The sequence below is a fragment of the Psittacula echo genome (assembly GCF_963264785.1).
Source record: "Psittacula echo genome assembly, chromosome: 27".
Classification (NCBI taxonomy): domain Eukaryota; kingdom Metazoa; phylum Chordata; class Aves; order Psittaciformes; family Psittacidae; genus Psittacula; species Psittacula echo.
In genome coordinates, this window is record NC_137762.1 from 2320804 (window position 1) to 2442699 (window position 121896).

General features: G+C 50.3%; 7 protein-coding genes and 1 pseudogene across 13 annotated transcripts; 5 read left to right on the plus strand and 3 right to left on the minus strand.

The window, feature by feature from the left end:
- The first annotated feature begins 4862 nt into the window (after window positions 1-4862).
- LOC308230617 (interferon-induced protein with tetratricopeptide repeats 2-like) lies at window positions 4863-7114 on the plus strand (annotated as a pseudogene). The gene is made up of 4 exons: window positions 4863-4867; window positions 4950-5116; window positions 5206-5270; window positions 5724-7114. The product of its transcript is annotated as an interferon-induced protein with tetratricopeptide repeats 2-like (transcript).
- A 1547-nt stretch (window positions 7115-8661) lies between these two features.
- On the minus strand, window positions 8662-16161 carry RACGAP1 (Rac GTPase activating protein 1; the record flags this gene model as incomplete). Its single annotated transcript, XM_080635346.1, has 16 exons — window positions 8662-8737; window positions 9037-9145; window positions 9407-9542; window positions 10235-10367; window positions 10558-10663; window positions 11014-11212; window positions 11447-11542; window positions 11886-12050; window positions 12677-12807; window positions 12954-13071; window positions 13206-13283; window positions 14020-14073; window positions 14288-14357; window positions 14591-14727; window positions 15052-15254; window positions 16077-16161. 16 exons carry the CDS (start codon window positions 16159-16161, stop codon window positions 8662-8664), a joined length of 1896 nt encoding a protein of 631 aa, XP_080491472.1.
- Window positions 16162-32261: 16100 nt separating this feature from the next.
- On the plus strand, window positions 32262-48318 carry ASIC1 (acid sensing ion channel subunit 1; the record flags this gene model as incomplete). 2 transcript variants are annotated; one of them, XM_080635363.1, is made up of 11 exons in its annotated part: window positions 32262-32626; window positions 33513-33708; window positions 45874-46024; window positions 46436-46563; window positions 46767-46917; window positions 47001-47057; window positions 47138-47291; window positions 47375-47466; window positions 47701-47780; window positions 47906-48010; window positions 48214-48318. In XM_080635363.1, the coding sequence occupies 11 exons, from the start codon at window positions 32262-32264 to the stop codon at window positions 48316-48318; spliced, it is 1584 nt and encodes a 527-aa protein (XP_080491489.1). The 2 variants fall into 2 exon arrangements, with proteins under 2 accessions (XP_080491489.1, XP_080491488.1); XM_080635362.1 differs by lacking the exons at window positions 32262-32626; window positions 33513-33708 and adding an exon at window positions 44485-45108.
- A 6358-nt stretch (window positions 48319-54676) lies between these two features.
- Window positions 54677-61865, plus strand: SMARCD1 (SWI/SNF related BAF chromatin remodeling complex subunit D1). The gene is made up of 13 exons (XM_080635441.1): window positions 54677-54859; window positions 54998-55185; window positions 56022-56064; window positions 56161-56283; window positions 56573-56695; window positions 57159-57275; window positions 57599-57700; window positions 57781-57942; window positions 58052-58149; window positions 59000-59135; window positions 59366-59488; window positions 59727-59828; window positions 60076-61865. The coding sequence occupies exons 1-13, from the start codon at window positions 54692-54694 to the stop codon at window positions 60127-60129; spliced, it is 1539 nt and encodes a 512-aa protein (XP_080491567.1). The 5' UTR covers window positions 54677-54691; the 3' UTR covers window positions 60130-61865.
- An 862-nt stretch (window positions 61866-62727) lies between these two features.
- Window positions 62728-66735, plus strand: GPD1 (glycerol-3-phosphate dehydrogenase 1; the record flags this gene model as incomplete). Of its 2 annotated transcripts, none has more annotated exons than XM_080635447.1 (8): window positions 62728-62768; window positions 62860-63037; window positions 63554-63694; window positions 64016-64154; window positions 65039-65151; window positions 65467-65700; window positions 65872-65978; window positions 66236-66735. In XM_080635447.1, the coding sequence occupies 8 exons, from the start codon at window positions 62728-62730 to the stop codon at window positions 66330-66332; spliced, it is 1050 nt and encodes a 349-aa protein (XP_080491573.1). In that variant the 3' UTR covers window positions 66333-66735. The 2 variants fall into 2 exon arrangements, with proteins under 2 accessions (XP_080491573.1, XP_080491574.1); XM_080635448.1 differs by having other exon boundaries at window positions 63623-63694.
- A 2431-nt stretch (window positions 66736-69166) lies between these two features.
- On the plus strand, window positions 69167-69640 carry COX14 (cytochrome c oxidase assembly factor COX14). Its single transcript, XM_080635475.1, has 2 exons — window positions 69167-69239; window positions 69327-69640. The coding sequence occupies exon 2, from the start codon at window positions 69335-69337 to the stop codon at window positions 69491-69493; it is 159 nt and encodes a 52-aa protein (XP_080491601.1). The 5' UTR covers window positions 69167-69239; window positions 69327-69334; the 3' UTR covers window positions 69494-69640.
- Window positions 69641-70295: 655 nt separating this feature from the next.
- On the minus strand, window positions 70296-88224 carry CERS5 (ceramide synthase 5). Of its 4 annotated transcripts, XR_013958560.1 has the most exons (11): window positions 87994-88208; window positions 82366-82471; window positions 80193-80323; window positions 78992-79049; window positions 78351-78401; window positions 77555-77647; window positions 76704-76832; window positions 76311-76417; window positions 74383-74539; window positions 73243-73340; window positions 71457-71586 (listed from the first exon to the last, which is right to left on the minus strand). XR_013958560.1 is itself a non-coding variant. In XM_080635532.1 (10 exons), the coding sequence occupies exons 1-10, from the start codon at window positions 88191-88193 to the stop codon at window positions 71434-71436; spliced, it is 1185 nt and encodes a 394-aa protein (XP_080491658.1). In that variant the 5' UTR covers window positions 88194-88224; the 3' UTR covers window positions 70296-71433. The 4 variants fall into 4 exon arrangements, 3 of the variants coding, with proteins under 3 accessions (XP_080491658.1, XP_080491657.1, XP_080491656.1); XM_080635532.1 differs by lacking the exon at window positions 73243-73340 and having other exon boundaries at window positions 70296-71586; window positions 87994-88224; XM_080635531.1 differs by lacking the exons at window positions 73243-73340; window positions 87994-88208 and adding an exon at window positions 79389-79446 and having other exon boundaries at window positions 70296-71586; window positions 82366-82465.
- A 2869-nt stretch (window positions 88225-91093) lies between these two features.
- Window positions 91094-115939, minus strand: LIMA1 (LIM domain and actin binding 1). Its single transcript, XM_080635624.1, has 11 exons — window positions 115915-115939; window positions 112726-112861; window positions 110124-110169; window positions 107705-108151; window positions 102503-102611; window positions 100866-101026; window positions 98189-98296; window positions 96045-96096; window positions 95635-95750; window positions 92771-92904; window positions 91094-92371 (listed from the first exon to the last, which is right to left on the minus strand). Exons 2-11 carry the CDS (start codon window positions 112842-112844, stop codon window positions 91378-91380), a joined length of 2286 nt encoding a protein of 761 aa, XP_080491750.1. The 5' UTR covers window positions 112845-112861; window positions 115915-115939; the 3' UTR covers window positions 91094-91377.
- Between the last annotated feature and the right edge of the window lie 5957 nt (window positions 115940-121896).

The following is a 121896-nucleotide window of genomic DNA, read 5'->3' on the forward strand; positions in this document are numbered from 1 at the left end:
CTTCCCAGCCTGGCTAAGCAGCAAACGCGCTGCACTTATCACCGCATCAGAGCAGTTGGAAGACAGTTGAGTGTCTCTCTCAGTGCTGATAGAAGGGAAGGCTTTGCTCTTGGAGATAAGAAGCCCTCCCTGAGGAGCCAGGGATGTTCGTTGGTATCAGGGTGTCTTCCAGCCCGTTGCAGACATACCGTTTGTACGTGCGAGATGGAGAGGCGGTCACGTAGCCAACAGCCAGCGAGAGCTGTGTTTTTGAGGTCAGTTAACTGAACCCTTCACTATCATCTATTTTCTTTGCCCTAGAATTACTCTTCTCCTGTTGATCAAGCCTTGGCAGTGACCTCGTTGGTTCACCACGCTATAAACAGTCAAATCCTCATATTTGCAGAGATAGATTCATTCAGAAGAGATGGATGTGTTGGGAAGGTGTTTTAGCTGAAGATGTTGAAATGCTCAACAGCTCTTCTTCTCCATCCTCTGTGTGTGCTTGAGAAGCTGCCCAGCTCCTGCAGCAGGTTATAGAGGACATAGTTTCATAAGCAGCCCCTGTCTGGGTTGGGGAGAACCAAGGGTGTCTGGAGGAGGTACTCATTGCCATTCCCAGATAGAGCTCCCTGCATCATCCCATGGCAGCAAAGCTGGTCTCTGGTGCTTACATTGTGTGATGCTCCTGTATCACTAAAGCAGAACGTCTGTACCACCTTTATCCACTGCAATTCAATAGATCTCATTTGCAGTACCAGGTAATTGGGGTGGGTGTAAGAGTCAGGGCATGCACGGAGAGGTTGTGTGCTGCTGTACGTTCACTTCATGGTTGGACTCGATGATCTTAAAGGTCTTTTCCAACCTGGCTGATTCTATGATTCAAAGCCTTTGCAAACAAGGAGGTCAAACATTTTTGGCAAGGCAGAGGCTGTTTGACACAAAGGTGCACTCAGCCTCTCAGGATATGTTCTATGGGAAAAAACCCTGCCTTTTCCATTTGAAACTTGCTGCCTGGCCATCTCCTTGGGCCCTTTGTGTCTCAATTGTGAAGGGCGAATGCCCTCCACAGGCTGCTCACGCTCCCTAAGTCCGGGTCTGTTTTCCCTCCCTGTTTACACCCAAAGGAAAACACCACATTTCCCAATGGAACTCATGGCATCCAAATAAGGATGAATAAAACATAAGCCATGGGGAAGGGGGTGCCAAAGCGTGGCTGCTGGTCCACAGCCTGGCCGGAGCATGGCCACGCACACATCCTGCCTCGTGTCTTGCAGCTCATCGGTGGGAATCCTCTGCCATCTGCTGGTGCAGATCACTGAAGGTCTGTTAGAAGCGATTGCTTTATACTAGAAGGGTAGGAGGAAAGAGGCATCTTTGAAGCACGTAAGTGCTTGCCTAGGATAAACGTTACCTGCTTCGATCCAGTGCAGTCCTCCAGCTCCTGAGGAGATGGAGCCCACCGGCTTCTGCCAGCACAGCTCTTGGCTGGGGATTCATACACTTAGTGGTAGGACAAGGGGTGATGGGTTCAGACTGGAACAGGGGAAGCTCAGGTTGGAGATAAGGGAGAAGCTCTTCCCTGTGAGGGTGGTGGGACACTGGAATGGGTTGAATGGAGAAGCTGTGGCTGCCCCATCCCTGGCAGTGTCCAAGGCCAGGTGGGATGGGGCTTGGAGCAAGCTGCTCTAGTGGAAGGTGGCCCTGCCCATAGCAGGGGTTGGAGCTGGGTGAGCTTTAAGGCCCTTTCCAATCCAAACCATTCTATGTTTCTGTGACCCAACACCTCTGCGCGAGTACAGACACACTGGGAAAACTCTCCTTCTGCCACCTTCTTTCCCTGGAGGAGTTGTGCACATCCACAAGCAGAACCACAGGTAGCACAGCCTGGAATAGTGGAATCAATACGACCTGAAAAGGTGCCACCAAAACAGAAACCACTTTTTTGCTACCTGTCTTTTCACTCATAGAAGCCTTGCCTGGACTTCAGTGCCCACAAAGAGCTTGGATGCACTTAACAAGAGAAATCTTGAGCCAAGACTCAGACTTTGCCAGGGAAATCCTGCGGCTGCATCTCTATTTATCCTTAGTTCTGGCCTTTGCTGCTCAGCTGAAGCTCCTTGAAATGCCCTAGCCCAGTTCCAGGCTTTCCCACTTCACGTTGCAGACCACGTCAGGGCTTCAGAGCCCCTCCATCATGTCCAAGGAGAATCAGGTTAAGAGCCTGGACTTTTCTTCTTCCTTTTCTTGCTTGATAAAGGACTCGGAGCCTGGCTGCATTTCCTCATCAGCTCATTTGGTCTCATTTGTTGCTGCAAACCACATCTCTGCTCCTAGATTACCCCAAGTACAATAGCTATTACAAAGGAAGATGAAAACCAGGGCTCGTACGCTTGCCCAGTAACAGCAGCAGACTGCTGGGGGAAATGGAACAGACTCGAGAAGTGGAAAAGCAGCTTCATTTCCAAGGCACATTTGGGGTTAGAGCACCAGGCTGGTGCAAGCCCTTTCATTCCTGAATAGGGAGCAGAGGAACTTGCTGACAGATAGGTGCTTTTCCCAGCTAGGAAACGTCTGGGCTGATAAACCAGGATTTCCTTTCCATCAGCTCAGAGAACTCGATCAATCAGTGCTATTTGATGTAACAGAACTGGTTTGGAGCCAAGCAGTGGGTTTGAGCTGTCTCCGAAGCATTTTACTTCTTAGCATCTTATTGCAGCTCTTTTGCTTTTCCTTCCCCCCATTTCTCTCTCCCAGCACCAAGCCTTGCCTGCACTTCCCCTTTGGCTGTGTCATGAGGAGTGTTCTCATTCGCTGTTATTTTTGATCTCCATCCAGGCTTTGTATGATATTAATAGCAATGCCATCAAACCAGAATCTTCCTCAAACCAGTCCTAATGTTAGCAGGAGAAAGAGCCAAAAAGCATTGCTGAGGCCTGAGCGATTTGAGCTCTGAATTCCTCCTCCATTCTGCCAGCACTGCCCATAGCCCAGCTCAGCCCCTGCCCCAGGGAGTGAAAGCATCTCTCTGTCTGCCTGTCTACCTGCCCTCCAACACACACAGCCCCATCCTGACCATGCCAGACAATGGAGAAGCAGCTTGAGCAAGTCAAAGCATGCAGAAAGATGCTTACGTGAGGATCCAAGAATAAGAACTCATTCATAGTCTAATTCATGCCTCAGCCTAATCAAGATCAATCAATTTACTCTCGCAAGACACCATTTGCAGCACTGTGAGCAGTGCTGGTGTCCTCAACATAAGGACATAGAGCTGTTGGAGCAAGTCCAGAGGAGGCCACGAGGATGAGCAGGGGCTGGAGCAGCTCCCATACGGAGCCAGGCTGAGAACATTGGGGCTGGAGAAGAGGAGCTGTGTGGAGACCCCAGAGCAGCTTCCAGTGCCTGAAGGAGTTACAAGGATGCTGGAGAGGGACCTGCATCAGGGACTGGAGCGATGGGACAAGGGGTGATGGGTTCAGACTGAAACAGGGGAAGTTCAGGTGGGAGATAAGGAAGAAGCTCTTCCCTGTGAGGGTGCTGAGGCGCTGGCACAGGGTGCCCCGAGAAGCTGTGGCTGCCCCATCCCTGGCAGTGTTCAAGGCCAGGCTGGACAACATTAGTACAAGACATTCCTGCCCATGGGAGGGAGGTTGGAACTAGATTATCTTAAGGTCCTTTCCACCCTTAAGTATTATGTGATTCTATAATCCCTTACTGCTCAACCTCTTCCAGCAGTGCTAACAGCCAATATCCAAATTATTCCATTTCTAGTAAAGGTTGTCAGTAATAAAAATCCAACAAATACACCAGACAAAAGTACGTATCCCAATCCTTTAATGGCAAATTCACCCTCCTTCCTTTGCTGCAGTGACTCATCCACATCCTGAGGGGAGAAAGCAATGTTGATGGGTTTTGTTTCTTCTTTGCTAGGAAGAATATGATTATAGGCTTGGTGGTTTCTTCATTTGTGCTTTACTGCCTACTTGGGGCTATTTGATTCATTTTTAATCTATTTTCTACTGGTCTCTATACTTGAATCTTTCTTCATAAAGCTGCAATTCCATGTTACAGAAGACACACTGTGTGTCCTCTGTGGATCCAGTGTTTTACCTGGGTTGTTTTATGTTACCTCTAAGACTGGTTCAAACCGTGTTCATCAATGATCAGCAATGGATCACCAATGAGTTGCTAATATCCCAACACTGACCCTCCCTCCGCACAACCTGCTCAAGCAAGTACATGGGCTTTATCCCAGGCACAGCCGTTGTACCTCAGTTGTACAAACCCATGCCAATCCAATACCTCAAAATCTAGTGAGGAAGAAGGACCTTGTCTCTAGGGAGTTACAGCTAAACAAACTACTGCAAAGTTCCAGGCAGGCTGGGACAGATCCAGACAAAACCAGCCCAACAAGCCCAGTGCCAAGGTCTGAGAGCCAGTTAGAGCCTTTCAACAATGATGGCAACGCCATATTTACACTTGGTCACCCAGAATCTTCTATCACCTTAACCCTGTTACTTCTTAAAAGCTTTAATGTTAACAAAGCCAGTTGCAGTGGGAAGAAGGTCGCCAGGGGTGAGTTGAGATCCTGCTGCTCTGAATGGGTCTTCATTCTCCTTTATCCAGATCCCAGTCCCATTCTGGGGGACTAGTAGCTTCTAGACAGGGAAATCAGGATATTGCCTTTTCTGGTTTAAGATTTTTCTTTCAGTTTTATTTCTTCCAAGTCAAATGGCTTCATCAGACCCTGCCCAGAAAACAATACTCTCTATTTAAGGGTCTGTTAGCAAGTTACACACTCAGTGCTACCCTGCGCATCTGCTGCAGTGTGGAAGAGATCCAGCCCAAGCCATCACTCCCTAAGGGTGCCATCCACAGCCAGCATGAGGTAAGTGCACAGCTCCCATTCTTGTAGCAGCTCCAGAGAGTGGCTTTGTGTTGACTATGCTCTGGAAAAGGTCCTTGTTCAGAACCACAGGATGGTTAAGGTCAGAAGGGACCACTGGAGGTTACACCTTGACCAAGCCTCTTCTCAAGCAGGGCCACCTAAGAGCAGGTTGCCCACGACCACATCCAAACAGCTTTTGAATATCTCCAAGGATGGAGACTCCATCACCCCCCTGGGCAAGCTGTGCTGGTACTCTATCATTCTCACAACTAAGAGACAAAGAGGTTCCCAATAAAGCTTCCTGAGTTTCAGTTTGTGCCCGCTGCTTCTTGTCCCAGGCACTGGGCACCACCAATAAAAAGCCTGGCTCTGCCTTCTTTGCACCTTCCCTTCAGGTTTTTATGTATGTTTCTAAGATGCCTCTGAGCTTTCTCTTCTCTAGGCAGAAGAGTCCCAGCTCTTTCAGCCTTTCCTCAGATAAGAGATGCTCTAGTCCAACATCTTCATGGCTCTGTGTTGGGCTTTCCCTGCTGAGCCATCTCTTGATGCACCACTCATATGAAGGCACAGCCCCTATTTCTTTCTTTCTCATGGGGAACAGAGAAGTTTTCATTGTGTGGTTTTGGCTGGCTCTACTCTTCCTGTTTCTTGAAGTCCATCTTAGGGCCTTTGTATTGGGTAAGAGCAGCAGCCCTGGCTTCAGGCACTGGTAACGCCCCTTTGGAGAACAAGAAGCCAGGAAGCCTCCCAGATGGCTCCCTGAAAATGGGTTGATTGGAACAAAGATTTACAGGATTTTTAGTAGGTTGAGGGGGGAGAGCCCCATCCTCCACCTCTCCCTCCTTTTTGCTTCAAGTACAGCTAGGAGCTGCTTTGTGCTCTGTGTGGGTACCACAGGACACCACATGCTGCCTATTCCTAACTCACATTTTCCTTTCTGCAGCAAGGAAGACCTGAAGGAGAAGTTGGATGCCTTTCAATGCCATTTCACCTGGCATTTGAGTATAGAAGGCCACATTGATATTAGCCATGTCATGCAGAAGCTGGCTGTTGAAATCAAGTACACACCCCATCAAAACCAGGCAGCGCTTTTGGGGCTGCAGGCATACCTGTACCAGCTGAAGGATCAGAACAGAGAAGCTCCGCAAAGCCTTAAAGATGCTGAAGAGTACTAGGGGCAAGATGAGCAGCAGGCATCTGCTGCTGGTTCTTTGGTTATATATGGGAATTACGCTTGGATGCGCTACCTTCAGGCCTCTTACCAGGAGGGTGAAAGCTATCTGGAACAAGTTCAGCACCTCTGCACAACTCCTTTAGATGCACGGCTGATCCCATACATCCAGGCCCAGAAAGGCTGGTCCCTCCTGGCTATCAGAGCCCAGAATGGGGAACAGGCAAGAGAGTGCTTTGAAGTGGCATTGACACTTGAACTAGAGAACAGGAACTTCCATCCTGGGCTCGGAATGGCTCTTTATTCCTCCTGGAATTACTTCTGGTATCCTGATATTTCAAAGGAAGCTAGAATCCAACTGGAAAGAACTGTTCTTGAGCACCCAAATAACTACAGAGCCAAAAATGTATTTAGCCATGCTACTTGATCAAGAGGATACAGAAAGATCAATTAGCTTGATGGAAGAAAACATAGAGAAAAGTTGTGATCCTGATGTCCTCAAGGCTTCATCTTCCTTTTGGCTGAAAAGAAATGCCACAGAGAAGGCAATTAAGATATTACAGCAAGCCCTAGAGCAGAATCCAGGTTACCACCTTCTCTACCAAGCCCTGGCCAAGTGCTTTAAGATACAGTGGCTTAATGCAAATAATGAAGACAAGAATAACATATTAGAAGCAGCCATCAAGGACCTCAACCAAATTCTTCAGGAACATCCAGACCTCGTGTTTGTAAAGCTGCAATTAGCAGAGTTCTATGGCGCAAAAGACCCAGCACAGGAAGAGAAGATCTACAGGGAGCTGCAGGAAAGAAAGGACACCCTGAGCCTCAAAAGCCTTCAAGCCCTTAGTCTCTACTGGGGAAACTTCTTCCTCTACAAAAAGAAGCTACTTGATGAACCAAAAGCAAAGTTTATGGATGGTTACCGGATCCCCATGGCAACAGCAATGAGGAGGAAGTGCGCCCAGAAGCTGATCCAGCTGGCTCAGTACTACCACGGTGAGGCTGCTGCTGCTATTCACCGCTTCATCAAAGACACCGGCCACACTTGCCTGCAGAACTTTCTGCAGCCAAGCTAGAGTGATGGCAGGAGCCCCAGCCTGGGCAAAGCAGGGAATCCTTTCTGCAAAGCTAGAAGGCATCCAGGGCTGCTCTTACCAAGAGCAGGTCCATCACCCCATGTAGATACAAGGGTTCCATTGGCATCTCAGCCCATCCCATGCTTTGTCCATAAATACAGACCCACCCATAGATAACTAACTGCCCCAAATTTACACACCAGGCCCCCAGTCCTGCTTCTCTGAGAGGAGAGAATGGAAACAAGGGTTAAGAATTTGGCCCATGGGGGCTGAGCACAATCCTTGGCAGGTACAGACCTGGTTCACCCCCTTGGAGTTGCTGTAGATCAGAACTTAGGGGAGAGTGAGAAGTGCCTTCCATTATCAGAAATCTCATTGGCAGCAAATAAGAAGGTGGCTTCATCCATAAGGTCATTAACTGCTGAGGGGCGCTTGATGGGGTGAAGCACCTGCATACAAGGCAGAGAGATAGTCCCTGGCCTGTCCTATTGCTTTAAATACAAACGTAGCAAGACCTAGCTGCTGCTTAAGGAGCGTATAGTTGTGATTATATTGGCATGAATCCTCTGAAACATGTGTGTGCTTGCCTCTGCCTGAACGTACAAACAGGAGCTTTGCTTTCTTGCACTGGTAAAACTCTATAGCACAAGTAACAAGCATTAGCCAGAGTACAGAACCACAGGTCACACAGATCATTATTTACTTAACTGAACAAGTCATGACAGTTTTCCAGAGCTCAATAAAAACAGTCTCTTTATAAGCTTCTGTATGCGTTCCATAAATCTTTTCACACAGCACTGTGCAAGGCCACATATCCCAGTTTGGGAAAGCAGGGACTCCCAAAAGCAAGGATGCTCTTAACCTACCCTCAGACCCCTCACCAGTATGAGCAGCACTAGTCATTCATTTAGACTACCCTGGAATCTTTGGGGTTTGCATCTACAGACAGTTTTCACCTTGTAAATGCAGCACCAGGAAACATTTCTTTAGTAAAGTCACAGCCCCTCTGGCAGTTAAACAGAGCATCCTTTGCTCACTAGACAAAGGCAACAGTGCCATCCTCAGGATTAAAGACTGCATGACCACAGCCCAAGTCATGAATTAGACTTGGGTGCTGCTGGAAAGACTGGATTTCCAGAAATCAGCATCACTGCTGTGTGAAGAGTAGCTTTAAAAACCAAAATTGAGCTTTAAAAACCAAACAGCAAATCCCAACAAGCTCACAAGCCTCATACAACTGTTCCACTCCATATGGGTACGAGACTGGATGCTACTGAAAAGTGTCAGCGAGTTCCTCTAGCATTTTTTTATTAATACTCTGAACAAATCCTGATATTACTTTCTTCACCAATACTAAATTCAGCACAGCATTAGATAATAAAAATACATTGCACAATAAAATCCCATTAAAAGTCTCAGTTAAGCTGGAAGCTAAATGGAAAGAGATCTTATTACATAAGCTGCCAATGGCCGCGGAGAGGACTTGTGTTTCTACTGGTGCATACTGGTGTGCAAATGCTAGGACAACACTACCTCCCAGGTCCACTTCATTTCAGCATAGGAGAAGCAAAGAAGTTACCCTGATGCCCAAGCTGGGTTGTTGACTTGCCTTTGCTCCCAAATCTAGGTCAAGAGAAGTAGAAAAATATCAGGCTTGCATTTGGGATATAGAGGTCTAATGTATTCCCTTCCCCAGGGGTCTTTCAGCCAACTCGCACCCATCTCCCACACAAAGCATTGCTCTCCCTACCATAAGGGTCCATCAATGAAACCATCATGCAGCTTGCACTGTTACTACAGCACTCAGGAAGTGAGTTAACTTAGCAAATCCAGGCTGCTCCCAGAACAGGTTCCAAAAGTCTAGTTTTAGTACTCCACCTGCAGTGAACCCAACATCTCCATAACACCCCACTGGCACTTACCTGGGGGTAGTTTTGCTGAAGGTAGAGCGGACCCTCTGGGACAGGGAGCTGGACGATGGAGTCTTGGAGAGCTGGTGCTCCGGAGTAGTGAGGGGCCCAAGTATGCTCACTGCCAAAAAAGAGGCAGTGAAGTGAGCAACATGGGGACAGCTGAAGTGTTCATTGCCATGCAAGGAACATTAGACATTCCCTAGCATCTGCCAAAAACAATACACAAAGCTAGTGTTTTCCTGGCATGTTTTTCTTCCCTCTTCCTCCATGAAGCATGCTGGAATGCTTCAGAATCTCAAGCAGCTCTGACTGAGGGGCATTACTTTTTACAACAGCAGTTGCACAGCCAGTAAGTAGTAAAGCAGAACTCAGGGGTTACCTTTAACTTCTGGTGTCTGTGGTGTGGAGTAGGCATTGACATTCTCAATTACATGTGCTGGGTCAATATTTTCTTGCTCCACCATCATCAGCTGGCTCCAGTAGTCCATAGGCAGCAGTAGAAGTCGCTCCACTACCTACAGAGAGACCCGTGAGTAGTATCATGGAATCACAGAATCAGCCAGGTTGGAAAAGTCCTCTAAGATCATCAAGTCCAACCATTACCCCAACACTGCCAAGTCCACCACTAACCCATGCACTGAGGGCCTCGGCTACACAGTTTGGGAACACTCCCAGGGACTGCGACTCCAGCCCTGCCCTGGGCAGCCTGTTCCAATGCCTGAGCATCCTTTGGGGAAGGAATTGTTCAGCTCCATCTAAACCTCCCCGGTGCAGCTTAAGGCCTTTTCCTCTTGTCCCACTCCTTGCTCCTTGCGAGCAGAGACTGACCCCCATCTCACTACATCCTTCTGTCAGGCAGTTGTAGAGCAAGATAAGGTCCCCTCTGAGCTTTCTCCTCTCCAGACTAAACTCCTCCCCATCTCCCAAACCTTCAGTTATTCCTCATCACACTTGTGCTCCGGGCTCTTCCCCAGCTCCATTGCCCTTCTCTGGACCCCGCCAAGCACCTCAATGTTTCTCTTGTAACAAGAGACACAGAACTGGTGCAGCCTCACCAGTGCCAAGTACAGCAGGATGATGTTACAGACCAGCACACAGCTTTGACACACTGACACTAGACCAGCATCATCTCAGCTCCCTCCAGCAATTCATTTGAATCTGTTAAAGGGGATACCTTCACCCCAAGCAGGTTCTTCTGCTCACCCACCTTAGGTTGTCGCTTAGTGTCCTGCAGGAGCATCAGAGGGTCAGGATCAGGTACAGCATGGGCAACTATTGTGGGGCCAAAAACTTTGGCCAAGTTGGCAATGTCCATTTTAGTCTCTGGGCTCTGAGCCACCCTACATTAAAAACAATAAGAGGATGTAGCTTCTCCCCTTCACTTACCATACAACTCCCCCATCCCACATCCACTGCAGCCTCTGAATAAGCATTTTTTTCCAGGACGAAGACTTTATGCTCACAAGCAATAACAAGAAGGCATCAGTGGCAACATCCCCCTTTCAGAACTACCAGTCCATTTGGACATACCTCTGCAGGTGGATCATGAGGAAAGCCAGGGTGTCCCTATTGGCCTGAGGAAGCTCACCAACTGCTTGGTACATAGCAGCAACACTGTTGTCCTCATCTGAAATTTCTATGGGAAAAAACCCAAAATGTTTAGGCATCAGAAGGTGGTCCCAGAGGCACAGCTGCAATATTGCCCTCACAGCAATAGCTAGCCTGAGAAACATGGAAGCCAGAAACTTTACATTTACTGCCACTGCAGTAAACTGGTATCCTGCCCAAGTAGCAGAACTTGTTTCCTTTCTCTTCCAGATGAGTAGAGCAGAAGAGATATCTTCCAAGCATATTGCACATCATCAACACAGCTGCAAGCATGAGAGCTCCACAAAGCCCTGGGGTCTCTCAGTTGACACAAGAGCTAAACCTGTGACCATCAAGCCTAGGAAAAGATTTGGAGATGTCATTTAGCAGCTTCCTTACCTGCAGCTTCCATAAAAGTCTTATTTAACCGGAACGTGAGAAGAGGTTCTTTCAGGCTGCGCAGAAAGTCCTTGAGAAGGCCACAGATAGCATGGATGTCATCCACTTTGCTCAGCAAAGGAACATTTTTTGCTCTAAGAAACTTCTCTTTCAATTCCCTCACTGTCTTGTCACAGCCAGATACCCGGTAAAGGCCTGTCTGTAACAGAAAGCATTGCTTAGAGGCAGAGTGTCAAGTGCACATATAAAACTGACATCTTTCTGCTCCCACTTGCTCTCCACACCTGAGCATTCTCCACAGCCACTGCTGTTCATCCAGTCACTCACTGACCAGCACTATGCACACCATGAATAAGAGATATTCAGGTTCATTTGTCTCCCTAACACCACAACCCATTTCAATAGCACCTTTTCACACCTCATTTTCTTTTACCTCATGCAGCCCTCGCTGCTCGATCTCATTAACACAGTGCACTATGATGGAAGGGATCATTGGAGGAGTAGAAGGGACAAAGTCCATCAAGGTCCCCTAAAAGGCAAAAGGAAAAATAAAGGAATACTCAGTCTTCAGACATGGAAAATACTTTCTCAGGGATTCATAGCAAGATCTAAAGTACATCCATCAGCACAACGCTGCAGGATTGCCTGCCCAGAGCTGCCATATTCCCAACTCCACACCCTTCTAACACAGCATCCCTACCAGTTGGAAGCTCTACATTGCTTCCAACACAAATGATTTTCCTAACGTAGATCACGCACCTCTAAGCAACAGGAGCTCTTCTGTAGAAGGCAGATTTGTTAGAGCCTAAGAGCATTCCTCCTCTAATCAAATATAAGCCCATTTGCGTTGGCAGCTCACCCAGCAGACTCACCTCTCCAATTCTAACAGGAGTGCCTGTCAAGGTGGGGATGCAGGGAAGAGGACAGCGGTCCCGACACTCTGGGTGAGCGACCACACGGCAGTCTCTGCACTTCAGAGAGATTTTTCCAAATTTCACTCTCTTTCCACACGGAACACATGATTCTGGCTTGATAACCTAATGATTCAGAACATACAGATGGGAAGAGATTAGTGCAATGTAGTCACTCAGCAGGACTTTCCCATGTGAAGACAGGCTAAGGAAGTTCAGGCTGTTCAGCCTGGAGAAGCTGCGTGGAGACCCCAGAGCAGCTTCCAGCATCTGAACGGGGCTACAAGGATGCTGGGGAGGGACTCTGTCAGGGACTGTAGTGATAGGACAAGGGGTGATGGGTTCAAACTGAAAACGGGAAGTTCAGGTTGGAGATAAGGAAGAAGTTCTTCCCTGTGAGGGTGCTGAGGCACTGGCACAGGGTGCCCATGGAAGCTGTGGCTGCCCTGTCCCTGACAGTGTTCAGAGTCAGGTTGGACGGGGCTTGGAGCAACCTGCTCTAGTGGAAGATGTCCCTGCTCATGGCAGGGGGTTGGAACTGGATGAGCTTTAAGCTCCCTTCCAACACAAACCATTCTACAATTCTATGATTCTCTGACTTAGCATAACCATATAGGATAACATAATCCCTAATCCAATGCAGGTACTGACACAATATTGACTTGGATAGCCTCTTACCAAGAACTTGATATCACACCCATTTCAAAGTGGAAGGAGATGCTTTTCCAAGTTCTTCCTGCCTGTACACCTACCGTCTTTGAAACAAAGTCGTGCAGCCTCACTCCTCCATTGTTCTGCGGGGTGCCAGAGCCATCGGTCTCCGGTTTGGATTCCAGCTGCTTACTGCCTATGCTTGACTCGCTGCTCCAAGGCTGCAAAGGACCTGAAAGACAGAAGAGTGTTGACACCCTATCCCCCTTTGCTTTAAAAGCAAGTGTGCATCATAAACCAGAAGCAGCTACCTAGGTTCTAGGAGGCCTACTAAGTAGTTGCTTCAGGACTTTGGACAAATGGAGACATGACACCTACCACTCTTCCTCCGATTTTTCAGATTATAAGGCACAGTCTGGATAGTAGAAACAGCTTCAATTGGGCCACCATCACTGGGGACCATGAGAGTTGTCTTTGCTACTATGGATTCATTTCCCTGTGATGAAAAATAAGCTATTAGTAATACAATACTGACAGAACATGGGATGTTCTAGTTTGTTGGCCCTAGAAACAGGTATTGCACCATGTAATTACTGGAAGTGCACACAAACCCAACAGGGACCAGCATACCTGGTCCACCGTGGAGCCAATTGATCTGGTTTTCTTCTGAGGACATGGTGGGCCTTCAATGAACTGCCTGGAAGACCGCTGAAAAGATACAGTATGCTTTTGACTATGAAGCAGTTCTGTTCTTAACACAGTGTTATATCAGCCGAGTATAACTAGAAAGACTAAACAACCATCTGCACATGCCACAGAAGTGTTAAGTTCTTCCACAGTACCTGTTCTTCATGGCAACTTCAAGGTTGCCATGAAATATAATGAGGCTTCAATATATTGCTCTTTCTAGCAATTCTCCTACCCCGCTTTGTAATCCAATTCAGAAAAGAGAAAAAGGAGGAGAAGAAAACCAAACCTCAGACCATACACACAAAAAAAGGGCAACTAAGCAAGTCCCAGACTGTTCTCAACCCTGCTAGTGATGATTTCAGGCTGCCTTTTTCCACCTGTGCCTTCTGCATGCTAATAGCAGACCAGAAAAAGCACAAGCTCCTTTACAAAATAGAAAACTATTAACTTTCTACATGATTTTCCCCTAATCTGGAAGCTGTTAGTAGTCTTCCAGTGCTTTCTTACAAACCCTAGGCCATAACAGAACAGATATGCAGAACTCCAGTTGTTTTCAGTAGACAAACATCACAATTAACTTTCAACCTAAATCCACAGCACAGTTCTGAAGTATAGGAGCAGCACATCCATCTGAAGTTTGACTGTGATTAGTAGCTCAGACATCATTATAGGTGGCTGTGAGATGACAGATGGTGCCATTGTGTCAGCTAAGGCTAACAATGGAATCTATTTGAAGGGGAAGAATTGAACATACCCGCTTCTCCCTCCTTTTCAGTCTGACAGCTTTCACCACAGAGGAATCCCAGTCCTGTGGGAAATACACAGCACTGGTTAGCTCAGTGTAAATACCCTACAGGCTCTGGCCAGGACTTTATTAAGTTTTAGCCAACAGCACATCAGAGCAACGCAAACCAGCTCTACCAGTTTAACACCACAGTAATTTAAACACAAGGGGTCTCCAGAGATTAACCCACCCCCCCGAGGTTTTACAGTGGAGGAAGACTTTAGAACATTTACATTACCAGTGACTCATCAGTCTTGTCAAAGCTGATATCTGACAGAAATGAGCCAGATTCATCTATTGTAGACAGCCTAAAAATAATAATAAGTAAAAAAAAAAAAAGAAAATTAGTAGAAACTTGTATCAGTTTGGCTTTCAGTCAGCCCTGGTTCCAGAACAATGCTACTGACTCAGAGGAGCTGTATTTCAAACTGGAATAGAAGTAAAACCCTACTGATAGGGTGCAGTATGTGTCACAGAGCTACACGGCTGGTTGGATATTCAGCATTTGATACTTGCTCAGACAAAATGCTCTTTTGCCTACCTTTTGTTGCCTGAAACCCCAGTAGAAACCTGTTGCTTGTTAAGAAAGGCAAGGGCAGACTTCTGCTCTTCACTGAGCTGAATACTCCCAGATGCATCACACATGAGCAGCTCTCGAATCAGTTGTATTTGCCGCTCCTGTAAAGGTAGATCATATCAGAAGCTGCCACAGGATGAACTGTGTTTAATTACTGTAGGAACCCATCTGAAGTGTTTGAGATGCCATATATATGCCCTCAGAACTTGTGTCAATAGACTCTACTGGCTGCAAAGCCCCTGCTCCAACAGGTAACAGCAGCGGGTCACCTTTTTCCAGACCAAAGCAATAGACAACCTTTTTCCCAGGGAGGAATAAAACCAGTAATCCTGAGTGCCAGCCCTTATTTTTAATAGATCAATGTAGTTCCATCACCTTGTCTCCAACACTCTACAAAGGTAACTGGTAATAAAGGAATTACTCACCAGCTTTTCACAGTCTGTTTCAGCTTTTTGCCTCCGTTTGATCTCCACATCCACTTGGTTGCGAGCGTGTTTCAGCTTCACATCCAAAGCACTACGTTCAGCTTCAGTTTTCATGAGGAGGTCTTTGTACCTGACAAGCTCATGCTCTGTTTCCTGCCATTTTCTCCTATACTCTTCAAAGTTCTTTGCTAACTGAATGAACTCTGGAGAGAAAACACAGGTATTTTCAGCTACCCAGGCAAACAAGGGAGATGCAGCAGCCCTCTTCACTGACAGCAGGTATCTAGTAACACAACCTGCTCCCAGCTGAAGAGTGGAGCAGCCAGCCTTTTGGCAAACCCACCTACATCAGTGATGTTCATGAGATCCTGCAGTTTTTCAAACTAAAGTCCTTCATGTTAGCATCACCCAGAAAAGCTAGGGCATAAGACTCTGTGTGGATGAAGTCAGCTTGCTTGAATGTTAGGCTAAGAAAGCTGGGGCTGTTCAGCCTGGAGAAGAGGAGCTGCATGGAGACCTCAGAGCAGCTGCCAGTGTCTGAAGGGGGCTACAAGGATGCTGGAGAGGGACCTTCATCAGGGACTGAAGCGACAGGACAAGGGGTAATGGGTTTAAATTGAAACAGGGGAAGTTCAGGTTAGATATAAGGAAGTTCTTCCCTGTGAGGGTGCTGAGACACTGGCATAGGGTGCCCATGGAAGCTGTGGCTGCCCCGTCCCTGCAGCATTCAAGGCCAGGTTGGATGGGGCTTGGAGCAGGCTGCTCTAGTGGAAGGTGCCCCTGCCCATGGCAGGGTTGGAACTGAATGATCTTAAGCTCCCTTCCAACCCAAACCAGTCTATGATCCTACAAAGTGGCCCTGCCACAAGCTCAGCATGCGACTTCATATTTCTTAACAATGAAAATCCCCTCAAATCTCACTGCCTGTAGCAGTCTTATTACCCGTAACACCATCCATCAACTGATTCTTCAATAACAGCAAATGATGTCTGTTTGCACAACCCCCTTTCAGAAGCAGAACTTACTGTATTCATTTCCCTCACTCAAAACTTCAGCCTGGCGCTCAAACTGGTTGCACAGAGTCCGTAAGTTCAGCATCACAGTCTCCATCTTCCTGCAAGAAACCAGAGCTTAACCAACAGCCCAGCCCTTTCTTCCCACCTCCAAGAAGTAAACATGGTACCAGACCAAAGAAAAGAGAATCACTTTAGAATTAGGTTATTTTTTAGGCGAGTTTTAGAAGCTAAGTTATTTGACAGAGACAAATGCAGCTAAAGCCTCCTGTAGGGAATGAAGACCCTCACCCCTCCCCTTTACAGACAGCAGAGCCACAGAGGCAGTAGATCTCTTCACCTTATTGCTTCAAATACTCTCCAGAACACTACAGAGGCTCAGAAGCCAAGGCAAGCTGAGGGCTCTCAAATCACCCTCCTTCTGGAAGGCTGCAGAGCACAGCTCATGCCCTGTCTACAAATAACTTTGTACTATATAGGCCACTAAAAATGTGCAAGTTTTCAGAGTAAGATAAAAATAGGAGCAGCATTCTCAGGGATTTTAATACAGTTTTAAATTTAGCAGCCTTTGAAATTACAGCTCCTACCACAAATAGCTGCTCACATTCAGACAGTCAGCACATTTCCCTCAAACATTAGCAACAATGGCATAAACAGAAGCAACGAAGAGGAAAGTCTCCAACTCAGCAACACCGAAATTACTTTGCTAATGCAATAACTTGCTGGGGCACACAGGGCAGCCTGGACTAACAAGTTATCACCAGCAGCAGATACAGACATAGGTGTCAGGAGGGAGAACACTCCAGCTAAAGGAGCCACTATGGAAAGCTCTCAATACCCGATGCGCAGTCACAGACACGAAGATATCTCGGGGGTTTCGAAGTTACCTGATCTACAACGTGTGGAAAAGCTCTCTGCCGAAGGGCCCTGCTCTGCTCCTTGCAGCCGGCTTCAGTCACTACAAAGGGCACTTCTAGTTTCGTGCCTTAATTACCAGCACCACGATCATTGCAGCCCAACTCAATGGCAGAGGCCGGGGAAGGCGCAGGAACACGGTAAAGCCCTCAAAACCGCGACCGGAGGCAGCGAGGGAAAACGAGGCAACCGCCGCCGGGCCCGGCCCGCCCAAGGGGCCGGCCCGCGCTGGGCCAGGACGGCGGCTCCGCTCCGCCGACGGGGACCCGAGGCCTGGGCGAGGACCCGGTGCCGGGGACCCGAGGCCTAAGTGAGGGACGGGACCCGGTGCCGGGGTCCCGCCGCGTCCCCTCAGCCGCTCTCCCGCACACTCACCTGGGCCGCCGACCCGGCGCGAGCTCCAGCTCCAACGGCCGTGCCCAACCGCCCCGCACTTGGGTTTGAATCCCCGCTGCCAGCCAATCCCAGCGTGCTCCCCACCCAACCGGGCCTCTCATTGGCTCTGCTCATTGAGAGGCTGAAGCCAAGCCGGCGCCATGTCTACTAAGGGCGGGTCTGTCCGCTGCACACCCGGCGCGAAGGCGGGAGGGCGGCCCGAGGGTAGCGGGATGAAGCCGCCCGGGCGCCATCTTTAGTGTTGGCAGCTGCCTCCACCCCGCGTTGCTTAACAACAGAGCCGCTGAGGCCTAGGCCCGCACGGAACCGAGGGCTGCGGCTTCTCTGAGGGCCCAAACGCAGCCATTAGCACCAGAGGGGCTGTTTTGGGGAGAAAAAGCTGTTCTGAGGCAGGATCCAGGTGTGACTTTGAGGCACATGGGCACGGGTGGGCCTGAGCCCCTCACGCAGTGGCTGTGGAGAGCGCCGGTGCTGGATGCAACCCGCGGCTGGTTCAGAGCACCGGTACTTCCCAGGGAGGCTGTTTCTTAGGTGTTATCTCTTGAGACAAATGATGCCTCAACTCATTTTTGCCTTTAAAACATCGATTTGAGTAAAAGCTGTTGATCCCTCCTGCGTGCCAAAGGCAAAACCCCATTTCAAGCCATCCGCAGACATTCAACGTGCAAAGCCATAAAACCCAATACTTACAAGCGAAATCACATAATCATAAACTAAGAATGCGACCGAATCTTTTAAATCTGAACCAAAACAGTGGGTAATGAACGAATGGATATTAGCCATTAGAAAGCGGAACTAAACGCTTCCAATTGCGAAGTGGGAAAGGGAGTTTGTAAAGCAGATTGCTCTCCAGCACCCAGCTGCTTTGTCAGAGCTGCTTTATGTAGGTTATAAAGCCTGCTTTAACTTAATTAATAATAATTAATTCATAATAGATCGGAAAAAGCCTCAAGGCCTTTTAAAAAGTAAACATCAGCGAGGCTTCCTTGGGGAAGATAATCAAGATTATCTATGTCTTATAGCGGAGCTGAGGCCCAGGAGGGACACAACTCATCCTCGGAGTCAACGGCGGAGCAAGAGGAAGGACCCGACCTTGATACTTGACCACAAAATCATCCAAAAGCCCAATTTGCCCCAGTTTGGAAAGCAAGTTGGAAGCTGACAGCGACACTTGGCTCTACCAAGAGCCTCCTGTGCCTGCGCATCCCATCGCGGCATCCCTTGTATCCCATTTCTGAGGGGGTTCAACTGTTCCAGTGCCAGCCCTGGGGCCTCCTGCAGCTCCTGCCTGTGGTTAAATCCTCCCAGCTAAGGTGTCTCTATTGGCAGATCGTATTTAGAGGCAGGGAAGTTGGTTTAGTGCCATTCTCGAGGGTTAAGGAGGCTTTTGCTCGTGAGCAGATTCTCTTCTCTTTTACATTGTCACCCGCAATCTCATGCCGATAAAAAGGCACATTATTGCAGATTATTGCCCCCATGGTGCTTGTAGTGAGTTACCGCTTAGGCACCGGGTTTCTCTGCTAATCAAATGAGATTTTTTTCCATATGTATTCAGTGATCATAGTACCAAATCCTCCCCTGAAAGACGATGCTCCAAGCGCATCAGGAACTGAGGAGCTCAAGAAAGCATCTCAGAACCCCCCTTTCCCTGCTGATCTGATGTGGACACGGAAAACGGGCCATGTCCTGAATCACACCCCACACACCCCACTTGCTTGATCCCAGTCCCTTAAAGCTTTGCGGAGTCTTCCTTGCCTGATGCATGAGGAGAGCAGAGAGGTCAAAAGCACCTTGCGTATCGTCACGGTTTAGCTTTATTTCAAGGGACAAGGGAAGGCAGAAGGATGGAAGAGCCTCTCCAGGAGCTGCTTTATTGCAAAGTAATTATATTCTCTTTTGTTTGTGGCAGGGAGAGGGGGGGGAGAAGCCTTGAAATGTCTCATCTGGGAAGCCGTTAATAGGATTTATGCTAATTTGATGATTCCGGCGATTACTGGCGGAAGCACTTCACAGTTTTCAGGCAGCAGAAATCCTCCTCCAGCCCCCCCTGCTCTCTCCCCCCCTTTGGGCTTTAGCCCATTCGCCTCCTCCAGCCACTGGCGATTCGAGCCCACGATGCAACCGGGATTGTTGCCTATGAGGATGCCAATGGTGGCCCTGGGCCTCATCGTTTGGGGCAGAACGCAAAGAAATCTGCCCCAGTGCCACATTGAGCAGCCCTGCAATAACAAAACCTTTCCCTCCCAGCCTCATTCACCAGTGGAGCTCCTCAAACACCGATCTCTCTGCCCAGCTCCTGCGGAATGAAGTCCAGAATTGCAAACCCATTTGTGCAGCTTTGTGCTCCGGGGAAACCTTTATTAAGTTCCTTTTAATCTGAGAGCAGTTAGAGCGTGATGGTCTTCCTGAACCAAAAAGCATTCCAAGAAGCAGAAAAGAAGGGGAAAAAGGAAGCAGAACGAGAAACTCCAAGGCAGCAACCTTTCTCCAGGGGAAGAAAAGATGCTCTTGGGTGCATTTCTCTTGATGCCCGTTACTACAGCATGGGTTTCACAAAGGAATGATTCCATAGCATGAGCAGGGAGGGCAGCACAGGTTTAGCTGGGCATTTTGGGAATGAACTTCCAATTCCTGCTGGCTGGGCCAAGCCACAGGCCGGCAGATGGCATCGCACTAACGTGCTGGGTGGGAGCTGCGGGGCCTCAGTCCTGCTCATCGCTGCGGAATACTGCTCAGTGCATCACAGAATCACAGGAGCAAGCAGGCTGGAAAAGACTTGAGAGCATCAGGTTAAGGTCATCACCATTCCCCAGCCCTGCCAAGGCCACCGCTAACCCATGGCACTGAGGCCTTGTCTCCACGGTGTGTGAACACTTGCAGGGCCGGTACTCCCAGCCCTGCCCTGGGCAGCCTGTTCCAATGCCTGAGCACCCTCTGGGGCAGGAATTGTTCCTCAGCTCCATCTAAACCTGCCCTGGTGCAGCTTGAGGCTGGTTCCTCTTGTCCTATCCCTTGTTCCTTGGGAGCAGAGCCCAGCCTCCTCCTGGCTCCATCCTCCTGTCAGACCAGAGGTCTGCAAGGAGGGGGCCAAAGGAGCCGTGTTTGCACCATCACTCTGAAGGATGAACCAGGTTTATCTGTGGTCTCCTGCCTGTGTGCCGGGGTGAAGATGGGCTCAGCCAAACCTGTCTGCAGTGACATGCAGCCCATCGCCTCTGCTCCTCGCAGTGAAACAGTGCATTAATATCAGCAGAGAAGCCACGGCCTTATCCTGAACTCATTAAAAAACAATGGGAGTCTCTATTGCCTTCATCTGGCTTTTAATGAATGACCTCTTGTCGCCGGGAGCTGCGTGCAGTGACAAAGGACCTTTGTGGGCTGATATTTATGATTTCATTTAAGCTAGGGAGTAAGCTAAGGGAGAGGGCTGGGAAATAAGGGCTGAGATGATGTTTCCTGCTTTAAACTCAAGGGATCTTTATCTAGTTTTTTATATTAATACACTTGTCATCTCTTAAATATTTGAGCTGTGAATGCTCCCCCGCTGGAAGGACACACAGGTCACACTCTGTGCCGTGGCAGGGCATGAGTCCAGCTCTCCCAAGCCCCACACATTCCTCTGGGCTCTAACACTGTGGAGGGAGCAAGGTTTTGCTTTCCTTAGTGCCCCCCCAATGCACCCACACCAGCACACCGAGCCCTGCTGTGAGAGCCCATTGCTTGTGGGGGGCCTGGCTCAGCGCAAGCACCGCGTCCGAGCATCCCTCCCCGCACCAGTAACTTGCCAACACTGATAAATGTTTGCCTTTTCCTTCGGCAGGCCTCGGCGGCGGATTAAGCAGCTGGGAGCCTGGAGTGAGAGCGTGTCCCCTCTCCTTTGCCATGCAAAGAGAGAAAATTAATCTTCCAGCTTCCTCTGATATTTGGGCTGAATTACAAGCTGCGAGTGGAGATAAAGCACGGGCGAAAGGAAGGGACAGGTACAGCGAGAGCAGGGCTGCCTGGCACAGGCCTTTGTCCATGCAGATAACGGCTCTCCTCCCTGTGTCATGCATAATTCACCAGCATCTCCCTCCGTCCTGGTCATCCTCTCTGCTTTCATCGCTCCTCTTCTACAGAAACTGGGAGCCTCCTTGTCCAAGTGAGCTTGTGCGTGTTGGCTGCGTGTGTGGGTGCAGAAGCACACGTGTGTGGGGAGCAAGCATGGATCCAGACACACAGGAGCAATGGGCAAATCTTCTAATGGTTGGACTTGATGGTTTTAAAGGTCTTTTCCAACCTTGATTCCATGATTCCATGAAATCTCAGCTGCAGCGTAGCTCTGTGCAGGTTTGCCCTGGGGCATAGGTAAGAGGACGTTGTCCCCTGACAGCTCCACGGTACAACACTGGGGGATGGGCCACCAGTGTCCTGAACGCAGCCTAGTAGCACCCAACAGCAACCCAGCTAAACCAAACCAGCACATCACCAGCAAGGCCCAGGGTGTGATTTCGTATGCTGATCACACTGCAGCTTCCCTAACCCCACTATCTCCCTAAATCCCTCTGATGTTATAGTTGGCTAGAGGTTACATCCTTCGGGATACCAACCCCAGCACGAACAGACACCAACTGCATTTTATTTCGTCCATCATCCGGCAGCTTCTTGACAGAACTGTGCCACACAGAATAGAAAAGCCATGGAGGTTTTCCATAGCCACCAAGAGCTTCTTTCCCAGCCCAAAGCAGAACTAACCCTGGTCACTCACAGCCAAAGAATGAACACAGACACCTGCTTAATTATTGTGCTTTGTAAATGAAAGCAGAGCTGTGAGTTTAATAACCAGTGCTTGGGAGTAACTGGGGCGATTATTGTGTGGCCCAGGGGGAAAATTGCAGCTTGTTATCTCCAGGGAGTAGCATTAGGATCCAGCGGATAATCAGGACGTTATTTGTTGCACTTCAGATGACATTTCTTATGGATTTAGAAGCGATAGGGATCAAACCGTGTTGTTAGAGCCATCCCCCAAACTGGGGAATCCAGAGCCCTGTAAGCTATATAGCATCTGAAGCTGCCCAGGACAGCTGCTCTTCCAGCAGGACAGCACAAATAACAGACATACATGCACGTTTGAGCTCAAACACTTCCAGATCTGAGCGTCACTCATCTCTTTCTGAATTTGATCTTCTCATAAGAGAGATAACGCTCAGGATGCTGCAGGAGAGGATGCGAAGAGGGGATATCAGCTCTACCAGATGCTGCCAACCAGATCTATACTCAGAAATAAGGTTGCTTGAGACCTTCTGTGTCTCCCTCTGCACCCCAATCAATAGTCTCTTCCTGTTCTCTTGCCTACAGCAGCCCTGATATGTGAGGCTCAGTCAGGAGCAACACTCACATCTGCTGCTGCACGGTCCTGGGGAGACCATCAGCGCCGGGCATCCTTGTGCATGCTGTGATTGCTCCCCATCCCATGGCTGAGCAGCTCCCATCAGCGTTGTGCTCTCCATAAGACCATTGTGCACCATCAGGCAGCAGCTTCCAGCTCCTGGAGGGTTTCTGAGCCAGGGGAGCCACTTCCAGCAAACCCAGACGTGGTGGGGGAGCGCGATGCAGCACAGCTCCCAGTGATGCCTCCCAAACACCAGCCCTTCTCTTGGACCCCACACTGCGCTCATCCAGCCTGGCTGCAGGGCTGGAAAGAGGATTTTTAGCAAGGCTAAGCCCACTGGTGCTCTCTCTTCTGCAGGTTTGCTGCACAGGATTGTCCCCGCATCCTGGTTTAGGCTCTGCTCGTGGGGACACAGCAACACCTCAGCACCCACGTGATGCTAGGGAAAAGGATCCTGCCAGGGCCCAGAGAGCACTGAGCCAAGGCAGGCTCCGCTATCGATCCCAAATCAATGACAATTCAAGGCCTGGAAGTGACAGAGCCTTTCCTTAGTCCTCGATTCCCCGCCAAGTCTGGGCATGGTGAGGAGGGAGCTCGCTCAGAGGCAGTAATCCAAAGCGGGAGCAGAGATGGGGAGAGCCGCTCTTGCAGCAGGTGGGTTGTTAAACAAATTGGACATATACCCAGACAAAAGGCACCGAGGAAGGAGATCTGGCGGGACCGGACCTTTATCTCCAGCACGGTGGCTGCCAAATCTCTGTGCAATGTTTATCAAGGGCGAGCGGGCAGGAGAATTGGCAGTCAATGCATAAAGGGAGGAATTCAAGCCACTGCCATCCTTATCTCCCAGGCAAGGGGAGGGTGGACGGGAGCTGCGAGCCAGCCCAGGGCAACTGAGTTGGAAACTGTTTGTGAATTTAACAAGTCCAAACTTTATTTGCTCAGCTGATGGGGAGCAGAGCAGGAGCACCACGGAGGGCAAACAGCACATCCGCATCCTCCACTGCCAGAGCTGCACACGCTGCCTCCAAGCAGGCGTTTCGACTGGAGAAGTCCCTCACATCACTGGTAAGCATTGCATGGCAAAGCATGGTGAGGGGCCAGTGGTCTTACAAGCCCAGTTAAATTCACTTTCAAACCAGAGGACTTTAGGAGCTGCTACACTCCCTCTCCTCATTTTGCCCAGCACTGAAACAAGGGCAAAGGATGCTCTGCCCTCACATCTTCCACAGTCACAGCCACAACTGCCCAGTGAAGAGCAAACACTGCTTGGCACTTTGCAGCCACCCTCTGAATATCCCTCAGGAGACACAGGCAGGAGAACCACAGGGGAAGGGATGGATGCGACCTCGCTATCTGCAGTGCTCCGAGCCTGCTGAGGGTGGTTGCAGTGAGTGGTCCCCGGGGAGGGCAGCTCCGGAGCTGCGGATGGCGGGTGAAGGGCTGCCTCGTCTCCACAATCCCCTGGGAATCCCCAGCTCTCACATAACATGCTGGTAATTAACTCGCTTTATTGGCTTTGCTTCTGCTGAGATTGCACGTTCAAGATGGGCTCCATCTGCTCCTTGCATGGGCTCGGCTGCCAAGGGAGGGTGGCATTTATAATGAGAGAAACGTGTCATTCTGTGAGAGGGGACAATGACAAGGCCGTGTCAGCAGCCCTCTGGCAATGGCTACAGGTCTGCCCTTTCACCACACACCAAACTCGTGCCCATCAGCCTCCTCCCACAGGCACCCAGCAGCACCAGACTCAGTTCCACAGTGGCCACCGCAGCCACCATCTTCATTAATGCGTTTGAGGGGATTTGCTTCTCTGTTTAATGTCTCTTCAAGGCAAATGACAGCACAAGAAGCCAAGTGGGACCTCAGTTTTGGAGCCGCTGGGCTGCTGTTTGCCAGGCGGCTGCTGGGAAGGAGATGCGCTGATCTATACACCTGAAGCTTCCCGTGCTGTATCCCCTCCCCACACAACACAATTCCTCCTGGAGAAATGGGACACAAACACCAAGGGGTAGCAACACCAGGGTAACACCCAGCTACAGCCCTTCCCAGGCAGGTTCCCCCTTTGGCCCATAAATCCCCCCCCAGGCTATTCCAGCCTCTGTAGCAGCAAATCTCAGCTTAGCTGGGAGCAAAGCAGCACAGAGCACGTGGCGCTCGCCGGGTCCCCCAGCACCCATCTGCGCTGCCTTTGTCTGCTCAGCCTTTGAGCGCTGCTTTTCCTCCTCTCTGCTGCAAAGAAGCGCATTAGTTGCAACACTGCTTGAATTTGTTTGCCAGCTTTCCGAGAGGCTGCTGCTCCCATCGGTGCTGTTTGGAGGAGGTTTGCACACCGGCAGTGTTAACCCTTCGGCTCCTGCACCATCGCTCCAGGAGCGTGTTTGCACACCCAAGACACATGAGCTGCCTTCTCCATCATGGCTCTGCAGCGCTTTGGGCCGCAGCAAGCGCGTGCCGCCGGCTCGAGCTGGCACGTACCAGATGGGGAGATCCATTTCCCCTTCCAGCTATCCTCAGCGTTTCCTTAATGAGATGAGGTTTGTTGGGACCACAACCAGTGTCAGAGGGAATAAAAGAAAATGGGAGCTAATGGGCTCTATGGCAGTGACAAGGACATGGGGACAAGCAGCCGCCAGCAGAGCCAGGGTAGTGGAGGGAGGGAAATGGTATTGGATGAGCAGGAAGCACAGGGGGAAAGGCTGGATTTGCACCCAGGGAGGAGGTGGGGGATCCTGTTGCCCTGCATCCCAGGTTGCACATCCCAGCATCTCACCTCTGTGTGCACACACACAAGGCTGGTACCCACTGGTGGCCTGGGGCTGCAGCAGGCTGTGGGTATCCCAAAGGAGAGGCTTCTTCTGGACACGGGGTAGAACAAGCGAGGATGGCAGGAGCAAGCCAAGAGGGAATGGGTGCATGAGGAAAGCGTTTCAGGACAGCTGTTGAGCAGCAGCCAGTGGCTTTGCGTTGCCTCACGCTAATTGCTGGAGTCAATGAAGCCGCACGCTCAGCTCAGTGACTTTCTGCAGGGTTTCCATCCGCCTTCGGTTTGCAACGTGCCATTCACAACTCTGGAAAGCTGCAGCCGATCAATCACAAGGTTTCTGGGATGACAAAAGAGTCGAGACAGCCCTGAAGGGACTGCAGAAAACACAACAGCCCCAAAGCAGGTGAGGGGCACTGGGGCCTGAGGGTGATGAGCAGCAAGAGGAGGAAATCCCAGCTATTCAGACCCAGGCGCGCAGTGTTGGTGCAACACAGACACAGTGATACGGCTCTTCTGAGGCTGCTGGCGAGGAGGTGTCGCTGCTTCCCACAGGAGACGGGCTCCAGGGAGTTTGTGTCCTGGCCCTTGGGGATGATTCCTGCTGCTGAAACCCCAGGAGAGCCCAAGCTGTGTTCTCCATCACTCTCAGCGTCTCCAGGTCCTCTGCACCCGCGCGACAAGGTGCTTGGTTGTTAAGCAATTCAGACTCCTTTTTATCCCGAGCATGGTTCTGAGGGTTTAAATAGAAAGGTATCAAAATAAAAGATAATTGTTGAGAAAGATGAATAGGGGGGAGGAAAAAAAACCCCATCAGCATGGAGGAACTCTTGTCTCATTTCTCACCCACGCAGAGCACAGCGATATCAGTGCCTTCAACTCTGGTTCATAAAAGCTTTCATGGCTTTATTACCCGCTCCCTGAACAGCTTGTCCTTTTAATAAGCCACGGCCTCTGGACAGCACATCCGCCCATGGGAGAACCCATCAGGACATGGTTAATTCAGGCACAAATAGCACAGAGCATCATTGCCCTCACCTGACCGGGGAAGCCTTGTTTTAACTCAGGAAAGGGTTACACCCACCCCAAAAAACAAGAGGGGGAGAGGAGCCACCTCTCTGCCCCGGCCCCGATGGACCAGGCTGCCGGGTGTCCTCGCCTTCCCCAGCCCTGCTCTCCACAGTGCCTGGCTTTGGCCACGGAGGCCTTTAATTATCCAAACTGCTGCCCCTCGCAGAATGAAACGCCGCTGAGGATGACTCAGTGTTTAACGGCCTGGCTGCTCCGCGCGTCGGGAGAGCCAAGCGGGCACAGCACAACACAGCATCAATCAGCTGGAGACACTCTGCACGGGGGTGAGTGACCCAGCAGCTCGGAGCAGGGAGGCAGGCGAGCTGCTCATTTCAAACTGCTGTGGTTCTACTCAGGATAACCCCACTGGTTACGCTCTGGGTGCTGCAGCTCAACCCAGGCTGCCTTAGACCCTTCACATCACTTGGGAAATGGGGATGTGCTTGATTTCAAACTCCCATGGTATCACTGAGCTCCCTGTGCTGGCTTCTTGTTTCTCATGATTCAGATGTCATGGTTTCCTTTGGAAAGGTCTCAGGCATCATTAAAAAGGTCAGACCAAATAGGCACCAAAAGATGCAATGCAGGGGTTACCTCTGCCTCTTGTTTGCCAACCCGGGATGGCAACGTGCACCGGGCCAGCCAGAGCCAGCAATGGCAAGAAGCAGCTCTGCTAATGGCCTCATTTAGTCCCACCAAGATGCTGGGGCTTTGGCTTCCAGCAGATAATTAATGATGTGCTCATGAATTAGGAAGCCCTGGACCTCTACCAGGACTACGTGGAGCAATGGAGCTGCTGTTGGCTCAGAGCTGGAGCAAAGCAATGCCTTGAGCAGCAGCCCAAAGTGAGGGGGACAACCAACCAGGCTGGGAGAAGCCTTCTTTGCCTGTCTTTAACAGCAAGACCAGTTGGTCTCGGGGTACCCAGCCCCCTGAGCTGGAAGGCAGGAAGAGAAAGGCTGTGGATGTTGTCTACCTAAACTTTGGTAAAGCCTTTGGCACTGTTCCCTAGAGCATTCTTCTGGAGAAACTGGCTTGGATGGGTCTTCAATGGGTCAAAAACTGGCTAGATGGCCAAGGCCAAAGAGTGGTGGTGAATGGAGTTAAATGCAGTTGGTGGTGATGTTCCCCATGGCTCAGAATTGGGGCTAGTTCTGTTTAATGTCTTTACCAATTATCTGGATGAGGGGATCAAGTGCATCCTCAGTGAGTTTGCAGATGACACCAGACGGGGCAGGAGTGGTGATCTACTCGAGGGTAGGAGGCTCTACAGAGGGATCTGGATGGGCCGGATCGACTGATGGGGCCAATAGTGAGGTTCACATGGCACTTGGGTCACATCAATCCCATGCCAATGCTACAGGCCTGGGGAGGAGTGGCTGGAAAGCTGCTCATGGAAAAGGACCTGGGGGTGTTGGTCAAGAGCCAGCTGAAGGTGATCCAGCAGCGTGCCCAGATGGCCAAGAACATCCTGGCTTGTATCAGAGGTAGTGTGGCCAGCAGCACAAGGGCAGCGAGGGGAAGGTTTAGGCTGGAGATTAGGAATGAGCTCTTCACTGTCAAGCCCTGGAAGAGGCAGTGGTTGAGTCACCATCCCTGGAGGTACCAAACAGACATGGAGATGTGGTGCTTTGTGACATGGTTCAGTGGTGGCCTTGGCAGTGCAGGAGGAACGGTTGGACTTAAAGGTCTTTTCCAACCTAAATGATTCCAGGATTCTAAGTCCCATGCAGATGCAACAGCCCCTAATGCTGGAGCCACCCCACCAGCGAGGAAGGCACAGTCCTAGTAAGGCCCCACAGTGGCTCATCTGAACACAGTTTACTGTTGCTCCTGATGGTTATTTTCCCAAGCTTGGAAGTGTTTGGCCCAAAATGGGCTCCTGGAAGCAATTTCAGATGAGCAATCTGTAATACCGGAGCTGATGGAAGCAATTTGCAACCCATTAGCAGAGACTGGCTGGGAAGCTATTTCACATGTCACTCAGCCCAGCTTTGAAGGGGGCATGAATTTATCCCCCTTCGCCCCTAGAACCTGCATGGGGCTGTGAGGCCAGACCCACCTTTATGCCATAACACATCGGTGGCCTCTTCATTAAACCTCTTACCTACAAAATGCAGCCCTGGAGATTGCAGGGCTGGGGCTCTCACAGCTCTGGAAGGGAAAGGGAAGCAGCAGTGTCCAGCACCTCCAGTGCCCACAGTACCTGAATGGACCTTTATGAATTAAGCTGCCTCTTTTACAGCAGCAGGGCAGTGGATGCAAGTAAAGAAGCAACTAGCAAGCCAAGGCTGCCTCAGAGAGAGTAATAGCAGGACATAACCCAAGAAAAGCACGGAAAAGCGCCTGGTACCCATCCCTGCAAACCCATCCTTGCCCTGGGGATGCTCTTCCAGGAAGCAGGATGGAAGTGTGTTCCTCTAAGAGGTATGTATGGTGGAGCAGAGACAAACACTGCTTGGAAAGTGAGCAAACAGCCCCAGGCTCGAGTTATCCCTTGGCCCAAGCTCCCGAGGTGTTCCCAAGACGTGCCAGTGCCTGCCTGTCTGCTGGAGCCTGCGCTGGGAGCCTCAGCGCCGCAGCACCTTCCCTTAATTACTTTCTTCCTGCTAATTAGATCTGTGGCCAGGCCTGCAGGGAGCCCCAGCTCCTGCATCCCGAATCCATGCTGGGGCTGAGCACCCATTTTGCACAGGAGGGATGCAGCCACAGCAGCAGCTTCCTCCTCCTCCTCCTCCTCCTCCTCCTCCTCCTCTTCACACCCCACTGCCCATCACGCTCAGATCCCAGCTACCTTTAAGCCTTCATGCCTGGTGTCTTGCTGTTCTCCATTATCACCTGGGGCTAATTGTGAGCTCCTCCGCCACCCCGCAGCCGGTTCCGCTGCCTCTCCCAGCAGGAATTAACACAACCCTCACGTGGCTCCCCCGAAAAATACCACGGAAATGCTGGCGCTCCCCACGCTCCACTCGACTCCAAGGATGCAGCTGCATCCTTCCTGGCCCGGGGCCAGCGGCAACCAAGTTTCCTTTGACTGCTCGCCTGCAGGAAAGGGTCCTGGGGTGTTTGGGGCTGCTCAGGGTCCCTGACAGCCCCCCAGGAAATGCGCTTTCCAGCCGGGATGGGCAGAGGCTCTGCGCTGGGGTTCCTGGTGCAGTGGCTCACAAGTACGTCCACATGCGCATCCGCTCCGGCCTGAAACCCTGTCCATCCCTGCCGCTGCCCGGGGATTCACTGTCAATAAAACCACCGCAGAGAAAGGCTTCTCATCTGGAAGGGGGAAAAAACCAGGCGGGAAAGGCAGAAACAAGCCCTTTGGAAATGTCCTTCTCCCTTATCCAAGCAGCACATCTCTCTCCGGGTTTCTAGCAGGAGCCCTAATGGAGAGACAGCTGTGAGCAGGCGGCTGTCATCCAGGCAAGGAGCAATGCCGACTCACTGCAGAGCGGAGCGGGGAAGGGAAAGGCAGAGCTGGTGCCAATGGACGCACTAATGCTGCTCTCCTGGGCCTTGCAGCCACGTTTCCAAGCTCTGGCAGGGTCATCCCTGTGCCCAGTAGCAAGCAGGGGGAGGCATTGGCTCACGGGGATGTCCCTGGGCCCCGTCTCCATCCCCAACCAGGTCCCACTGCAAAACCCCAGGTTCCTGCTCAGGCAAGGACCCAATTTCAGAGAGGATGCTCCAGAAAAGGACCAAACCGAGTGTGTCCAAGACACGGGATCTGGGGACAGGGACGCACACCTGACCCTGCTGAACCCCAAACTGCCCATGCTCCTGTTAGCCATGGTTCAAGCAGGGATGATGCACTCGGAAAGCACCTTTGGGCAGGAACACAGCTTGCTGGGACAGCCCTGGGGTCTGGCTGCCCCTTTCCAACATCGCGCTTGTAAAGGACATTAGAACATTCTCCGTTTCACTGCAGTCACCTCACTGGGAGCAGTGGGCAGAAGCCTGTGGCAGCTTCTGCTCCCTGTGCTGCTGCTGGGCCCAGGTCTGCAGTGGGATGCACGTCCCCAGCTCACCTGGGTGATGGATGAGGGCACCCCAGGGCTCCCTGGGGAGCAGACGGAGATGAAGTGGGGCTGGAGACGCACTGGCACAGCCGGGCAGCGCTGTGCAACCCTCATGCACGGCCCTGGGGAGGAGCAGAGCACCCAGCACCCAGAGCCTCCTGCCCCAGGCAGCAGGGAGCACCCTGAGGACAGCAGCACCTTTCTGGTGACTGTCAATGGCAGAAGGGGAATGGCTGGGAAAGGGGCAGCACATCCTGCACAGGGCAGACCTCCGGCTGGGCACATCCCCGTGGGGGCAAGCATCGTGCTAGGGACCATGCCAGCAGAGAGCAGGGCTGAGCCCGGGGCACCCATCACCAAGGCACCCGTCACCACCGCAAGCAGAAAGGGCTGGAAAGACCGGCCCAAGTGTGAGTGAGCACCCACCGGGGCGCTGGGGCCACCCATGGGTGAAGCCCACGAGGGTGGTGGAGGCCGTGGCAGGGGAGAGCCGGATCAGGGGTGTACGGGGGGGTCCGGGAGGGCTCCAGCGGAGCGAGGGGCTGGAGCATCCCTGGAAGGCGCTGGGGGATGGGAGCGCACACGCACGCACACGCACACACACACATTACCCACATGCACACGGCAGCAGCACCAACAGCCCCTGCCAGCAGCCTGCAATCGCTGGAGCTCCTCCGCCTCTCCCTCCTCCTCCTCCTCCTCCTCCTCCTCCTCCTCGCTGCCCACCGGCCTGCGGCACCCCGGCCTCCGGCCCCACCAGCGCGCAGACAATGACTTCATGCGGATTATGCATCTGAAGAAAGCACCCGCTCGCAGATAGCCACAGGGGGAGGTATCCATGTGTTTGGCAAGGAAGCAGCCTCCTGCTCGCCTTCCTTCTCCTCCTCGTTCCTCCTCACACCCGGCAGCTGCCTCCTCTCCGGCGATGGTCGCCTCCGGTCCCCCCGCCCGGTGCTGAGCGAGGCCCCGGCGCATCCCCGCTCCCACGCTTGCACCAAGGTACCACCGAGGCTATTTTTATTCCCCTCCTTCTTTCCCGGCTCGCCCGCCGCTGCCGGGCTCGGTCCCCGCTCCTCTCCCGCTCCCGTCTCCCCAACCCAGCGCCAAGAGGTGGAGGGAGGCTCGTCCCAGCCCCGGCACCCACGACGCAGCGGCAGCCACCGCCGCACAGCAGAAGGAGCCCAGCGCTGGCCGCGGCCGCCGGCCCCACTTCCAGGTTTGCATCCCCGATTCCTTCACCTATTTGTGGATGCGCCGGTGCCATTTGGGGAAGGCAGAGGGGGGACGGGGAAGCGGGGGGGGGGAGGTGGGAAGGGAGGGATGGATACAGAAGGGTGCTAGGGGGGCATGGCAGCCCTGCCATGGGATGGGGAGGGCAGAGAGGAGGTGGGAGGGGAGGAGATGCAGGAGGCTGCACCCAAATATACATACATATCTATATATATGCAGACATATATGTGCATGTGTATATATATATATATATAGGCTTGTGGGGAAGAGCAGGGCACAGTAAAGCATCTGCCCCATGACCTGGGTGCATCTCCAGCATCCCTGCATGGGGATGCCACGGGCCAGGCAGCGGCAGCAGCCACAAGGCCGCCGTGGCACCGAGCACCCACAGGTTCCCTTCTCAGCAGAGTGGCCACCCCGGGGTGCCAGCGCAGACCATGATGGACCTGAAGGTGGACGAGGAGGAGGTGGACAGCGGGCAGCCGGTGAGCATCCAGGCCTTCGCCAGCAGCTCCACCCTGCACGGGCTCTCGCACATCTTCTCCTACGAGCGGCTGTCGCTGAAGCGCGTGGTCTGGGCTCTGTGTTTCCTGGGCTCCCTGGCGCTGCTCACCCTCGTCTGCACCAACCGCATCCAGTACTACTTCCTGTACCCCCACGTCACCAAGCTGGATGAGGTGGCTGCCACCAGGCTCACCTTCCCCGCCGTCACCTTCTGCAACCTCAATGAGTTCCGCTTCAGCCGGGTGACCAAGAACGACCTGTACCACGCCGGCGAGCTGCTCGCCCTGCTCAATAACAGGTGGGTGCTGGTGCTTTGAGATGGCTCCGTGTGCCAGGGCAAGGCCCCAGCCACCACAGCAGCCCCTCACCATGGCTGGCACGGGCAGCATCTCCTTAGTCTCCATGAGGAAGCAGATCCTGGGTTAGTTCAGCTCTGTAGCTGGATGCAGCAACACCAGGGAGCCATCAGCTCCTGCTTCTGCCCCTGGGTACATGGCTCCCAGGCTGGGCTTCCCTGGATGGATCTGACACTCATCGTTCCCATGTGTGTGTGGACATGCAGCAAGGCCAAGGCCATTCTGGGATGCCTGTGGGGCAGATCCAGCATGCATGGCTCCAACACCATGTCCTGCACGCCTGACACATGCAGCGAGGCTGGGGGTACCAGCAGGTGAAGCTGCAGAACATCACCCATGGCCAAAGACCAGGTTGTTGCCATTCCTTGGGCCATGGTGGCAGCATTCACAGTGAAGCCCCTCATCCACCATCTCCAGCCCATCCCCATGGCTGTAGAGGCTTCTTGGTGCTGCCAATCCACTGCTATGAGCCTGCGGCAGGCAGCAAGACTCCTGTTTGCCAAGGGGCTTCACCGCTGCCCCAGGGAGGGGTTTGCATCCATGAGAGCAGGGGCTGAGACCCATCACACTCAACCCATGTCCCAGCAAGGCGACCGCCTGCAGCCATGATGCCACCAAGGAATGGGGCTGGGTTGGACTCAACCGGGGCTGGTGCTGTGGGACCAGCTCCTTGTGCTGTTGAAAATGCCACATGGGAAGTGGCCGGGGCTTTGCTGAGCCCACAGTGAGGTCGGGATAGACGGAGCTCATGTGAAGCTCCAATGGCTTTTGCCAGCAGGAGCAGGCGCTGCCCTCAAGCCTGAGCTTCTGCCTGCTCTTTCCCCCAAGATACGAGATCCCAGACACCCAGAGCGCCGACGAGAAGCAGCTGGAAATCCTGCAGGACAAGGCAAACTTCCGGAACTTCAAGCCCAAACCTTTCAACATGCTGGAGTTTTATGACCGGGCTGGTCACGACATTCGCGAGATGCTGCTGTCCTGCTTCTTCCGTGGGGAGCAGTGCACCCCGGAAGACTTCAAAGTGGTGAGTGCCCCCGTGGCCCCGGCCCAACGCTGCCTTTCCTGCGCCTGTAGCTGCTCCTTTCAGCTTGGAAAGGACTGGCAGCATCAAATGCCAGAGGGTGTTGCTGGGGTTTGAGGTCCAGGTGCTCCCCAGTGTGGCTGCATAGGATGCTCCTGCATGGGTAAAGCTCCCCAGGATCACTTGGGCTCTGCAAAGCAGGGCTGTGCATGCCGGGCTGGAAACCTTGTGCTGGAAACTGCCGTGTGCTGAGGAGACACCAGTGGGAGAGCTGGGAGAGCCACAGCAACGGCTGGTGCGGACCTGATGGAGCCCTGCAATCCCTTAGGGAAAGCAGGTCCTGGTGGCACACGCAGCATTGTGCCCCACCACGGTTGTGCCTTGTGCTTGTGCACGGATCCAGTGCACAATAAAGCCTTTATTATCCCCCTGCGGCTGCCTCTCCACCATCCAGCTGGGAATTAAACAGTGCTGGCTCTTCGGGTGCTGCCTGAGCAATAGGGCAGCCGGGGTGGCCCTTCCCGAGCTGGCTCCAGCATGGAGCTCTGCGCTGGTCTGAGTCCCTGTCCTTGTCCCCACCATAGGGATGTCCCACTCGTGTTGCATGCCAAGGGAGGGTGAAGCCACTGAGCATCCCAAGGCACCGGCTGAGCGTCCGCAGAGCTCCTGCCCGGTCCCAGCCCAGTGTGGGTGATTTTAATCATCTGCATTAAATTCCTCTGAGAGGCTCTTTACACAGAGCGATGCTTGTTGTCAACCATCAGGCGCTTTATTTGTTAAATGGAGGCAAGTTGCAGCCCGGAGGGGGCTGGATCCTCTCCAGCACTCATGCGGCCACCAAAGCATCCTCAGGGACCCCTCATCCCAGCTCCCTGCCGGGGTCCACGCACCCTGCTTCCCGCAGCCCCTCCAACCAGCTGAAGCAAAATAGGCTCACAGCTGGGTTGTTATTCCTGCCTGGATTATTCCTTGCAAGCAGGTTGGGATGATTTAATGGATTTGATTAGAAAAAGCTGGCTCTGTGCTACATCTCTGTTGCTCTTTGGACTCGCCTCACAGCCTCGCACGGGCAGGGCTGGGGACGGTGCTGTCTGTGTGCGGGGTCCTGCCTGCTGTCACGTCCCACTTTGCTCTTCAAGAAACCTTTGCCCCATCCCTGCACGGGGGTCCTGGGGTTCACAGAAGCTTTTAGAGGGGTTGGTTTGATGTTTGATGCTGTTTTGCTGCTCCCTCCTCCTGCCTTGGACCCAGCCTGAGCCAGGCTCTGTGCTGCCCTGGGCCTGAGGGCACCGGTCAGGGCTGGTGGGTGTCAGGGACCATCACCCAGTGATGCACCAACATCCCCCAGCCCACGCTGTCCCGATGGGGATCCCACAACCTCATGCAGGGGCTGTGTTCACCTCGGGAAGCCCTTTGCACTGTCCAGGCTTGTGGCATGCCCTGAGGGGGTGCTTTTACAGCCAGTGCCGCCCTTCTCCTCTCTTTGGTATAGAGGAGGTGCCGTGTCCAGGAGGGGCCTTGCTAAGGGGGGATTCTGGGGCTTCCCAGACCCCGCAGGCCGGGGGGAGCTGCCTGCCCGCACACAGGGATGTTCGTTGGTCCTGAGCCCTTTGCCGCTATTGCACTTCAGTGCCGTGGCCATCGGGAGAGCCGAGGGGCCGGCGGGGCGATGCTGCCCGCATGCGGATGCCGGCCAGCACGGGAGGCGATGGGAAGAGCGGCGCGGCCCCGACCCGCCGCGGCGGCCGCGGTATCCGTCCCCAGCAGGAGGGAGGGCTCGGGGGAGCTGCGGCGAATGGGAATGAGGGGCTGCGGGAAGCGGGGCGTCCGCGCTGACAACCGGCGGCAGCAGCAGCCGCCTGCCCGTGTCCCCGCTCGCGCTGCCCTTGTGATCGCACCCATCCAGGAGCATCCCAACGGGGCTGTTGCTGGGTCTCAGCCCCTTCACCCCAGTGCATGGTATCACCGTGCAGCCAGGACAGGAACCCTTGCACACAGGGTGCCGTGGGAAAGCCCATCCTGGGATTATATGGGCTTTTCCCACCTCCTCTTTCATCCTGCATCATCACTAGGCCACATCAGGAGGTCCCTGGCATTGCTCATCTCCACCTACCCTGGCTGGTGCAGGGCAGCAGCAGCTATGTGCAGGATGCAGGGAAGCTCCAGGGACAGAGGTGGAGCTGACCAGGCTTGAACTCATCCTGCATAGGGCATTGAACCCTCTAAGAAGTCCCAGGGGGAAACAACTGTCCCCAGAGGGGCAAACACAAGGCTGTGGGGCAAGTCCTGACCCTTCTCAGGGCACAACCATGAGGGACATGGGCTGAGGATGTCACCATCCCCAGGCCTGTGCCCAGAGCCCTGCGCTCCCAGGGCCACACGTGCAGCAGGCAGGGGGTGGCTGCCTGCTTCCCGTTGCAGGGAAGGGGGAATTGCCCTCGCTGTTGCCCCCGTTTCAGGACCGTGCTCCCTGATGTGCCCATTAGCAGCAGAGATCAATGGTTCACACTCGCAGCTTCATTATTTATAAGCTGGAGCCCTCGCTCCTCTGCGGGAATTTGCAGCCCTGCCGGCTCCCAGCTTGTGTTTCCTTTCCCTCCATCCTCATTCCCTATGGCTTGCTCCTTGCCCAGCAAGAGAAAGGCCCAGCAGTCCTCTCTGGGCTCTAAACCCCCTTAATACCCTTTGCATCACAGGGAATAAAGAGAAACACAGAGGCTGAGCTCCCTCTCCATGCCCATGGGACAGGAATTGGGGCTGCCCTGTGTAAAACTAGCATTAAAGCTTGGGATGATGCCCCATGCCCATGAAGCCCCTTTTGGAGGGGGTCAGTGCAGCCAAGGATCATGCAAGGAGCACGGTGCAATGAGCACTTGCAGCTTTTCCTTCTCACACTCCACGAGCCTGACCCAGGGCGAGAGCCACATCCCCAGCTCCTTGTCACCATCCTGCTTCAGGGCTGAGCCTGGCATGGAGCTGGGAGCCCTGGGGCAGAGCGCATGGGACATCCTCCAGAAGCTGCAGAGGATTAAGACCTCTGGACCATTTCCATGAGGCTCCAAGGCTGAGCTGGCACTAGGGAGAATTGAGTTTGACATGGAGATCATGCCGCTGCCTTTTGCATTGAATTCTGCATCCTCTGCCCTGGAAATACCGAGTGGACAGAAGAAGAAGCAAGGGAGGGAACAGGAAAGGTCTGGAGCACTTCCAGCAAATCCCGACCATCCTCCTCATCTCCAGAGCAATGCAGGAGCTACTGTGACAGAGAACAGATCCAGCAGCATCTTGCTGTATCTCACATCAACCCATTGCAACCTTCTGGACCCCACTGGACACACAGATCCTGCTGTGCCCCTCTGCACCCCACTGTGCCCTCCATACCCTGCTAAACCCCATCTGCATCCCCAGAGCCTCTCTGCACCCCCTGAGCTCCCTGCTCAGCCCACAGCCTCCTCACTGCAGCCACTGCACGCTGCTGGTCTCAGGGTATTCAACCAGGGGATGCTGCTCCCTCTCTCTGCTCCACCTCAGCCCCACAGGACCCACACCCCAGCACCCACCAGGGGCCCCAGGGTCCAGCTCCCAGCACCCCATGGCCCTGCATGGAGCTGCAGCAGTCACAAGCCCAGGAGCCCCGCGGCGAGCAGAGCTCTCCTGCAGCGCAGCGTTAGTGGATAATCATAGAGCTGGAGTGAAAAGCATCTCCAACACAGCTGGAGAGCCCAGCGCAGGAATCACCGATACCCACATCTTTCCTGCAGGTTTTGACAGTTAATACAAACCCCACATGGGCTCATCTGGCTCTGGAAAACCAACCTGGGAAGCACATGTGGGCAGCAGGGATGGCCACTGGCCCCAAACAGCATCATCCTCCTGTGCTGGGGCTGGTACCCGGAGCACGCTGAGCCCAGCAGCTCCCACCGCGGCGCCTGCCGGAGCCAGCACGTGTACAAATTCTGTAAGACATTCAAGTGATTTATGTAAATCACTTCTTAAAGCAGCACACGGGCTCCTAAATCATTTATAAGCATTTGAAATTGCTCGCATGTATCCGTTCTTTCCGAGCAGCGATTCACCTCGGCATCCTGGTAGCTCCCCCCGGGGCCCAGCGGCATCATCCCCACCTGCATCATCTGCAAGCTCCCAGCCGGGCTCCCTCTCCACATGGACCTCTTTGCTGTCCAACAGCAGCAGCATTTGACCCCAGAGCTTGCATCGTTTTCCAGCTGCACGAAGCAATCCCAGTGGGACACCGGTTGCCTGGTGCGAAAGAATCGGAGGTGATGGAGCAGAGGAGCAGCCGCGCGCGGGATCGCGGGCGTTTATTGGTGGTGGCTCGGCTTTCCCGGGAAGCACAGTGGCTCGGGAGCACCCGGCCTCCGGGGGCTCATTGGCAGCGCACAGGTTTTCCAGTATCGCTGTATTTGGCTCAAAGCAAATCATCCAGAAAGCAGCCGTGAGCAGTTCAGCCCTCGGGCACGGAGCAGGGACACCGGCGAGTGCTGCTCCGCAGCTGCCTCCGTTCCACGGCTTCATTCAGGCTTTTCCAGACACCAGTGTGAGGACTGGGGATCCCTCAGCTGCTTGTGGGGCTTTGCTCCCCCCATATTAACGTGGAGACAGGAAGCCAGTTGCAAGTCACACTCATTCTGCAGCGGGACAGCGATGCCCTGGTGTGACCCCGGTGCTTTTGGTGCTCGGGAGTGATGCTGCTGAACCCATCATGATCCTGGCTGTGCCGGTGCAGAAGAGGGTCAGGAACAAGCAGGCTGAGGACATCGGTGCTGGGCACAGCACGGTGAGAGGCCAACGCGTGCCTGTGCCTCACAGCTGCTTCATTAGCAGCTCTGCAACAGAGCAGGTAAATCATTTAGCACCTCCAAGCTCCAAGCACTGAACAGCCCCACTCCCACCCATCCCAGCAGGCAGTTAGGAGAGAGGAGGACACGCAGGAGCAGGATTAGACCCGGCCATGGGTCACTTATTGCCTAGCTCTGCCCAGGGGCAACGTCCAGCACCAGCAGCACATACAGCCATGCTCAGAGCCGCGGTGCACAGCACTGAATGCACCCAGAGGGGTCATGCCAAGGGCTCGGAGCAGCTCAGATGCACCTCAGGCCATTCCTGCTCCTCTAGAGATGCCTTTGCACATAAAGTATCATTTAAAAATGAATTATTAATTATTATTAATAAGCTTTAATAGCATCTGTGGCTGCTGGAAGAGATGAAGAGGCTTTCAAGTGCTATCGAGCCACAACAGAGGCAAGGATGTGTGCCCCGCAGATGCCAGCCCCTAAGGGAGCTGCAGGCTGGAAATGCAGCCCTGGCCCATCACCAGCACATGGGATTTCTCCAGGCCGTTCCCCTTGCTCTCCCTTTGGTCGGTATCTGAGCCCCAGGTGAGCAGCCCCAGAGCCTTTGCCAACCGTGGCTACCTCGAAGCATCTGCCCAGGAAAGCTCCTGGTGCTGTTTCTCCCTCTCCCCTCCCAGGCCAAATGGGGAGAAGCTGGGGCAGAGCGGGGCAGGTCCCCTGAGCACGAGGCAGAGATCTCCAAGGGGAGATCCAGGAAATGAACTCACAGCCTTTAGCCTCAGCTTTAATTTATCTCCCTTTCTCTAGATGCCTGCGGAGAGCTTGGCCGGAGCCAGGCCTCTCCAAGCAGCAGGCATCCCTGCAATTCCTCCATTCAAGGAGCTCCTCACCATCTCAGCCTCTTATTTATTTACAGAGGCCCTGACACTTGGACATGACCACCTTTTGTTCCTCTTTGCTCCTGTGTGAAGGCTTTGGTGCATTTGCAAACAACCCTGAGGACAGAGATGGGCACAGCACGGTGCTGGGGCAGGGGGCTTCCCACTCACCCTTTGCTTTATCAGGGATTTTAAGCCCCCTGATTCGGCTTTCCCTGCTGCTTCACAGCCAAGTAAAGGGACAGGGAGACCCATCAAGAGCAGCCACATGCCGGGGCTCTGCAACTCCCCTGCTTGGATTAGATTAGATTTGAAAACCGTGATGTGTGCAGAGCCGGAGCGAGCGAGCACAGCACGGAAACCAGACAGGGATACAGCTTCCCCCCCCTCCGCCACCAATAAAAGCATCAGCTTGAATCTTCTTGCATGAACTGCCTGAGCAATTGTGAAGGATGTAGGAAGAAATCACAACCTGCTTATGGGTAGTTCCTGATGGGCAGGAAACATGGAAAGGCGTCGGGATAAGCGTCCACACACAGTAATCCCTGCCGCATGGGAATTAGCGGCACCTCAGCAGCATCCTCTGTATCCTGTTAAAGCAGGAGCCAGCACAGTGCCAGTGACCCCTCCATGGCATAAAGGGACATCACCAATAGGTAAATCACCTGGAAAACTCTCGGCATCACACACGCTTTCAGTTTATAAGAGCATAAATGGATCCCTGGATAAGTGGATCCAAGGATAAGGTGGCTGTGGGAGGCGTCACAGTGGATGCATGGAAAGGACCCGGCTGCAGGTACACGCTCCACTGCCCTCGGAGCTATGGGGATCCCATCTGAGCCCTGCAGAGACCCCGAGCCACTGGGGCAGCAGCACCAGCACCCAGCTGGGAAGCTCAGCAGCACTGGCCCAGAGAAGCTTTGAAAGATTAATGGAGTTTAAATGGAAGCGTTTGGAGAGGAGATAAGGCTCATCTGATATGAAATCATATGGAACAACGGCAGCCAGGGAGGCCCCAGGTCCGTAATGAAGTCCACTTAGCACATTACTCACCGTAATGTGCTTTTTATTAAAGTCCTGTGCTGTAGATGCTGGGGCTGGATGGTCCAAGGGAGCTCTGCCATCAAAAGCTGTTGGGATGGAGCATGCCAGCCCTGCACGGGCCCAAAAAGGGACCTTTGGTGTCCCATCCCCTTTGTGAGCCAGGGACAGGGCTGCTGCATCACCCAGCACCGCAGCATCACCAGTCCCCATGGCTGGGGCTGGGCTGCCTGGGCCTGCAGGGATGGGGTGGAGAGGAGGCGGAGGTGGGGAATAATACAGAGGAAAAACTCCTTTTTAATCATCAATTTTTCTGCATTAGAATGTGACATGCTAATCCACTGTGAAGCGTCTAATCTGAGGGATAAAGGGCTGGATAACACAAGCTGCGCCCAGCTTGGCTGGCGGAGCAAGTGGAGGCAAGGTGGCAGTATCTGATAAAGGGCTGCAGGATTAATCCCAGCAGAGATCCCCCCTGCCCGGGCAATCCCACCCCGCTTGGCTGCCCTCACTCTGCCTCTCACCAGGGTCAGGGAGGGGATCGACAGCCACAGAGCTATCCCGAAGCTGCTCATCCTGCCCGGAGCAGCAATGGAGGCACTGAGGGTGCCACCACCACCACCTTGGCAGCACATTCCTGGGCCAAGGTACATTGCAAACCTGATTTTCCTCCCCTTCAATGCAATACACCCGGCTGCACTGTGAGAGCAGAACAGCCTGGCTGCAGAGGGCCCATCTGCTCCATCAAAGACCCATTCCCAAATCCAGCTCTTTGCTGCTTTCACCCCTTCCCATCGGTCAGCTCCAGCCTCTGGGTACCCCCCGGGATGATGCAGGGAGCTCAGCCCCAGCTCAGCCAGCCCTTGGCAATGTCCCATTACAAACCCAAAAGGGTCCAGCTCCAGAGGCACTTTGTGCAACAGCCTCCCCAGGGCTGGGCTGCCGCTTGCAGGCCTGGGATAACAGAGCTTGCAATGTTGTTTTCTCCTCGCCTCCTCGGGGATTGGTTTATCTCTATGAATAACTCCATCCCGGCTTTGATCTCCTCTGCCATTAAAGCGTGACAGGCTGTGAAATGTGCTGTTGCTGCCGTCAAATCCCCCTCCCGCTTCCCTCCCGCCGCCTCCGTGCTCCCCTGCTCCGGGGAACCTCCTTTTCCTGGGCCCATGAGGAGCTGCAAAGCAGCGAGTGGGGCCCAACTGCCCCAAGACAACGGCCAAGGAAAGGCAGAGCCAGGAAAACCCCAGCTCCATCACCCTGCATCCCTCGCTGCAGCAGGAGAGCATTGAGCATCCCCGGTCCCCAGCGGTGGGTCGGGGTGTGGCGGCAGCATCCCGCCACGCGCGCTGATGTCACGGTTAATTATAGCATCCCCCGTCCCTCTCCCCCGCCAAAGCTTTACCTGAGAGAGGGTAAAAATAACTCCTGGCAAGGGAAGAGCTGGAATGAGCCCAAGGACTCATCCAGCACCTCCCAAACTCGCAGAAACCAGGGTGACACCCCGCTGCCCGCAACGTGGGGACGTGGCCACGGTTTGCCCCCAGTTGTGGAGGCAGGAGGCACTCTCCTGAGTGCCGGTGCCACCATGCTCGTGGCTGTGACCACCCCGGTCACCTTCACCCCAGCTCAAGTGTCAGCTCTGGGACAGGAGGTGGTAACCGGAGCCAGGGCCGTGCTCATCCTCACTGCACCTTTCGGCTGCTGGGAACCAGCCCTGGCACCTTCCACAAGCTGTTTAAGCCAAGCAAGGCAAGTTAATGGCCCCAGCTGATGATGGAGTGCTCTCATTACAGCAAATCCCTCTCCCTGCTGCAGTTGCTCCCGAGAAGACACATTAAACCTCTCCATGCCATGGGGATCAGATCAGCCCCTCGCTCACACCATCAGGGACTGACCCATTGTACCCTACCAGGGCTAAACAAGCACCTTCAGGCTTCTCTGCCATTTCCCTTCCTTCTTCTCCTCTCCCTCCTACAGACGTTGCACAGAAACTCCCTGCCCCAGAGCCAGGGAGCACCAGAAATCCCACCCTGAGCTCAGCCAGCTCGTACTCGCTCAAAGCATCCTCTAGCAGCACACAGTCAGCACTGCTTGCTTCCAGCTTGCCTCCACAGCACTTAACCAGTCCAGCATCCTCAAGCCACATCCCAGGTGAAGCCCTGATGCCTTTATAGCCCAGCCAAGCCCACGATGCAGCTGCAGCTTGCTTCCATCAAAGGCAAAGGGCTGGGACGTGACCTGGTCCCCATGGCACGGTGGCTCCCAGCCACCCAATCCGCCTCCTTGGTCCCATTTCCCAGGGTGAGTTCCAGCTCAGGCACGACCTTGCTCCTGGCTTTATGAAATCTCATCCCGTGGCTCTGGCACTCATTCCCAAGGTCACCCACCCTTTCTCCCAGGTGCCAACAGTGTCCCCAGCTTTGTGGCAACTGCCAGTGTCCCTCTTACACAAGGGCCTTATTGGATATATTGAGCCTGGGGAGCCCCAGGATGGCTCCTCAAAGGACAACCCGTTGTCACATCATCAGTCATCATCTTGGCTGAGCTTGCCCTGGCAGGGATTCCCAGTGCATGCCCTTCTCATTACACTGGTGTCACTTGCTTGGGAAGAGCAGATGAATTTGCTCTGGTATCAGATCAGATCTGTACAGGTTTCCTGGTTGCATTTGGTCACCCCGTTTGGTGGTGCCCATATCCATAAGCCAGGATGCGCTCATGGGCTGGGAGCCCCACAGTGCATGTGGGGAAGGAGGCACAGCAGTCAAACTGGTGGGCTAGGGCATGCAATGAGCATCCAGACATCAGCCAAAACCTCCTGTCCAGCTCTTGTGCATCAAAGTGCTGCTGTATTTAGATGCTCCCCTTCCCCTTGGGCCGGTGATGGCGGCTGCAGTGCTGGGAAGGGGCTGGAGATTGCTCTGTGGTCACATCGGATGCTTTTATGCAGTGCTGAGTGCAGGAGAAAGGCAAAACCACAGGCAGGGGCTGCGCTGCTGCAGGGCTGCAGCGAGGAGATGCCTCTGTGCCCGGCTGCTGGCTCCATCCCACCACCATCACCAGGGCTAACTCCCTGGACCCCAGCACCATGAGGCCTGGACACCATTCCCCAGGGACAGCAGTGGCTCCCTGTGCCCCACGGGGATCCGAAGCACGAGGTGACCACGGACTGGCTGGGCTCTGCAGGAGGAACCATCACCTGGACCATGTCAGTGCCCAAATCCTGCCCAAAACAGCCCTGGACTGGAGGACGGACCTCACACCGCTCGGGACATGCTTATGCTGCTGCCCTATGGCACCTGGAGATCAGCCTATAGGGATGGGATGAGCACCGTGACAGCTTGGGGACATCACAGCATCCTCCTGCCCTCGCTGGCAGCACCCGGATGGGCGCTGCAGCAGGACAATGTCACAGGCATTTTGGGAAAACCTCTGGCTCCAGCTGCCCTGATGAAGAACCTGGAGGCTGGCATATGGTGGCTTTGGAAACAGGCTGGCACCCGGCAGGGAGACCTTGGCTGGAGGTGCTGGTCGGGCTGCCAGGGCCGTGCTGCCCCGCAGTGAGGATGGAGGATGCAGTGTGGGGATGCAGCACTACTGGTACCCGTGTGCACCCGTGTTCACCCGTGTCCACCAGAACCTGGCAGCACCTCAGGGCCCCGCAGGCAGCACCAGGAGCTCCCAAAGCATCGCTGCTTCTGGAGCCGGTAAGGTCTCTGCTCCGTCCTGCCAGCAGCAGTCGGTTGTCCCAGGGGACCTGGGGAGCCCGCAGAACCGCCCCTTGCTCCTCCTCTCCTCCTCCCTGCTCCTGATTCATCCTCCTCTCTCTGTCCCCTCTGAGCATCCTTCTGCTCCTCTCCCTCACACACCTCTCGCTCCTTTCCCTTCTCCGTTTCTCTTCTCTGAACTTGCCCCTTCCTCCTTCCCTGCTCTCCCCCAGCCCCTCTCACCCACACCCCAAGGAACCAACCCACTGTTGAAGACCCCTGTGCTGTGGCAGGGCAGGAACCAGGACCCCCACGCCGGAGCCAGGACCCCCACGCTGGACAATGCCTCTCCAGATATTCTGCACCATCTCCTTCTCCAGCGAGGAAGGACCAAGAGATGCTGCAGCCACGGAGACAGGAGATAACAGAGCAGATGAGTTCCTGTATGGGCAGGAGGAGGATGAAGAGGAGGAGGAGGATGCAGGGGCAGCCACGGACTTTGTGGCCTTTGCCAGCAGCTGCACGCTGCACGGGCTGAGCCACATCTTTGTGGAGGGCAGCCTGGGTGCTCGGCAGGCGCTCTGGGCGCTGGCCTTCCTCCTCTCCCTCTCCGTCTTCCTCTACCAGGTGGCCGACCGCATCGTCTACTACCTGGAGTACCACCACGTCACGCTGCTCCGCGAGGAGGACAGCCCCGAGATGACCTTCCCTGCCATCACCTTCTGCAACATCAACCGCGTGCGGGTCTCGCAGCTCAGCCACGAGGACCTGCTCTACTTGGCCCCCCTGATTGACTACGAGCCCGGGATGGAGCTGGGCTTCACCCCAGCCCAGCCTGGCCCTGAGGATGAGGACGAGCCCCTCAATTTGTATGTGTTCTTTAACCGCACTTGCCACCAGCTGGAGGACATGCTGCTGAGCTGCAGCTACCGGGGCGAGCAGTGTGGCCCCGGTGACTTCGCCGTGGTAAGTAGCCCCGAGGTGGCTGGGAGCAGGAAGCAGCTCCGGCTGGCACCATGTGGGATCAGGCACTGCGGGTGACACTGGCCTTGCCAGCTCAGGGACAGGCTGCTGTCCAGTCTCATTGGAGTTGGGGATAGCTCTGGCTGCACAGACCTGCTGCTGGGACATGCAGAGCAGTGCCAGGGTTGTGTTTGCAGGGGAGGTGTCTGGCATCTCTGTCCTGGCATCACCATGGGGTCTGCAGCCCACCGGCTTCACATACCCCTTGCCTGGGCTGGCAGCGACTCAGTGGCATGGATCTTAAGATGATCTCAAGGTCCTTTCCAACCCTAACTGTTCTATGATTCTATGGAGACATGCTGGAGGTGTCAGCTGGAATGGCCGAGGAGGGACGGGAGGGATCGGGATCCCGTCCAGCCCTGTCCCCTGCAGGGATGGAGGAGGGCTTGGAGGAGATGCTGGTGCAGGAGTAGGGCTGAGTGCCGCCGTCCCGGGGAGCTGGGGCTGCCATGGGGTACGTGGGGTCGAGGTGCATTAACTCTGTAAATGTCTCCTCTGAGCCTGTGCCATGGTGGGGAACATCTCCTCCTCCATCAGGGCCATTCCCATGGTGAGAGACACCCCACAGAGCAGGAGCCTGAGCCGGATCATACCCCGGGCTGGGGATGACTGTGTTTTGGGGCTGGCAATGCCCTCCTGGCTCCATGCTGGCAGCAGTTTGACACTGGCAGAGGGGCCCCAGCCTCAGCCCTGTGTCCTCTCCTGCAGGTCTTCACCCGCTATGGGAAGTGCTACACCTTCAACGCGGGGCAGGACGGGAAGCCCCGGCTCATCACCATGAAGGGGGGCACTGGCAACGGCCTGGAGATCATGCTGGACATTCAGCAGGACGAGTACCTGCCGGTGTGGGGGGAAACAGGTAACCCACTGCCCCAGTGGCTCTGCCAGCAGGTCTGCTCCTGGGGCGCTTCCCAGCTCCTTCATGTCCCTCAATCTCCTTCCTCTTCCCTCCTTCCATTTCTCATCACTTTGGGTCCTTTTCTTCCCTGTTTCCTCCTTATCTTTGCTCTTTGCCATGGCAACTCCCCATCAGTTTAGATGAGCAGCCATCACTTGTTTATAAATAGAGGCAAACACTTTCCCTGCTGCACTCCTGGGTGCTGGAGCAGGAGGGTCGGAGGCAGAGGGGACAAGGACATAGTGCAGCAAAGGCATGGATGGATGGATGGATGGATGGATGGATGGATGGATGGATGGATGGAAGGACATGCAGCACAGCCCTGCAGAGTGGGGTCCAGCACCATGCTTACTCTACTTCTCTCTGCCACAGATGAGACCTCGTTTGAAGCTGGGATCAAGGTGCAGATCCATAGCCAGGATGAGCCCCCACTGATCGACCAGCTGGGCTTCGGGGTGGCTCCTGGCTTCCAGACCTTCGTGTCCTGCCAGGAGCAGCGGGTAGGGACTGGGGGGGTCTGGGATGCTCCCCTTAGCCCTGCACTGTGAGCTAGACCTGCTGTGGGGCACTGAGCCTCCTCCCTATGGCCCTGTTGCCTGCCCCTATGTCAGAGGGACCCCTACAGCAAGGGTGTCTGCTGTAGGGCTCCATCCTGGGGGCCAGTGGGCTTCTCTCCTCACTCCTGCCTTCTGCCCCGTCCCAGCTCATCTACCTGCCACCTCCCTGGGGCGACTGCAAGGCCGTGGCGGGCGATTCGGAGTTTTATGACACCTACAGCATCACTGCCTGCCGCATCGACTGCGAGACCCGCTACCTGGTGGAGAACTGCAACTGCCGCATGGTGCACATGCCAGGTGAGCCCTGGGCACGGCAGCCCCACCGGGCTCATCCCTCTGACATGGTCCCACCAGGAAAACCTGCTTTTTCTCTCCTCCAGGCGATGCCCCTTACTGCACCCCGGAGCAGTACAAGGAGTGTGCGGATCCGGCCTTAGGTGAGGCTGCGTGGCCCTGTGGGAGCGAGCTGTGTGTGTTGGGTTTCTCCATCTCTCCATCTCCCTCTGTCCCTGCCCAGATTTCCTGGTGGAGAAGGATAATGAGTACTGTGTCTGTGAGATGCCCTGCAATGTGACCCGCTATGGCAAAGAGCTCTCCATGGTGAAGATCCCCAGTAAAGCCTCTGCCAAGTACCTGGCCAAGAAGTACAACAAGTCGGAGCAGTACATCGGGTAACGCGCTGCATCCACAGTGATGGGGAGGCATCTTTTGTCCCTCCATCCCAAATCTCAGCCTTATCTTCTGTCCTGCACAGGGAGAACATCCTGGTGCTGGATATCTTCTTTGAGGCCCTGAACTATGAGACCATTGAGCAGAAGAAAGCATACGAGGTGGCTGGTTTGCTGGGTGAGTGTTGGTGGCTGTGCTTGGGGCTCTGCAGCAGCACCCAGCCAGCATCTGCCAACAAGGTTGGCCCCATGCACCATGGCCCTCTTCCCAAGGATGTGCTGACAGCATGGATGCAGAGCAGGGCACCCCATTGCCATGGCCACAGCAGTGATGAGTTCTGCCCATTCTCTGCCCCCTCTGCCACCAGGCACTGGATGCACCCCACCCTGATGGCTTCCCTCTCCTCTGCAGGTGACATTGGAGGCCAGATGGGGCTGTTCATTGGGGCCAGTATCCTCACAGTGCTGGAGCTGTTCGACTACGCCTATGAGGTGGGTCTCTGCCATCCTACGGGTACCAGGGGGGCAAGGTTATCCTGAAGCACTGAAATACTCATGTGGGACATGGGGAAGAGCCACCCGTGAGCCCCCATGGGACTGAGATGTGGCTCTCACAGGTGATAAAGCATCGGCTGTGCCGGCGGGGCAAGTGCCGCAAGAACCACAAGCGGAACAACACGGACAAGGGCGTCGCGCTGAGCATGGACGATGTGAAACGCCATGTAAGTGCCATGGGAGATGCTGGTCCCCTCCTGCGGCTCAGAGGCTGCCCCAGATGTGTCAGGGGGTGCCACCACTTTAGGGAATGCTTGGGAAAGGAGCAGAGACACCGGGCAGGGATGCTGTGGGAGGACAGGACTCGGTCTCTGCACGGAGCTGGGTGAAACCAATACCCCCAATGTTTCACCCACCCTCTGCCCCGCAGAATCCCTGTGAAAGCCTACGGGGCCACCCGGCAGGCATGACGTACGCAGCCAACATCCTACCTCATCACCCGGCCCGGGGCACCTTTGAGGACTTCACCTGCTAACCGACGTCTGGATGTACAACCTGAGCTACCAAAGCCCTCCGGAGAGCTGCCCTCCTCCCTGCGAGCGCCAGCAGAGAGACACATCTAAGGGGACCTTGCTCCTCGACACGGTGGGACACGGACAAGAGCGACAGCCTCGGATCTGGGGGCAGGCAGCCGGGTCGGGTCCCGCAGCCCCTGTGGCAGCTGCTCCGTGCCTGCCCCGCTAGTTCAGAGACTCGAGGACGCTCCAGCCCGGCCACCCTCGCGGTGCGGGGAGCGACACGCACAGCGGGCTGGGGCACGGGCCTGGCCCGTCCCCTCCCCTCGGCTCCCCTCGGCCTTTTTAACTAGAACCCAGAAGCCAAGAAGAAGCAGCCGTTTGGCCGCAGTCTCCATCCACAGCCCTGTCTGTCCGTCTGTCCATCGCCTCCATGCTCATCCTGCTCCAACGCCTTGGCCGGTGCTTGCTGGGACCCCCATGCCTGGCAGGGGGGATCACGGAGGAGCCCCATGGTTTGCCCAGCAGACGTGGCCGTGGGGTCAGCAGTCCCAGGAGAGCCTCGCTGTCCCCTGGGATGGCAGTGGCCCGCAGCCAGCCCTTGCCTGGGCATTCCCAGCCACTCCATGCGCATGAAGATGGGGCACCTCCACCTCTCCAAAACGTCTTCCTCGGCATCCTGCCCCAGGGACGGCGGTGCTCAGCCACCCAGCTTGCTGGCTGGCCAAAAGCACCACAGGGGACACGGCCATGGGGTGCTACTTTGGCACTGAAGACCCCGCTGCCCAGGCACTCGTGATGGCTTGGTCTCCCTGCCTGTCTCCCGTGGGTTCCATACAGCCTGGCCAGCACCAGCCCTGCCCCACAGTCCCTCCTTTCCCCAGGGAACCTGGGGCTACCCCGTGCGGCCCCCAAAACAGCCATCCTTGGGGGAGAAAGGCAGAAGGAAAACTCCTGAACCCCATTTCTGCTGCAGCCACTGGCCCGGCTCAGCCAGGGGTACCACAAAGGATGCTCCTTTGGCACTGCTTTAGCCATGCATTGGAGCCCCAGCACCAAAGGGGTTCACACGTTGAGGAACACCCCATGGCACAGGGTGCTCTGGTCCACGGGACCGCAGGCTCCCACCCCACTGAACCCCCCCAGCAGCAGCCGCCCCTGGGCACCGCCAGCCCTGGGCATCATTGGGGCATCCCTGAGCTCGCTGCCCCGGGGCCACCGCTGCTTCTCCTGCCACTGCCCTTGCCCTGGCACGCAGGGACCTGCCCCAGCGGCTGGGCTCTGGCTCTGGCCAAGTCTCTGCTCCCCAGGTCCATAAGTTCATCGTCATCTCCCTCTCGGGCCAGTGGAAATTGGCCTCCTCCAGCCCCTGCCAGCCCCCAGGCCCCACACACCAAGCAAGAGCCCTGCCAGGGCTGAAGTGCTACTTATCTTTAAGAGCTTTTGCAATAAGTCTTTTTAGTAAGGATTATTTCCAAACTGCAGCTTTGGGTTTATGATTGTCGTCATTAGTAATATTATGATTATTGTTAATTATTATTTGCTTCCTGACCAAAATTAGGAACTGGGGGTCAGTCCTTTGTATCCAGCGATCGCCCAAAGATGACGGGTTGGCCACATCCATAAATTTTCTTATGGATTTTTCCTAATGTTTCATTGCATTTCATTTATTTATTTCCTTCCTTTCTCTTTCCCATTCAAGCTTTTAAAGATGGGGCTGGGATTTGACCTTGACGCTCACTTGTTGAAGCATACAGGTGTTTCGTTTGTTTCTATTCTATCATCTGCATTTTATATTTCTTATATAGAATATATATGACTATATATATATGTGTACATATATATATATCTCTCTATATATGCATCATATCAGTGTAGATATCCATACAGTAGCATTTAGGCCTTGTTCTTGTGCCATTTTCTTTTCTGTTACTGATCTCTGAATGCCTTCAAGTGTATAAAGTGTTGAATTCTCTCTGGTATCTGTACTATGTACACACATTTTCATAGGAAGCACAATAAGATGACAGATGCATTGTACATCAATACCTGCTACTCTTAACGATGATATAAAGAATGATATAACTCATGAACACTGAGCCTTTCTCTCTTGCTGAGCTGCTGGAAATGCTCCCTAAGGAGGCCGGTGGGGATGGCATCATCCCAGGATGCTCTTGAAGCACTGGAATCCCGGCACCATCACCAAAAGGAGGGGGGAGGATGAAGCTTTGGTCCAGCCTTCCAGTACAGTCCTTAAATGCACACCTGAACATAAGCAACATCAGAGCTGATGCTGAACAGCATCACATTAAAGCTTCCCTTTGCCAAGGGCTGTGCTAACGTGGTGAAGCCCTGGGAACCTCAGCGAGCTCCAGCATCGCTGCCCGGTCCCATGCCACAGTGTGAACACATCCCAAGGGACACTGAGGACTGGAAGGTGGGAACTGGCTTTTCCCCTCAACCACAGGAGAAGAATTAACACACACACACAGAGCAATTCATGTCTGACAGCTTTGACACTCCTGTGCTTTGGAACAGGCACCTGGGATCCAGTAGGAATGAGTCACTAGCTGGAATATTACCTGGTTTTAACCAAACCGAGTTATGGCCATCACAGCACAAGCTATAGGTAAATGCACTTTTCATCCTAAAAATTCCCAGCAACATGCCAGCTCCAGCACTGGGCATCCAAAAAAGCCCTCGGGACCCCATGGAGACTGAATAATAGTGAGTGGGCAGTGGGCAGGGAATACTGAAATGCCAAACTCCGCGTGGTCACTTGGCTCTGGCCACGGCCCCGCTGCAGCCGGGTGGTTTGCATTTAAACTAGAACAGGTTTACTCCTATTCTGGTCTTTCTCTGCCAGAGCTGGTGCTGCAAAGGCCACAGGGTGGGCTTTGAATAGGAGCAAGATAATACAGCGAAGGCCAGAAGGGAGTTAATGAACCTCAAGTAATTGCAGGCAGCCACTGTGAGCAGGCAGAGCAGCTGACCATGCCTGCTCCCTGCGCAGCGGTGCTCACAGCAGCTCCTGTTGCATGGGGCAGGCAGTGACCCTGTCTCTGCAAGCTGTAATCTCTTCCTCAGCTCCCCATTAACCTACTGGGCTGTGCTGGGAGAGGTCACCCCATCCATCTGTCACCGCCTCGCGTTGCACAGGCACAGCCCTATGTGAGTTACGGTGCTGAGGCGCTTGCACAGGGTACCCAGAGAAGCTGTGGCTGCCCCATCCCTGGCAGTGCTCAAGGCCAGCTTGGACACAGGGGCTTGGAGCAAGCTGCTCTAGTGGAAGGTGCCCCTGCCCATGGCAGGGGTTCGAGCTGGAGGAGCTTCAAGGTCCTTTCCAACTCAAACCATTCCATGATTCCGTGGTTCAATGGGAGCATCACGTGTAGGCTGCACAGGGCTGGCCCTCTGCAAGGTGTGCGGTGCAGGCAGCGTGTGTGCATCCACGTCTGTCACTCGGTGGTGCGAGGCTCACGCTGGGCACAAGACAAGGAGTTAATTACATGTCATAGGAAGCAGCTCTGATGATCCAAGGAGGGGCTGGGGCACACAAAGAATCACAGAACGAACCAGGTTGGAAAAGAGCTTTAAGCTCATCAAATCCAACCATTCCCAGCACTGCCAAGGCCACCTCTAACCCATGGCACTGAGGGCCATGAGTGTGTGAGCACTGCAGCCCTGCCCTGGGCAGCCTGTTCCAATGCCTGAGCACCCTCTGGGGCAGGAATTGTTCCTCAGCTCCATCTAAACCTGCCCTGGTGCAGCTTGAGGCCGGTTCCTCTTGTCCCATCCCTTGTTCCTTGGGACCAGAGCCCAGCCCCTGCTGGCTCCATCCTCCTGTTAGGCAGTTATAGGGAGCGATCAGGTCCCCCCCTGAGCCTTCTCTTCTCCACACTAAACCCTGTGAAGCACCTTTTTGCACGCTGCTGTGTTTATCTTGTGGATTGTGTGGCTGCTGGAACCCTACAGAGCACGGATTAATCATGCAACATGCACATAACCATGGCAGAGACAGCATCACCTCTTCTCCTCCCTGGCAATAATTCCTGGTTCCCACTTTCTCGCTGCTAAAGCTGCCAGCAGAAACAGGCACTGAGATATAATTACCCAGCCCTGGATGCCGCTCGGCTGCCTGGAGCCAGAGCTTTACTGGTTGGGGAAGGAGCTTTCAGAGGAGCTGCCTTGTGCCAGCGGGCGCAGCGAAATGAAGGTGCAAGAGGAAGCGTTTTGACGGGGAGGAGCGAACCAAGTAAAGCCTCAGGGCAGGAGAAAGGACAAGTGTAAGGAGACACTGAGCTAAGGAAGCTGGCTTATTTCCTCCTTGGGTTTCTCACAAATCACAGCTGGTATCAGGGCATGAAGAGGGCAGGTCAGAAGGGGCTGAGGGCTGGGGTGTCCCCCAGCTCAGCTCATGCAATGTGGGGTCTCTCAAGACCCTGGTGCCCAGCTCAGCAGCTGAGTCCCACTTCCCTCTGTCCGCTTCTCAGGTGAGCTCTTGCTTCCTCTCACTCTCACCCTGTGTGTTGCTCCCAGGAGAGCCGAGCAGCTTCCCAGCCTTCCCCAAAAGGCTCCTGCCAGGCTTCAGGTCTCAAAGTTGCAGCTGAACAATCCAGAGCAGATAAGTTCCAGTGCTTTTCCTCGCCATGAATATTTCATCAGGCTGCCGGGCGCCAAGCCTGTCGGAGGTGGCATTAAATTAACTGCACAGACACACGGATGCTGAGACAACAGTTAATGGCTGTGCTCAAAGCTTCATCTTTTTCACCAAGGACAGGGAATACCGCATCTGGCAGGAAAGGTGCCAACACTTTGCTCTCCCAACAGTGCCATGGCCTGTGCAGGACAACATTGGAAATGACCCATGAGCATCATGAACTGCTTAACACTTGTGGGGTGAGCGCTCGCTTGGCTTTCATTCACAGATTCCTGCTGGCAGGGTTTGTGTCCCTTTTCTCTCTGAGCAAACACAAGGGTAAGTGCTCCGGGGAATAGGGAACTTAATGTTAATACTTGCAGAAAGTGGCCTTTAATTCCAACAGCACAATTCCTGTAGCAAACCAAGTCGCTGTCAAGGGAGGCAGGGATCCTTTGCTGGGTGCTCAGCCTAAACCTGACTCCATTCAGTTCTTTTATGCCCCCCTAAGGTTACTTCTTAAGATGTTAAGGACATGGTGAGCGCATCCCAGAGCAAGGGAGGCTTCAGGACCAGCATCTCCTGCAATAGGCACATATTTATAGCACTGAGTGCTGCAGTTATGGCCTGGCAAGTGTGGGACTGACACCCCAACCCTCCTCAGCTCCCATGCAGTAACTCCTATGGCTGCAGTGGAAATCAGCCAGGCTAAACTGGGACAGGAGAGATCAAAACGAGTGCGGTGTCAGCTGAGGGAGGTGGATGAGTCCCTGAGGACACGTGAAAGCAGCTCGACGGCTGCCAGCCTGAGGGTTCAAGGAGCTGAATCCACCTTCTGCTTTGCATGGAGATGGGAGCCTCTGGCACAGCCGCTGCATCTCCCACCCCACTCCTAAACCCCCTCCCCATGGCCTTTGCATCCCTCTCAGGCTCCCTATAAGCATTGCTCCCAGGACCCTGTACCCCAAGAACAACCATCACAGACCCTGTACCCCGACCCCCAGGACCCTGTACCCCAAGAACAACCATCACAGACCCTGTACCCCGACCCCCAGGACCCTGTACCCCAAGAACAACCATCACAGACCCTGTACCCCGACCCCCAGGACCCTGTACCCCAAGAACAACCATCACAGACCCTGTACCCCGACCCCCAGGACCCTGTACCCTAAGAACAACCATCACAGACCCTGTACCCCGACCCCCAGGACCCTGTACCCTAAGAACAACCATCACAGACCCTGTACCCCGACCACCGGGACCCTGTACCCTAAGAACAACCATCACAGACCCTGTACCCCGACCCCCAGGACCCTGTACCCCAAGAACAACCATCACAGACCCTGTACCCCGACCCCCAGGACCCTGTACCCCAAGAAAAACCATCACAGACCCTGTACCCCGACCCCCGGGACCCTGTACCCTAAGAACAACCATCACAGACCCTGTACCCCGACCCCCAGGACCCTGTACCCCAAGAACAACCATCACAGACCCTGTACCCCGACCCCCAGGACCCTGTACCCTAAGAACAACCATCACAGACCCTGTACCCCGACCCCCAGGACCCTGTACCCCAAGAACAACCACCACGGACCCTGCACCCCATCATTGACCTTGCACTCCCCCCCCTAGCGCGCCCTCCAGCCAGCAGAGGGCGTCAGTTGCGGCCTGCGCCGCTCTAGCGCGGCACCCACGCGGGCTCTCTATGGCCAACGTCCGGTTCCGGCCCGCTCCCCTTTGTGCTGGAGAAGATGGCGGCGCGGGCGGGCTTCCAGTCGGTGACTCCCAGCGGCGGCGGCGGTGGGGCCGCTGCCGGGGCTGGCGCGCTGGGACCGGGCACACCGGGCGGGCCGGTGCGCATGGGCCCGGCTCCGGGACAGGGCCTGTACCGTTCGCCGCTGCCGGGAGCCGCCTACCCGGTGAGGCAGGGGAGGGGCCGGCGGGGACGCGCGGACCGGCGCTGCGCGGGGCGGGGCGGGCGGGAGCGGAGGCGCCGGGGCCGGGGCCGGGGCCGGTCCCTCCCGGTGGGCACTGGACCGGTTTTCTTCTCTCCGCAGCGCCCCGGAATGTTACCGGGCAGCCGGCTGGCACCGCAGGGCCCCTCCATGGGGCCGCCCGGGTACGGTGGGAGCCCGGCGGTGCGGCCCGGGATGGCGCAGGCCAGCCTGGACCAGGCCCGCAAGAGGCCCGCGCCGCAGCAGCTCCAGCAGGTGCAGCCGCAGGCCGTGCCCAACCGCAACCACAAGTAAGGGCCGGCATCCCCGGGCATCCCGGCGCATCCCTGGGTAGCAGGGGCATCGGGGGCATCCCCGGGCAGCGCGGGTATCCTGTCGCATTCCGGCGCATCCCCGGGCATCAGGGGTATCCCGGTGCATCCCTAAGCAGGGTTACAGACGTGTTGCCTCTCTCTCCAAAGCCCCCATTGGGACAGGCTGGGTTTGGGGTGCAGACGGGCACCCCCAGAATCGCCAGGCAGGGACTGATCCAGGCATGGGCAGTGGGAAGCGTCAGTCACTGGCATGGGGTGCACAGCACAAACCTGCTCTGTTGGGTTGTGTCTGGGTGTTCCACCTTCGTGCTGTGCTTGGGCTTTCATGGCTGGTTCTTGTTGAGGGCTGAAAGGACATCAGCTCCCTTGTGAGCTCCTCTGGGAGTGGGGGGCTTCCAGCATGAAGGAATAACGTGCAGCTGCGAGGCAGCAGCAGGTTTGTGTGATGTTTCTAGCAGTATAACGGGGGGCCTCAGTGATTCGTACCTTGATTTCAAATGCATCTCCTAGCAAAGTCCATCGGAAGTGGATGGAGGTCATTCTGTCAGTGCTCGCTGGAACTCGGCTCTCGTGTGGGATGTGAAGTGTCAGGGAATCAGTCACTGCGGCAGGGCTCTGCAGGGGAATCAAAAGCTTGATCATGTAATCATGAGTGTCCCAGTAAATCCTGAGCCTGGGACAGACGAGAGCACTGTTACTGCCACAGCAGCAACCAGAGAAGGAGCTGTCGTGTGGCTCCCTTTGTGAATGCTACAGTTAACCTGCAGAAAGTGGTTGCTGATTTAATGCCCCTGCATCTTCTTCCTTAACAGTGCTAAAAAGAAGAAGATGGCTGATAAAATTCTACCTCAGAGGGTGAGTGGCACGTGTGGCTGCAGCCTGCAGTGGTGTGGGGTTGGCTGGAGAGGGACAGGGACACTGACAGTGATTTGTGTTCTTGGTTGGCTGTAGATCCGTGAGCTTGTCCCCGAGTCTCAGGCCTACATGGACCTTCTGGCCTTTGAAAGGAAACTGGACCAGACCATCATGAGGAAGCGCTTGGATATCCAGGAGGCTTTGAAGAGACCCATTAAGGTAGGGGAGGGCAGTGTCTGTGGTTACCAGAAGCAAGGTTTGGAGGCTCTTACTTCACTTAAGACAGCAGGAGGGCACTGAAGCTGTTATGTCCCTGTGAGCGTGGGGTATTAGGAACCTTAACGCTCCAGATGTAGGAATGGAACCAGAAATGCCTCTTCCCTTGTTGTCTGCCCCAGGAGAGGGGGACTATGAGGCAGCTAAACCCATCAAGCTTCGTTTTAGCAGAACATAAGCGAGATAACCCTCTATTTCAGAATGAACACTGTGCCAATGTTCTTCCCTTTAGCAAAAACGAAAGCTGCGTATTTTTATCTCCAATACCTTCAATCCAGCCAAGTCAGATGCAGAGGATGGTGAAGGAACAGTCGCCTCCTGGGAGCTCCGGGTGGAAGGGCGGCTGCTGGAGGATGTAAGTGTGAAATACCCAACTGTGTGGTTCTGGAATTGGCAATGAAAGCAGTTTCTTAGTGTCTGAGAGCAGAGCTAGGGGCTTGATATCCTCCTTCATCTCTGTTTTCCAAGGAGTCTGATGGTGACGAGACCGAGAGCCCAACTTGGAGACCGATGGGTCCAAGGACATGAGTTATACAAAGTTCTTATAGCTCTAAGAATTACTGGTGAGAGCAGATCAGTGGCACTGGTGTACCCTGGCTCTGAGAATGGGGGCATTGTATGTAATTGCTGAGTGATTTAATTCCTGCAAGCTCATCTTTAACTCCAGTCTTTCACTTTCTGACCTGGAACTTGATTTTCAAGCACACGGTGGTGAATTTAGGTGTTCAGAACTTAAAGGAACGCTGTCATGCACGGTGGCTGTGCTTGAGTGCTGAGACTTGCTGTCCTAATGCTTTTCCTTCCTGTGTTGCTTGCAGTCTGCTTTGTCCAAATATGATGCCACCAAGCAGAAAAGAAAGTTCTCATCCTTCTTTAAATCTCTGGTCATTGAACTTGATAAAGACCTGTATGGCCCTGACAATCACCTAGTAGAGGTGAGCTTCTTTTCACTGTGTTACCTCTAAAAATGGGTTGGTGTTTCAGCAGACAGGGTTTGTATATCTCTTGTAACTCAAGAGGTGGGGACACTTCAGGCTTGAACAAGTGGCTGGGAGCCAGGAGCTCTTGAATTCTCATCTTAGCTTTTCCTCTGACTTGCTGGGGTCTGAACAAATGTGTTAACTCTTGTTTCAAGCTGTAAGTGGGGATGGTGAACTTCAGGTGGGTGGGATGTACTGGCAAGCTCGTCAGGTGTCAAGCAGCAGGAGCAAAGGGAACCAAGTGTGGGCATGCTTTTAAATGCCCCCTCCTGTTGCAGTGGCACAGGACTGCTACAACTCAGGAGACAGACGGCTTCCAGGTGAAGAGGCCGGGAGATGTAAATGTGCGCTGTACTGTCCTCCTGATGCTGGATTACCAGGTAAGGTGCTGGGAGTAACAGTGCCGGGCACAGCCAGCTCTGTCTGGGTTCATCTCACCTTGCTGTGCTTTGTATTTCAGCCTCCCCAGTTCAAACTGGATCCTCGCCTGGCTCGTCTCTTGGGGATTCACACCCAGACCCGGCCAGTGATCATCCAGGCGTTGTGGCAGTACATCAAGACCCACAAGCTCCAGGATCCCCACGAGAGGGAATATGTCATCTGTGACAAATACCTCCAGCAGGTAACTGGGGCTGGAATAAGGGACTGTCTCAGCTTTGCTTTGTCAGCAGGCAGGGATCACTGGCGCTGAGCCCCCATCCCCTTCCCTTAGCCCTGTGTTTCTGTCACAGATATTTGAATCCCAGCGGATGAAGTTCTCTGAAATCCCACAAAGGCTTCATGCGTTGCTTATGCCCCCAGAGCCGATCATCATCAATCATGTGATCAGGTGAGATCACTGCTCTGCTCGATCTCATATTTCTGTTCATATTCCTACAATCATAGAATGGTTTGGGTTGGAAAGGACCTTAAAGTCATGCAGTTCCAACCCCCTGCCCTAGGCAGGGATACCTCACACGAGACCATGTTGCCCAAGGCTTGAACACTGCCAGTAAGGGAGCAGCCACAGCTTCTCTGGGCACCCTGTGCCAGCGCCTCAGCACCCTCACAGGGAAGAGCTTCTGCCTTATCTCCAACCTGAACTTCCCCTGTTCCAGTCTGAACCCATCACCCCTTGTCCCATCGCTCCAGTCTCTGATGAAGGTCCCTCTGTAGCATCCTTGTAGCCCCCTTCAGATATTTGAAGGCTGCTCTGAGGTCTCCCCGCAGCTTCTTTTTTTCCAGGCTGAACAGCCCCAACTTTCTCAGCCTGTCTTCATTTCTTTCTTTATATTTCTAGAAGGAGGAGTGGAGGGGATGGATGGGGCTGGCACAGGAAGGCGATGTGCTATGTTCTGGTTTTCAGCAGCAGTTCTCTTGTTGCCTGTCATTGTTTCCTTGTACAAGAACAGCCGCCTCTTTCGTTTACCACGTCCCTCTGTTCCACAAGGCACTCCCACGTTCATGCTGTCCTTTGCGTTCCACTTCTGTAGATAGAAATCTGCTTGGAGCAATCCCTTGGTCCTTGTGTTTCAAAGACATCAGTGGAGCTTTGCTGCTTGGTGTTAGCTTCAGCTCTAACACTAACGGGGCTTGTCCCTGCCTGCAATCCATCTGCTGCATCATCCTACAGGAGCTACGATTTGGTGCTTTCTTGAGCTAGTCACTTATTTTAGCTTCTTTCTTGTGGCTGCCCCTAGTGTTGACCCAAACGACCAGAAGAAAACAGCTTGCTATGACATTGATGTGGAGGTGGATGATACCTTGAAAACTCAGATGAACTCCTTTCTGCTATCCACAGCCAGTCAACAGGAAATTGCTGCTCTGGATAACAAGGTAGGGAGAGCTCCTTCAGGTCTGCCCCAATCCTTCCTGAGTGGGAATGTGTCTCTGGAGCAGGTGAGCCCTGAACAGGACAAGAGTTCAGGGAGCTGAAAAACCCTGTTGGACAGGTGTAAGTCAACCAGGGAGTATAAGGATTTGCCTTCATGGGATGCCATCTCTTGATGTTTCAGTCTGACTTTTTCCCCTATTCAGCAGTTTAGTTCTGTGCTTATCTCCTTCAGATTCATGAAACAATAGAGACAATTAACCAGCTGAAGACCCAGCGGGAGTTCATGCTGAGCTTTGCCCGAGATCCTCAGGGCTTCATCAACGACTGGCTCCAGTCCCAGTGCCGGGATTTAAAGGTAAAAGCTTTGACTTGTGTGGAGGGTGGATCCAGTCACATTCTTCCCTCATTATAACCAGCTCCCACTGAGAACGGCAATTTCCTGCTCAGAAAGCAAGACCAGAATTGGAGTCAAGTGGAAGAACCTGACCTGACTCTACTGAAATGCCTTTGAGGAAAGGGGAGGGCTGTGGGTTTGCTCAGCCCAGCCAGAGCTTTTGCACTGCCTGAACTGTTTCATCCTTTGTGCTCTCCAGACAATGACTGATGTTGTTGGGAATCCAGAAGAGGAGCGGAGAGCGGAGTTCTACTTCCAGCCGTGGGCTCAGGAGGCTGTGTGCAGATACTTCTACTCCAAGGTGAGCGTCCCTGAGCAGGGGTCCTCCTCTGTTCTCAGTGGTTCTGAGTACCTGTCACGACTTGGGGGCAGATGCTACTCGTGGACTCGTGGAGAGGGGCAATGTTAAGCTCTACTTGTAGACACTGCTGATGCATCTTGCTCCCAGTTTGAGCTCGCCCAGTTTCCAGCTGGGCCCTGTGTTACTGGGATGCTGTGGTGCTGCATCATCCGTGTATGTTAATGCTCCACTCTGCCTTCTCTTGCAGGTGCAGCAGAGACGGCAGGAATTGGAGCAGGCCCTGGGAATCCGGAACACATAGATGCTCTGCCTCTCCCCACCAGAAAGCATCACAGCTCTTTGTGGAGCCGGAGCTGCAGAGTACGCTGTTAAAGCTCACATAATCCCACTCCGGCAGCGAGGCCGCCTCATTATTCATCCTGGCATTGTCCCTGTTGGGGCAGCTCCAGGACACCTGCAATCTGCTGGGCTGTGGCAAGCAGATGGGCTCCAGTGAACACACATTTCTACCTGGTTTTCTTCCTGACTGTTGCCTTGCTCAGTCCCAAGGCTTCCAAGAGCCTCCCCTTGACTCTGCACTGCCTGTAGTGTGTCCCCATAGCCAGTCGCAACTGCTGACTTGGAGCCTTTCTCAAGCTCAGAAACCACAACCTGTTCTTCTCCCAGCTAGCATCTAGTTGTGGCACACGGGACCTGGCTCTGGGAAGCCTGGAGCTGCTGTAAAAGTGGAGTTCTGTGGCTAGTCTCTTCCCTGCCTCGTGTTCTAGCAAGCTACCAGGAGAGGTAGTGGGCAGGATGCCATGAGCTGACATACCTCCCTGCCCTCACTCCCTCGTGTGGAGGGTGCTGCTGCACTGGGCTGCCTCATAGGTCACTCTCCTCCTTGAGGAAGTTACTGGACTCTGTAGAGAATTGCTTCTTCCCCTGCCCCTCTTTTCCTGCCCTGTTCCCTTTGTGTTCTTTGACAGACTGTCCTAGGCTGGGATCAGAGGGCAGAGGAGGCGTTGGCTTCCTGCAGGGATGTGGAAGCACTGGAGTGGTGAGACCTCTGCGCTTCAAATGACCTCCACTTGCTGTTGCATCAAACCATCTGGCTGCTGCTTCTCCCTGTAGCAGGGAGAGGGGATGCAACAGCAGCTGGTGGAATTGTACAGGGGCACAATGTTGTAGGCTTATTCCTTTGGGACAGTTATCCTGTGTCACTTGCTGTGGGGACCAGAGGCTCCTTCATGTGGGTCTGAGGGTGGAACAGGACAGTCCTTGGGAATGGATGTATCTCCAAGCGTGTATCCATGCTGAAGCTCCTGTGGGGTTTAGTCAAGTTGTAGGTTCTGGGGCTGCCGTAAGGCCCAGCATGGTTTCAGGAATGTACAAGTAGATTTTTCTCTGCTCTGGGGAGTAGCAGCCCAGATGCGCCTTCATGGAATGAATTACTAGTGGACTAGTGGTGAGGTGTAAGAGAATGCCTTCTCTTGACCTGCATCTTGGTATTTCTGCTCGGGACTGTAATGCAAATGGACTTGAAAGTTGGATTCTCTTGGAATAGCTGCAAAGTCACATTACTGATGAACCCCCCCCAATCCCCACACCCACCTTTGGTGTGGCTGGGAAGGTTGCTATGAATTTGGGTGGCCCTACTCCTTGTGTCTGTGTTATACATGTCTGTGAGTAATAGACTCTCGACTTCCCTTCTCCTCTGCCCCCTTAGGCAATGGCTCCTCTGTGGTACTGGGGTGAAGGTCTTGGTGCTGATGAAGCAGCCCACTGACTCCTCAGGGGAATCACACATGAAGGATGCTGAGTCCTGCGTAGGCAAATGTAGCTGTTGCAGAGTAACTGATTTTCTTAACTGACTATTACGGGGTTTTTTTCCATGGACCAAATTTTTTTTGTACTGTATCCTTGTAGACGTCACCCAGTTTTAATAAAAGCCTCCTGTGAAGGAAGCTGTCCTCCTCCTCCTGTGCTGCCTTCCTCTCAGCTTGGGCGATGGCGCTTCATTTGCTTGCCTGGGAAGGGACAGAGGGACAGGGTTATCTCTGCTTAACTGGGTTAAGAGACTGGAGCGAAAAGGTTCTTCATATTTTGGCCTTTTATAGAGTGCCTTTGGTGTAGGGATCTCTTGGCTTGCAGAGTCTATTGAGCCTTTGCAAAGTGCTTTGGTGGTAAACAAGCAAAGTCACTTGAGCAAAACTGGAAATGCAGCGACCAACCTGCTGATAAAATTCACTCGGCCCCGTTTTCACCCTCTGCTGCCTTGCAGAACGTGGCAGCCTGTTACGTGCCCCGTGGGCATCAGGTGGCATTTTGAGGAACCTGGATTAAAGTTTACATTCAAGGGTTTAAAACTGTGGAAAAAGGAATTCCTCTGCTCCCCCTGCCTTGCTCATAAATGTCGTGATGTGATAATGCTGTACAGAAAACCTCTGAGCCCTTGGTGTAGCGTCAAGAGGTCCTCTAGAGAAGAAAGAGCAGTTTGCCTGAGGTCAGGCAGTTGGTGCTGCTGCTTCAGGCAGTGGGATGAGGGAGGGAGCTGTGGCTTGGGTCGGCAGCCAGGTTGGTTTGTCCGTCCTTTGGGGGGGAAATAGCACTTCTGAAGAGAGGGAGAATAAAACGCTTTATTATAGGAAAGGGGACAGATCTGGCAGTCCCGACTCCCAGTTCAGCACAGATTTGGGATCAGCCGTTTCCCCGTTGCTCCAGGGCAGCAACCCGCACCTGCGATGCAGCCCCGCGTTACCTAGCAGCGCTGGGGCCGCCCCGGGGCTCTGGTGCCCGGTAACCCGAGGTGAGGCGGGGCCAGAGGCGGGACGGGGCCGTCCCCACTCCCGCTGCTCCGGCCGGCCTTGAAATAGCAGCGGCGGGCTCCGCGCTGCGCAGTGCCCCGGCTCCCGGCACCATGGGTGGCAAAAGAGTCTGCATCGTGGGCTCTGGTAACTGGTGAGCACCTGCTCCCGGGCACTGGGTACAGCGTCCCCCGATACGAGCTGTCCCCGTGCCCACTGCCCGTGGCTCTGCTCTGCCCGTGCAGGGGCTCGGCCATCGCCAAGATCGCTGGCATCAACGCGGCGCGGCTGAGCACCTTCGAGAACCAGGTGAACATGTGGGTGCTGCAGGAGGAGGTGGGTGGCCGGCGGCTCACGGACATCATCAACACAGAGCATGAGAACGTCAAGTACCTGCCAGGGCACAAGCTGCCCCCCAACGTGGTGAGTGTGGCACCATGGGGGTCTCCCCACTGAGCCCAAGGGCCGGTGCTGGCAGCCAGGCTGTGGTGAGAGGTAATAAACAGCCCTGCTGGAGCCCTGGGCACTGTGCTGTGAAGGCAGGGGATGCCGCGGGCTGCACAGACTCAGTGACACGCTCCCAGTGACCTTGATCTGTGCTTGGACGAGCTGCAGCCCTGGCTGCTCCTGCTGCCCACCTTTGCCCCCGCTCCGGTATCCTACAGCCTGGGCTTGAGGCCATTTGCTGGCTGTGCTCTGGGCCCATGGGGCCTCCTGGCCCACGCCAGGACACTCTGAACCCTCGGCACTCTTGTGGGATCAGCTCTGCTTCTGCCCCTCTGCTCTGCCAGCCCTGGAAGGGGACCTCGGGGTGCTGACTTGTGCCCTTCCTTCCCTTACAGGGAAGCCCCATTAGTTACTCTCAAGCCTCTGCTCCCCTTGGATTCAGGACATACAGCTACAGGCACAAGTCCCTTACAACAGCCCTACTCTCTTCAGGTAGCAGAGCCAGACCTGCTGAAAGCCTGTGCTGGGGCTGACATCCTCCTCTTTGTGGTGCCCCACCAGTTTATTGGCAAAGTCTGCGACCAGCTCAAGGGCCATGTGAAAAAAGATGCTGTTGGGATGTCACTCATCAAGGTGTGAGCAGGGGGAGCCCAGGCAGGTCATTGGGGTGCTGGGCTAAAGGGGTTTAACTGAGAGCAGCCTGGCTTGGAGGAGCTGCAAAGGAATCCGAGGATTCTGGGGGAGAAACTGGGCTCTGGGGTTATGGGGGGATGTGGGAGGTAGGGATTTGGAGGTGCATTGGTGGAGAAGAAGAGTGAGGGGATCTCAAGTGCTGTGAGGAGTGGGGTGCAGCTGAGCACTGGTGGGGCTGTGGGGATGAGAGCAGGAGCACTGCAGCACAGGGAATGACGGGATGGGGGCAGGTCCTCATCTCTGTCCATGGTTGTCTCCCAGGGGGTAGATGAAGGACCAGATGGGCTGAGGCTGATCTCAGACATTATCCGTGAGAAACTGGGAATAGAGATGAGCGTCCTCATGGGGGCCAATATTGCAAATGAAGTGGCAGAAGAGAAGTTCTGTGAAACAACCATCGGTAAGGAGCCAAGAACCCCCCTCAGCAGCAGCCTTCACTCCAGAGGAGTGGGAAGAGTCAAAGGGTTGAGCGTGATGCAGCTCAAACCACTGCTGCCTCGGGTGAGCTGACCCCAGTAGAGGCAGCGACGCTCCATAGGAGCTAGATGAGCTCATTCACAGGGTTTACAATGTGATTGCTCGCTTCATTAAAACCAGAGTTGTGTGTCTGTTCCTGCCAGCACAGACTCAGCATCAAATCAAAGGGGTGGACACCAAGAGGCCCTTTAGAAATAGAGTTCCTACCTTCATTTCCTTGCACTTCAAGGGATGCTCACCTGGATCCCGTGGTGTTGCCAGGCAGGGCTGCCTGAAAGCTCATCTGGTGGCTGCTCCTAACATCCTCCACACTGTTTGTGAATCAGGCACAGCAGCCAAAACCAACAGGCCAGTTTGCTGCTGGGTTAGAAGTTCCAGGATCCAAAGTGTCTCTATTTGAAACAAAAGCAAACAGGCTGTGCAGGAGGGGGCAGAGACTGGAGAGGTATAAACAGAGCATGTTACCACTGCGAGCACAGAGATGCTCTTGCACTGCAGGAACAGGGAGAACAGCAGTCTCCAAACACAAATTTGCAGCCTTTGAAGATGCATTTCATTTACTGCATATGTAATTTCTTGACACAGCAGTCCCTGTGTTCGGGGAATTCCAAGACTGAACCTTGCTTATCTGCCCTACAATCTGGACCTGCAAATGTTTAGCAATGCCCATCAGTTCGGCAATAGGTTCCTCTCGCTGCACTAGGTGCAAGGGCTTTTGCTGCAGGAACACACCACTGGGCAGAACAGCACAGTCCTACCTTAGGGCCTTCCCCCATCACCTTCCTCCTTCCCCCGTTGTCTCATCAGGCTGCAAGGACCTGCAGCATGGGCAGACACTGAAGGAGCTGATGCAGACACCGAATTTCCGGGTGACAGTGGTGCAGGATGCTGACACTGTGGAGATCTGTGGGGCTCTCAAGGTGGGTGAGCTGCTCACTGGGCTTTGCAGGTCTTGGTTAGCAGAGCCTGTGATTCCCTATGGCCCTGCAGGCAGGTCTGGGCAGGAGGCTGACAGCAGAGTGAACCCCTCTGGGTACTGCACTGTGGCTCACTGAGACCTCTGGGTCAAAGGCCCTTTGAATGTGTTCTGTTCAGCTGCTTGGAGCAATGATGATCACTGGATCATCAGCAGCAGGCAGGAGCCTGTGCTTGCAATCACACTGGCAGCTCATGGACACAGCAAAGCCCTGAGCTCCACTGGGAACAGATCCTTCCACAATGCTGCTGTTTTCCAGAACGTTGTGGCTGTAGGAGCAGGTTTCTGTGACGGACTCGGCTATGGAGACAACACAAAGGCTGCCGTGATCCGTCTGGGACTGATGGAGATGATCGGCTTTGCCAAACTCTTCTGCAAGGGCCCCGTCACCACCTCCACGTTCCTGCAGAGCTGTGGGGTTGCTGATCTCATCACTACCTGCTACGGTGGCCGCAACCGAAAGGTGGCCGAGGCTTTTGCCAAGACTGGGAAGGTAAGAGGAGCAAGACTGGTACCTGCATCCCCATGCTGAGGTAAACCCAGTCAGCACAGTGGTGCATCCTGCCTTCACTCGCCCAGTGCCACAGCCTGGCTCCAGGGCAGGGATGTGGGCTGGCAGATGGGGTTGCAGGGTCCAGTTCCCTCACTTGTTGGGTTGTTTCAGTCTCTTGAGCAGCTGGAGAAGGAGATGTTGAATGGGCAGAAGCTGCAGGGTCCCCAGACATCTGCTGAGCTCCATCGCATCCTGAAAAGCAAGAATGCAGTAGAGAAGTGAGTGCTGCCATCTCACTTGTCTGCTCTTTTTGGGGGGCAGAAGGGGAACCTCACCCTTAGTGTCCTTGCTCTCCAGGTCAGTCTCTGCGTTGCCCTCATCAAACCAGCTGGCCAGGAATGGCCTGCTGGATGAGGCAGCAAGACACTGTCCTACCTGCTCCTGCTCAGTGGTCCTGCATGTCACTGCAGGAGGTGCTCTGACCCTGCCAGCTGTGGTGACAGGGTAAGGGGTGACTTTGTTCATCTGCCCACAGGTTCCCCCTCTTCACAGCTGTGTATCAGATCTGCTATGAGGGCAAACCTGTTACTGATGTCATCAAGTGCCTTCAGAACCACCCTGAGCACAAGTAAGGGGGCTCTGCCTGCAAGACCTGATCCTGCCAAGATGAGCAGAGAGCTACAGCTTTGTAAGGAGTCCAGGTCTCCTGGGAGCCTTTGCAGGGTGCTGGAAGGGCAGAGGGTCCCTTTCTCAGCCTTGGACACTGCCAGCCTGAGCCTGGCATCCTCACAGAGGTACTTGTTGATCTCCCTTTCTCTTCGAAGGGCTCATTTAGCTTCTCTGCTGTCTAGGCTCTGCCCTGAGTAGGGCTGAGCTTCTTCCTCTTTCTACTTTCTCCTGCTGTGATGAACTCAGTTCTCAGAGGGACTCTGCTATCTCAAGGAGGCACTGCCTGGAGGACAAGCTTTGCTATTAGCCCCATGGAGCCACTGTGCATGACACCAGCCCTCTCCTGCTCACCGCTCTTGCTTTTGGCTTAACTGTCTCATGCAGAGGACACAGCTCCCTGCCAGGCTCCACCAGGGTAAATGAAGCTCCTCAGGACTTGTGAGGGGCTGAGAATCACTCTTCTTTCTAAGCAGCACAGCACAGAACCCAGCATTCTTTGCCACGTTGCCATGTGCTGCTGCCCCAGCCACCCCCAGCTGCTCTGGCCTATGCTTTGTGTGTGAGGGCACTTGTTTATTTAGACTTCTGGCTCTTGCAGTCAAACCTCCTCCGTTGTCACAGATTTGCCCGTGCTGATTCCATGCCCATCCCTGGACAGCCTTTCTCCCTCACTGGTTTCTTCTCTTGGCTTTGGCAATGCAGGGACCAACTGCCCCAAAGTCTTTGTAAGCAGCTGTAACAAGTGCCAAGTGCAACCCTTGGCTGTGTACCTGACAGAGCAGCTGGGTCACGTTGCCTTTAGATGGATGAGCCACAGCAGCTTTTTGCCTTCTCTCTGGCTTGCTCCACTCTGTGCCTTAGCCCAGTCTTTGCTTCTATATGTGACTTTCTAGGAGCTGAGAAAGCAGGTTCCATGCTTCCTTTCCCTGCTGCCCCTCTTGTCAGGGTGCTGGAAACTGCACTGGTGCAAGGGGCAGCAAAGGATATGTGATCCACAAAGAGAGGTGCAAGGAGACCTCCAGCATCATAGGAGAGGACAGAGGTCTCATGCCTCGTGCTGTGCCTTTGCCACTTGCCCCGTGTCCAGCTGGGTCCACGTGCTTCCTGGTCCTCTGAAGCTGCTCCTGTTTGCTCAGGCCAGCGTGGCCAGTTCAGTGATCCCTGTCTGGGCTGGCAGGCTGGAGCTGCCTCAGGGCTTGCTGTCCACCCCTGTTCCAGGTCCTAGAGCTGCTGGATCTCTGCCTAGCCTTGTACCTTAGGAATGTTTAAAGCAATAATAAACCTGGAGAGGAGATGGGAAACACACTCTTTGCTCTGTGGCGCCGGTGCATCCTTGTCTTTGGGTTGATGCCTGCTGGACTTGCTGAGAGTGCAGAGAAGGGCACTGTTCGTTCCCTCCTGGCTCTGCACCCTCGTGTGCTGTCCCAGAAACAGCAAGAATGCCCCTGCACGTCCTCGTTCAGTCACAACACAACGCAGCGTCCCACTTGCCTTTTCTCAGCAGTGTTGCCTGTAGGAGTGCAGAGGACTGAGGCTGCAATGCTGGAACTGGGTACAGAGTCCAAACTCTTCTACCTGGGGCTGCAGGAGCTGGGCCAAGACCCTGCTGTGCCCATGTACCCCAAGCCACCCCTCCTCTGATGTCCTGGCTTCTTGGAACACACCGTGTTGCTTTATCCATCTCTTCCCAAGTGCTTTTCCCAGGCTTGCCCTGTCCCTGTCTTTCTTTGAAATGCATCTCCTACTGAGTGACCTTTCCAGGGCCGTTAGCCCTCTGCTCAGCCTCTTGCGGGGGGAATTTAATCTGCTGGCATTGCTGTCGTTTCTGTGTCTTTTATTAGACACGCTTCCTCACTGGGTACCCTACGACCTTTAACGAAATCTGAGCTATCCCGCAGAAAGGAGCCAGCATCAGCTTCCTCTCACAAGGAACTTTGTTGAGGTTGGAAGGAGGATAAAGGAAGTCCAGCATGGTCCTGCAGGGCTGGCACAACTCCTACTTCCCTTTGTCTTCACGGGCTTCAGGAATCCCAGTTCAAGCGTTCGGATGTGAGGCTCATAGAGGAGGCAAAGGCTCTGAGCTCTCCTCCTTCAGCACATTGCACTCTCTCATCTTGGCTTGGTAAACTCTTGCAGCACTTGCCTGGAGCTGCAGCAGGTCTGGAATTGGGGTTGGGACCTGCATTCAGCTGATGGCTCCTCTGCCGTGGAAGTGCTTTGTGCATCCCTCTTCCTGCGGGTTCCTTTGGCGCTGGTACCTGAGTCCCTGCAGCCCCTCACTGCGTCTGCGGAAGGGCCCCGTGGCCGCTGCTCCAGGCTCTTGCTGTTCACCTTGCGCTGGTGCTGGAGTCCAGCAGCTATAAAAAGCCTTCCCTTTGCCATTTGGGGTTATGTTCTGCAGGCTCAGCACATCCAGGCGCTGCGGCCGCGGGAGCTGCTGCTGAGCAGCGGCCTGGGGAGAGGATGAGGGAGCGGGGGGAGGCCTGGCTCCTGCAGCCGCAGCGCTCGACAGAGCCCCTGGAGCAGCGCAGCGCGGACACAGCCGCGTTCAACCGCGTTCATGGGGCGCTGGGGAGGGTGACCCGCGGGGTGCCTCATGCAGAAGGGCCGGCACAAGGGTAGCGCTGAGGAGAAATGACCGGGGGGGGTGCAACGGCCGCGGCCGCCATGACCCGGGGTGGGCGCCGAGCGCCTGAGGTGAAACAGCGCCGCCTCCGCCCGCGAGGGGGCGCTGCAGCTCCCCATGGCGTTTCCCGCCTTCGCGGACTACACATCCCAGCAGGCAGCGCGGCGGCGCTGGCCCCACGTGACAGGCGGAGGGCGGAAGCGCAGCGAGGCCGCGCCGGTGGAACCGGAGCCCGAGGGCGCAGGTATGGGACTAGGGAGCGGGTAACGGGCGCGCTCCCGGCGGGCGATGGCGCGCTCCCGGCGCCGCTGACCCTCACGTTGCGTTGCAGGAGCAGCCATGGTGTCCGGCAAGCAGCTGGCGGACTTCGGCTACAAGGCCTTCTCCGGCTCGATGATGCTGCTGACGGTGTACGCCGGGTACCTCTGCGGCGTTCGCGCCTACCGCCTGCTCGAGCGCCGGCGGGAGCGGCAGGCCGCGGCCGGTCCCGAGAGCTGAGGGCGGCCTGGGGCAGCGTTTCCCGGCTGGGGAGGGAAGCAGGAACACACCCACACCCCCTCCTCAGCAGAGGGCCTGCCCGGCTGGCGGAGGGCGGTGGAGCACAATGAAAACCGCTATAAATATGTATAATAAAATAGAATGAAAACAGCCAAGGGTGGTGCCGTGCTCTGTGTGCCCAAAACAGTGCTGTGTACCCAAAATGGCATGGTGACACCCCTAAATGGTGCTCTATGTGCCTAAAATGGTGTGCTGACACTCCAGAACAGTGCTCTGTGTGCCCAAAATGGTGTTGTGACACCCCAAAAACAGTGCTGTGTACCCAAAATGGCATAGCGACACCCCAAAATGGTGCTCTGTGTGCCTAAAATGGTGTGGTGACAGCCCAAAATGGTGCTCTGTGTGCCCAAAACAGTGTAGTGACACCCCAAAACAGTGCTATGTACCCAAAATGGCATAAAGCACCATTTAGAGGTGTCACCATGTGCCTAAAATGGTGTGGTGACACTCCAGAACAGTGCTCTGTGTGCCCAAAACGGTGTTGTGACACCCCAAAACAGTGCTGTGTACCCAAAATGGCATAGCGACACCCCAAAATGGTGCTCTGCGTGCCTATAATGGTGTGCTGACAGCCCAAAATGGTGCTGTGTGTGCCCAAAATGGCATGATGAGCCCCAAAACCAGGTATCTGTGAGTCTTAAAAGGCTGCTTCTCAACCTCAGGCAGTAGAGCAGCTGCTCAGCATCCCAGCGAAAGGACAGACCCCATCCTTGATTTTAGGTCTCGCATTGAACCACATCAATGACCCCATTCCTGAAGCATCTTTTAATCGGAGATAAGAGTAAACAATGGTATAAAATGGTAACAACTCAAGAAGATTCCAAACTTCTGCTCATGATTGACACAGGTCTTCCATTGCCCCCAAGTACCATTAAGTGAAAAAAAAAAAAGACCAAAAAGCAAAGCCTGTGGTGGGGCTGCCTTTCCAGCCCAAGGATTCCTCCATAACAGTTGCAAAATCAGAGCAGCAACATTGACTTCTGGCTCAAGAGTACAGCCAAGCAGGTCCAAACCATCTGATTCTGGAGAAACACAGCCCACCAGTACTGGTCCAGCCTCAAGTCCCAGCTTAGCCAACCGTGTCCAGTAGGTCTAGAAAAGTCTTCAAAACCACCAGTTGCAACAGAAAAGACATGAATTTAAAAGGCAGGTATTGTGACAGTTGTCTCAGACGCAATGAACAACCCCCTTCCCCATTGCAGAAGGCTGTAGTCAAGACTTCAGAGGGGCTTGCAGCACCAAAGTAGGCAGCAAACGCTGGCCTGGTCCCTCATGACAGCAGGGAGCTAAGTGACAACCTTCACATAGAGCACCCTGATGGCAAGTTAGAACGTTTCTGGTGTAGCCTGGTCCAGTTCAAAGCTGGGCTGGAGTCCAGAGTGCTCTCAGCAGGGCTGAGAATGAATGTACCCAAGCCACAGCCACAGTAGCTTGGACATGGAACCACAGGACCTCACGTTCTCCATGCTCTGAAGTGGCTTCTGGAGTGCATCAGGGAGATAATGCAGAACCTGTGCCAGAGCAAACCATCACCCCTCCTGTGGTCAGCAGCCAACCAAGTCCAAACTCGTTCCACCTTGAGTTGATCCTAGTAAAAACCAGTTTGTCACAAAAGACACCTCTGCAGATATCGATGGGTGTAAGATTTAAGTATAAAATGGCTTGACGTGAAATCTGCAGCTTCGTTTTTGCCCTAAGTCATTGGCTTTATCCCTTTGGTTTTGCAAAGCCTCTGACTGGTCTGGATTGTGCTCATTTCAGATTTGCTGGAGGTTTCTGGGGAAGGGGTATCTTGATTAAAGATCACTTGGGAATGTGGAGCTCAACACATCTAGATATTTAAAGACAAGTTCGTGTTTGCTCAAGGCCAACCCACAGCCTTACTCATCTTCTGTCCACTGCCCACCAGCCACATGGCCATTAACGCAGTTGGAGCCATTACTTGAAGTGCTGAAAACTCCTTTTGTGCTGTTGGAAGTCACCTCCTCCTCTTCAGAGCTGCTCTCCACATCACTGCGGTCATCTTTGGATACCTGAGCATTTCAAAAGGAAATTGGGCAGTGGCAGGGGGGGAAAGGGAGGACGAAAAATTCACAGGAAACAGTAGTTAGAAAGTTGCATCCATGTGATGAAACAGCTTCAGTTACACTGAACATTTGATCCTGAATCACTTCAAGCTCACAAGAGGGAATCCCATACAGAATGCAGGACACACACATGGAAAGGGACAATTTGGAAACAGGAGTCCCATGTTCCAAATACTCTACATCTGTGGAAGCACTTTCCAGATCAGAGGACACTACTTGGCTGTTCTTGTTCATTCTAGATGGGTTAAAGGCCACTTTTCCAACCAACACACTTGTTTTGAATCACCCAGCTTCTCACAGGATAATCATGAGTTCTGTGATGCCCAAAGCCCATGGACCTATACAGCACTTTGAGAGAGAACATTCTGTCCTAGAGGGAGTGGCTTTGAGACTTTAAAAATTAACCAGCTGTATTTATCACATCACTGTTTGCACATAGTGCCTCCCATTCTCACAGCTTATGGTTCATACATGAGAACTCATTTACAAGCAGAAGCCAGTTTTGTAGCCCACTGTCCAAACAAAGACAACTATCCCTCTCATCAAACAGCTGCTCAGGAACAGAAGGAGCATCTCAGCCCTGAGATCTAGATCTGCTTTGCAGAGTTATGCCTTCAGTTAAAAGACTGACCTCAAACCCAGCTGAATTTCCTCTGCATGTGGGGTTTTGAACCTTCTGAAGCAAACCCAGGCACACTCTGGTGCCAGCAGCTGTGAATGCCGCAGGAGGGCACTGTACCAGCACAGAGCCAACACACCAGAAGGTGAACGAAGAGATCATAAGCCCGGCCCCAACTGCAAACAAGCACTTTGGTTGGTGGCAGGGAGCCAGAGCCATAAACATAAAGCACCAGTGCTCAGCAGCGAGTGGTGAGCAGCCTGTGCTTTGCATACCCCAAGGCAGGTTCTTCACACTTTTGCAGCTAATAGCCCTCATTTACTTAATACGTGAAGCACTTAGTCCTTTCCAAGGGTTTCACTCTACTCTGCCCTAAGTCAGGGCTAGGGCTTTTGAACAGCAGCAGGCAGGAAGTTTTTGAACTCAAAGGAAGATGTGGAGGAAAGCCAGGTAAAGTTAATGATCTCCAGGATTGGTTCTGACAGCCCTGTTGGATGTCCTGCCTTCTGCCTCTTGCCAGAACTTCTGCCATCTTTCCCCGTTCTCCTGCTAGGCTGGAAGTTCAAAGGGTCACTGGAAGGAAGCTGAAATCCCTGGGCACTTTCCCCATTAATTGGGGGACAAGTGACTGCTTTACTCCTTTTAGCAAAAAGCACTGCATTTCTCCTGTGCTCTTCCACTCAGCACAGTGTTCACGAGACAGGTATCAGAGTCTCTGTGGGCGTAGAAAAGCAGAAAGGTGAAGGTCATGCAACCAGCTGAAGGCAGGTAAGAACAAACCCCAGGACACTGCTTTGACCTTTGGAAAAAGCTAAATTTTAGCATAACTATGAGAACCAGCACTCTATCAGCCAGGGAGAGAAGCTTTTTAAGAGAAGGTATCAGCCATTTAAGCCCCAAGACCACGTCTTTGCTTTTGTCTTAGCCTGGAAACAGCCACAGACGCATTTCAGCGAACAACCAGAAGCACAGATCACACTTACATGCAAAGGATGAAACTGTCCAGCTCCAATCTGGCACAGAGAAAAGGAGAAAAGAATGAAGAAGACAGAGCTTAGAGTCCTTTCACTGGCTAGGTCACCTGGACAGGAGAGAAGCAAAGAAGGGAAAAAGATGTAGACTTCAGGCTACAGAAACAGGCAGAAAATAAGACATTTGCAGTAGCAGCTATGGAGAGCAGATATAATGATTATGTACATACTGCCTCAGATTATGTATATACTGCCTCAGACAACTACCATATATTTTTCAAGCTTACATTCCATGTATAGGGGCAGCTAAGAAGTGAAACCAAGCAGAGTCATCAGAGAAACTCAGATCAAAATACCAAGGATGTGATTAAAAGAAAAGCAAGGCATTTGTGCTAGGAGATTGGCTGTTGCTCTCTGGTAGCTGCAACGGAAGTGGCTTCTCTTGATGTTTAGGCTGGGTGTGAAACTAGTTTCCAGCCTGGCTTGCTCCGTTTCATGCTACTTCAGCTGCAGTCACCTTTTTGCGTGGCAACTGAGGTTGCTGCTGAAAGTCAGCATTGTTCACTCCTGGGGCAGTGTGTGTTGTGAATCAGCTGCTGTAGTTTCACCTTCCCTCTCCCTAAAATTCTCAAAACAACTTAGAATTGGAATACTCAGGACTAAATGCACATCAGCCCAGTGACAACCAGCAAACCACAGCATTTCTGATAACCCTTTCTCCTCTGCATGCTGTAGCTCAATGCCTGGCCTGCCCTGACAGCCAGAACCTGCCTTAGTGCTAAGAAGTGGAAGATGCAGAACTCCTATTATATCCCAAGAACCAGCTGAAGTTGGAAAGCACCTTATATGGCTGTTCAAAAAAAGAGCCTACTATCACCTTTAAAACATCACTATCATTACAACATCTGAACATGCTAGAAAATGGTGGTGTTTCCCTGCATGACCAGAACAGAGGAACACATTCTCTTGGTATACACCTGGCAATTCAAATCTGCAGAGCACCCAAGGTAAAAACCTCCTGTTCTACAAAGCATTCCTGATGCAAGTCCCTCAAGAACCAGCACCAGCCCTCACTGAAGGGCCCAGTTCCTCATGATAGCTTTGAGAGGGCTCATAGGAAAGAGGTCCCAAGCCAGTGGCCAGCAATCTTACCTTTCCCCGCACGAGGGCCTTGTAGGCAGTGCGAATGATGAGATAAGACCAGATGATATGCAGGATCTGCAAAGTCACCAAGAGCCCATTGAAGAGCCACCACGAAGGGTATGGACCAATCAACTCCCAGCTTTCAAATAGGGTTGTATTCAAAATCCTAAAAGAGATCCAGAAACGCATTACACATGGGCTGTGCTGGGAACATGGCTCTCCATAAAGATGCCTGACCAGATGCACACCAGTTTGTAGCTCATTTAAGCACCTGCTGCTTTGCCTTTGCTCCTGTCAGGGCAGTGATGCAGCTTTTCTCTTGCCAGAGTTAGGAGACAGACTAAAGCTAATTAGAAACAGTTGAACTGAGCAACAAACACGGGAGATGTGAGTGTTCTGCAATCTGGTCACACATCCAGATCTGCTGCCAGTTTCCTTCTCCAAAGCATGAGCATTTATAATAACCTTACAGGAAGTGATGTCAAGCTGCACTGGTCATCAAAACAACTGTTAACACGTTCATACCTGGGCAGTCTTCACCCATATTTAAAGATCAGGAAAGGATTTTGTTCCCAGTAAGCCTCCCTCCCTCCCTGTGTGCTGTTCTTTTCCCTCAGACGTTTATAGGTTGCTCCTGCCAAGCTGGAGAACTAGAAACTGCTTTATGGCCACAGCTTTGTGCTTTCTCTCATGACTTTTGTGCTCTTCTTGTAGCCAGGAATTCCTGCCAGTACTTAAGTAATTTAATCAACACTTTAGATTTTATGAAGTAAAGGGGTATGGAGAAACCTCTAAAGATGTCATTAATTTCACATTGCTTTTAACATCTCACAAGAAAAACAAACCTTGCAGAGAGGAACCCAAGTCCCTAAAATGCTGCTATCGAAGCTTCTAACTCGTAGCCAGTTTATGGATGACGTAAATGCAATTCCAGAGAACTGACGAAGTTTTATACTACTAATCAGGGAAGGGAATATCCTCAAGTGGAATAGCACAGGGTCTGCAGCACTGCTGCAAGCCTGCCAGGTTCCTCTGCAAAGCTGAGGGATTACATTACAGCCAGTGGAAAATATATTAAAGATTTACAGGACTGCTGAGCAATAGCACGATGCAAAAGCATCACCTCATGACAGACAACAGCTATAACAACAATGGCAATATCTCATCTGTCACTGGAAGGAGCTTATGAAGATGGAAGCATTAAAGCTCCTCCTTATCCTGACTCCTTTGGTGCACTTACTGAAAAACAAGCAAGTGCTTTTATTGCAACCCTGATATCAAAGTGTATTGTTTCTGCCTACCATCAAGGCATCCAAAAAGAATGGGAACGCAAGCTGCCCAGTGCCTAGGAAAAAAATACATGCAGTAAACCTGAAAGAAACTGAGTAGTAATCAGGTGTAACCAAATTTTCACCACACTCTTTCAACAGAATCAAGAAATGAGTAAGAGCTCAGCAACAGAACCACCTCACCAAGCCTAACCCATCGTGATGAAACAGAATCTCATTACAGGATGATTTACCCTAAGCCATTTAGCTAGGGTTTTACCTCCCAAGAAACCTAAGACCTATTTCAGGCTCTGCACAGTCATGGCACAAGGACAGGACATGAGTGTTGTAAGAATCAGAGCCCTGGGTGACATGGTCTAGGGTGAGGTGTCCCTGCTCATGGCTGGGGGGTTGGAACTGGATGATCTTAAGGTCCTTTCCAACCCAAACCATTCTATGATTGGGATTCTAGTTGCTTTTCACACTCCCTCAGTTGAGAGGTTTCTTCACACTCCTAAGTTGAACATACTGCTCCAAACAGTACATGGGTCGTCTGCACCTTTAGGCTGCCTTAAGGGACAGGCAGAATGCTTGCAAGAAGTCTAAACACAAAGGCTTTGCTTGAAGGATTGGAAGAACAAACAAGACCTTCCAGCTCCAGGTGCTTACCAGAATGGATAAATGCCCAACCGTGTAACAATGAATACGACACCAAAGAGCATGAAGAAAGCATCACACAGACGTTGGTACTTGGCATAATTGGCTAGCTTTGCAGCCTAAAAGACACAAGAAACAGGAGAATATGATTCCTTTTGTACAAGTCATGTAATTACCAGGCCGTAGAGCTTGAAAATCCTTCAAGCTATCCCATTTGTCAGGGGTTTGGAATATTTAGGGATTATTCTCAGCACTAAACCAGTCAGGAGGTAAAGCTGACAAGGCAGGATCAGCAGCACAAGTTTTATGCCATATTTAATGCAGCTTATCAAGAATGGCAAAGTCAGCTTGCTCCCCTGAGAGCACACTGGCATCATGTATGCAAAGAGCCGAAAGGCAACTCACCTCTAAAAGGAAATCTGATGCATCATGGAGACACAGCACCAGAGTCCCAACCCGCACCATATTATTCATGTAAGAGAATGTAATAAGTCCAATTGTGGCCAAATGATGGACAAACATGATCAGGAAGTCCTGGAAACAGAAGAAAAATGAGTTGGGCTGACAAACAAATACAAATGTTTGGAACAGAGCCACAAAACTAACTGGGGTCAGAGGATTACTTTAGGTCAGACTCATTCCACTTTACATAAAGCACAGCTCATCACACAACATCAACCACCAACTCTAAAGGTTCCAGAAAGGTCTCTCGCAGCATTTGTGCTCCTGTGAAGTCAGAACTCTGCATGCACAGGCACAAGGATAAATATGCCTGCAGATCCCACTGAAAAGAGTGACAGGACAACGTACGGCCCTTAGTTTTGGCTTCACAGTCGATTTGATTCCAGTAATCACAACCAGTCACCACTTTGCTACACACATTTATTGCTGCTTTAGTGTTTGCCATTTCCTCACCCAGCTCAGCAAGGTATGCTTTGAGCATCTCATTTTCATGCTTTCTTGCCAGCCTTCTAATTAAATCTTTCTGCAATGATCTGGTAACTTTTGATTGGGAACTCCTGAGTGATTCTGTTCTTTCCCCTGGAAGGTAAAAGGGACTCTCAAGGCTATACCAGGTTGCATAGCAGCCTTGCTCCTCCCTTCTTCCCAGGCCTGGGTAGCAATTACAGAAGGAGGTAGGCTACACAAGGATGTAAATGAAGAAGAAAATACAGCGATCACTATGCTTTAACTTCACTTCTTTGTTAGTCCTACCTACTTAGCAAAGAGGTTAGTGCAATTTTGCTTAATCTCACCTTCCGTTTAATGTCTGTAAACTGAGAAAACATGAGAGACCAATAGAAGGCCAGCTCCAAGATATAGTAATAATAAAGCCTGGATGTTAGAGGCTGGAAAACAAAGATAGCACAGTTAGAAGATAAAGTACTTCAAAATTTACATTAAAATTGACTTTTTCCTTCCCATCCCACTCTGTTCCTCCAGAATGCTGAGGCGTAACTTAAAAGATCCAGAATGAAGGTTTAGTGAAAACCAGCTTAAGCACACTTACTCTAGGCTTAGTCACATCAACATGCTTGTGTGTTTGAGCTTTGCTCAAATGGAGCAAGATTCCCTTGTCAATATTTACAACTCATACTCCAGCTTCCTGGATTAGGCAAACAGGGCACTGAAACAGACTTGCTGACCTCTATACAATCATATTTGCTGCATCATGAAAACAACACTGTACATAAGTTACCAGTGTAATTTTAATGCCTTTTATTCTTCCACTTTTAATTATCTCAGCACCAGGTAAACATAAAACGAATATGAACAGAGTCAGTTGTAGCTGAGGAAGCACTGCTGTTGACAAAGTAACCAGGATCTGAAGACATAACAAGTAAATGCCATCTCCGCACCTTTCAAAAGGGATGGCCATTCACTCACTAGAAAGCTGACTAGGTTGCAGCCTCCACCCCACAGAATAAAGAGCAGCACTCAAACCTACTGAGTTTTAATCTGCTTTCAGTGGAGTTTCAATTCAATCATTAAAGAAAAAAAAAACCTGTAATTGTGCAGCAATTTGGGATCTACTCAGTGTTTCTCTCCTACCTGAAAAGGGTAGCTGTACCAGCACTGTCGCGTGTCCCAAAACCAGGGTGCCTAAAGGGAAAAAGATAAGTTACTATTCTACTGGGCTTTTCTTTCCTATTATCCATGGCAGTTGACCACTGCAGTATTGTTTCACTGAATTTTAATCTTGGTTTCACCACTCAGGCTTAGATTTATTCCAGAACACCCTAGGGATGTAAAATATTCTTTCTGAAGTCAAAGGCAAGTCAAACTGCAGTGGCAATTCAAAGAATAATCATACAGCTCTAATAACAATAAAGACCCAAAATGATGAAACTGTTTCCCTTCCGGAGGGAGATGAGGAAATACGAAAGCAGCTCTCCATAGCAAAAATACCTACCCAGTTCTATCCCATATTGGGGTAGCAGGACATTTTGTCAACATTTCCATAATGACAGAGCTGTACAGAAGCCTTCCTGTAAAGAAGGTCCTTAAACAGAAACCCCAGATCTCACATGAGGGACATAACGATGACAATCACTACTAATTCCCCCTTGTTTAAAGCTGGGTGCAAGCACAGAAGTAATGCAGGTAGTAAAACCCCTCAGCTTCAGCAGGGCAGGCATAGCCCAGCTGCATGTCACACAGGACAGCAACAGGGGGGTGAGAGAGCAACTCACCGTCCAGAGAAATCTGATTCCATAAAAAAATATACATAAATAAAATGTAAATCTCCACCTGGAAAAAGAAGCAAAAATTGCATTTATGAAATAGAAATAGCTTCTGGTTAACACTTAGAACAAAAACTGGAACAATTGTGAAAAACACCCCCCAATTCTGACATCTGAAAAGCTTTTACCCACCAAATGGTAATGCTTCATTTGTCAACACTTCATGTAAGGATAAACCTATTTAAGAGCTTTCACACCGCATGAGTTTGTATCAACAGCCAAGCTTGAAATAAAGCTCAGAGTGAACATGCATCATTCATATCTTTAATATGCAATAACGAGATAACAACAAGGTAAGTCACTGTTATCCAGAAGGTATCCTAATATATGTATTTGTCCCTCTTACCTTGTGGCTTTAAGTAGACAAAACCATACTGGGGGAAGAATTAATATGAAGAAAGTTACTGGAAAGGAAAGAAACCAGCACAGAAGAAATAAGTCAGGAAAAAAATATTCAGATGCTACTACACTAACAGAGGTCACGGCAAGCATTCAGAAAGAAACAAAGAACAAAAGAATGAACTGAAATGGAAAGAACAGGAATGCAAGAACTGTCTCTATAAAAGTATATACATCCTTGTGGAAGCCATAAGGTCATTCTGTCTGAGAGCAAACATTAGTCTACAACATAACTGTGCAGACAGCAGATTTATTTTCAGTGTAATTACTCAAACTGTGCATACATGCACACGTGTGCACTAAAGTGTATTAAGGAGCTCATCATAGAACCACAGAACGGTTTGGGGTGGAAAGGACCTTAAGTTCATCCAGTTCCAACCCCCTGCATGGGCAGGAATACCTTCCACTAGAGCAGGTTGCTCCAAGCCCTGTCCAACTTGGCCTTGAACACTGCCAGGGATAGAGCATTTACCACTTCTTTGGGCAACCTGTTCCCACTATCTAAAGCTCCTCATTGACAGGAGTAACTCCTGTACACGTGTTCTGGTCCCTCATGCACATATACAAAGCATTTGAGAATACTGAATTCTAAAAAGCCCTCCTAACTTCTTTCATTTGCTTATACAAGAATTTATCTTCCAGCAGCCAACCCCAGTTTAAATGAGGGGCTGACCACAGTTCCAGTGAGAAAAGAGAACATACAGCCAGAGCTTTACGATGAAGCCACATCTTGGCCTCTGCACAAACATACATGCTCTCACAAAATTTAGTGAGCGTGGTGGGTTTGTCCTGGTTCCTCCGGTGACGAAACCAGCGCTGGATCTTCCGAACATCCCAGTCTAGCTGCTTTGACAGGCCTTCTAACCTCCTTCCATCTGGAGACTGAAGGAAAATGGAACAAGTGTCATTTCTCCTACTTCTTAATCTCCTTTCAGCCCAAGATCCCCTCTGTGCTATGACAGAAACGAAACACATAGAACACATGCAGTAGGAAGGCACTAGTATGGACTAGAAGTAAGAACCAGTTGCCACATATGTTCATTCAAGTTTAACCTCCATAAGCCACTAATTACTTAATTATTCAGAATGCTTTTGGTTTAATATTTCATCATCTGACAGCACATCACAACAAAGAATGCAATTGTTCTGCTTCTTAGTTTGGGGGGAGCAGCTTTTAAAATGTCCTGTCCTACCTGTTAGAACCTGCCCATCAATTCAAATAGTTCAGAACTCAGGACTACATCTAAGGGTTCCTACTCACTGTAAGTTTAGGGATACTGTAAAGGAAGAGCAGGTCTAGCACACTAGTTTTGTCTATATTCCAAAGGGGCATCATAGAGATGATGTTATTTCCACTATCAAAGTTTATGAATAAAATTAAATCTGAATACTGAAATATCTGTACAATAAAAAAATATATCACTGTTCTCTGGCTGGAAACTACTGGCAGTTTAGTGGTTTGAATAATGACATAAATGGATTTATAAGAGATAAAGTGAACGAAACCTGATAACTACCTCTAAAATGGGCCAGGGGTGAGATAAGCCATGTTAGTGTCAGACCAGTGTCCTTTTAACAAGCTCTGCCAGGGAGCTCTTACAACTGAAAGACGATAAACACATTTTACTACTTGAGTTACACACAAATCCAAGAAGTATGCAGAACGCTGATTCAACAGTCACCAGACTGTTCAACTGGAAAGCAGAATCATTGGATTTTCAGTACTGAGACCATGACTTCCCTGTAATTCCATTACAACCAGATCTCTCTGCACTTTACTTGGTTTTAACAGTTTGGGCTACTTGACACTTCCACACTGCAACTGAACCTCCCTCAAAGGAGAATTTACAGAGCTCCAGTTTCAGAACAGCAATGGAACCTTTCCCCTGCATCAATGCTACCCTACATTCTGATTGTGTATACTGGTACAGTTAAACACAGCTCTGTTTTCATTAAGCCAGATGAATTCTGCAGTGTGTGTCCTCATGGGTTCTCTAAACATTAATTGCAAGGACAGAAAAAGTCCTCCCCACAAAAGGCATCAGATCATAAGGACTTTTCAGTTCACACATCAACCCAAATACCTCAAAACTTCAATGAGGCGAGCTTTAGAAAGGTCTCTATAGAATTTCCCTTCCATTCACTGAGCACTTTATCTGCTCCACTCAGGAGGAAGTTCAGCATCCCCAAATCAGAACGTAAACCCTTCCATTTCACTATCTTTAATGAAAATCTCTTATGCTGCCTGCATGGATTTTGCTGTCAGCATTCAACAGAGTACAGACAGTGTGGAACTGTGGAATTCTGAAGTGAAGGAGCACTGTCAGCTTAAGCAAAAGGCCATGAAACAATCAAAAGAAACACCTCCCATCAATATTAAATGTCCTACCCTTTATCACAGCACACTCCCATGCCTGAATATTTTCCATAACTGCCTTCCACTGTGACAGCTATTGTCCAATTCCACAGTAGATGGCAAAAAATAAGAGGAAAGCATTCACAAAAGTGGCCAATAAAACCAGCAAATGAGCAGATCTCAAGGGAGAGTTGCACTTTTCGAACAGAAAGTGAAAGATCTTGGGAAATTTTTTGTTAAACTGAGAATTACCACTTGTTACAGAAATTACCATTTGGCCAAAAGCACGAACTAAAGGAAGGAGCCTCACAGCTTTCTAAAAAGGAGAACATCTTTATATTCAAAAGATATTCTTCTGTGCACGAAAGCAGAGGTCAGCTATAAAGAGATTTATGTGGCTCCGAGAAGGACACGCTAAAGGCAAAGTAAAATAAGGAAGAGCAGCCTCATTGTGCATGCACAGTGTGAAATGCATTTCTCTCTAATTAGAAAAGTAGAAGCAAAAAGCTTCCCCCCCCTCCCTTACTTACAGGGCTCCATTTCTAGCAGAATTTGAAGCATGACTCACCTTAGTGATGGATGTAAACACTTTCTCTAAAATTGCATTGGGCTGGGCTCTGTGAGGTCCACTGTCCTGAATGCCAAGGTTTATGGCACATGGCTTGGCAATAAACCTGAAAGAGGTCCAAAGAAAGAGCGAGATTAAACCCAGGCATCCATTTCCCTCCTCTGCCTCAGTCACAGGGACCTTGACTTGTGACCCACTGCAAAACCTATCCTAAAAGCTTTTGAAAAGCTCCACTCACTTTGCTTAAAGAAACTTAAGAGGTGAAGCAAGATCTTTCATTAGTCCAAATGGTAATTGCAGACAGTACACACATCTAAAAGGAAAATTAAATCTTAATGTCCTTGGCTTGCAAGGACCAGAACGTGTTCTCCAGGGTGATTCTCGTTACTCAGAGATATAAGAGTAGATCACTGATAGGAGTCCTCAGCAAACTAAGCAGGAGCCTTGTAGCACCAGGAACAAAATGCCTTATTTCTAGAATGTGCCTTGGAGTCAACACAGCTCAGAGAAAAAGGGAAGTTCCAAGTGGCACAGTTCCTGAAAGACCCACGTTTTTGGTTGGTTTTGCTTTTGGTTTTCCTTTGGGAAAAATAAAGTGGCTGTTTCCTTTGGAAGAGTGAGGAAGACCTAAGAAGTCAGCCTGAGAGACCCAAGATCTCAGTATCTCTCTCAGTCCTGTGTGCACCATGTACTCCAAAAGCTGATCTAACACTCTCTGAATTTTGTAGCACAGATTCTGAAAACAAGCCTGGGGTTTGCAACTAAAATTGATATATATATCAAAAACCTCGTAGTATTTGCTATACCTTTGTGTCAGGAGGGGCACACGATTCTAAGGAATGCGTTACCTGAACACAAGGATTTTCTCTCTTGGTGGTGGGCAAGAAAGGGGGGGTTGTTTCAATGAGTCTGAGAGAAAGAGAGCACAAAGAACCTGTTTCTCAAAGCTGATTTTGAAAAGGACCCAACACTGGCATCATTAAATCTATTTTGCTTCTAAACAGAGATCGTTTCAGAGAACTCGAGACAACAAATTACACACGTGTTCCATTTAGCAGACTCCGAGTGCCATCAAGCAAAAAATGCTGCTTTTCCCAACCACTACATTTGTCACCATTTCTCCTTGTGTTTAAGAAGAGAGATTAAATGATTCTATGATTCTCAAATTTAGGAGGATCACATCCGTGCATTCCAACAGCAGTCATTCCTGGGAGTACATTCTTAGTACTTGGGTAACAAATAGCCAAGAACAGACACAGGTTGTGGGGTTTTCCCCTTGGGAAATTACAAGCAGCTCGTGACTAATCCTAAAGAAACACCCCCTGCTCTCAGAAAACACTAAACAAGTAACAGCCACTGCAGCCCCAGTGCTAACAGCCACCCTCCTGCCCCATTTCTTCCTATGTCCTGTTCATTTCAACAGTCATAGCTTTAAAAAAACCCCATATATCTATACAAAACAAAAAGGAAAGAGTAATTTCCTTTTAGCTTGGCTCAAAAGGCTCACTGCTTCCTCTATAACCTTGACCACCAGTCAGAAGTCATGCTCTGATGTTATGAAACATTTGGCTAGACCCCATAAAAGCAGATATCTTTATACTCTTCTTTCCTACAGGATATACCACAACAACAACAAAGTACACATGTGCTATTACAGGATGCCAAGTATTTTTACTTCATTCACTCCAACACAGCTCTTTAAAAAACCCCAAAACTGGCCTGAAGATGCTCAGTTTGGGGCAGTTTCCTCACATAAAAGAGAAAACCTGAAAAATCTAAAAATCAATTGATTTATTACTCGGGAGAGTTTTAAGAACAAGTAAAGAAGAGAAGGGATGGTTAAGAAAGCTCATAGTGATCCAGACAAAGTTTTGGCACTATCCTAGAACTCAAAACCTGAAGCATCAAGGAAAGAAGAAAGAGCATCTCCTCAGGAAAAACAACGAAGGAATAATTCAGTTTGGGGATGAAAGACTGGGGGAACCACTGAAACCTCAAAACTTGGCATTAAGCTGTTGTTGAGTAGAAGCTTCCTTCACTAGCAGGTTTAAGGGGAAAAATACATGAATCAAGAGTAAGCCACATGCTACAGATACAGCCCAGGACTTGCATTACTCAGTCAAGCATACAGGTGACCAAAAAGCAAACCAAAGACCCCTGCAAACACTTCTGGGTACACAGCAGCAACCAGACGTCAACACAAGCAAAGGGAGAAGTGACAACAATGGAAGCAAAGGGAGGTAGTCCCAGCCCCAGAAACAGGAAGGAAAAAGGATGGCAGCCCTGGATTTCACTACTTTTAAGGAAGTCTAACTCAACACCACAATGTAGCTTCTCTAACTCCACAAGCAATGGCTTCATGCAATGGAACTGCAAATGATACAAGAAGGACACCTGAAAAGCCACACAAGGTGCTTTCACCTGGACTGGGCATGGGTCACACTCAGGAGTGCCCTGAACAGCCACCATTCAATTGCTTTGACCCTGCCGGTGTAATATGAAGTGAATCCTGTTGTCAGTCAGAAAAGCATCAAGATCACATGCCATTTCCTTTAGGTGTCCGTTAAGGAAAACTCACACTTAAAACCTCTGTGGCATCTTGTATTTCTGGATGCAGAATGGGGTTTCAGATGTGCAAGTTTGCGCTGTGTCCCACAGAGAAAAAAGTCTGCATAGCTAGAGCAGTTAAAGCACCAAAACGAAGGACCTCCATCCCTGGGGATAGTCAAACCTGAAGAGCACAAGACCAGGAGCAACCTGCCTTGACTAACACTGGCCTTGCTTCGAGGAGAGGACTGAACAAGGTGACCTCCAGAGGTCCCTTTTAATCTAAATTATTTTATGATTCCACTAAAATTGTAACTGCAGCAACTATTCCCAAGGTCAATCTGCTGCCACACCTTCCCTGCAAGGAATTATCATCACTTACATACTCACGTTACACTTCTCTGAACAGGTATCTGCTCACTGGCTTATTGTTGCTCCTACCAAGCCATCTTTTTCATGCTAGTTATTAAGACAGACTGATTTTGAAACAAAACAACACTTTTCAAGTACTCATAACAAATGCATCTCAGGCATGTTGTACTTCACAAACCCAAGGGCAGAATCCTTCGTTAGGGAACATTCAGCTCCCTATTACAGCTCTGAAAAGGAAGAACAATCTGTGAAATAGTAAGTTTTATAAAGTGAGAGTTCACCTTTCCATAATCTCTCAGCTTCACTGTGCTGAGATTAAATCACCTCATTCCACAACCGTCCCTAATTTTCCAAGCAGTACTAATGAAGTAACATCTGAAAATCACTTTTTTCTCTCCCCAGCTTGAGCACACACTGCAGATCCTCCCTCAGACCTGTCAAGTAACAAGTATATCTGTTACTGATGGGCATTCCAGTGTAATTATAAACACATCAGATCAATACCAGGCTCCAGGTTTTTACAGATACCTGGGAATTATCGGGGGGGGGGGGGGGGTTTGTGCCTGCAGTGGAACAAGATGCACAAGGAGAAATAACAGTGAGTATAAGCCCTTCTTTATCTTGCCTGCGCAAAAATCCGCCCCCCTACCACTAAGTCAGGACTCTGCCTTCCTCTACGAGTCATATACTGCCCACACAGAGTCAGCCTAATTAATATTTTACCAACAGCATGATGTAAAGTTACTCCATAGGAGCATTTGCTAAGAGAAATAGGTGCCAGTGTTACAAGCATCACTGTCACAAGAGCACCGACTTCCTCACACTGAAGATCTACAGCAAAAGAAGAGAGAACAGAAAGAAATGAAGCTAAAACAAAAGAGCTGCACAAGTACAGAATTCAAATTCTGAGTCATCAAGTCCAACTGTCAAATGTGTGTCAAGGAAGACATTTGACACAATCATGCCCAAAGCCTCAATCAGGATAGATGCACAACAGGATTTTATTAAGACCAATTTGAACTAACATGCTCAGAGTGGCAGGAGGAAAGAGAGAAGCATTTCTTAGAGAATACTGTCTTTTAAACTAAATACACTAGAAACTGCCCTGGCTGCTGCTCTCACTTCAGGGTACCACTGTGGAGACGCACTAGAGCAAACACAGCTGAAATAAAGGAACAACCCTGGCAGGAACCAGGCCACAGTCTCAAGGTTTTACTGGGTAGCAGAGAACTTCATTTGTCATTTGACTCATCCCTAAATGAACACATTTCACAAAGGAGGTAGACATCATCAGGATAAATTAACTGCTCCCAGGAGGACTATGTTACTAGGTGCGGTAGGATGCACTGCATCTCTCCTAACAGCTCATACTGCAAAGAAAGGAGAATCTTCTGCACATCTTCCCCAGACTAAGACACCTGAACTAAACAGAGCTTGGGAAGTGAGAGCTTCCTACACTATCCCTTTCAGGGGTATCATTTTGTCTCACAACTTCCTTTCCTTGTCTGCTGACAAGCATGAACATTTGGCCAAGACCAGCAGCACACACCAAGCCAAGATGAGATTTTGGCACTGCCACGTGTGTGCCTGGAGCCTCTGCATTGGTTTGAGCTGCCAGTGGTTTTCTGAAGTTGTTTGGGTGGTTTTTGGAGGACAGAAAGATAAGATGGAGGGAAAAAGCAGGCCTCTCACATTTCTCTCCTGCTCTGCTGACCTGCTCTGTTTTCCTCTACAGTTCACATATCTTTTTACTGCACCCCAGGCCCCTCTGCCTGTTTAACTTCTGAGAGCTCAAGAAAATTCACATTTCTTACAGAAAACCCACAAACCCAAACCAACTCAATACCTTCTCACTTTAGCCCTGGAATCCTTTTCACGCTTTGAAATACTTCAGTGCTTTCAATGTAGAAATCAATCTTTAATGAAGTGCTTGAACAAAGTGTCTTGGTCTGCTTCACCTAACAATTAGCATCTCTGCCACCCACAGAGCCTGCCCTGCGTGTGGCTGTGAGAGATACACATCGCAGGGAGGATAAACCTCTGCCCCAGGGAAGAGTTAATACCATGTTTATGGATACTCAAGTAAATGAACATAGTACGAAATTACACCTGTTTATGGGCAGATATATGGATGTGCTACACCTCCATCATGCCCGAGAAGCCGAGGATCCACAAACTGTTTAATAATATACTAGGCCACGGGAACAAGTCCTATTTCCTCATCCAGGAACTCAAAAGGATACAACAAAAGCAACCCAAGCAAACCAGCCGCAGAGCAGCAGCCGCCAGCTCTCTCACCCAGGAGAAGGAAGAAAAGTGAATTCCAGAGATTTTCCTTGCACTACCTCAGCATAAGGTACCCCTAGCACTGGGAGAGCCTCGAAGGATGCAAAGCCAAGGAAGAGGGGAGCCCGGCGGGCTCGTGTATGTCGCGACAGACACAGCGAGGCTCTCGGGATAGGTTTTCCTGCGTTACACAATATCCTCTTTCCACGCAAAAAGACACCCCGCGTGCGGAGACCCCGCCACGGCCTCCGCGCTGCCTGAGGGGCGAGCGGGGCTCCCCTCGCCAGCGGCCTGGCCCGGGGCCGCTCCATAGCCCGCTGCTAAGAGACACCGGCGGGCTCGCTCCCGGGGCGGGAACGAGCAGCGCCCCGGCAGCCTCAGAGCCCCGCGGTATCCCCGCGGCGGAGGCGGTCCCGCACTCACCTCTCGAAGAGCAGCCGCACAGCGAAGATGCCGAGCGCCAGCGGGAAGGCGGAGAGGACGTGGCCCGCCCGCGGGTACTGCAGCCCGCTGCCCGGCGGGCCCGGCTCCCCGGCCAGGTCCGCCCACGTCACGTTGTGCGGCAGCCAGAACCGTTCATTCCAGAACCAGGCCCGCAGCGAAGCCGCCGCGGCCGCCGCCATCTTCCGCCGCCTACCGCCTGCCTCCCTCCCGGCGGCCGCAGCTGAGGCGGCCACTGCATCCCACAGCGGGGCGGGGCCGTGCGCCAGCACCGCACCGCCCCTCCCGGCGGGCAGCACGCATGCGCAGGGAGGACGCGGCTTTACCTGGCCACGCCCCCCGCCGTGGACCGTTAGTCTGGAGCAGGGGGAGTGTGGGGGTTGTGTGCGCGCTCCCGGCTCGCTGAGGGGACGCAGCGTTAAGGCGGCTCGAAAGGCGCTTTCGAACCCCTGGAGAGAGGTTTCCGCGACCCGACACGAGTCGTTCTGCCTGAATAAAGCCCTCAAGACAGTGTTTAATGCGGCCTAAACCCCGAAGGGAGGCCCCGGCTGAGGCAGGCGCCGAGCACAGCCCCAGCGCTGTGAAGGCGCAAGTAGATAAATCACCTCCCCGCACCTCCGATTCCTCAGGCGGGCTCATATCAGCTCTGAAAGCTCCCAGTGCTGCCAGCAGGACAGTGCAATTTCTCATGTGGAGAGTGAATGGTAAGATAGAATGATTAGCTTTACTAATAGCTATGTGGTTTAACAAAATTTAAGCACAAGAGGTACACTGGCTGGCAAAGTTTAAGATACTCCTTATAGCATTTAAAACATTCATAAAAATCTGTGTTTTAGCTTGTCAGTCTTGTGATGAGGGTTATTGAGTAACAATTGGGCAAGCTTTTCAATTAGGTTCTCAAGCTCCATCTCCATAAGGGTGGCCAGCATCAGCTTCCTTGTGCACTGTAGCAAATGATCCATCGTTCATATAATAGCTCTTTTGGCCTTTGTCCAGTTGAGAGCAAATTAAACGGCCCATTAAGCACTCAAATACTATGATAACTAATAGATTCGGGGGCAGGCTCGTTCATGATTCACTTTTCTTTAATCAAGGACTTTACTTAAAAGTACCACTTGTGCTAATTTCTCCTCCACGATGTTCAGCCAGTGAGTGATGAGCACGGGTCCTTGTATCTCAGACTCACAGCTGCCTCAGATTTAACCAGGACTAATGATTTACACCATTAAAGTCTCTGGTAACTGCAGCCAGTGTTGCTTTAGGATTATGCAGCTGGGAATGCATTGTAAAATTCAATTGCGGTTCCTAAGAAACTACTTGTTTCTTAGGAACATATCCAATAAATCCAAGCCCATAAATATTCTTCCCTTCCTTTTCAAATACACTTAGCACAATTTCCAGCCAGAACGATCTCCAATTGCTTAGTAATCTGAGGAAACCTGATACCAAATGCATTTTGTTAGGAAGAGATAAAAGATGACAGAAAGCAGCATATGCTTGCACAGCAGCTTTCTCAGTTTCGCAATACCTCCATCTGTACAAATCAAGTCTTACTTCTCTCTTAAGAAGAAAGAAAAATTAGCAGTATGTTGTACACCTTATGATGTGAAATTGCTGCTATGTTCCACCTAGACAGGAGGCTGCGTCTCCCTTCTCTCTCCCTCCTTCCCCTATATAGATGTCGTACACACATGCATTTTCTCATGCTGCTGCAGGACACTTCTAGGTCTTAGTCTCTGTCTCTCCCAACCAAACCCACCTGAAGCTTAAGTGAAGATGACTCCAATACAAAACAGCTTATAGGAAGGAGGAAGAAAAAATCCTCAATTGTCCTCAGGTACCATGTCAGAGAACCACCCAAACCCAGAAATGGAAGTGTAAAATACCTGCACCTTCTTATTTCTTTTGCCCATCCTGTTCTAATCCCTCTTCCATAGGCTGCTGCATGCGAGAACACGGTCTGCCTGTTTGGCTGCGAACAGGAAAAAAGCGAACGCACAGTGTCACCTAGTGGCACCACAAAAACTACTGCCTGGTCTCCAGCTTCCAGTTAGAACACCGGGATTTCACCCAGCTTCTCCCATGGTCTTTTTTAAATGCCACCTCTTAATGAATCGAGTATGAATCCAGTCTTCAGGCTTAAATTTTCATGGAAATGACCAAACTTTATTGAAGGTTTTGTAGTTAGCAGGACTGTTAAGAAAGCAGAATATTTTACACCTCAAGTATAGTAAAGAGCTAATTCTCATGAGAATACAGTACAAATATAAGCTAATATAAAAGGGCATCCTCCCTCCACTGTTCAAGATTTCATTATTTGTGAAATAAATGAAGTCAAGTTTAAAAATATACTAAGCTTCAATGCCAGCAATCAAAGTTGCACTGTTCAGATGGGTTTATTCCAGAGATTTCTCCCAATGCAGCATAATTTCACAGCCGTAATGAAAAGATTTATGGCAGCTTGATACAAGTAGGATTTCAAAGTTGTCAAAAGGCCTTAAAATATTATCTGCAGTTTAAAATGAATGATGATGAACTCCAAGTAAAAAAAACAACAAAGAATACGAAAACAAAAAACCCACTTCAAATGCACATGAAATGCAAAAGTAATGCCCTGCAGGCTACTGCAAAAGGGTTGACTTGTCCTCAAAGAGATCTGTCAGTCAGCACAGCTTCTGGATAAGCACTAAAATATGTATGTTCCAGCAATGGGGACACCATTCCAGTTGCACAGAGAAAAATAAGGAGAGGAGAGAGTCTTCAATTGTACAAAGGCAGTTTTGAGAATGAAAATCACATTGCACTCAGTTGGAGATGGTTTAGTTGATTGATACTAAGCACATAAATGTTTTAATTGTCAAAAAACCAGCCCAGTTGTGCCCTTTAACTGTATTTAAAGTGCATTAAGTTACCATTTTTAAAGCAGGCCAGAAAGTCCCTTTGAAATTGGTCCCTAAGCACTGCAGTAGCATTTGTAGTGGTAGAAGTAGTGTATTATAGAAAGCCTGTTTCACAACAGAACTGTGAGCACAGTGAAATTCCATAAATTGTTAATGAAATACGTAGTGAAGCTCAAAAGGGGTAAGACAGTAGGAGTACAGAACAGCTCTGTTCCCACGCTGTGGACACAGATTACCTGTTGAAGCTATCCCACAGCTGGATACTTGCTTCCATGCACCTAAATATACTCTTTGCAGGCTTTCAGAGTATTTTCGTAGATACTTGAGATACTTTGCACATAGAATTCCCTTGATGTCAATGTGCAGTACAGCATCGCTTTCCTGGAGGACAGCTCTTTGTTAAAGCTAAAACCACCCATTTAAAAAGGCCCAGCACCTTGCAGTAAGATTTCTAGTAAAGGCCAATTTATTCATCATCATCATCATCATCTTCATAGTAACGATTCCTTTTGATCTGTTCTTCCACTGATAGATCTTCCATATCTTCACCCTCCCAGAAACCAACATCTTGGGATTTGCGATTCTGGTTAGGAGAGGATTCCTTAGCAGTCATGACATTGGCTAAGCTGGAATGCTTAGGAGAATTTGGTTCGAGGAATTCTTCATTTGGAATGTCCTGCTCTTCCATACCGTGTTCTTCCTCATCTGTCTCTGCATTCACCTGGCCATTTTCTACTCTTTTGATGCCAGACAATTCCTGTTCTTCCTCTACATTTTGCTCTTCTGCCCTCTGGATCTTCCTATTCTCAACCTTCTTTTCCCTTTGCATTTTGTCTACCACAACTTCTCTCTCCAATTCCTCACTTCTTTTCAGTATGTCTCTCTCTGCCTTGGGAGGAGAAGACGAATTCTCTGGTTTATGGCCTTTAACAGATACTGTTCTAAATGAGGCTGCGACTGTAAAGGGACGACTTCTCTCCTTCAGTGAGGAAGACCTTCTTAATTTCTTGAGATCCAGATCCACCTCCTCCAGCACATCAGGCTTGGAACTCTCTTCCTCTGGGGGCCATTTGGGTTTGAGTACTTTGATGCTCTCATCTAAGGCACTTCCTTGACTGCTTTGGTCAGAAGGAGGTGGCCAGGCAATCCTGAGCTTTTTAGTTTCTGCTGGTCTCTCTTCTCGTTCAGGCAAAGCTGAAGCTTTTGCTTCCATACTTGCTGCCAGAACTCCTACTTTTGCAATTGGAGCATCCTCTACTCCAGGGCTTTGTGGACTTTCTGTTGCATTTACACCATGGACAGTTTTCTCCAAGGATTCTTCACATTCTGTTTTGCCTGCCCATAATTCCTTATGCTGTTTGTGTCCAAAGCCTTCATCATAGTTGCCTTTAGACTTGAAAAGCTGATTGAAGTGAGGCTTGCAGTAAATATTCCCACGCAGAGATGCGTATGTCCCAAGACTGTTCAGGAAAATACAGAGTCAAATGTTAACATTCTGAGCCTCAGCCACCCAGCTAATTGTATATTTTAGTTATGTTACCAAAGAGATTCAATTTCAGTTCTCCAACATGTTTAGAAAAGACAGTCTTACCACTTTCATGAGTTTGCATGACCCTCTTTTCAAGTGTCAGGAGTTCTTTACAAAGTTGGACATTTCCCCACTTAAAATTCCATTAAGAGTTTAAAAATAGACTTCATCAAGTGCAAAAGCCACTGCCAGAACCAGGAGTGTATTAACACTCCTACGCTCCTCTCCAATTCACTGGATTATGGCTGCCTTCAGCTCAGCTAAGCCTGAGCAGCACTTTCCTCAGCTGCTAGAGGAAAGCTGCACTTCCCATCCAGAGCAGTGTGTTTACCTGAGTTTACTGTTGCAATAGGAACAGCGGAAGCAGCTCGTGTGAAACACCTGCTGGTTGGCAAAGAGCCTTTCCATGGGGTACACGGTCTTCTGACACCCAACACACGTTTCCTTCATTGGCAACTGAAACTTCTACAGGAAGAAGAGAAAGGTAACTGGAAATGAATCAGCTGCTGGGGACTTGGCTTCATGCACAGATTCCAGAGCTCTCAGAAACACTGCAGCTATTCCCTTTCTGCAACTCAATGGCAGAGTGGGTTCTGGTGGGCAAGGAGTAGGAAGAGGCAGTGACAGGCCCATAGGATTGCTGTGGCTTGACACTAAGCCAAGATTTCACCCCAGTGAATTCCACAGCTGAAGCATCCCAAGTTGAGCAATGGTTGAGAAGGAACAATGAAACTACCAGAATTCAGTTCTAACTTTGACTGAGACAGTTCCCAGAAAGCTGTTTAATCGAGTTCTGCAACCTCCATTTTTCTTGACAGGAAAATGACAAAGAAACATCGAGGTAGATACAGTCAGTGTGAGACTTACCAAAGTGAAAAAAAAAACCAAAACAGTGCAAAAAAAGAGCTGAAATACCCTCAAAAAAAAGGTAAAGGGTGGGAGGGAAAAGGAATGGAGCAGGCTGCTCACAGTTTGAAATTACCCACTTTAACTCAATGTTCTCCTCTTCTAAAGAGAAGGAAATTGTTTCAGTGCAGATACAGGCAGCAGGAAACACTTCTGACTCCATTTGTCCACAATTCCAGTTCTATCACAAAGAAACTACTCAGGTTTCAGGACACGCAGCCCTCAAACTTGCTCAAGACTTAAAGTGAGGAGGGCTTTGAGGTTAAACAGCTAAAACTGTTCATGTGCTCACTAAGAGAGCTTCCTGGGGGTTTAGTGCAAGGGTAAACTACAACACTAAAGAGTCAAGTGTTGCTGCTGTGCTGCATGGCAACGATTTCAGATCCTGTTTCTGGCAGCATCAAGGAAACAAGCAGATTGTCCATGAAAAAAGGTCACTTGATGCCATTCACTGCTTGGAATCTATTAAGGCTGGCTGATAGAGAAGACATTTTAAAGGAAAAATAAATAACAGTTGAAAAATTGACAGTTTCAGGCTGTGTGTTGATTACAATGACTTTAGCAGAAAGGTAAGAGAGTGCCTGGCTTCATACCGTGTGTCTGCACAGACACACTGCTGCTGGAGCTTTTCTTTGGCTGAGAAAGAATTACCTGCTACAAACCTACTAAAAAGCTTTAAGGAAAAATATGATGGCTAAAGAAAAACAGGAAGGTTGCAGGAAGACATAATCTGAGCAATTTATTTATAACAGGCTTGAAACAATGGTTAGGCAATGAAAGTTACAGTTTGAGAGGGACAGGTTCCTGAAGACAGAGCCAGCCGAAGTCAGTTTGTCACAGCCATACAGTTTGCTGCCAATTTAATTCCAGTTTAATAGGTATTTCATTTCTTTAAAAGCATTGCTTGAGCTTATAGTAGATTAAAGTTGTCATTATGATGACATCTTGACCAACAAAATACATGACATGACAGTGCTGGCATGTGCTTCTGCAATGCACATCCCCGTCTAAGAGGAGGAACTTACTTGTATAATAATGAGCCCTACGTCTGGTGGAGAGGCGTTTTGGGGTGTGAAGAGAAAGCAATTCCTTTCCAGGCATACTACAAATAGGAGCTACAGGAGGAAGGTGAGGCCCAGTAAATATAAAAAGCTTGAGAGAAAGCTGAGAGTTGAGCTCACATTAGGAGGGAAGCAGAAGGCAGGAGTAGAGGTTAGGAACCAAGAACAGGAAACAGAAGCTGGAAGAGACAAATAGGAACCTTACATGAATAAACAGCATCTGGGTTTCTATCTAGGCAGTGCAGCATCTAAAGCAGTAACAAAGTAGAAGACTTAAATGATTCTAATAATGTAAAGAGACAGCACAGAGGACCAAAACCCACAGGTTGGGTGTGCCTTGTATGCTGTAAGAGTATGAGATTACAAAAGTGTTACAGGCAGCTCTCATTTCACATACTGGCATTTATACTCCAGAACACTAACACTGGGCAGCCACATCTCACTGGTTTTCATGAGGTCAGTGCTGTTCCTCTCAAAGATGGGGAAAACAACAAAAGCACAGTTGTTTCCTCAGGAGTGAGCCAGGAAGTCTGTGGCAGCCCAAGGAACAGGCATCCTAACTCCAGACATCACACGTGATGAGAAAATACAGTGGGAACAAAACCTTCAGCACTGTCATTTGTGTCTGAAACGATTAGCAAATACATTCCTACCCAAGAAGTTCTCCATCTGCTTTATGCTTTGTAGCTCCCACTAAAGACAATGGAAGATTAAAGACTTGTTACTCAGAATGTCAAACTCAATCTTTGTGGAGTCAGTCACCACAGTGCCCTTAATATAAAGTTGCCACCAATTGCAGTTACCTTGGGGACAGCTGGAAGAGGAGGGTGGAAAGCCAAGTCCCAGCCTACTAAAGGCTCTGAAGCTCAGTATCAGGACCTCAGTGCCAGTCTCTGGGAGCACTGACTTTCCAAGAGGCACAGACAAGCCCTGATATGAGCTCCAGCTCAGAGCCCTTTTCCCCACACTGAAGAGGAAGAAACTGCCTCTGTCACAGGGGCACACTGCTCTAACAGCAACTCAAACTGAGTCTTTGAAGAAAAACTGAGTTTTGAGATGCTTTTCCATCCTGAATTAAAGTTCCCTCATGAACACAGATCAGATATTGATACAGTTACTGCCAGATCCTTTGTGACCACGTCAGTTGCATTAAGGCTTTTCAATATTAAATAGAGAAGTTAGTTGGTTTTAACAGTCACCAATGCTTGAGACTGAACAGCTGCTTTACCTTCACTGCTTTTGGCAGAGATGCATCTGTCTGGCCACCTGGTTTAGAACCAAAGTTCTGCTGCTTTGTGCTGACAGGCTTCTGAACGTCTGTCTCTCTCTCCAAGTTTTGTCCAACTAAGGGAAGAGAGAAGGAAGAAAAGGCAATTACAATGGCTTTAAAACCAGGGAAAGTTTATGTTCATAAGACCCAGCCAGCTAAGAGCCAACACATTTTTCCTTGAACATTCATCTGCCATTAAACCTTTAGATCTAGATATTTAAACATGATCCTTCTACTTTCCTGAGTTACAAGGGAAGTTAAGTTGACGTGAAAAGGAAACTAATATACGGGGATCCAATACCTAACTTCTATGAACTGTTCTTCATCCCTGCAAAGTGCTCACTGTGGGCACTGAACTGAGTGCTTACCATTGGCATCCTCTAGGAGACCGGAGTGGAAAGACAAGTTGTTCTCACCTACCTGCAAGAGAACATTAGACAATGAGCACCTTTGACCTTCTCAAGCCTGAATAATCAGGAGCTGAGTAAAACAGGCAGTTTGACACTGTAAGCACTGAAACAGAAAGAGACTGGCCATACTGAAGTGTACACGAAGCTCCTCTTTGTTTTGTCAGGCACAAGGCAGAGTCCAGCTGACTGCAAGAATGGTAGTCCTTTAGTAGATACTCTCATGATTTTACAGCTCTTGCAATATTAAGATCATCTGCCACAGTGTTCACACACACAAACTCCTAATATTGTTTTCCCAAACACCTGTAGCTTGTACATCTTTATCAGTCTTCAGAAATCCTTGGGGATTTTGATGATGTACCCGCCAGGTTTTCTTACTTAGAAATCCCTTGACACCAAGTAGTATACATTTACTGGAAAGCTCATGGCTCCCTCCAACATTTGACAACGTTGGGACAAACATGCTTGGACCTACCCTGTGTAGAGCTGGATATAAAAACCAGTTTCAGCTACTAAACACATTACAAATAAAGCTCTTGATGTGTATTTCTTTATTAAACTTGGCACTATTAAATCAAATAGTTGTAAGTAGCTACACTGAGAAACTAAAGCGCTTTAACAAGATTAACTGCAAATCATCACTAATTCATTTTAATGATTGAAAGGTCCACTGCAAGCAGCTGAAGTCTGCAAATTAATGAGGAAGCAAGTTACATATATTAACATATTCTGGTTTACTGAAGGAATAACTAACACTAGCATAGGGGGAAGTGCATCAGCGTGTTCTGTGGCTGTTAGAGTCACACATGTCTGGCTACTAAATCCCAGATTCAGTGTGAAAAATGACAGAGAAGGTTAGCAAGTGCCTTTTGTTTCCTTTTTGTCAGTTTCTGACATTTAGTACTAGTAGCTTTCATTAGGCTTATTTCCAAAGTTCATAATGTCATTTCAAAAGGACAAGCCTGGCTCTCAAACAATGTCCTATTCAGGTTCCTTACTGCACCTGACACCTCAACAAGTCACTTCCCAATTCTAGCTGAATACAAGAGGTTTTATGCAACTCTTCCATTCAAAAACAGAGAGGGATTCTGATTTAACCAATGTTCTTTAAATTAACTCACCTTTGAGCAAAAAAGCAGCAGAACCCAAAGCTGTTCAGCTGTCAGTGAGGAACAGCTGAGAGCAACAACCTGGCCCCTTGCCCAAGGCAGGCTGGAAAGCTCCAAAAGCCCTCCCGGCATTAGACTGCCACGTGTTCCCAGTGGCTGGAATACACAGTACCCCAATTATTATTCAGCTACTTTTATCCCCTCTGCTGTCCCCAGTTTAGTCCACAAAAGCCTGAGCTTGAGCTTTATTGTCTCTCATTCACAGTGTAATTTTGTCTCAACTTCCAGCTGAAGCTCAGACCCAGGAACAAACCCAAACTGGCATTCTCAGTTACCTTAATCAAAACTTAAGCCACTAAGTGCAGAAGAAACAGTGACAAACTCCTTTTACTTGTGTCACACAAAGCTGCTCTTTTTTTCCTAGTGTAGTTTATTTCTTGCTTTATCAAAAAAAACCACAAACAAAAAACCCAACACCAAACCCCACAAACAAATCAACTACCGAGCTGTGAATCCCCTTTCTACAGTTAGGGGACATGAGACACAAATGTTTAGGGTAGCTTCATCATAAGCATCGAAAATCAATGGCAGAGTAAAACCAAACAGAACACAAAAATCCCCACAAAAGCATCAGAGGTTTCAGCCCTTGTCAGCTTCTGAAGCTATCAGAAAATACATAACCATGACACTGAAGGATTCTGCCATGCTGCAGACATGTCATGACTGAGACAGGGGAACCCTCCAAGAAAACTGAGCATTCATGTCTAGGTATTCCCTACAACTGCTTCAAGTCTTCCACAGAGACTTTCTCGCTTCCAATTCACAGTCTAAAAACATAACTTAAACCAGGAATTGTGCAGCATGCACACACTCTGTACCAGTTGCTCACATTCCATTCCTACATGGCTTGTGGAACAAGTACATCAGCTGTGCTTCTACAACCACTTCCACTGAAAGTGAAGCCCTTGATCTTCACCAGCATGAGCATCTTACCTTCTCCCCATCCTGATAGGAAATGGAGTCCTCAAGACTTGGTGGCATATTCTCCTTCTGCTCAGATTTGTAATTCTTGAGTTCACTTTCACTGGCTTGAATCTCATTCTATAGGATAAAGCACTTGAAAGTTGACAGGTTCTTTTCCCCTAGGACAGTATTTACTTTCTGGGTTTCTTAACATCTTTTTTCAGCTGCTTCCCTAGTATATACAGTGATGTTTAAAAGGCAGGGGCAGAAAGAGCTATACATTTTTGTTAAGTGATACATTCTAATGAAGAGAAAAGATGGGGCTGTAGAATTTTACTATACTCTGTGGAAGGAGTGTCAGCATTTTTCTCAACAACCCCTTTTTTCTTCTGGATTGCTGTTTAAAAACCAACTCTCATTTCCCCTGCTCCATCCACATCTTCCTTTTCCCAGAAAAGGTGACTTTTCATTTCAAATTACAAGTATGTCAAGACAAGCACTAACTCAAGCACTGTGCGATTGCAAAATATGGTATGACATGAAAGCAAACCCTACCCTTGCTTCAATACTTGTCAAAACCCTATTTTTGTTATTTACAGAGATTTGTGCTCTTAACAAACTGACTTGTTTCAGATTTGCACAAAAGCATCTTTCATACTTTAGAAAAATTAACTCCAGTGAAACCTCATGGGTCTTTCATCGCCCCAGGAGACGAGATAACTGCAGAAAGCCTCGTGCCTTTCACAAGGCATCTTCTCTGCGACATGAAAGAGAAACAGCCAAATGCCAGCACCAGCATCCTACTGGATTTTGTAAACAAGCCTGCACAAACCCAACCATGTCTAATAGGTTTGGGACTGAATTTTAATATCTGATCTCTAAACGTGCTGTCCATCATCTATACCTCCTCTTCCTTTATCACTTGCAATGCATGGGAGCTATGCTTCTCACCCTTACTCTAACCAACTGTGTCTATCAGTTTTAATGCAGGCCTAATTACACCACAATGCCTTCAAAATAGTTGTTCCCAAGAGATTACAGCTTTCCTTTGTAGCACAGATGTGACACATTTGAAGAGAAGGGAAGTACAAATACCACACTACCATATCAAAAGAGCCCTGGTTGCTTTGTCAGCAGGGACGGAGAGCATCCAAGAGTTAACTACTGGAACACAGAATTACTGCAAACACTGGCCTCAGAAACCGTTGTTTGCTCCATTTTATGTGCTGCCCTTGTCAACGTGCCAGGCCAGAATCAAAAGATTCTGCCAAATGGGACATCCTACAAGCATCAAGCTGAAGCCACACTTCCCAACTGAGATCGCTGGGGATCTGCATCAAGAGACATCGATGGTAAATCTCTTGCCTGGAGGCCCTCATTTAGTGGATCAACCACCAATCTGAGCCACATACTGGAAAGGGCAATCTAACAAACTGGATCCAGGTGAGAAACAGGATGCTGCAATCAGCAGTTAATCACATTTGCTGCACTGGCTGCAATTCCTTTCCATTCATGCAGTGAAGTTTACTCAACTTTCCTCCCAAGAGTTGGAGAATTAGGCCCACAGTGCATATGAAACTCAGAAATCATTTCAGCTTTTGCCTCTCTAAAAAGATACCCAGGAAACACACATTCCTCCGAAGCTTAGAACCATTCTTTTCAGCTTTCATTTCCAAGGCGAGTTTCCTAACTCATAAAGGCCAATCCTCTTAAAATTTATTACTTTGCTTAATAAAAACAATACTTTAGCAATAAAAGTTCCCATCATTAGACAAAATATTAGGCAGTTTCAGCAAATGTACTAAAGCACTTTTTAACAAAAATTAGGTTCTTGCCATCCCTTCAGCTGCAGCACTTCACCATGATTCATTAACTGCTCATTTCCTCACCAAATAGCTGCAAAATGGGCACAGGTTCATTCACAAGAGTCTAACTGGAGTCAGATAATGGGTAAGAAGACCTGAAGGGAGGTGAAAAGCAGAAGGGAGGAAAACTGGCTGGAGATGCCAAAGCTGCAGGCCAAGAGATGCAGGTTATGCACTATATGACATTTAAAGTCACTTCATCTTATTGTGCCTCAATTTCCCCTAGCCTATAGCTGATGTACAATACAGAACTGAGTTGGTTTTAAAACAAACATGCAGAGAGCTAGAGAAATGCAGAAAGAAAAAGAATGTCAGCTATAGAACAAGGGGTAATGGGTTTAAACTGAAGCAGGGGAAGTTCAGGTTAGGTATAAGGAGGAAGTTCTTCCCTGTGAGGGTGCTGAGGCGCTGGCACAGGGTGTCCAGAGAAGCTGTGGCTGCCCCATCCCTGGCAGTGTTCAAGGCCAGGTTGGATGGGGCTTGGAGCAACCTGGGCTACTGGAAGGTGCCCCTGCCCGTGGCAAGGGGTTGGGACTGGATGAGCTTAAGGTCCTTTCCAGCCCAAACCAGTCTGGGATTCTATGATTCTGTGTCCCAGAAGGACCTCAGTCAGCAATTAAATCCTTGGAAAACTTTCAAGAATATTCCAGGAAGATGCAAATACTTATTTCTTCCTGCAGTATGTAGCTAGCTGCAGCTCTTCATTAGACATGACTCCTATGGGCACAAAGTTAGTTTCAAAAGATACCAGGCTTTCTGAAGATGATGCTATCCGTAAGATCTTCTTTTCAATCTCAGGCTAGGACATAAATTCACTGCTTTAAGCCAAAGAATGGACTTACCGTGGTGATGAAGCCCATGGAAGTGCCCTGCTTGGACACAGCTGCCTGGTACTTCGCCAGCCTATCCTTTATGGAAGTCTCTGTTAAGCGAGGCATCTCCAGGCTTTTCTTGGTCTCTGTCTTCTCTGTGCTCAGTGCTGGACTAGAATCTACAAAATGCCCTGCAAAAAGAAGCACATGAATAAAGGGGAACTTTGAGGAACACCAACAGATCTGTCTACAGAAGGATTTACAAACCCCAGCCCTTCACCACTCCCAGGACCACAGAAATTCCAGATCAGAAGAGCATGGAAATGCTTCAGTCCAAGATTTCTGCTCCAAGCCTCATAGTTAATGCAGCTGGTTTCAGAAGGAGCATATTCACCAGATGCAGCAGCCAGTGGTCTCAGAAGTAATGAAAGCAAACAGTTTTAATGCTGAAGATTGGCTTGCTGTTGCTGTCAAATCCAAGCAGCTGCTACAGTGGCTAAATGGAAATATGCATTATTCCTACAGTGGAATAGTTGTCAAAGTCTTTTGGGAAGCAAGGAAGGAAGTCTCACCTGCCACTGCCACCTTCTCCATGAGAATCATTTAGCACATGGCATGTTACAGATGAGGATATCAAGAACAAGCACATTATGAAATAATTCAGTTTAGTCTCACAGGATCATTTGAAGCATCTCATCTCCAGAGGAGCCTAAGGCTTTGCAGAGGTGCAGATCTCCTGACTCTCAGAACTGTGCCTCATTACTTGCCATCCATCTTTCATTTCTGCTGCCAGGTGTTAGCCAAAGAGGGTTCAAAAGCCAGCTCAGCTATGTAACTTCCTTGTGTAATGGCCAGGTCTTCAGAAGTAATTTAATTCAATAAAGAATGATTAAAGAAAGACCTTTCACTAGTTAGTGGACTAAAAGGTTGCATGAATCATTAAGGTCCCTCTTGGGAACAATAAACCACTATAAGCAGTTCTTGCCATTCTCTCCAGTGTTGCTCAAATAAGAACACAATGTGCTCCACTAAGTAGTGGGATGTATTAGCCATAGGCTGAAAACACAGAACATTGTAAATGCTTTATTAGAAAAGAGTCTCCAAACATAATTCTGCTCAAGTCATAAGGCTGGACAAGTATGAGGATGAGAATTAAAGCAAGAAGAAAGAAAGCATGTTGTGTCTGTTCACTGCTTCCTACATTAGTGTGACTATTAAAAGTAGTTCTAGGATTAAGACACAGGGGAAAAGGGGTTCCATTCACTAACTTATAGAATGCTTTGGATTGGAAAGGACATTAAGATCATCCAGTCCCAACCCCCAGCCACGGGCAGGGACACCTTCCAGTAGCCCAGGTTGCTCCAAGCCCCTGTGTCCAACCTGGCCTTGAACACTGCCAGGAATGGGGCAGCCACAGCTTCTCTGGGCACCCTGTGCCAGCGCCTCAGCACCCTCACAGGGAAGAACTTCTTATCTCTTGTGCCTTGGCTTCCCATGCTTAAGCATATAAGGGTTTAAAATTCAAGACATTAATCAAATGCAACGCTCACATGGACTTTACAGATGGAAGATGCACTTCCTTCCATTTCTGACGGGGAAAAGTTATTTCCACTGTGGTGTTTATTTCCTGAACTAAAGCACAAACCACAAGCAGGAGGTTTACTGACCTGATGTGCTGAGGCTCTTCTCTCCTTGGCCAACATCAAAGTCCTCTGAAGAGAGGCTGTTTTCAGAGATCCTCCTCCCAGCTGCTGTCTTCCTCTGCTCTCTGGGGACCTGTGCGAGACAAGAGCCACCCATCAGCTGCCTGCACAAAGACTGTCCCCTATAAGCCTTTAAGCTGCACAGGTGTCCGTAGCAAATCTGCTTTACAGGCAGAAACAAGTGGAGCAAGGGACATCTTATTTAACCAATATCAAGTTTGGTCACAGAATACCTGACCCTCTCCCAACTGGAAAACCCCCTCTTGAAGAGGTCAGCACATGCCCTTTGAGCAGTTATCTTTGTTGAAAAGTCCCAGAACCACAAAAATCAGATTTTTAGGCACTTATCACTGCAAATACAAAACGTCAGTCTATATTCCTGCATTTCATTCAGTTTTGTTTGAAGCTAATGTTCAAGGTCATTATAATCAATAATTTGCACTGACATCCAGCAACAGAAAGAAGAATAAATCCTGTTGTAATAGAAGTTATCTGAAGTTACTTGTTTTGATTAACAGCTTATGCATTGGGTACCAAATAATTCCCTAATTAGGTCTGATAAGGCTGAAGCTTAAGCAGGAGAGAGCCAGAGATAAATATTCTCAGATATCCAGGATAAGCACTCTCTGGAAGGCTGCAGCGCTGGGCAGGCTGCTTTGCAGCACTGCCACACAGATGCTCTGGCTGGCTCAGCTACAGTTGATACTCATTTGTTGAGCCCAGCTCCGCAGAATCTGATGCTCAATAAAAGAAATTGTGAGAAGAAATGTCAGCACCTTTGAGAAATGCTCATGAAGTGCAGAGTTTAATTCAATTGCATCAAGGTAGGAAGTTTTCACACCTGAAAGTCAACCTATAACATACTAAAAAGCGGGTAGATCTCTGTTCCCTCCCTAGGAAGAGTTAAATCACAGAGCTGGTTGGAAATGAAGACTGAGGCTAATGTACGGAAAAAGGCAGGTTTGGCAAGATGCTCCAACCACACATTCCCCCCCACCCAACCCCGGCTTCCAGCAAGTTTCTTATTTGCTGGTCACCAAACTGAAGGAAATTCCTAAGTTTTATTTTAACAGAACTGCAGTGTAAGATAATCGCTGTGACAAATCAGGCTGCTTTGGCACACAAAGCAGCAACTTCACCAGGAGAGCAAAATGCAGCTGGAACCCCTCTTTTTCCATTAGCATGGGAAATAGTTTCTATTTTTGTGGTTTTAAGACTTTGGTAACTTTTCTTCCTGGCAAAGAGCTCAGCTATGACAAGTCTTTTCCTTCCATCGAGTGTCGATAGGTTCAGTTTGGGAGTGTCTGCACACTTGTAAGGACTTGCAGATTCCTCATTCTGGACAAACTATGCTTAGGTGATTCTTATTCAGCTTTGATGTCACCTTGAACCCACAACTCTGAAGCTCTTAAAATTCAATTTCCTCATTCAAAGGGTCTAACTTTTGACTAGTATTCAAAGATCATCATTGCAGGCAGAATACGCTTGAAGACGTGATCCTTTGAAGATGCAGAAAAGCCCACCTGAAACCCCTGTTTTACACTGCCCTGGCTTTGGAGTTTGTGTTATCATCATATGGCCCCACACGTTTTCTGGCGCACAGCAGGAGTGACAAAGCTACAAAGCAAACCCCAAGTTTACAATATTAACACACAAAGTTTAACTGGCAGCAGAGTGCATGAGGAAGTTCTGACTCCTAGGAAACAAAGGTCTTAAGTAATTTAGATCCAGCATTTGGGCTTCCAACCTCAATGAAAGAAACCATCAGCACTCTTCAGGAGAAAAAGACAGAAATTAAATGGGTAACTTGTTCAGGAAACCTCATTCTCTTTTGTTTCAGAATCACATCTCCATTTATTCTCCCTGTAGTCTTTCTCCTGCAAAATGATGCTGAACTGCCCTCATGTTGAGGGGACAACCAAAACCTCCGTATTTTTATCAGCAGTAAAGGATTTAGTACCCATCAGAAACACATTCCTCTGCTTGACTCTGCAGGATGCTCCTGAAGGCTGGTGAGTCCTGATCTGGGAGCAAAGAGCTTCCCCCCATCACAACACCCCACTGTGGAATCCACTGCAGCAGGAAAAGGTCAATTCTCAGAGGCAGCCATCTCATGACCAGCTAAAACAGACTGAGTTAATGAGTACTCCAATTGTCCCAGTCCTGCCAGCTCCTCTCCTCCTGTCCTCTTTGCCACCCCAGACATCTGCAGGTACGATTTCAACTGAAGAACTTCTCTGTAGGTAAGTATAACACAATTAGGTCTTGAGAGTAAAAATCCAAACCACCAAAATACAAAAGCTTTAGAGTTCAGAGATATTTCTGTATAGGTCTTCATACTAAAACCTATATATATAAAGTCAATGTTATGTAGATTTTATATTGGCAGTTTTATGTTATAGGGAAAAAAACCAGAGTAATAATGATAATAATAATAATAATGGCTTAACAAAGGGAAGATGAGGGTCTTTCCCCATTACAATCAATAGACTAACCAACTGAAGTCATTAGGGTGATTCTGGCTCGTGGATGGGAACACCTTTTGCATGAAGGAATCCCTGACTTCCAGCCTTATGCCTATGGCACTCAGTTCCCTTTACAGTCCTGACTGGGCCACAATTCCCATGCCACAGCTGCTGCTCCTTGCAAAAAGAGATAAAACATTCCTTGTGTGGAAAGCCCCAAGGTTGTAAGACAAAAGAGGTGAGTGCAGAAGTATCTCAAACAGAGTTAACAGCATTTTGCCTGGGGCACAAAGAGTTGTTGGGCAAAAGACCAACTCAAAGTTACACCTATTTCATTATATACCAAGTGTGTCAAATGTGACCCTGCACATGAGGTTTGTTACAGGAGACAGTAAGTTTTCTGCCTTAAAGGAAAAACACAAACCAACTTGGAGACAGCTTTGTAAGGAATACTGCAGATCTACTTTGCTCTTTCTTTTCTTCTGCTCTTCCTTGTGTACTCTTTTGCTATCACTTTACGGGAAGAATCCTTTGTAGTTGATAAAAGGGCTGATGTTCAGGCTTTGCTTAGTGCTGAACCAATCCAGACTGACATGCCTGCCTCTAGCATGCTTACAGCAGCTTTCTCCACGAAGATGCAATAAAAAAGATCTGCCTTTTATCTAAATTGCAGAAGACGGAGCAAGATCTGAATGAATAAATGAAGAAACTAGAAGGTTTTGCATAAGCAAACCCTGGAAATGAGAATAGGTTTGTTTAGAGTGGTTGTCTGAGTCAGGAAATCCAGGCTCTAATCTGGATTCTTGCCACAGGCTTGCCCAGCAACCAGGCAAGTTCTTTTATCTTTGAAAGCTGCCATGAAGTTACAGCCATTTTGCTATTTGGGTTCTACAGATGTTTTATCAGCAAAGCTCTGACAGCACTTTTACCTTAAGATTTACATAAAAGCCAAGGAAAATTGCCATCTCACCTGAATTTACAGTTGGACTTGATGTTCATAAAGGTCTTTTCAAACTTAAATGATTCTCTGAGGTCTTGCATGCACTTAAACCAGGGCTTTAGCAATTCACAGTGCTCAGGCAAAGCATAAATGGAAGAGGCAATGGCAGAGCTTGCAGTTAGGCAAATTTACACCACTGCCAGAGTTGCTTCCTACCTTAGTGAAAAAGAGCTGTGTCCCCGTAGTGCTTCAGTATCTTTATTGTGTGGGACTGCATGACATCACCCTCCAGGCCTCAGATAAGTTCCCAGAACCAGCAATCTCACAATAGTGCTTTCTAATGACAAAGACACCGCCTCTCCCCCATTCCCTCAAACTTCAGAGCACTTTGTGCCTTTTCTCTTCTAAACCTAAAAAGTAACCAGATGCACTTGGAATAGGAACATACTTTGAACCTAATCTGAAGAGTTTCATACCTCCTAGACAGTACTGACTGGGTTCAGGCTGGTTTCAACGATCTTGGAATGACTAATCTTGACAGAAATATCACTTCCAGAGCTCCGAAACAATTTATTCCCCAGGCTAAGCTAAAGTTACTTGAAGCCCATCTGCAAACCGGTGCTTTTCCTGTGGAATCCTTTACTGGACTGATTAATCCTACAGGAAGAGTTGCGAGCAGCGCTATCAGATCACCCTCCACAGCCCACCCCTTCAGTGGACGTGACAGTACGGGCAGTTCTCACACAATGACAAAAGCCTACAAAAATCCAAGTTGTGAAATTCCTCCGTACAGACCCAAACCTCACTGGAACACGGAGATGCTCCTCCGAAGCCCTGAATTGTTGCATATTTAAACAACTTTTGCACAAAAATCGCTTGGTTTGCTCAATAGAGCAAGAAAACCACCCGCAGCCAAACAAAGGCCAGAAGTAAAGGAAACTATGAGAAAACTGGAAAATCCACGAGCATCAAGGCCTCAGGACTATGTTGCAAGTCACTCGCATATGCAACTCATTTTCTAGTTAAGCAATTCTCCCCGGGGACACAGAGTCTGCAGTCCACATGCAGGATCACATTTCATGAGCAGTGGTAGGAAAAATGCAAGCCCTGTGCATTTGCAAGTCAAAACTAGTGAAGGCAGGAGCCTGTCTGCCTATCTCTGCTGATTCCCCCCTCTCCCCCCATAAGAAACATTTAAGATAGAAAGATGAGAGAAGGGCAAGGAAAAGATGGGAGTATTTCACAGCACATACACCTCTCTGCATGTGCCTGTGTGTGACTCACTGATACATACATAAACCCCCCTTAACTCTGGCAGCACTTCAACCTCAACTGCAACCACCCGAGGTTGTTGAGCTCACTTCAAACAGTTACTTCTTTTAATACATATATTGTTTTATACCGCTCATACTCACATAGCTCATCTGAATCCTCAGACACCATACAAACAAACCTAACTTGCTTAAAAACCCCACAATTAACAAATTCCATACTTTTCTCTCTTAAATTGCACCCCTTTCACAAGCGAATTCACTTCTCCACTGAGCAATCCCCAACAGCCCCAACTCCAAGCACTCTGCTGGGACCCGTGCAGCTGAAGTAAGTTATTAACACCCACAACGTTAAGTTTCAACTAAAACAATGAGTACAATTATTTGCAGAGTCAACACATAGGAACCACTCCCTCCAGGGACATTTCCTGATGCCCAGGAGGCAGCAGAGGTTCAGTTTCTCTCACAGCTAGAGGGGACAGAGCCTTACCTTAGGCTGGGTCGCTTCACCCTTCTCAAACATCATCTTGAGTTTGGTCAGCGGGACGCTGTACTTCTCTATCTTCCCCGAGGAGTCCGTGTTTTCACTGGCATCCGACTTCTCCACCTCTCTGGGCTCTCTCAGGCAGTTTTCCATTGTGCCACTCTCTGCTGAGTGGCTTTTGGGCTTTCTGCTGTCACCACCAGGACACTGGAGCTGGCCAGGGATGCCCGCAGTGGATGGAGCACCAGCACCCAGGCTTTGCTCTTCCTCTGGGGAAGAAGCGGGGCTGCTCCCAGCTTCAAGCCAGGGGTTCGTAACCTTGTGCCTAACCTCAGCACAGCTGCTTCGTAGCGTTTCCTTCTGAGACTCCGTTCCCAGCACTGGATTCTCCCACTTCTTCTTTAGTACACTCAGATTCCCCCTTTTAAAATGAGGGGGAAGATTTTCTGTGTTCTACAAAGAACAAGAAGTTAATTCCAGTTTTATGCCTGGTGAAGCATTAAAGCACTTCCTTTCTATGCGAAAGGAAGCTGAGGGCTCAGCACTGAGCTCAGCTCTCTGCTTTTTCAGACAGCTGTGAATAGTTACAACTGTGCCACATGGAGAAAACATCCAGGATAGGAAAGGAAGGAGGGGGGAGAGAAAAGTCAGGAGCTAAAGCAGGAAGTGAGCAAACAGGATGGCCTTATAAGGGAAAAGGGAGTCAAGCCCTGATGAGTTAAATGACATAAAAGGCTTCAATCCACACATGAAGGAAAGGGGACCCAACTCCACCCAAGGGTCTCTGGTCCTAGAAGGAGCAAACAATAGCACAAGCAGCCATAGGAGGGGTGGATGGTGTGCCAAATGCTGCAATAGCTTCCAGTTGCTTCAGAAGGCAACAACCAGTGCAGGCCTTCCAAAAAGCTTAGGATTAGCTTTCAGAAACCACCACTTTTGGAGCTATGTATTTCTACTATCAGTTAACAGCAGTGTTCGAGTTACAAGAGATCCGCCTGCAGTATTTTATGCCACCCAGTGTAAGGCTCAAGCTAAACCCTGACAACAGACACCTTTTTGCCCCCATTTATAAATACCAGACCATTTACTGGCTTTTTTTCTTCTATTTCACTCAACACATTGAAAGCTGTCAGCAGGAAACATACACACAAGCTTGCAAGTGCTGCCTTACCACTGGGAATTAGATGGGGCAGCAGTAACCCTCGCATTCAAGTGCTTCTCAGACTGGTTGTACTTACAAGTAGTTACCTCTCCCCAGAGTAACAGAGCCTATGTTTGATTCATTCACATCAATATCATCATTGCATTTTTGCTGTCTCTCCCTTATGGAGACCACTATGTCTCAGACTCACTGCAAGTGGAACAGGTCTGCAGGGCTTACAGGAATTAAACAGGATTAGCAGCTATATTAGGATTTAAATCTCTCACCCTATTACTCTTCTGGTCACATTTTGAACACTGCTTTGCAAATTAACTTGAATCCACCTACACTTCCAAAGAAATCAGCTTGTGCTGACTGCATTTAAAAGAAAGTACTAAAGTTATAAGGCAAATGTAATGTAGCAGAAGGACTGAAAATGGCACAGCAAGTTTCCACAGGAGCACCTCTGGACCCAGCACACTTCATAACACATGTTCTTGCTTGGAACTTGCCTATTCCCTGATCACACAAGCAATGAAAATTTAAGACCAGAGAGTAATTTCCAGGATGCTTCATTTATCCCACCTATATCCTGCATAGACAAAAGCGTGACTCCCAAGCATTAAAGAGATGAAGGCAGCATGCTCTACCACAGACTTACTCATGTATCCTGAAAATATTTAAACAGAAATGAACTTGAGGATGTGTGTGAACAAAGATCATCAATCTTAGTGCCTGGTACTTCAGCCAAGTACCTGATCCCAGAACAGTAAGTGCAATGCAACGTGAGGCTGTAACACAGCCAAAAAGGATGCTCTCCCTCATCCAGGGGTCTGAACCCTGTAAGACTCCTAGAGAAGATCCCCCTTAAGGGATGCTACAGCTATTAAAGATGCACACACGTTACATTTAAGAAAGGCTGGTGGCTTCTTGTAAGCAGACTTATAAATTTAGTTAAGAAAGGCAGAGGTACCACCCCACTGCCTACAGCTAAGAACAAAGAGGTGGATATTCATGTGTTGTGGTTAACTCATTTTGCCTTTTGCTTAGGAGCGAATTGGTGACTCAACAGACAGCTTCGGGCAAGGAACTTCGTTTGCTTTCCTTTCATTCACATTGGGAGTGGGTAGGGGGAATGAGTCAAAGCAAACACTATGTCTAAGCCAAGCTTTCTGTAGGACACATAGCAGCAACTTTGATATTCCAAAAATCAACTGTCACAGCAGCATTAGGGTAGGTTCTTATTGCAGGCTCTTGCTTATTGCCCAGGAAGCAAATACTTACACTTCTTTTTTTCTCAGCAGTGGCTTCTTCAGCTGCCTTCTGATACCTTTCAGATAGAAGAGAGAGAAAAAACCCCAACACAACAGTTTTTCAATCAGAATACTGAATGCTCTTTAAGACGGCTGAGATTGGGTCCACCTCCCCCCACCCCCACCCCCGGATTCCCTGTCCTTGCACTTCCTGGACTTATCAAATTAAACCAGAGACTTGAAAAATAGCAGCAAACAGCAGCAGAGCAATGCAAAGTGAGCAGACATTTTTAAGTCATTCAGTTTACAATAATAACACACATGACTATTGTTTTCATTCCCTAAGCACTCCGAGTCTCAAATCGAGACAGTTTACCTTGGAATAGCTGTATTGTTTCCACCAGGCAGCTGTCTGCTGTGCAGGAATAACTCAGCTATTGATCCAGCAGCTGCTGAACCGTGACAAATCACAGCTTGGCATAAGCAGAACATCTACAGAAGTGCCAGTTCATTCTACTATGCTGGGTTGTAAACTGCACCAATTCAGCAGTTGCTTCAAGAGCAGCTGAACCATCCCAGCAGTGGCACCAGTAATCGCAGCCCTCTGAAGATAAGCCACCCTGGATCATGAATCAAAGTCCTTTAAGAAGCTAGAGGAAACTCCCAGCAATCTGCACACCACTCCACTGGGCAGCAGCACACCCACAGCCCCTGCACAGCACAGGGTGAGCCCACTCGGCTTTTGAGATGCACAGATTAGTCAGATGTGATACATTTTGCCATTTGTGAGCAGAGCTTTGCCTTCTAAAGGGAAGAAATGTCACCCAACAGCTGCTGGGGCAAATGGTGTTTCTACCTTCCTTATCTGTGGAATTCTACTTTTGATACAACTGTGACTGTGTTACATGCAGTAAACAAGGCACTAATATTACAGTCACCAGCTCCAGCCTTCACATAATGGCTGCTATCAAACCCATAACTTACGTGTATCATAGTTCCCTCCAAAAGGAATAATCTCATGTGCAGATACCTGCTCTATTACAAGTTTTTCTTTATCACATTTGATTTTTTCCTGCTGTAAATAGCATGCTCTCATGTAGCTTCCTCCTCTTGTTACACTAGAGAGTAGACAAATTGCACCCTTACTTCTCCTGCTCCACCAAGCTGCATTCATTGTACAGACTGAAAGGAGTGTAGCTGCCCCCCTTTAATCAATGCAAGCGTATTAACCTATGTCTCTGTACCCTAAAGGTTCCCAATATTGAATGCTGGGAAAGGAAGATTCTGGAGGAAGAGAGCTCACTACTGGAAGAAGCCACAGAGGGCCATGGGAATGAAAGTCAAGTGCCATGCTGGAGAACAAACAAGGACGGAAGAGCCCCAGACAGCACACACTGGAAGTTCCCCCACCAGAGCATACTGCTCAAGTCTCTGCTGCTGCAATTTGCATGTCTCTGACCTGACAAAACTGATAATCAAAACACTTTATGGAATGAAAGAAACGGTTTCATGTACAAATAGTTAGGTAAAAGCAATTTAGAAAAAACATGCTCCTCACTGTGTCAGTGTTGGCAAAGCCCATACGCAGGACCATGTTTTTCCAAGGAACTGACACTGCTTATGTAGAGGGACCCTACTTGATCAGGGAACAGCAGTTTGGATTACTTCCAGTAAGCGCTTTGCAAAGGATTAGCAACATACAGCAAGATGACCAGGTTCTGTAATCAAGCTTCAGTGAGTGAATAAATCACCTTCACAAGAGCAGTCAAAGCAAGCAGCTTCTGCCCAGGACATAGTACTTAAAGAGTAACTTAAAGAGCCATGTTTGTGTGAAGTCCAGGTTGCCAATTATCCATCTAACAGACTCCAGAAAGTTTCTCCCCCCCTCAACATTTAAACACTGCAAAACCTTGCTACACTAGTAATGCAATAACTTAGGAGACTTGGTTGCCCAAATCCCATTGAAAATCCAAGCTGTAGTCTATATAATTCCTTAAGGAATTAAAAGCTTTTCCAGAAAACATCTATAGGCCACCACCACTTAGCTTTCTCAGTGTATAAAATGATTGTGAATTGACTGTAACCCATCATCCATCTCTGAGAGAAAAGGGAAGGGGACATGGGAAGAACATAGCTACTGTGACACACTGATGGAACTCTTCCTAGAGAGTTTCATCTGTCACCACCAGTTTCTAACTGGTCTCAGATTAACTGGTAATGTATTATTGCTACTTCTTGTGGTACCAGGCATGAAATGCCATGTTAACAGAGAAACCTATGTAGTTTATGGCTTTAGCAGTTCAAGACTGTTTCTGCTGAAGTAAAACCCTATTGGCAATAGCCACCTGCATTCCCACACTCTGCCTTCAAAACCAAATTGCCATTTGTAGCTTGACAGAGAACATTCTACTTGATTTTCTGACAGCAGAAAGAAACTATTCTAATTCTGACCACTGAAAACAAGAGAACATCAGCAACTAGAGAAACCTTCGCCCAGCACACATTAAACCAGAGCTGAAATGCTTTACAGATCCATATTAAAGAAGCACAGCAACTGCCAGTGAAGCACTGCTCGAGGTACTAGCTGTCAACCTGCACACAGAGCTCGGGGTCAGCAGCCTCACAGCACTTACTTAGAGAACCTCTCCATGAGAGCTGATGACTTGTTCCTGTTGACTAGAGAAAGCTCTTTTGCAGTGATTTTCAAGGACTGTGAAGTCCATTGTCTTCTATTAAACGGGGAAGGCTCCATCTTAGCACCACAAATACCTGCACAGGAGAAGAGCACAGTGTCAGCAATAGGAATTACATGAGCACAAGAGTAGTTTCATCAAGTGATTCCATACCAAGCCACCATTCAGGTGCTCCCAGTGTACTAAGTCCGGATCATTTCAGGACTTTATCCGTCAATGGACTTAGAAAAAAGACATCAGATTAAACCTATCATTTCCTCTGCAGACAACATTAAGATGGATCCCTTGATAAAAACACCAGCCACAATGGAAAGGGTGAGAGAGAAGCCACAAGCCAGGAGTAGGAAGCAAACTGTGGCTGAGGATGTGGATGTAAACTCTAGATTCCTCATACATACACACAGGCTCCACAAAGCCCTAATGTGCCCTCTCTTGTCTGGTTTCTGAACCAAATGTGCTGGCATTTATGTAAGAAAAGGCTGGGGTTAGGAAACCTAAGAGGATGGAATTCCTACGCAGACATTTCTCATTCACTCTTGTGGTGCTCATTCCAAAGGCAGCAGCCGCTTCCTCTGTGAGCTGAAACAAGTCTCCTGTTCACGGAGGCAGCTGTAAGCCTCCTGTTGCAGTGGCTATCGCTTACCTAAAGCAATAGCTTTCACTGCCTTGTCCTGCTGTAAAGGGCAAGAGATTTTGTTCAGCTTTTCAGCACAGAAGGCAACAAGACTGTATCAGATTTTCTTTCTTTGCACATTTGGTTTTCTTTTGTGGAGGAGGAAAGGAGGAGAGCTTAATTTAGAGTTCGCTGATAAGACAAAAATAAAGCTGTGGGCCAACGCCTTTCCTTTTTCCCTCTTTTCTCTTATCCCTGCCCTCATGTCACACAATGCCTGCAGCAAGTGCACTGCTTGCTCCTACAAAGCTAACGTTAGGCTGGCTGAGCTCCTTCTCCTATTTGCCATCAAATTCTTTACCTGATTTGCATCATTAGAACTCTGGGGGTGTGAGTACAGGGCTGCCTGAGCACGAGCCACCCTCTAAAAGGAAGCACCTTAAGCCAACTTGATAGAAACAGTGAATCAAAGGTAGGAAATGCCCCGTTTCTGGAATCCTTGTAGGCATGCAACACTTGGGATCCTGTAATGCCTCAGTCCGGAAGAACTCGGCTGCCATGAGTGGACTCTATGCTGGGAGTCTCAGGGAATTCCAGTGCAGAGATGGGAGCTGCCGGCTTGCGAGGTGCCCCGCTGGTGCTCCAGCCAGAGGAACCCTCCTCAAGTGCTGCACCCTGCCGCTGCACAGAGAGAAAACAGGCTGCAGATGAATATGCTGCTGTCTTGGCCCATACGGGCAGGAAGGATGGGACTTCTCCAGCATCCCTGAATTCACCTGATGCAGTGAAGGGACTGACACCCCATGCCAGTACGTGGGTTACTCAAGACAGTCATTTAGAGGGTGCTTTTAGATGTACAGGTGGAATGATCACAGCAAGCAAGAGCAGTTGAAACACCCTGAAATGACTTCTCCATGGTACATTTCCAGCTTCCAACTCACAGCTCCACTGACAGCAGCCTCTGAAACGCCCCCGTGGCTCCTTCCAGCTGGCAGAAGACACTCAGACTGCGGAGCTACTTGCTGGAATTCCTGCTTTCTCCAGCCATTTCACATCACCTCTCCAGTCCAGAATGGACTAAGAGCAGGACACCCTCCACTTGACTGGCTGAAAGTAGTTACCGACAGCACAAATCACAACGCACAAAGGAAAAGGATCTAATATCAGAGGAGTGCTCCATTTTCTCCCTTTGGAAACAGCATATTCTACATGCAAATAAAGGAGCATTTCTGTGATTACAGGATGTTGATGCCCAGTAGCAAACATTTAGCATATGGCTTTAATAAAGCCACAGCATACATCTGCAGGGATTACACACAGAACTTACAGTTCTTCATAAAGAACCGTGTCCATGTTAAAAGGATGAATTCCGAGGCAGCCAGGTAAAGCCACAGTTTAACCTTTGGTTTATGGTTAACCTTGAGCAAAGGGAGCTCACCTGAAGCCTCACTCTGCAGTTTAAGCTGCCTGTCATGAGAAAGCAAAGCCCAGGTTAACTGTTCAGAACAGAAGCCCAAGCAGTGATGCTCGAGCATCCACTCCACTGCAGCCTGTGCTGCTCCCACAGATGATGCTTCTCCCCTGCCATGTTTCATTCTGTTTTCCTGTCATTTTCCCCATGAAAGCCTCAGGTACATTCAGACAAGGAGGCCTGGTTTGGCAACAAGCTCTTTCTAAAGGCAGTACCTGCTGCGAGGCCATTCAGAGGCCAAGTGAAGCAGCGTATCTGGAATCTCAATCGCTACAGGAGACAGAAACCAGACCTCTAGGATGCCCCGAAACTTGTGCTCCACACCTTTAACACCACATTCCCAGTACATTCCCATGCATCCAGAGCTCTTCAAGCATCTCCGCACTTTTATTGCTGCTCCTGCTTAATAACTTATCCCAAGTCATTCCAGGAAATAGCCCTTCATTGTTTGCGTTAAAGTTTAAACGGGATGGTGAGGATCCTGTGCACTGAATAGACACAGATCGTGTGGATGCAGCGCAGAGCCCGAAGGAGGTGGGACAGGACCCAGAGCTGAGTGAGGTGTTAGGGGAGGGAAGGGCTGCGATTGGAAAGCGCCCGATCAACCTCTAACAACTTCAACTGAGCGTTTTAACGGGAGAATAAACCTGGGAAGGACCTGAAAGGAAAGCTTCTGAGCAACACCCGCCCCTGCGTGGGGCACGGGCACCCGATGAGGTGCCAGGAGGAGCAGGACACGAAGGCAAAGGCCGGGCCGAGCGCCGCGCTCCCCTCCCGCCCGCACCCCCCGAACACCTCATCCCGGCGGGGCAGGACCGGGCTCTGAGCACCGCCGCCACCCGGTCCGGCCCAGCCCACCCAGCTGCAGCCCCGGCCGGCCCGGCCAACGGAGCCCCAGTGCCCCGCTCCGAGGCCGGTAACGAGCCACAGCCCCCGGCGCACCCCACCCACCGCGGCCCCCCCCTCCATCCCACCGCAGCGCTGCTGGCAGGAGCGCGCCCCCTGCCGGCCCGGCGGTCCTACCCCGCTGCCTCGCCCCACGCACCTGCAGCGAACCCGCGCGCACCTGTCGCGGCCGAGCCGGCGAATGCACCTCCGAGCCGGCGGCGGCGCCGGGCACCCGCGGCCGCCCCGCCCTCAGCCCCGCCCACAACCCCGCCCCTGGCGGGGGGCTTCCCCAGCGCATGCGCACTGCGCCTTCCCGACGGCGTCGCCGTGGTCTTGCCGCCTTTTTTGGCGGCGGTGGTGAGGTGGCGGCGCTTGGGGGTTCTGCCGCTATGGGAGGGCGGGGGATGTCCGTGTGCCCCGGGCCCCCCCGCTTCGGCCGCTGCCCGAGCAGGTGTGTCCAGCGCTGAGCACCGCACGGGTGGGTCGGGGGCTTCATGGGCCCGGTGGGGGTGAAGGATCTCGCGGCCTGGCATCGGTTACAGAAGCGGCCCCACACTGTGTGAGTCGAAAGGTGTGAGGTTGCGAGAAAGGGCTGAGAGCAAGGAGCGCCTGTGCTGAGCATTGGGGTCCCCCACGGGCTCGGTTTGTTGTTGTACAACGAGAAGGGTTTTCAGCAGCCGAATGACATAGCCAGCATTCCTGAGGTACTGGGAAGGTCCTGTACCTTCGTTAGCATAGAGTGCTGTCCACTGCAGCTACTCGAGGGGTTTATATGAGCAATGCCCTCTCAGGAATAGCTTTAGCTTGCTCATTCTGTGTTATTTTTCATAATATGTAAGGTACGGAACTCCTGAGTTCAAGTAATTGCATATAGTCAGTCATAGACTCATGCAATAGTTTGGGTTGGAAAGGACCTTCCGGTCACCCAGCCCCAACTGCTGCTGTTATCGAGGCCAAGAGTTTAATGTGCCCTTTTTCACACCCACAACTCCCGTCTGCTTTGAGCCATCCCAAACTCCCCGCATCCTCGCTCTGTGCCTGCGGAGCCTCCACCGGATCCCCCGAGCAGCGAGACAGGAAGTGAGTGGTTAAAATGAATCCATTTTATGGCTATTGCAGCACTGACGTCAAATTTAGGCCTTCCAGTAAAAAGCCTGACTTACGGCCCAAAGATCCATTCCCTTGGTAAGTTACAGGCTTTGGAGTTGAGCTGGCATTGAGTGTGTGTGCTGCTGGGATGGAGGCGTGTCCTGGTGGAGCAGATGTGACAGCAGGTCAGGTAAACCTACATGTGCTGTTAAGTGCATGACTTGTACAGGAAATTGCCTGTTTATGTAGGTTATGTGAGCAGGACACTTCAAGCTTGATTCAATTGCCAGTACAGAGGTATCTGTTACTATTTGAGACACCCTCGACTGCCTGACACATCAGAATGGGGTTGGTGGCACAGCACAGCACCCCTCTGGGCTGGGTTCCTGCTATTCCTGGTGATGGGAGCACCATGGGGCATCCCAAGTGACACGGGCTGCTGAGGTTTGGGTACTTTTAGCTTGTCATTCCCACTTTACCAATGTGCAGGCTCATCCATCCACATGCTGTAACAATCTGGTTTGGGTAAGGGTTAGAAGGGAAAATCTCAAATAGAGTGAGAAATCATCATCCTCGATGAATACCTCCTTACAGAAGCGATCATTTTAAGGGTTACATATGATGGAGTGGTTCTTTTGAAGTGTTGGGAATACAAAGTTACACCACAGTAGTGCTGTAAGTTTAATTACCCAACTAGCAAAGATAAAATGAAGTATCTCACTACTTATGTACATGACAGCAGCTCACAGATTGCTAATCGAACCCAGGGATGAATAGAGAACAAGCCAGACTGCATCAAAGATAGTCTAAAGCCTCAGCCCCTGTGCTTGGGCCACATGTGCAGCTTCCTCTCCCAGCAGCATCTGGCTGTGCTAGGAGCTCTGTGTGGCAAAGGGATGTGCCTGCAGGATTAGTGTCTAAATGAGGCCAGGCTGTAACGTGAGGCATTGCACACCACAGCGAGGATGGGCTGAGAGGCAGATGAGAGCAGTGATTAGGAGGTATCACGCTGCCTTCATTAATTGTGTGTAAGGTTTTCAGGATTTCATTTACAATGTAGATCCTCCTGGGCCACACTAGTGACAGCTCTAGCCCCGTAGCCTGGATACAGAGGTGGCAACAGGAGATGATGCTCTTTGGGGAAGCATGTGAGCCACGTACTTGCTGCTGTCCATTCCTGTCTCCAGCACCCTGGATATAGTAGAGATGGTGCATCCTTGGTGCTGCTTTTGCAGCCATTTATGGACCTGTTGCTTGTGAATTTAGGTAATTCCTTTAAAACTTGTTGATATTGTCTTCAGTCTTCTGTGAGGTTCCAGACTTGTGTCAAAAACTACTTGCTTCTGTTTTAAACTAATCTCATTGTTTCAGAGTGCCTCCTTGTTCTTCTCTAGCAGAATCCCACCAGTATGAAGTCTGCATTCACTTGTTCTACCCTCCTTCATGACTTTGTAAACCTCCTCTCTAAATTGAGTGTCCCAGCCTCCTTGGTCGCTCCTCATTAAGGCAGCTCTTCCCTCCCCTTCTCTGGACCCTGTGTAACTCCATCACATTCTTCCTGAGCATGTGAAACCAGAACTGCACTGTGTCATTTCTATCAGAGCAAACCGAGGGCTTTGGCCTCACCTCATTGTCCTCCCTGAGCACAGCCAAGGTTCAGCTGCAGGTTCAGCTCCTGCTGTCCCTGAAGCCAGTGGCTTCCTCATGAGAAGTGCCAGTCACAATGCCACAATCTCGTTGCTGAGTTTCAGCTGGCAGCTCCGAGCTCTGCATTCATTTAAAATGCATTTTCTGGTGGTTTGGTGAGAGGTTGGTCTGAACTGCAGGTACAAAGGGCAACGAGTCAATAAGGTACGAACAACCTGTTCTGGGAAAACCATCTTGGGTGTAACTATTAATGCATTTATGGTCCTTGTTTCTCTCAAGGGGCAGCATCTTTCCTGGTGTTACTCTTAGAGCAACAGAATGCAGCTCTGGTAGGAGATTCATACCAGAGAGGAGAATCCAAAGAAGTATCTTCTTAGTCCTCCCCTTTGGCTATTTCAAGTGTTTAGCTTATGGTGTAGCAACACTTCCTGAGGGAGCCTGGGTTCTCCAGTGGACTCTCTGATGGTTGGGGCTGCAGAACTTCCTAGAGAAGAGGCCCAGCACTAGCACACAGAGTAAGGCAGCTGCTGGAGAAACACCCAGTGCTATGGGCAATACTCAAGACACCCACATGGCTTTTTCTTGTTCTTGTGATCTCCACCCAACTCATGAACTGGATGTGACCCCTCCCAACAGCACCACTGGTTTGTTTAATCAGCGATTAAGCTGGAATTCTACTTCCATTTCTAAATGTACTCTGTCAGTCCTTACATTCCCTTTTTGGTTTTTAATGAAGCCAAGGCAATATTAAAATACAACCACCATTGACCTATCATAGCTTAACTTTCCCAAGGAAGCATCACCCATCTGTTTTAATGTGGTGCCTTTAGGGTTGGAGAGCAGAAGCTTTAGGTCCTATGGAGAGCCCTGTCCCAGGAAGCAAGAAGGTGTGACCTGATCTCTCTTAGGGCTAAGTTATTGTACAAGTGCCCCTGTGAGACTCTGAAGTGCTTTCCAAGCCCTCATTAAGGCAGATGTTTAGGACTCCAGAATTGTTGCTTCCAACAGCATGTGTTACCCCAGCAAGAACACACTTAAACTCTGCGAGTGAAGGGCGATGAAAAACGCGTGCAGGTACAAGATGAGCACAGGATTTCAGTGCAGGCTTTTCCAGTGGGGTGTTTCTCTTACAAAAATCCCTTTTGTTTTCTAACCATCAGAGAGCACAGAGTTGAATAACTCCTAGCAATTCCCTGAGCTCTTTCCTGAGTGGCAATAGTTAACTTAGACCTCATTGTTGACTGTAGTTGGGCTTGCTCTGCCCCTACCTCCTTGTATTCATTAGCATTTCATTTTGCCTGCAGTTTGAATGCCATCATGAGATCCTTCTCTGGCTCTTCACAGTCAGTTTGGGTATCCCAAATCATTCTACATCATCAACAAACTTTGACACTTCATTGTTTAGCCCTTTTCCCAGCTCATTGATGACTATATTGTGCAGTTCAGATGCTGTGTTACAGTGCTACATATTGAAGGCTTATAAAGCAAAAGCTGCTGTTACTTCATGATGAAAGAATCCCAACCTCCTTCCAGTCCAGACACCATTTCCTAGTGGTGATTCTAGCCTGATCTCTCCCCCAGTGTGTTGCAAGCCCCTTTTTGTCTGTAGGTAACTTTAACCACACAGTTGCTCACTGTGAGCTCTTTCATTCTCAGAGTTGCTGCTTCTCTTTGAATTACAGAATTCATTCTGACTCAGCCCTCATGGGAACTGAGAGAGATACTGGATCTACCTGATCAACACAGTTGTGGGTTTCTTCCCATTATACACGTTTTGGGTTATTGCAAAGGCAATAAATAGAATGGATGAATAAACTCCCTGCAGTATCCATGTTCTCTGTGCGACAAAGCCAGAACTGCTGAATAGCTCTTGTGGAGCCCTTTCCTGGCAGCTTGTGGCTGTTGCTGGCACTTGGAGCTCCAGCATTTGAGAGGCTCCACTAAGAGGTCATCTAACAAGTGAGTATTTCATAGCCACTAATGTAGTGATTTGGGTTTGGATCTTCCTAATTAGCACTCATTAGGTGACTCTTGCATTATGAGAAGTTGAGGAAGCACCATCCCTATTTTACAATGGGTGAAGCAAGGAACAGCAATATGAAATGGGTATTGAGTAACCAGTACCAGAACTGGAATTGGAGTCTAGTGTCCTAGCCCTACCTTTTGGGCATTACATGGTCTTTCTTAACCAAAACAGTCATATAAAGATTTAAATGCCCTTGGGAAGAAGAATGAGACATGGAGCAAGAGAGGAGAGCAAAAGGCAGGCAGCTCCACAGTGCTCCTTTGGAAAGCCTTGATGATAATATTTCTCAAGCAACTAATCAGCTTTTCCTTATTTGTGGTGTCAATCTCTCTTCCTAAGTTGGTGTGCCCAGTGTAGGGCTAGGGAGATGAACAGATTCATGCCATTGGTTTTACCCATCTCTTTCCTGGAGCTTATCACATGTGGGGCCCTTTGGACTTAATTTGCCTTTTGAATGGCACAATTGCAGGTCTGGCTGCTGAGGGGCTGTTGTCACCAGCACAGCTTCTGCAAAGCAAAACCTCTTCTGACAGAAGCTGATGTTTCAGGTGCCTCTTGCTAAATAGGGGACTTTTGGTGGAGTTAAACATTAACATCCCCTCTGTTCAAGCTCCCCTCTGGTCAAGGTTCAGGAGGAAAGCCATGCTGAGTCAGCCTGGCAGCTGTATTTCCTGCTCCAGCTCTCCTGCATTGATTCATTTGCTCTTCCTCTCTGCCAGGAAGTCTTAGTCCTGGATGAAATGAGAAGGCAGTGGCACAGGGATGCTCCGGCTCTCTTGCATCACATCATTGGAGATCAGCTCCCAGTAACTTGGTAGCCTGGCATCTTTCTTGGCACGCCAACAAGTAATCTTGGTGCAACAAGAAGGCGAACTCAAAGGCCCACCTGAGCTGCAGAGACTTTCCTTTAGCGCTTGGCAGTGCCACATGGTAGGTCCATGCTCCTTCCAGGCAGCGCTAGGCAATGGCTGTGAGTTCATAGGGCAGTTTATTGTTGTCTTGCTGTTCCCTGTGGGTTGCTTTTGTATGGGCACTCTAAATAAAAAATGTAAACCCTTTGACCTGTGGTTGTTTCAAGAGTGGCTGGTAGCAGGGGAGGATGGCAGGCACATGAGAAGAGCTATTTCATTTCCTGGTTTTCCTGCGGTGGATATGGTCCAGCACTGCCAAGTCTTTGGGCGTAGCCAGAGTCTGACATGGGAATTGATTGTTCAGTGCTGGCTGCCTCTTGGAGCCGGAGCTCTGTGCTCTGCCTTGTGCTCAAGTGTGTGGAGTGAGACCCATCAAGTGCTGCTACTCAGCCCACAGGCTGCCCGAGGCACCTAGCCCACACTAGTGGGACTGAATTCTGCCTGGAAAGCAAATCTTTTGCTTCAG

Bases quoted from the DNA above. Each gene is read 5' to 3' on its own strand.
- CERS5 (XM_080635532.1), bottom strand. From the start codon at position 88,193: ATGGCGGCGGCCGCGGCGGCTTCGCTGCGGGCCTGGTTCTGGAATGAA. The intron at 79,050-80,192 runs GTATGTTTGTGC...TTCTTTTTCCAG, and splicing joins ACTAAATTTTGTGAGAGCAT to GTGGAGATTTACATTTTATT. The intron at 71,587-74,382 runs GTAAGATTGCTG...TGAAATGCTCAG, and splicing joins AGGCCCTCGTGCGGGGAAAG to GTATCCAAAGATGACCGCAG.
- LIMA1 (XM_080635624.1), bottom strand. From the start codon at position 112,844: ATGGAGCCTTCCCCGTTTAATAGAAGACAATGGACTTCACAGTCCTTG. The intron at 102,612-107,704 runs GTAAGGCTCTGT...TGTCTCGCACAG, and splicing joins GTGAAGCGACCCAGCCTAAG to GTCCCCAGAGAGCAGAGGAA. The intron at 96,097-98,188 runs GTAAGATGCTCA...GTTCTCTTGCAG, and splicing joins CCTATCAGGATGGGGAGAAG to GTAGGTGAGAACAACTTGTC.
- SMARCD1 (XM_080635441.1), top strand. From the start codon at position 54,692: ATGGCGGCGCGGGCGGGCTTCCAGTCGGTGACTCCCAGCGGCGGCGGC. The intron at 55,186-56,021 runs GTAAGGGCCGGC...CTTCCTTAACAG, and splicing joins GTGCCCAACCGCAACCACAA to TGCTAAAAAGAAGAAGATGG. The intron at 57,943-58,051 runs GTAACTGGGGCT...TTTCTGTCACAG, and splicing joins GTGACAAATACCTCCAGCAG to ATATTTGAATCCCAGCGGAT.
- COX14 (XM_080635475.1), top strand. From the start codon at position 69,335: ATGGTGTCCGGCAAGCAGCTGGCGGACTTCGGCTACAAGGCCTTCTCC.